Source organism: Salmo salar, chromosome ssa12 (assembly GCF_905237065.1).
Source record: "Salmo salar chromosome ssa12, Ssal_v3.1, whole genome shotgun sequence".
NCBI lineage: Eukaryota > Metazoa > Chordata > Actinopteri > Salmoniformes > Salmonidae > Salmo > Salmo salar.
Window position 1 is genome coordinate 34,405,773 of NC_059453.1, and position 129,502 is coordinate 34,535,274.

Sequence of the window (129,502 nt, forward strand, 5' to 3'; positions counted from 1 at the left end):
AGGAGAAGAAAGGCGACATAAAGGAGAGAAAGTAAAAGCTGAGGAGGTGCGGAGGGGACACAATGCTCTCCAGATGAGACAGTCACGCGTTCCCATTGAGGAGGGGACAGGGACAGAGTGGCGCCAGGGCTCAGGGCGGACACGTTCATAATCACACATGGCAAGGGAGAGCGACAAAGAGAGATAGAAAGAGAAAGTGTGTGTGTGTGTGTGTGTGTTAGATTAAAGATCACAAACTAAGGTGAGCTGAAAGTAATACATTACTGTGCACATGCATGCCTGCATACCTGCACATGTCTGTGATGTGTCCTCAGATTCATCACACTGAATACAACAGAAACTAACATAAACCACAGGTCAGGAGGTGAGTGAGGTTGATTGGTGTTGGTGCGTGAGAGTGCGTGCACGTGTGTCAATCTGTCCGTCACTCACACGGTCGGACCCCAGTCTACTTCCAACATGGCCGCAGGGCTCTTCAACAGATAGGCCTGAGGTGACATGACGGCATAGGCATGAGAGACCGCCAGCCGTCTTAAAAGGTCACTGAGGACAAATCCTCCACCCCATCTGACTGCTGTTGTCCCTTAGGACAGGTCAAGAGTTTAAAAGTTCACCCACGGAGAAAGGTGAGGAAGCCAGTCATGCAAATATGAGAAGGTGACACGGGAGAGGATTAGTGAGACTAGGTGAATGAGAAAAAAACAAGACGAGCACAAAACCCTGCCCTAGGATAAGTGGCTACAGAGTAAACTGAGATGTTTTATGTTTTTTGTGTGATTATTCTAATTTGTGAACCAAAGTAATCAGAATTGGAGTGTGGGTTGAGGGTCTCAGAGGCCAAATGCAGCCATTTTATCTCAATTCAATCTCAATCAAGTCATTTCCTGGTAACATTTAAGTACTTTACTGTGATGGTTTTTAAATTAAAATGCTCAAAAACAAACTAAAATAGCTTCTTAGCAAAGAGCAATTTCTCTAGGACTGCTAGGGTGTTCTGAGTGGGAAGGGTAAAACTAAAAACTATCTGTTATTGGCAGAGAGGTTTGGAATGCTCTTTCTTATTGGTATATTAACTCATTTACTGCCTGGTGATGTCACCAAGCAGGCCAAAACTCCATTCCACCAAAACAGGCAGAAATTTCAGGCGATCTTTTGAAATAAGGGCATTACTATAATTATCACAATTTAACAGTATTATTCCAATGTCATCGCGTGGGAATATATTCAATTATAGGAAAATCACGTTTTTTACTGCACTGGGTCTTTAATTATGTTTCTAGTTATTATATTATAAGTCTAGTTATTATTAGAGACTGTTAATAATGCCTAAGGCCAAATCTAATAGTTATGTATTGGCTAAGTAATGCTTTATTAATGCTGAAATACAAGCTTAGTAATGGTTCAAACGTGTTATTACAGACCGTTGGCTAAATAATGGTTTAATCATCCTTAATTACAGCGCCTTCACAAAGTATTCACACCCCTTGACTTTTTCCACATTTTGTTGTGTTACAGCCTGAATTTAACATGGATTCAATTGAGATGTTGTGTCACTGGCCTACACACGATACCCCATAATGTCAAAGTGGAATCATGTTTTTAGAAATGCTTACAAATTAATAAAAAATGAAAAGCTGAAATGTCTTGAGTCATATAATTATTTGTAAGGTCCCTCAGTCGAGTAGTGAATTTCAAAAACAGATTCAACCACAAAGACCAGGGAGGTTTTCCAGTGCCTCGCAGAGAAGGGCACCTATTGGTAGATGGGTAAAAAATAAAAAATAAACAGATATTGAATATCCTTTTGAGCATGGTGAAGTTATTAATTACACTTTGGATGATGTATCAATACATCCAGTCACTACAAAGATTCAGACGTCCTTCCTAACTCAGTTGCCGGAGACGAAGGAAACTGCTCAGGGATTTCACAATTAGGTCAATGGTGACTTTAAAACAGTTACAGATTTTAATGGCTGTAATAGGAGAAAACTGAGGATGGATCAACAACATTGCAGTTACTCCATAGTACTAACATAAATGACAGACTAAAAAGAAGGAAGCCTGTACAGAATAAAACTATCCCAAAACATGCATCCTGTTTGCAATAAGGCACTAAAGTAAAACTGCAAAAAATGGGGCAAAGAAACTAACTTCATTTCCTGAATACAAAGCGTTATGTTTGGGGCAAATCCAACTCAACGCATCACTGAGAACCACTCTTATGGGTATGTTATGGGTATGCTTGGCGCTGTGTGGGCGAGCAGTTTGCTGATGTCAACTTTGTGAAGAGTTCCCCATTGTGGTGGTGGGGTTTTGGTATGGACAGGCATAAACTACAGACAACGAACACAATTGCATTGTATCGATGGCAGTTTGAATGCACAGCGATACCGTGACGAGATCCTGAGGCCCATTGTCGTGCCATTCATCCGCCACCATCACCTCATTTTTCAATACACAATTCCTGGAAGCTGAAAATGGCCCAGTTCTTCCATGGCCTACATACTTACCAGACATGTCACTAACTTTGCACACCCATTGAAGAGGAGTGGGACAACATTCCACAGGCCACAATCAACAGCTTGATCAGCTCTATGCAAGGGAGATGAGTCGCACTGCATGAGGCAAATGGTGGTCACACCAGACACTGACTGGTTTGCTGATCCACACACCTACTTTTTTTTTAAGGTATCTGTATTCCCAGTCATGTTAATTAATGTACACTGCTCAAAAAAATAAAGGGAACACTTAAACAACACAATGTAACTCCAAGTCAATCACACTTCTGTGAAATCAAACTGTCCACTTAGGAAGCAACACTGATTGACAATAAATTTCACATGCTGTTGAGCAAATGGAATAGACAACAGGTGGAAATTATAGGCAATTAGCAAGACACCCCCAATAAAGGAGTGGTTCTGCAGGTGGTGACCACAGACCACTTCTCAGTTCCTATGCTTCCTGGCTGATGTTTTGGTCACTTTTGAATGCTGGCGGTGCTTTCACTCTAGTGGTAGCATGAGACGGATTCTACAACCCACCCAAGTGGCTCAGGTAGTGCAGCTCATCCAGGATGGCACATCAATGCGAGCTGTGGCAAGAAGGTTTGCTATGTCTGTCAGCGTAGTGTCCAGAGCATGGAGGCGCTACCAGGAGACAGGCCAGTACATCAGGAGACGTGGAGGCCGTAGGAGGGCAACAACCCAGCAGCAGGACCGCTACCTCCGCCTTTGTGCAAGGAGGAGCAGGAGGAGCACTGCCAGAGCCCTGCAAAATGACCTCCAGCAGGCCACAAATGTGCATGTGTCTGCTCAAACGGTCAGAAACAGACTCCATGAGGGTGGTATGAGGGCCCGACGTCCACAGGTGGGGGTTGTGCTTACAGCCCAACACCGTGCAGGACGTTTGGCATTTGCCAGAGAACACCAAGATTGGCAAATTCGCCACTGGCGCCCTGTGCTCTTCACAGATGAAAGCAGATTCACACTGAGCACATGTGACAGACGTGACAGAGTCTGGAGACGCCGTGGAGAACGTTCTGCTGCCTGCAACATCCTCCAGCATGACCGGTTTGGCGGTGGGTTAGTCATGGTGTGGGGTGGCATTTCTTTGGGGGGCCGCACAGCCCTCCATGTGCTCGCCAGAGGTAGCCTGACTGCCATTAGGTACCGAGATGAGATCCTCAGACCCCTTGTGAGACCATATGCTGGTGCGGTTGGCCCTGGGTTCCTCCTAATGCAAGACAATGCTAGACCTCATGTGGCTGGAGTGTGTCAGCAGTTCCTGCAAGAGGAAGGCATTGATGCTATGGACTGGCCCGCCCGTTCCCCAGACCTGAATCCAATTGAGCACATCTGGGACATCATGTCTCGCTCCATCCACCAACGCCACGTTGCACCACAGACTGTCCAGGAGTTGGCGGATGCTTTAGTCCAGGTCTGGGAGGAGATCCCTCAGGAGACCATCCGCCACCTCATCAGGAGCATGCCCAGGCGTTGTAGGGAGGTCATACATGCACGTGGAAGCCACACACACTACTGAGCCTCATTTTGACTTGTTTTAAGGACATTACATCAAAGTTGGATCAGCCTGTAGTGTGGTTTTCCACTTTAATTTTGAGTGTGACTCCAAATCCAGACCTCCATGGGTTGATAAATTGGATTTCCATTGATTATTTTTGTGTGATTTTGTTGTCAGCACATTCAACTATGTAAAGAAAAAAGTATTTAATAAGATTATTTCATTCATTCAGATCTAGGATGTGTTATTTTAGTGTTCCCATTATTTTTTTTTAGCAGTATATTTCAATTGACTGATTTCCTTATATGAACTGTAACTCAGTAAAATCTTGTTGCATGTTGCATTTATATTTTTGTTCAGTGTACAGTCCAAGTGTGCAAAGCTCTTAGAGATTTACCCAGAAAGACTCACAGCTATAATCACTGTCAAATGGTGATTCTAACATGTATTGACTCAGGGGTGTGAATTCTTATGTAAATGAGATATTTATGTATTTCATTTTCAATAAATGTGCAAACATTTCTAAACACATGTTTTCACTTTGTCATTAAGGGGTATTTTGTGTAGATGGGTGAGAAAAAAAGTATATTTAATCCATTTTGAATTCAGGCTGTAATACAACAAAATGTGGAATAAGTCAAGGGGTATGAATACTTTCTGAAGGCACTGTGTGTACATGCATAGCAATGCTTCACTACAATGAATCGATAGGACTCATTTGTTGTTCCAGTTTCAGATTTGTTGACTATTTCGAAGGTGAGAGAAACTAAAAAGTACTTTTCCATGGATGTGTTCCGTCATGAGGCCATTGAATCCATTCACAAGGGTTAAGCAGTGGCCTTAACTGACTCACAGATTTATCCAACGATTCTCACGCCCCAGCTAACACGGCGAACTGATCAGGGCCGACAGAGCCCAAATTCTTCACATTGTTCCATTCATCTCAGAGAACATGGCTTGTCTGTCAAAGATGCTCTTTGAAGAGAAAAGCCTCGGTCTAGAAGGAAGAATCTGCCTTGCTACAATCCCTTACTCAAATCCAAACCTTATAGCCATCATACGCTATAGACAACAACCACCTTGGCTGGGAACCAGCACTTCAGGGCACTTTCTATCAGCATCGTTCCAGGCAGATGGGGAAATGAGTGTGATTGGCAGAGAGGGGAAGAGGAAGACGAGGCGACTGACTGAGAGGATACTGTTGCCAAGGAGGCGAGGATTGGGATGGGGGGGGGTTGTGGGGCGTGACCGCTCTTAATTATCCGATATGGTTGCCAAGCGTTGGCACGGGGACATGTTCAGAAATCGAGTGACAGGTTGCCAGCTCGGTGGGAGAAGAGCCAATAGGTGCGTTCTCTGGGTTTCGAATGACAAACGCCAAGTGACTAATGCTTTTGGAGCCTTGGGTGGGGGCCTACGCGCCATCAAACACGCACCAATGGATCTCCCCACAGTCGTCAGTCATCATCACATGCAATACAGAACAGCAGTTGAGCAACAACACCAGTCCCAGACGCGACCGATGCCGACCGTATCTGTTTGGTTGTGAGGCTTCCCTATCAGTCCGATCTGAATGGCCCCACACTTTTAAACCTTGGTTTAGATTAGTTTCTCGCTCCAATCCCTTAAATCCCTCTCGGAATGTTTCTGTGCTGCATGTTACTCTCACCGAGATATGGATCGACTGTTAGAGCGATCAGCGACTGGTCATTGACTGCAGTCACCTCATGGAATCAGACTCAGAACAAAACAAAGCCGGCCTCCATGTTGCATGAGAGATACTGAAGGCGTGGTGCGACTATCAGGGGAGGCACCGAAATAGCGGATCAGTGTTGGGTTCGTAGGGGTCAAAGAAGAGGCGGCGGTAGACACTGGCTAACCTGTCCTTGTTGCCGGCCTTCAGGAACTACTTTCTTTCAGTCACTCAGAGAAGGGGGATGGGATGGAGATAACACGGCCATAGCAGGTGAGATCACCGACTCTGGGTTCAACTGCATGTCAGGTGAAACTCCCACAATGCCCTCTGTTTTCACAGTCTACACAAACATAGAACTGAGATCCAATCACCCTCACTCTTTTGTTGTCTTTCAAACCTTTTCTTGTATTGTTGTGGCGTTTTGAGGCCTGCAAATATTTATAATCCCCACATAGCAGACACAGAAGACATAACAAACAACCGTCGAAAGACTGCACTTGACGCCAGTAGTGCCCTAAAAACAGTCGTTGTTTGGATTGAGTTGAAAACGACAATGTTGAGTCCATATAAGTTCAAATGGCGAGCGATGAAGGCTAGGCTAATATCAAAGCTCACCGGTTGGTCAGAAAACGGCATTCCGTACATTCCTCTCCCAGTTCTGTCAGCTTAACCTCAGTGCTGAGAGACTTTTTCACTAGTGCCGTAATTACTGTGGATGGAAGGCAACAGGAAATTGTTATTCGCAAACTACTTTGTCTCTCTCTCTCTGTCAAAGTGTGCGAAGACGCAGCTGTGGTCGGTCAGTCATCCTCCTCCTCAGGCTTGTCTCTGTGACTGACAAGCGAAGCCAGGTTTGGGATGGTAGACATTGTGTGGTCATGAGAGATGTGGTAAACAAGCTAGGCTATGCCTCTATCGCCGCTACACAGCCAGGCATTAGATGTCAGTCATCGGGAATGATGCTTTGTTAGCACGTCAACACTTGAGAAGGGGGCCAGAGAGGAAAGAACGTCTTATTAAAAACTATTTCTGATTAATATTTCCATGTCGCTGCTGAGTGAATGGAGAAGTGTGTGTCCCTGTGTGTGTGTGCCAGTGCATAATGTGTTTGTGCATGTGTGTTTGCACACGTGTGTGTCTGTGCATGACTATGTGTGTGTGTGTGCGTACATCTGTGTTTGTGCATGTGTGTATGCACACATGTGTGTCTGCGCGTGATTCTGTGTTTACGTGTATGTGTGTGTGCCTGTTTCAATCCGGAATGTGTAACATATTACACACACACACACACACACACACACACACACACACACACACACACACACACACACACACACACACACACACACACACACACACACACACACACACACACACACACACAGTGACTGACTGAAGCATGGCAGGTTGAAACCTGCTGAGCAAACTACTCAAGGCTGCCTAGTCATGCATTGTCTGTGGTAGATGATGACTCTAGAGAGGAATGAAAAAACTCACCTCCCTGTCGAAAGAGTCACAGTCAGTGATTCCTAGTGGATTCAGTCAGACCCTACATGTAAAGACAAGCTGACGAGGTCACGACGACTACAGCTCCTCTTCTCTATATGACCATCAATGTCGTGCCTAGTTTGTCGTAAACACAAGTAGAGGTATCTCAGTTTTACCGTATCCCTTTTGATCTACTGTCCAAGTGTCAAGGAATCTATGTGCTATGTAGTATCTGTCACATATGGATGAAAAATGTAAATGTGAATTATACACATCCCACTTCTGACTCCAATGCGCATCTGCCCAGTGTCAAAGCATTTACACTTACGTACGTAGGATAGGACTTAAACTGTTCTATATTTACCAATGGTAAAGTTATTGTGAATGAAGGGGTAGTGGGAAAAGCGACACTTTCCATACTGGCCCTCATATCTGAGCACAGCCTAACGCTTTTCTCATGCAAGTGGTGACCTCTGCTGGTACAGTATAAGAACCGAAACATCAACTTGTCTGGCTTTCTTGAAACTAACACTATCTCAACATGTTGTCACATTGCACCTTCCTGAATAGACCACTGGCGTCATGACACCTTCTTTCATCTGTAACCACAGGAGGCAGGTGGCACCTTAATTGGGGAAGAATTGCTCATCGTAATTGCTGGAGCGGAATCAGTGGAATGGTATCAAATACATCAAACACAGGACGGCTTGTAATAATGGCTGGAATTGAGCAAATGGAATGGCATCAAACACATGGAAACTATGTGTTTGATGTATTTGATACCATTCCACTGATTCCGCTCCACCCACCTTATCGTGGGAAGCTTGTGGAAGGCTACCCGAAACGTTTGACCCAAGTTAAACAATTTAAAGGCGATGCTACCAATTACTAATTGAGTGTATGTACACTTATGACCCACTGGGAATGTGATGAAAGAAATAAAAGCTGAAATAAATCGTTCTCTCTACTATTATTCATAATAATGCAGAGTAAAGTATGTGGTTTGGTGACATCATTAAGGTGTCTGTTTATTTTGTCATGAACTACCTGCACAATATAGTGAGTGACATACCCTTCTTCAACGTTAAAATACAGGCTGGGGCCCAGATAACAGCACATGAAGAGGCAAACAGTAGTCTGGTCTAGTCATTACAAGTTGTCCTCCCCTCAGCATCCTCCACTGTGTAACCATCAAAACAATAGATACTTTTCTACCTGTTTCCTCCAGCATCTTCACAAGGTCCTTTGCTGTTGTTCTGGGATTGATTTGCACTTTTCTCACCAAAGTACGTTCATCTCTAGGAGACAGAACGCGTCTCCTTCCTGAGCGTTATGATGGCTGCGTGGTCCCAAGGTGTTTATACTTGCGTACTATTGTTTGTACAGATAAACGTGGTACCTTCAGGCGTTTGGAATTGCTCCCAAGGATGAACCAGACTTGTGGAGGTCTACAATTTTTTTCTGAGGTATTTGACAGATTTTTTTGATTTTCCCATGATGTCAAGCAAAGAGGCACTGAGTTTGAAGGTAGGCCTTGAAATACATCCACAGGTACACCTCCAATTGACTCAAAATATGTAAATGAGCCTATCAGAAGCTTCTAAAGCCATGACATCATTTTCTGGAATTTTCCAAGCTGTTTAAATGCACAGTCAACTTAGTGTATGTAAACTTCTGACCCACTGGAATTGTGATACAGTGAATTATAAGTGAAATAATCTGTCTGTAAACAATTGTTGGAAAAACTACTTGTGTCATGCACAAAGTAGATGTCCTAACCAACTTGCCAAAACTATAGTTTGTCAACAAGAAATATGTGGAGTGGTTGAAAAACTAGTTTTAATGACTCCAACATAAGTGTATGTAAACTTCCGACTTCAACTGTACATGCAATATAGCCTACAGGCCAGCAGAGGCATAGGCTAGCATATAGGGCATAGCAGCAGAAAAAATGAATACTCCTGCTGCATATGTACATTATGGCGTCCTTATGTGACCCCCAAAACACACCACACCTATGCGGTTCTCAATTGTAGGCTAGTGATGTCATCTCACCCCGGACTTGATCATTAGGATAGGCTACACTTTATGCAACAGGGATCATTAATGGGAAAAGATTACGGCGCAGTCAATCTATTTTAGTCCTCTAAAGCTTATTAGCGAAGTACACTAGTGCGAGAGAGAGTGGGGGTGACTGATAGATAGCGGATCCGAGTGTAACTGCATAGCGGAGCGCGTTTCTCGTCCTCGGGGCTCGCGTTTCCCTGAGGTTGTTGCACCGCTCTCTATGTCCTTATCTCCCCGACAATCTCGCCCTGAACTATTTTCAGCTGGACTCGCAAAGACAGACGGCGGACATACTGTAGCGAGGGGGACGGACCCGGGTTCACCATGTTGACATTGTTGTCAGTGATGTACATAGTGGTGCGGGCGGCATCGTCGGAGGTAAGAGGCTTCTCCTTGACCGCAACAGCATACAAAGGGGCTCTCAAACTAAATATTAAGGCTACCTTTGAATAAACTACAGTTGCAAATTTGACATTGACTCTCCTCCCTATAGCACATGTCTTGAATTACTGCGATAAGCTCTTACCAACCAAATCCTATTGGGTAGCCTAGTGAAACATTGGTTTATTCGGATCCCTATTAGTTTTTGCCGAAGCTTCAGCTATTCTTTCTGGGTAGTGGACACTATCGACTAGAAAATGATAGTCTCATAGGCTACTATTTTGTGGTATCTATCCGTAGGCTATCCCTCAGTCAACAAGACATTCGAATTGAGGAGTCTACTTTGAGGCCTACTCATTCATAATGTAGCCTACAGACTGTCTGTGGCTGGACTGTCCTGTTTGTGTGACCCCATCACCATTCATTCATTGACTGCTTCCTCTACGCAGCTTTGGTAAAGGGTGGCAGGTAGAATAGTGGTTAGAGTAACCGAAAGGTTGCAAGATCGAATACCCGACCTGACAAGGTAAAGAACAAAAAAAGAACGTGAGCGGATGTTCATTGCAGATTACAACATGGATAGCTCCTTGCCACCCAGTGCATCAGACAGGCGCAGCCTCCATAGGAGAAGTAAACTATTTTCACCGGGCGATTATGTAACAGTAATGGTCCACTTCCCACAATCATAATGAAACGGATCTAATTAAGCAATAAAGCACGAGGGGCCGTGGTTTATTGGTCATATACCACAACACCCGAGGTGCCTTATTGCTATTATAAACTGGTTATCAGCGTAATTAGAGCAAGCAGTAAAAAAAAAAATTCTCATATGGGTGGTATGTGGTCTGATATACCACGGCTGCCAGCCAATCAGCATTCAGAGCTCGAACCATCCAGTTTATAATTAGTTCTTATATCTGTTTGCATAACAATAATCACATTTCTAGCCATGTAGTGTTTTGTTGGACGTGTATACCATGTGTATCCTGTATATAAGACATATACAACTTAAATAAAGGTAAATAATATTAGGTAACTAAGTGACATGTTATATCTGCCGTGGAAAATACTAGGCTGCATGTCTGTGTTAGGTCCTGGTTGCTTGATGAAATAGAGTGAACATGAATTATAGTTAAAAGTCAACAGGCTTAGTTCTTGAAACGGGTTATTTTGAAACCTCCGAATGTATCCCAAGAGGGACATGCCAGAAAGGATGGAATTATGGTGCTTCCCAACTAAATTGGATTCACTAAACCTAACCTTGTTCCTACCCCCACCCTAGAAAAAAGCCAATATGCCTGCTCATCAGTTGTGAAGATAGTGCCACTTTAGTCTGTTCTATTGCCAAGCAGCTTGTGACTAGTCTACCAGAGCCACATCACTGCACTTGACTTCAAATGACCCCACTCTTGACCCCAGTGGAGGCTACAGTCAGACGTCTTGTTCCAATAGTCTTCTATTAGAAAAAGTTAGGTGGACGTTATACTTACTACTTGAAGATTAATCGTATTTTCTGTTTGAATTAGGCTACCAGTTGGCTTATGACGGATTTGATTTTACCCACCTACTAAATAAAGATGCAGGTATTAATGGTAGAGGACGTGGTTTTCAAGTTAAACCAATATGGACAAATATTCTCCAGCACTTTCACTCATCAGTGGTCATGAAGCAATGAGGCAATGAAAGAGAAGTGTCTCCATCTTACAGACAATGGCCATTAATAGTTGCTTACTAGTAAGTCATAGAACCAAGCTTTAACTCAGTCTAATCAGGCTTTTGTTGGGTGTTTGAATGAATCGTTGCTTGAAATATTGTTCATCATGTAATAGTCGGTCTTATTAACTTTAATTATAAGCCATTAATAGATCATTTATAAACCACGTTTTTGATTTGCTGAACATTAGTCCTGTCGGTATGCTCAATCTTTATAGAAAAATGCTGTGTGCAGTAATGTAGGTGTGATGCATTTGTAAAAACCAAACATAGATTGATATCAGGGTATAGGCCTACTTTGGGACAATTCATTGGCTGAATTCAACTTGGCATAGGCTACCAAAAATACACTAAAAACATCCCAACACAACTCTAATGAATATATCTGATTAATGACGTGTATAGATTAAAATGTGTGTTTTCTTAAAAATAGATTTAAAAAAAAGCTTGGCCCAGTGCAAATACTATGCCATCCTCCTTCATTCATTGATTAGACTACAGTGAGAAATGCAAATAACTGTCTACAGAAAATCCCTAGGATACTGTCTATCCAGTCCTTCTAGAGGAGTGATGAACGTCTGTTAATTTATTAAAAAGCTATACAAAATGTGCGGCTGAAAGAAGCAAGAAGCAAGGTATTAGCAGTGGTGTAAAGTACGTAAGTAGTACTTAAGTCGTTTTTTGGGGATCTGTACTATTTATATTTTTGACTACTTTTACTTCACTACATTCCTAAAGAAAATAATGTACTTTTTACTCCATACATTTTCCCTGACACACAAAAGTACTCGTTACATTTTAAATGCTTAACAGGACAGGAAAATGCTTCAATTCACGCACTTATCAAGAGAACACCCCTGGTCATCCGTACTGCCTCTGATCTGGCGGATTCACTAAACTCAAATGCTTCATTTGTTAATTATGTCTGAGTGTTGAAATGTGCCCCTGACTATCCGTAAAATAAAATTTAAAAAACAAGAAAATCGTGCCGTCTGGTTTGCCTAATATAAGGAATTGGAAATGATTTATACTTTAACTTTTACTTTTGATACCTACGTATATTTTTGAAATTACATTTACTTTCGATACCTAAGTATATTTCAAATCAAATACTTATAGACGTTTACTCAAGTAGTATTTTACTGGGTGACTTTCACTTTTTACTTGAGTCATTTTCTATGAAGGTATCTTTTACTTTTACTCAAGTATGGCGTTTGGGTACATTTTCAACCCCTGGGTATTAGTAAAAGGAGATATTTGAACGCCGCCCGTACTCAGGTTTTTTAGGTGTATGGTCCATATAAGGTTATATGGGCGTGGCCTACGATAACAACGCGCTCGGGCTGCAGCAGTTGTTCATGGGGAATGTGTTCCTTTTCGTGACTTGGGCGGGTAAAAAGACCAGCATCAGTGAATATTCAACTACAGATCCCAGGACAGGAATCCAGTGCGCCATTTCAATACAAGCGCAGAGGTGACCCTTCTGTCTAGTCCTAGCGGGAGAACAGTGTTTGCAGGCTTAACTAGATCATCTATCTCAAGTGAATATGGTAAGATGTATGTTTTGTTGCTGTCAGTTAATGCTAACTGTTATATTAGTGATGCATCGAAAGTGTTAGCTAGCTAGGAAAACAGATGCTTGTCATTGCTGATGATCAAATTGGGTTTTGTATCCGCTTGTCATTGAAGCCGGGAGCTAGCATCATCGGTTAATCTAATGTTTGATTAAAAATTAGTCTGATTAGATTTCAGGCTATAACGTTCACCATCTCTTCCTGAAGGCGTTTGCTAACGTTATTCAGAAAGATGGCCAACCAGCCATCTTGTGCAGTGAGAAGGAATATGAGGATGTTGGATTTTTTTTTAATAGTCTCTAGACTACAATTGCGAAATGAAGAAGATAAAGTGCCTGATCAGGAAATTGTTTCCGCTTTTTCACACTAGTAACAATGTAGCCGCGGTGCCTTCTCTTTTCAGTCGTTATGGCTACGTTGTTGCAGTAACAGACTTTCGCGCGTGGCATTAGTATAAATTGCATCATCATCATCATCATCGTCATTCATTCATTCATTCATTCATTCATTCATTCATTCATTCATTCTCCTTGATGACAATGGATATCAAGAACGGCTTGAGTCGCCCATTTTGAAGCTATTGGACGCGTTCCTATGCCCAGGCGTTGATTACGCATGCCAGGTCTTACAACGCCTGGATAGGTATTTTATGTATCAGCGAACTACGTCTGTTCTAGCAACCTGTCAGTCAATGACAGTCGATGATGTGGCACGCAACCATTGGTTGATGCATGCAACTTCTGAGCAGGGAAACCTGACTAACATATGGGCATTGCGTGCATCAACCAATGGTTGCATCCACTGGGTCATCCACTTACCGATTTGCTATAACATGATGTGGTTAGCTGATACAACGCCTGGATAGGTATTTTACGTAAGATTTGGCATGCGTTAGCAGGAACGCGCCCCTTATGTGGAATATAACTTGGGTAAAATGTAAAAGCAATGCAGAATAGCCAACATATAGTTCTTAATCTTTGCTCTTTCAAACAACAGTTAGCTTTATATCACGGAAAATATCACTAAATGCACTTTATGGGCAATGGAAAGTGCGTTTCCATCTGTCAACACTGAGTTTTGTCATTTTAATCAACATAGCAGTCAGATGCGATTACTGCAACTTCATTTGCTTATCCCTGCTATGTAGGTCATTACTGCTGTGTTGGAAGATTGCATAGAACGAGTATGGGGTTTTTGTGTTGTTTTGCAGGCCGACCCAATCCGTGTGCTGGTGACTGGCGCTGCTGGACAGATCGCCTACTCTCTGCTGTACAGCATCGCCAAGGGAGATGTCTTTGGCAAGGACCAGGTAACACGGCCTAGGCCTACTTATATCTGCTGTCTCTCTCTCTATCAAATCAACTTTGGCCTCGAGAGAGCACAGGAGGCAGATGGCTGTTGTAACATGTAGGCTATAACGACGCCGTTACATAAGCCTGTGAATTATATATGGGATGTGAATTTTTGACATGGGGAGGGGCAGATCTCTTATTTTTGGCAGTGGTGAATGCAGATCCCTCTTTGCCTTCGTTTCTGTTCCAGCCCATCATCTTGGTCCTGCTGGACATCCCTCCCATGTTGCCAGTTCTGGATGGGGTTGTGATGGAGCTGCAGGACTGTGCTCTCCCACTCCTCAGGGGTGAGCTATGCTTTTCTGTTCTGCCTGGGCTGGTTGTGAGAACATACGAGTGAGAACATTATACATAGGCATGCTTTTTGGCATGATTTACATTCTGTGTCCTCCCCCATCTGAAACATATTTAAAATGCATTGCGTGTGTATGGACTGTATGTGTGTGTGTGTACCTCCCTGCTGCTGCAGTACTTTTCCAATAGCCCTAACTTCACAGCAGTAGGAATGGTCCACAACAGACTGCTGTGGGAAGGAGTATCAGAAAGGAGGCTTCCTATTAGTTGGTTCCCAAGGCCCTATAGGAAATTCCAGCCAATCCTGGGAGTGGTGGGGCAACAATAGGGGAGGCGGGTTACAAGACATTTCTTGCACCAGTGAGCCCTGATTGAAGTTCATCCTGATAAAACAGGGAATGAGTTTTTCACTAGTGGCCAGAGACCAAACATTATCTATGAAATCAGACCATTTGGCAGTGTTTCAAGAAAATAGAGAAAAAAATTCAGCCAGGTGGAGCCACTGAGTGCTAAGGTGTGTGTGTACGGAAATGACCTAAGGCCATTTTTCTACACAGAGACTTTGTCTGTATCTTGCTTTCATGTACACCCAGATGATCCTGAAATGGCAGTATAATTACTGTAAATTAAACATTTAGCTACCACCCCAAACAGAAACTGCCACCACACCTACTGTCTTACTAACTTTGGCAGACATTCTATGCTCATCGAATTTATTATTATTTATTTTTATTTATTTTTATTTTTTCTTAAAATCATAATTGTATTGCTTTTATGTCAAATCTGAATTTTATGTTCATTGCTAAATCCAATACAAACATGCATCTCTCTACAAATGTGGCTGTAACACCAAACGTTAACTACATCCACTCTATCAACACAATATCCATGGTAACTAACAGCCCCCCCCCCCCCCACCCCCCCACCCACCACCACAGAGGTCATCCCTACCGACAAGGTGGAAGTGGGCTTCAAGGATCTGGACGCCGCCATCTTGGTGGGCTCTATGCCCAGGAAGGAGGGCATGGAGAGGAAGGACCTCCTGAAGGCCAACGTGGCCATCTTTAAGACCCAGGGTGCCGCCCTGGAGAAGTACGCCAAGAAGACCGTCAGGGTAACTGTCCCTCTGTGTGTCTATGACTCGGCATGTTTCGGGCCACTGCCGCAGAGCAGCAGCAGCCTGGCTATAGAGAGAGAGAGAGGGGGGGACACCCCGCACCAAAGAGATAGCTCTCATTGCTAACGATAATCAAGGGTCATGAAGGCACAACAGTACGGCAAAGGCCAGGTTGTGAGGTGTTGTACTGATGTAACATTTTAGTGAGATACATTTTTGATTCATGTTAAAGACTTTATGTAATACCTCCAGTTCTAGGACATTTTGAAATGAACCACTACAGATTTGACAACTTTCCTTCCTTTAAATTCATACAAACCTTTTGTCAAATCAGACTATAATTTGACCTTTTCGCATTTCAAATGGGCCAGTTTTATTGGACTGCCTTATACTTCTATGGTATAGGCGCAAGTTCACTTCTTAATGGGCTGGGTTCCAAAGCCAGGGATGAAAACTGCTCCATGCTGGTGTCATGAGGAGGCCTTTGGCCACTGCGGGTTTGCAGCAACAACTAAACGTAAGTGTGATGAACAAAGCTTCACCTCTTCTATGGCCACTACTCCTGATCCAGGAATGTCTGTGAATTTGAATGGGCAGGTTTCTATATAGCTACATAAGAACTGGATGCCCGTCCTCTAAAGTAAGTGTGTTTTTAGAAGAAGAGTACTTTATTAATCCATACCAGATGGAAATGTGGGTTCTACTTTACCCAATCCCTCCGATATACGCACACACAAGTACCCACATTAGGCAGAAACAGTGCAGCGACCCGGTGAGCAGTTTAGGGGTTGAGTGCCTTGCTCAGGGCCACAATGGCGGGAGATGTTATCTTTCTAGGATTGGCACTGGCAGCCGTAACACTCACGTACACACAGCAATCCCTTTAAATTGAGCTAATGCTTGACCTTCATTTAAAGGGGATGTATTCTGTGTGTGACATCTATCTTTATGTTGATTTATAGGCCATTTAGAAAGTGTCAGTAGTTCCCTTAGTCATGACTCATGTTTCTGTTCCCTTAGTCATGACTCATGTTTCTGTTCCCTTAGTCATGACTCATGTTTCTGTTCCCTTAGTCATGACTCATGTTTCTGTTCCCTTAGTCATGACTCATGTTTCTGTTCCCTTAGTCATGACTCATGTTTCTGTTCCCTTAGTCATGACTCATGTTTCTGTTCCCTTAGTCATGACTCATGTTTCTGTTCCCTTAGTCATGACTCATGTTTCTGTTCCCTTAGTCATGACTCATGTTTCTGTTCCCTTAGTCATGACTCATGTTTCTGTTCCCTTAGTCATGACTCATGTTTCTGTTCCCTTAGTCATGACTCATGTTTCTGTTCCCTTAGTCATGACTCATGTTTCTGTTCCCTTAGTCATGACTCATGTTTCTGTTCCCTTAGTCATGACTCATGTTTCTGTTGCACTGCTACTCTTAAAAAAAATATATATATATATATATATTTTTTTTAACTTTGTACCCCTTTTTCTCTCCAATTTTGTGATATCCAATTGGTAGTTACAGTCTTGTCCCATCGCTGCAACTCCTGTATGGACTCGGGACAGGCGAAGGGTCAAGAGCCATGCGTCCTCTGAAACACAACCCTGTCAAGCCGAACTGCTTCTTGACACACTGTTCGCTTAACCTGGAAGCCAGCCGCACCAGTGTGTCGGAGGAAACGCCCGTCAACTGGCGAACGTGTCAGCGTGCATGCGCCAGGAGTCGCTAGAGCGCGATGGGACAAGGACATGCCGGCCGGCCGAACCCTCCCCTAACCCGGACGACGCTGGGCCAATTATGGATCGCCTCAGGTCTCCCGGGTCGCGGATCGAACCCGGTAACCCGGTGCTGTAGTGACGCCTCAAGCACTGCAGTGCCTTAGATCGCTGCACCACTCGGGAGGCCTCTGCTACTCTTTCTGCTTTCATAAACCAAGTGTATGCTTTTAGATGTATAAATAGTCACGTACAATGGCACAAAATGAAGATAAAAATAAAATAGGACTTATCCTATTCATGTTTCCTACTCTGAAATTGAGCTGTTCCTGAATCTGTAGTTTGAGTGAGTGATGACTCTTTGATGTTTCTCTCTCTCTCTCAGGTCTTAGTGGTGGGAAACCCTGCTAACACCAACTGTCTGATTGCCTCCAAGTCCGCCCCCTCCATCCCCAAGGAGAACTTCTCCTGCCTGACCCGTCTAGACCACAACAGGGCCCGTTCCCAGGTAGGCCAAAGCCAAGAGGCTCCGTCCGGAAAAAGCCACGAGTTCCTAGCCTCTAGGCACTTGATGTAATGTCCAATCCCAAATGGATCCCTATACCCTATGTACTTCAGCATATCTGAGAGGATTAAGTGTGAGCAATATGATTGGCTAGTTTGCATTTTTCCCATATTGCTTAAACCTAGTCAATCATCTTATCTCTAGAAGTGCATAAGGTGTAGCTATAAGTCAATTTGGAGTTTAGATCTGAAACAATTGAATGGGTATACCAATATGGTCCAAAATCCCATGAATTGCATCACAGCCTGTCGGCCTCTAGGTGGCGATGCGTTGCGGCGTGCCCGCCGACGCAGTCAAGAACGTCATCATCTGGGGCAACCACTCATCCACCCAGTACCCCGACGTGCACCACGCCATGGTCAACGTGCATGGCAAGGAGGTGAAGGCGTACGACGCCGTGAAGGACGACAGCTGGCTCAAGGGAGACTTCATCTCTGTAAGTGAACTCAAGTTTTGGCTCTTCTGAGCTAACCCATTTTGACACAATTTCCCATAAGAAATGTACTATAAGGCATTCTAACAATTTGCTTCAAAAGGCATTATTCTGCCATTTAAAAAAAATACAAATAAATGTATGGCTTTGTTTATGAAAATGTTCAGGGCCTCAAACTGTACAAATGTACCAATTTTCATGCTTTTATGAGAAGTAAACAATTCCACCCCAAATCTACACACGTCGCTTGGACTACTGCTCATAATCAATTGTATTTGTCACATGTGCCGAATGCAACAGGTGTAGTAGATCTTACAGTAAAATGCTTACTTACAAGCCCTTAACCAACAATGCAGTTTGAAGAAAAATAAGTGTGATCCTTAATATAAAATAATGCTTTGTGAATGTAGTTATACATATTTATGAGCAGCTATTTGCACCTATGTTGTGTATGCGTAGCTCATAGGTATTATAAATATGTGATCCTTACCTGAATGAGTCCCTTCACATGGAAAAGCGAGCGTAGGTTGTGGGTGTCATTTTGGACCCCATATCTCGTCTTTTAATAATCTCTTATCTGAATACAATAATTTTTACTGAATCTATTAGTCTCTTTAGTCCCGTGTTGTTCCTTTAGTTGTAATGAAGCAGTCCTAAATCCCCCTCTGTCCCTTTCTCTCTCTTCCTCTTCTCTCTGTCTCCTGCAGACGGTGCAGCTGCGTGGTGCCGCCGTCATCAAGGCCAGGAAGCTCTCCAGTGCCATGTCTGCCGCCAAGGCCATCAGTGACCACATGAGGGACTGGTGGTTCGGCACTCTCGATGTAAGCCGTGTGTTTGGGAGGTGGGGTGGAATGACTTCAAGGATCTGCAGCAAACCCACTTTTTTTTTCTTTCTCCAAACTCCATAAAACACAAAACATTTAACGCTAAACAACTAACATTGCTCAAATGTTTATATTTTGAAAAGCGGTGTCTCGGAACAGAGCACCACGACAGCTCATTATTTTCTGGAAGAATCCACGAACATGCAAAGCGTTTTGTTTGGTTGTCTCAGACAAATGAATTTGAATTGGCTGTACTCTTAAGTGGAAAAATAATATCATAGGGTTGCATAATTCTGCGAACGTTCCCTGGATTTCTGGAAAACCTGTGAATTTGCAGGGGGATTTTTTTTGTGAAGCTGTGTCCCTGGCCTGACTGTTTGTCCTGTTGTCATTTTCAGGGTGAGTTCATGTCTATGGGTGTGTACGCTGGTGGAAACTCCTACGGAATCCCCGAAGACCTCATTTACTCATTCCCTGTTCATATCAAGGTAAGGCGTAACCATAGAGATGGATAGAGGGCTCTTGTGCCACAGTTTATTTACGAATTGCCAAAATGTGTCACTCATGGCCCTCAATGGCACTGCTCGTTCTGTCACAGAAGAGGCCGTTGTATACATAGGAGATGGGCTGTCTTGCATCTCTATGGGCATAACTAATCAACCCTGGCAAGGTGTATTAATAGAACATATCATTTACCGATGGGTGCTTATTGAAAGTCATTGTTACCCAGCATCTGCTTTTCAGAGTTTAGGTTATACCAACATAGGCCTACTATTGCAAGCCAGCAGTGTACACAGACTTGTCACATTCATTTGCTATCGGAAAATCATGACAAAACTGTGTTACGCAGAGCATTATGGGTACTGGAGTCGTGTACTGTAGTTGTGATCCTGGATTGGATGAGATGTGCTAAAGAGCCCCCTGTTTGATCCTCATCCATATTCTCTCCACAGAACAAGTCGTGGAATATCCATGATGGTCTGCCCGTCAACGACTTCTCCCGCGCCAAGATGGACGCCACAGCCGCCGAGCTGGTGGAGGAGCGAGACACGGCCCTGTCCTTCCTGAGCCAGTGACTCGTGGTGCCACCTACTGGCACACCGCCACAACAACAGCACTTAGAAGACCCCCAGAACCCTCCTGACTCACGTCTGTGACCAAATGCTCCCACTGCACATTTGGCGAGTGTGTGTACCTCTCTGTATGTGTGTGTATTTGTTCATCTCTTTAAGATAACGGTTATTAATAATAAACCTGTAATAAAAAAAGGCTATCTAAATGTTGGCCTTTGTCGGAAGACACTGGAGGATTGTCCTTTGGGTAGATGATAATGCACAATAGCTCTACTGTACTCACACGTTATCCAACAATAAAAACAGGTACAACTGATAACTCATTCTGTGGATTGTGGTTGGTTATTTGACTAAATAGCTCTAAAACAAGGGTTTTCTGTTATTTTTAAGATAATATTAAAGTTTACTTGGAAATAGAAATGCGATAGTTGTATTTCTGTAAATATGGTAGTTATCTATATCATGGTATGTGAAATGTTGTAACTATTTTTCTAAACCCTCTTTCCATTGAGGCCCACTGAGCCTTCAAACATGTATTGTGATCAAAGAGGGTATTTCTGAAGTTAATTATTATCTTGTCAGTCAGGCAAAATACAATCAGTGGATGTTGGTGAGGTCAAAGATGGTGAGGTTCATTGCCCTTTGCAATGAAACATTTGACCACATGGTGGCACTGTTGACAAGGTTATACTACTCGGGGACCCCTTTCAAATTGATCAAATGGTAGTTTAACCATATTAACAAGATCCTAATGGTGAAAAGCTTAAGATTTGTAGGGTATTGTAATTTCCCTGTTACCCAATTACTTCTTACCATGAGTTATCAATGTTTCAAAAATAGCAGTTGCATGAACAAAAATCTTTTTTTACAACCATCCGAGAACCTATCATGAAACGGGAATCAATAATTTAACCATCCTGGACCGCCCGTTGGAAGGCACTGTTTGCCCATTTTGCAGTGCCTGACAAACTACACAGCGGCTAGGGACTGAACTCTAAATCTACTGTTTGGTGAGCTGTGCTATGCAGGCAGAGGGGGGTCCGGAAGACTCATTACACTCCAAGGAAAAGGAGAAGATGGACACAGTCTCTCACATAGAGATCCTATTAAACTACAATTACATATGAACTGTTTTAAACACTTTATAATATTTAGTGTTCCTTTAACAACACAGCGCATACGGCTGTCACTTGTGTCTGGTCTCGAGCCATTGATGCCCGTCTTTCATTGAATGTCCAATATTTGCTAGCAAATTACAGAAGGCGATCAAAGACTATATAGGCTAGGCTTTTGGGAACTATTTGAAGAGATCACATAAAATTACAAAAATACATTATTGTATAGTATTTTCATTTGATTTAACTAGGCAAGTCAGTTAAGAACAAATTATTTTTTACAATGACGGCCAACACCGTCCAAACCCGGACGACGCTGGGCCGATTGTGCACCGACCTATGGGACTGTTGTGATACAGCCTGGATTCAAACCAGTGTCTCTGTAGTGACGCCTCCAGCACTGAAATGCAGTTCCTTAGACCACTGCTGCACTCGGGAGCCCAATGAGTTTCTGGAATGAAAGTTTTCCTACCAAGATGGATGTATTTTTAGGCTTATGATCTCTCATCCCTCATCAGCTGACCACCAGAACCAGGGTGACTGGTGGACTAAAAAGGCATGGTACCGGGCCCAAAAGCAGAAGGCCTCCACTCAGGGTTGGGGTGTGTTTAGGGACTCTTTGGAGGGGTGGATTAAGGCTCAAAGATGTTTGGGAAAAAAGGCTATTAAAAAGAAAAATACTATCGGAGAAGGTGATTTAGGCTATCTACTGAACAAAGTCATTATTGAATAATACTCCGATTAGTCCGCAGAGTTGCCATCTGAAAGGCATTAGGTAATTTGTAAATAATTTAATTTAAGTGTAAAGCTTTTTATTTTGAAGAAGAGCCTTTGTTAGAACAATAAGAGTTGGAAGAGCTCAGGTCCACCCCCGTGAACAAGATTCTGATTGGGTAAGCGGATTTTCGCATGTTTTGATTGGCCACTGACTCACCAATCGTTTGCCCTCATTAACTGGCCTGGCAAGAAGCCAACTTCGACATTTCCGGCTTTACTTTGGTGTTGCAAGAAGCCTGTCAAAAATAAATATACTCCTCAGGACAGTGAAAATGTACCTTTTAAAGTGTTAATTTGTCACTTGTTTCACAGGCCGAAACCCAGCTCGCTAAAGTAGCCAAGCACCTTGGAGTTCTTTGGTGGATTGATATCAAAATAATTATCGTCAGGTGGGTAGGCAATGCAATGAATTACGTTTGAAACATGTTGCGTGTGATGTAAATGCACGATTAGAGCCTTATAAACTAAACAATTGGCTGCTGGCATGGATATCTTCGTTGCTACCGCTGCTGCAGAATGGCTAACTTGCCCCTGCCACTTCGTCTCCAAATGTACAGTGGCATGTAGCCAAGATAGCGCATCGTGTGGCTAAAGTCAATCCAGGGTCAAATGAATCAATACAAATAATGTATGAACCGTACGCCAGAGTGCTAAACAGCCGCTTATCAACGGCGGGGTAGGACCAACCATGCTATAGAAGGGCTATGATGCTATTCAAGGAACCGCGTTATGGGGAAATGCGGGCAAATCTAACGTCACATTTTGCCCACGAATATGTGACGTATGGATCTGACCAGAGCTGCGTGTCCCATAATACATTAACTCCATATTAATTCCTAACTCTCTCGGCTGCATGTTGTGCTAAAGATTTACACGTAGGCACTGTAGCCTACATATATATTCATCGGACATATCAGCTGGCAAGCACTTATCAAATAACGTCATGCGTGTAACTTAGTTCCGTTAGTGAGATATTTAGCGATTGTTCCCTGCTAAGAGGGTTCGTCACTAACTACCACATCCACGAAGTCCAAAACCCCGTCTATTAAAAAAAAAAAAAAAATCTTAATAAAATATGATTTGAAATCTAACCTTAACCACACTGCAAATCTTATGCCTATCCTTAAATTAGCACCAAAAAGCAAAAAAAAAAAATGTTCAGGAATTTTGACGTCGTAGCCTATTTAGACTTTTGTGGTTGTGCTATCTAGTGGAAACCCTAGAGAGGTGGGAGAACTGAGAACAGTGCATTTGCACTGATGAGTGGTGTCTGGTTTACTGATGGATTGATACGTTGTTTCTTGGGACTGCAGTTCATAATTTCTCAAGCGCCAGCGGCTGTCGCTGGTATCTGGTGTCAAGTCATTGATGTTTATCTTTTATTGAATGACGTCTAATCTTTTCTGGCAAATTACTGAAGACTATCGAAGACTATAGGCTAGACTTTTGGGATCTTATTTGGATAAACTTTCTTGCCACATATTTTGTCATATGTCTGTTTTTGAAGGTACGTTTTCTCTACCTGTCTGGTAATGAGTCGGATGGCTACTTTCCTATTGCTATTGATTGCTCTTAACAGTTACCTTTTCCATGACTCTAAGTCACTTTTTGACTTCTCTTAGTTTGGAATGATTTCCACTTTTTGAAAGGCAGTGCATTCTTTTACTTATCTATTTTTCTGATGTCTTGAATTTAGGCTACTGATATACCGAGGATATAGATGTCAACACATCAGTATTATGCAATACTGGGAATTGCCAAATTAGGCTACCAATCTCTTAGTGGGGGATATTTTCATTTTAAGTGATTTGCATGTCAATTGTAACCAGAGCTTGGTTGCTGGTATTTTTATATAATTTTCTTAACGTAATACATCCTGTGTTGAACCACAGTTGACTGGTTCAATAATGGAGGGGCAGGTAGGCTAGCAGCGGTTAGGAACGTAACCACAATGTTGCTGGTTCGAATCCCCGAGCCGACTTGGTGAGAAATCGGTTTGTGCCCTTGAGCAACCCTAATTGCTCCTATAAGTCGCTCTGGACAAGCACGTTTGCTAAATTACTTACATTTTGATAATATTGACCCAATAGGCTTGACTTGTTCACGGTATAATGGATATAGGAAGAAAATGCTAGATGTCCATTAAAATAGATCCAATAAGCCAACACGTGGGTAGACATTTACATGGCATCATATGTAACCATGTTCCATTTCACTTATTGTAAAATAATGTGCTTGCTTGTGAATGACTACAAGCTGCCCTCGCTCATTAGAACACAGGCATGCAGTTGTTTCAAGAAGGCTGAACATCTTTAAACTGACCATTTTCTGTCTTTGATAGTTTTGAATGGTTCCTGCAGAATGAACAAACAAACTCCTTTTTTTTCTCTCTCTCCTTTGGCCTCATACTATTTCATTGTTTTGAATGGTTCAAGCAGACTGCATGATGAAATACCTCCTCTGTTGCTTTTTTTTCTCTCTCTCTCCTTTCTCCCGGCAGATCTCAGCAAGGCCGGGATGGCTGAGTTTCAGGAGAAGCTGCGGCTGCAGCATGAGACCTCCATGCACAAAGAGCTGGAGAAGCTGCTGGCCACAGCCAAGGGGGCTGAGCAGGAGGTGGGCCTGGGGTTTAGGAGTTTGGAGCGAGAGTACCTGGTGCATGTTTGTGGATCTAGGGGGGGTTGTTTTGGAAGAGTGAGGAAATGTCTTACCCTCCCAGAACTCAGTCCAGCAGGGCAACAGGATGGTGAATGACCTGTGTCTCTCTCAATGGGTCAAAGACAGATGCACACACTTCACGATTTCACAACATGGACTCGCTCTTTCTACCTCTTTCTGCTCCTCTCCCCATCTTTTCACCTCCCCACTCTTTGCCCCCTTGTTTACTTTAAGCCCCAGCAGGCTTGCTTTTAAACCCCTTCTCTATATGATGTAGGCCATACATTCCCACAGAAATCATTGTCACTTTTCATCACCACTTGAGCCCTCACCTTACAAAGCATCAGCTATTACCATGCCATCCAACAAGCACAGTGCACAACCCATCAAAACAACCCATTTGACCAGAAACTGGAAAGACAATTCTCCCTGCTTAGCAAACCGTTTGTATGCAGTTAGCATTGCTACTGCTAACTAAAGCATTGGCATGATGGCAAAAGCTTACAAGGTAAGCGTTCTCGCTCTGTAGAGTAAGTGGTTCATTTTTTTATGCTGCTCCTCGTTTCACTTGAAACACAACACATTAAAGTTAGACTGCGGGGGGGAGAAAACGCAATTAAAACCTACTGAGGAGACCGGAGGCTTTAGGAACGAACAGTGAGAGGAGCTAGGTGGGAGTTCTAATGATTACACCAATGGGGGCATTTAGAACACACTGAACCGTAACGTACATGAAAGCCATTAAGCAAATGTCAGAAAGGAGGGTTGCGGGCAGAATGCTTTGATTATAGGGAGTGGGCAGGAGAGGAGGAAAGTCTACGCTTCGCCAAACAGACTGCATCAACAGACTAGAGAAATAATGATGCACATCATTTGTAATAGAAATATTGAGTTCAGATGTAGCCTATATGACACATCAAAAAGTTTTTAACTGTGGATGCCATTATAGGATTGGTGAGGAAATGTAAATAGTCCGGTGGCCATTTTATTAATTGTTCAGCAGTCTTATGGCTTGGGGGTAGATGCTGTGAAAACCTCTACAGGACCGGTGGGTCTCCCGCGGGATGGTTGAGCTAACATAGGCTAATGCGATTAGCATGAGGTTGTAAGTAACAAGAACATTTCCCAGGACACAGACATATCTGATATTGACAGAAAGCTTAAATTCGTGTTAATCTAACTGCACTGTCCAATTTACAGTAGCTATTACAGTGAAATAATACCATGCTATTGTTTGAGGAGAGTGCACAGTTATGAACTGAAAGTTATTAATAAACCAATTAGGCACATTTGGGCAGTCTTGATTTAAACATTTTTTAACAGAAATACAATGGTTCATTGGATCAGTCTAAAACTTTGCACATTCACTGCTACCATCTAGTGGCCAAAATCTAAATTGTGCCTAGATTCATATATTGGCCTTTCTCTTGCATTTCAAAGATGATGGTAAAAAAAAGGTAGTTTTTTTCTTTGTATTATCTTTTACCAGATCTAATGTGTTACATTCTCCTACATTCCTTTCACATTTCTACAAACTTCAAAGCGTTTCCTTTCAAATGGTATAAAAAATATGCATATCCTTGCTTCAGGTCCTGAGCTACAGGCAGTTAGATTTGGGTAAGTAATTTTAGGCGAAAATTGAAAAAAAGGGTCTGCTTGCCGTGCGGTAGCAGAGAAAACAGTGTATGACTTGGGTGACTGGAGACTGACAATTTTTGGGGGCTTTCCTCTGACACCGCCTATTATATAGGTACTGGATGGCAGGAAGCTTGGCCCCAGGGATGTACTGGGCTGTATGCACTACCCTCTGTAGCGCCTTACGGTCAGATGCCGAGCAGTTGTCATACCAGGCGGTGATGCAACCAGTCAGGATGCTCTCGACGGTGCAGCTGTAAAACTTTTTGAGGATCTGGGGACCCATGCCAAATCTTTTCAGTCTCCTGAGGGGAGATTATAGTTCGTTGGTGATGTGGACACTAAGGAACCTGAAACTCTCGACCCGCTCCACTACAGCCCCGTCGATGTTAATGGGGGGCCTATTCGGATGCCTTTTCCTGTAGTCCATGATCAGCTCCTTTGTCTTGCTCACTTTGAGGGAGAGGTTGTTGTCCTGGCACCACACTGCCAGGTCTCTGACCACCTCCCTATAGGCTGTCTCATCATTGTCGGTGATCAGGCCTCTACACTGTTGTGTCGTCAGCAAACTTAATGATGGTGTTGGAGTCGTGTTTGGCCACACAGTCGTGGGTGAATGGGGAGTACAGTAGGGGACTAAGTACACACCTCTGAGGGGCCCCAGTGTTGAACGTGTTGTTGCCTACCCTTACCACCTGGGGGCGGCCTGTCAGGAAGTCCAGGATTCAGTTGCAGAGGGAGGTGTTTAGTCCCAGTAAACTTAGTGATGAGCTTCATGGGCACCACGGTGTTGAATGCATTCTCACATAGGTGTTCCTTTTGTCCAGGTGGGAAAGGGCAGTGTGGAGTGTGATTTGAGATTGCGTTATCTGTGGATCTGTTGGGGCGGTATGAGAATTGGAGTGGGTCTAGGGTATCCAGGGAGGATGCTGTTGATGTGAGCCATGACCAGCCTTTCAAAGCACTTCATGGCTGCTGATGTGAGTGCTACCGGGTGGTAATCATTTAGGCAGGTTACCTTTGCTTCCTTGGGCACAGGGACTATGGTGGTCTGCTTGAAACATGTAGGTATTACAGACTCGGTCAGAGAGAGGTTTAAAATGTCAGTGGAGACACTTGCCAGTTGGTCCGTGCATGCTAAGGGTACACGTCCTGGTAATCTGTCTGGCCCCGCGGCGTTGTGAATGTTGACCTGTTTTAAAGGTCTTGCTCACATTGGCTACCCTGAGCGTTATCACACAGTCGTCCAGATTAGCTGGTGCTCTCGTGCATGCTTCCACGTTGCTTGCCTTGAAGCGAGCATTAAAGGCATTTATCTCATCTGGTAGACTCGCGTCACTGGGCAGCTCGCGTCTGGGTTTCCCTTTGTAGTCTGTAATAGTTTTCAAGCCCTGCCACATCCGACGAGCGTCAGAGCCAGTGTAGTAGGATTTACCCCCCCAAAATCGAAAATGATAATTTGCACCAAAGTAGACATCATGCAAAACTACAAATCCCTGCAAGCTCCTGCACGTCATCTCTAGCTGACACCTTTGCTAACAGTTATTGTATCAATTTAAAACTTGCACAAGATATTTCACAGAATTGTAAATTTTTTATGGAATTAGCCAATTTATTCATTACTACATTTAGCTAACATTAGATAATTAATCCAGAGATTTTTACTCTTGCCTCGATTCGGCAGTCTCGTCCAGATCATGTCATTGGTAGTTCTTTATTATAGCCAAATTGGCAGCTAATAAGCGTTTCATTTTTTGGGGGTAAATAGAGGCAAATATATTGATAAAGTCACCTTGTCCTAGAGATTTACACGGTTAATAACACCATGTTCTTGTTTGTCCACTAGGTTTTATGACTCATACTGTGGTACTCTATTCCAGTACAAGCACACCTGATTCAAATGTTTTACTAATCATCAGGCTGACAGGAGATGTTGCTCAAGGAACTCTTCTGGGTCCTCTCATCTTCCTTTCAGTCATTGACAGCGCAGCCCGGGATATCGAAAGTAGGTGGAAATATGTTGATGATCTAAGTCTGGTCCCATGCCCTTTCCGGATCGAGGGCCAGGAGCTCAAAGTGTGTGATAGTGTGAACTTTTTTAGGGCTAATGGTACAGAAAGACTTAGAGTGGGGGCAAGCAGTTTGTAACTATGATAACCGAGAGCAACAGAAAACGTTTTGTCCTTCGCCGCCTTAAAAGGTTCCATGTGCCACAGGAAGACCTGGTTTGCATTTACACCGACTACAGACGCCCCACCCCTACAGACACAGCTCCCTGACCCAGTCTAGTGACCTGTAGCGTATTCAGAAGAGGGTTTGCCGCACCATCCTAGGAGGATAATCCAGTTATACTGAGGCACTTCAGACCCTGTCCCTAACCTGGCTTCATGTAAGACGGACACAACTCTACACTGACTTCGCTGTCAGCCTCCTAAAATCTCTATTCCGAGACTGGCTAACCCCTGACTGAATCACAGTGACAGGCAGGAACACCTGCAGCCAAAACATTTGAGTCATTTAGCAGACGCTCTTATCCAGAGCGACTTACAGTAGTGAATGCATACATTTCATACATTTTTTTATTTTTTCTGTGCTGGCCACCCGTGGGAATCGAACCCACAACCCTGGCGTTGCAAACACCATGCTCTACCAACTGACTATACCAAAGTCTAGTTTACCAATCCCATATTTCTGTTCGTTGATTCATTATTCTCTTTAAGACCACAGGACATTATTGATTTTGATTTTTGTCAACGAAAAATGTTGCTCGTGTCCATTAATATTTGGTATGCTCATGGATTTGTGTTGACTGCTATATGAGTGTAATAAATAAAAAAAATCGCCCCCCAAAAAATCAAGCCCTTTTGTTAGTTGAATCAGGTGTGCTGGTTCTGGAATACATCAAATAAGTGGAGTTGGCTGAAGTTACTAGAGGTTTGGGAGACAGTGATTTAGGCTTTAGTAATGTTACGATTTCAAACGTGTCGGTATTTTATCAAGCTATGTTTTGCGTGTGAATTGGATGCTATAATGTATTCATAATGTGGATGTTGATCATTTGCGTCCATGCAGAGACTGATCCTTGGCACTTTCTGTTTCAGATTTCCAAAAAGGACTTTGAGGGTTTTAAGAACCTCTTCCACAGATTCCTCCAGGTGAAAGGACCCTCTGTGAAATGGGACAAGATTCACAAGCCCCCAGAGGATCTGGTGAGTAGTTAGGTTTTAACCCTGGTTAAAAGCTCAGGCATTCGTTATTTGCATAAGAACTTACAAGACATTGTCATACAGATCAGCCTGTCTAAAAATGGTTCCCTTCCTTACCATTGGAAATCCATTGTTTCTGCAGGTGTAGACCCTCTTGTACAAGGGATTATTTGACCTGTTTCTTTTATTTTTAACAAAGTCTTTGTTGCGTATTTAGTGCTAGTCCACAAACTAGGGTCTCAGAAACACTGTTTTGAGTGTAGCATCTCTGTGTATGTTGGGTGAGATTAGATCTGTAGGCCAAAGCCCTCTTCTACAATGAACATCTGAGCAGATAGATGCCAACGCGGCCCCTTTGAACTGAACATGAGAGCTGTAGAGTTAGTGGCTGTCGTGTGACACTGGCTCTATGGGGGCAGAATGTTGTGGTCCTGTCGTCCTGCAGCATACCAGGGGAGAGTCTGGGACAGAAAGCCAAGTGTTGTGTTTCCTCCACTGGGACGGCAGCCAGGTGCCAGTACACCAACCCCCCCCCATCCTCTCCCAGCTGACTGGAACATGTGAGGCTCCAGTCAGAGAGGGAGTGTTACAGCTGAAGGGTCACTGGGGCGTGGGCTTTTTCCCGAGTCTAAATGTCTACGAACTTAGCGTTTTGAGTAGTGCTGGTCAAGAGACTGTGCCTATGGTGACAGGAGGTAGACTCCGTTAAAGGAAGGAGGGGGGGGCGTTTCAGGGAGACCTGGGCTGGAACCACTGACCCATAGAACACTTAGGCCACATACAGGAAGGCTACATCCAGTTGGTATATAGATGCACACACTTGTTTGAGTCTGTACATCCCCAAGCTCGTGAAGCCCACAGATTATGAGTACGTAGTAAGGGATGGAAACAAGCACCCCGCACCAACAGAACTGAAACGAGGTAACTAGATCCAAGAACAGAGTGTGTAGCTATGGGCCAAAGCCAGCCAGCTATTTATCACCCGGGTGACATTTCAGTATCTCAGAGCCTGACACCCCCCCCCTCTTTCTGAAATAACCCCCGGCTCATAGGTTACCTTATAAATAGACTGACCTCTCCAGCATTCGAAAGCACAGCCTTGAGGGAGCAGGATTCTGGCCTGGAGGATTCTGGCCTGGGGTGGTATTTGGCTTACCCTGCCCCGAACCCACCTCGTGGGTGTGCATGGGTGGGTGTGCAGGCCTATCTGCTCTAGCAGCCTCACTCTAGGACCGTCTTAACACCGTCTTGTTTTTTGGGACGTGGTTCATGGTCACGACCGTAAGGTTAGGATTAAGGAACTTGAAACCGTATCTGGACTCGTTCCCCACTTCTGACAGACACAGGTCACCTTGGAGACCTTGAGTTTGAAATTGTTAAGTTCAAACAACTGTTTTAAGTTCTTATGAGTTCAATCTCATCATGTTGTAGTTCTCCTTGTTATCGACTGAAGCTGTATGGCTCTGAAAGGGTTAATCGTTTACCCTTATGCAACACATCTGCACAATATTGACTTGTGAGTTCATGTACCTAAATTGAGTGAATCTCCCCAAAACAAGTCCATGTAAAGTGTTTTTCTATTATCCGATAGATACGGTCTGCTTCTCTACCAGATTCTCCATTCCCTCCCAGATATGCAATCGCTTCATCGCCAAGGACACACAGTATCTGCAAAACGCAAAGCTTTTGCTCTTAGGTCAATATTGCTTGTTTTGCAGAGATTGACTGTTTGAAGTCCATGGCTGCTAGGAAGCCTGAAAATACACCTTGAGTTTGCGTTCTCAATATTTAGTTGTTCTAATGCTTTGTTGGCTAGCTAAGTGCTTGGAATGAACCCTACATTTTGAGTAGCCTAGTGAATAATAACGGCCCAAGAATGGAACCTTGTGGCACTACAGTATTTATAGGAAGCATTTCAGACATTGTACCATCAACCTGTACACTTTGATTTGATAGTTTTCCACATTCTAAAAGAGATTATTCTGGTTCTTTTCTGTTTCACTTTAGTAAAACTCTAACTTTGCCTTATAATTAAGTGCTATGTTTCACTTCTCTAAATCTAGTCCAGTCTGTTGCCAGATCGGATTGTATTACTTTGGCCCAAACCACATTTTGTTCATGAATAAACTCTGTTAGATCCCCAGAAAACCCATGGATTGTCTCAACCCTTATGAGTTTGAGCGGCTGAAATCCTCTTGAAAGACCACACAGGAAGCCTTGCTCATCACATTTTCTAAAAATCAGTTTCAAATAATGGGTGGTTTCGTCTTTGTAAAGGGAACCACGTAGCTCACAATAAAAGTAACCTCTTTTTGTCGTTGAGAGTAATGGCACTTCACCTCAATAGCCCAGACTTGGGTAAACGCATCTTACTGTGCTGTGTTATGACTGACGATGGAGAATCCACACCTTCAGATGCTGTGTGGTCTTGACTCCAACACAGCCATGAGAGACTATTGTGTGTTGGAAAGGATCCCCCATAAGGTAAGAAACATTGGTATGCCTTCGAGAGCAAAATATTGATGGTGATGGAATTAGTCATTAGAAAATGATTTGGTTACTTCTCTCTTGATCTTTTGAGACTCTTGAGATATCTTGATTAGGGCCTGGAAAGGAAACAAAACACAAAGCATATTTAAATTATTTAGGAAAATGGCCCTAATGTTGGAAACAAACATCATTATGTTGTCCTCAGTCACAAGTATTTATTTTTCAAGCTATAACACACCATATTCTACATACAGCAGGTTTTAAAGGACCAAAGTGCTTGTTCTGTTTCGTGGAAAAAATATCGCAATACTGGTATCTTCCCCAGTGGCGTGTATTCATGGATGCCAAGGGAAGCCAGGCGCACCAAAATGTTTTACCAACATTTCCTTCAATTCGCAAGAGGCTGAATGTATCTCACCAGAGAAAGCATCCGAGCGAGCAAAATAGTGCCCCTCTTGTCTCTGTGTAGACCATCTATCTATCCGATGCTGTCTGGTCAAAAAGAGTATGACATTGTTGCTGCCCGTAGCATTGAATGCAAGGGAAGCAAGCATTTGGCCTCCCTTGATAAAAAAAAAAAAAAAAAGAAAGTATAAAATAATAGCCAGTCAGCGAACTCAACTGTGAATGGTCCTGGCGCACCAAAAAGTGTCAAGGGAAGTCAGTTTGGAACTTTCTTCACTCCAATTACATCAAGAGCAATACATCATTGACAGAAACCACTTGAATTGTTGCGTTGTCCTCCAGTGGCTGGCTAGCTAGCTAAAATGGATCCTTTTCTATACTGAACAAAAATATAAACGCAACGTGCCACAATTTTACTGAGTTGCAGTTAATATAAGGAAATCCGTTAATTTAAATAAATAAATTAGGCTCTAATCTATGGATTTTACATGAATGGGCAGGGGCACAGCCATGGGTGGGCCTGGGAGGGCATAAGCTCACCAACTTGGGAGCCAGGACCTGCCAATCAGAAGGGCTTTATTACAGACAGAAATACTCCTCAATTTCATCAGCTGTCCAGATGGCTGGTCTCAGACGATCCTGCAGGTGAAGAAGCCGGATGTGGAGGTCCTGGGCTGGCATGATTATATGTGGTCTGCAGTTGTGAGGCTGGATGGACGTACTGGCAAATCCTCTAAAACGATGTTGGAGGTGGCTTATGGTAGATTAATTAACATTCAATTCCCTGGCAACATCTCTGGTGACATTCCTGCAATCAGCATGCCAATTGCACGCTCCCTCAATACTGGAGAGATCTGTGGCATTTTGTTGTGACACAACTGCACATTTTAGAGTAGCCTTTTCTTGTCCCCAGCACAAGGTGCACGTGTACAACGATCCTGCTGTTTAATCAGCTTCTTGATATGCCACACCTGTCAGGTGGATGGATTATCTTGGCAAAGGATAAATTATCACAAACAGGAATGTAAACAAATTTGTCCACAAAACTTGAGAAGCTTTATGTGCATATGGAAAATGTCTGGAAGGTTTTATTTCATCTAATTAAACATGAGACCAACACTTTACATGTTGCGTTTATATTTCTGTTCGGTGTAAATTAGCCATGGATGGAGATTTGGACTTGTGGTTTTACTTAATTCTCCATACTAGCCAATGATTATAACGCCGATTCTGATCCAACCATAAATTCATACATTGTGCTCCATTTCTATACAACTGTCAGCAACAGATGCGTCTGAAATGGCCGAATCCACTAATTTGAAGGGGTGTCCACATACTTTTGTATCACGGTCGCAAGGCAAATGAACTAACAGGTTATAGAGCAAACAACGCAATTATCACAACACATAGGTTGTAATGACATTTAATCTTGATGTGACTTTCTGACATGAGGTCTTGGATATCGTAGAGTTTGGGCCAGTCTTTGGTAATGTCAAAATGGTGACCAACATGAATATTTAGCCTAAATGTTGTTTGTTACAATATTTGTTTTACTAAAGGTCAGCTATTTAGCTCAGGAGAATCCTTCCTGAAGATTATTTTAGCCTGTATGTCTGAGGGAAGTAGAATGACCCGGCTCTCCAGACTTCTATTCATTTAAAAGGGGCTATAGTTGTGGCGATAATCAGCCTAGTGGTTGAGCTAGAAAAGGGTTTTGAACCCTCTACCACCTAACAACAACTCACGTGAGGTGTTTTCCTAAGGAGTTCCTGTGTCTTACACGTTGCTTTGTGTATTTTCCAATAGTCCATACGCACTGAATACAGTACACACTGTGAAGCAATAATTGGGGTTTGTTGAGAGAAGTGCGTAGTCTGCCTCCGCTGTAGCCTATAGGGCCGGTTTCCCAGACCGTAAGCCTAGTCGTAGACTAGTAAGAAGTAGCCCACCACTACCAATGGTGAATCTCCATTGAACATTTTTTTTAGTACCGGACTAGGCTTTCTCCTAACCTGTCTGGTCCTGGGGAACACTGCTCATAGCATTGGGATATTAAATTATAGGCTAGCTTTGAAAATGGCCTATTGTGGGTGTATCTGTGGGAAGACATTGTCAAGATACTCTGAAGATTCCTTCATGGTCGCACTCTCGTCTCAATGGTTCGTCTCGTGAAAGTGTGAGCAGTAAGGAAGAGGATGAGGCCTGGCTGCCTGTTACCATGCCAACTCTGAAACGGTAGCCTCCCTCCGACGGTGCAGGAAGTGTGTGGAAACGTAGAGCAGGAAGTGTCCTCGCACTCTCCTGCGTCTGCCTATGCATGTGAGGAGGATGGTGATGGGAGGGAGGTAAAGTAAGATGTGTCTGTATGTGAGTTGAAGGCAGTGTAACGGATTGCGTAAAAGGTCTTGAGTGTGACACACACACACACACACACACTCTATATTTACTCCTTGTACAACACGAGGACAAAAAGGACATCTGTCATCTTTCCATTTGCCAACAGCGGGGCCAGTAAAGGCCAGAGGGCCTGTTCATTGTCCCCTGGGAATTATTCTAAATGACGAAGTACAGGAAAGGAAATTCAAATGGTTAATTATACCCACAAAGTCTGACTATACCCCATCTAGCTTACTGTATTCAGCTCACAGTAAAACATACCATATTAACAGTTTGCCCTTTTCAATTATGTAGGCTACCGCTGTACCTTGATCTAGGCCTACAACAATTCAAGTTTTTCCTATTGGACAAATGATGTATAAAGTTACTCCAGGCTTTCAGTTACTGCATGTTTAAAAGCTCACCCAGTGTGGTAACACATTAAATGCATTTTCTCTGCTTTTCTCCCACAAGTCATTGCTTTGTATTTCACCCCGATGTGCTGTTAATCAAGCTCAGCTAGCCAATTTTACCCTTTAAAAACGTATTTTAAAATGTGTTTTTCTGTATCAATCCCACGATATGTTGGTTGTAGGCCTGAATGTTTTGTGGGTTTGTTGCATTTTATAGGACAAGTGGGAGCATGGACACAAGCAACACATTGCGATGCCAACGAACGCTTGAATAAATAAGCTCTCTACCTTGACATATGCCTACTGATAGTTCAATGGCTATTTCTGGACCTTCAAGAGGATCCTCTGATCAATGTTTTTCATTTGGCATGAAGATACAGTATGTAATGTTTATACACGAAAAAACGTAGGCCAGATACATAGTTATCAGTGGTAAAGGATGGACGCTGGTGTTAAACACACTTTGCTACAGCCTTTGTGGCTGTCCTTCCTTCGTCCGGGGCGAATTGGGGGGGGTATTTTCTGTAGGGGTGTTTTGTTCTCCCCTCAGTCTCTGTGTGAGGATGTACTTTAGCTCCACCGCTCTGGGTTTTGTCAGCTGTTGCCATGGCTTCACTGAGTAGCACTGTTACATAAGGGGTTTGGAGTGATGCCAGCTCCCCCCATTTCTCTCCAACCCTCCTACGCTCCAAAACAAGAGCAACCCCAATACTGCCCCCAAGCTGTCAACTGCTGAACTGAAGAGCCAACATCAATGGTCACTTTCAGCTTTCACAGGGATTGATATAAAGGGTTTCCCTGTTACCCGGGGCAAGTGAACTGAGCAGTCGGCAAGTTGAGTCTTCTCTGTGGTTACCCCATTGGACAGGTGAATTATTTTATTGAAAACGACCAAACCGCAAAGAATACCTGTAGCCTTAACTGATATTTCTGGACCCTCCATTGTTTAATAGAAAATCCATCAATTTATGTCATTTCTGTGTAACTTACTTACTACTTTGTTAATGGATGAACGTGTGGCCTGCACTGAAGCGTTCTAACATTGCCAGTCTGTGTGTAAACAGCTTTACATTTCTGGGCAAGTGATAATCTTCAGGCTACTCCTAGTATCTGACCTCTGACCTGTACCTCTTTCCCTCCCTGTTGCAGATCCACCCCTATGACAAGATCAAGGCCCAGGTGCTGCCGGACAGCGTGGCGGCCAGCCTCAACAAGCTGGTGGTGGTCAAGCTCAACGGAGGCCTGGGCACCAGCATGGGCTGCAAGGGCCCCAAGAGTGTCATCAGTGTCCGCAATGAGAACACCTTCCTGGACCTCACCGTCCATCAGATAGAGGTAGAGGATACTGTAATCTACCATTTTTGGTTCGAGTGAAAATAACACTTAATAAGTTATCAGAATATTCAGTACGAGCCAGAATGTTAACTAGAGCTAGTTATTGTAGTACTAGATATTCCTATTTCTACATTCAACATCATTTATGATGAAATGACAAACTATTTGGGAGCCAAACTCCCGTCGTAAAAATGCCTCCCCCTCTCAGCACTTAAACAAGACATTCAACGTGGACGTGCCTCTGGTTCTCATGAACTCCTTCAACACAGACGAGGACACCAAGAAGATCCTGCAGAAGTACACACACCACCGGGTGCACATCCACACTTTCAACCAGAGCAGGTAACACACGCCTACAGAAATATACACATGGGTTGTGTTCAGCAGGGCACACTGTTTTAAAGCGTTTTTGCAATGTAAAATCCTAATGAGCATTGCTCTTGGACAAGTTCAGGTACATTCCTGTTTCAAACCATTTTCTCTGTACTGGACATGATCCTGTTCTATTACGATCCTCAACTCTTTCCTGAACATCCTCTCCTTTTTACACCCATCCATCTCTTCTCCATTTCCCTCTCTTCCTCACTTGACAGGTTGTCATTGTAAATAAGAATCAATTCTCATTGACTTACCTGTGTAGATAAAGGTAAATAACATTATTAAAACTCTCCTCCTGCCCCTCTAGATACCCGAGGATCAACAAGGAGTCCCTACTGCCCGTGGCTAAGGACCTGGGGGTGCACGGCGACCACGGCGACGCCTGGTACCCGCCCGGCCACGGCGACATCTACGCCAGCTTTTACAACTCCGGCCTGCTGGACCAGCTGATCGCCGCGGGCAAGGAGTACATCTTTGTGTCCAACATAGACAACCTGGGCGCCACCGTGGACCTGTTCATCCTCAACCACCTGATGACGCAACCCAAAGACAAGCGCTGCGAGTTCATCATGGAGGTCACGGACAAGACCCGCGCAGACGTCAAGGTGAGCAGAGGTTTGTGTGCTAGCTAGAAGCAGGCAAGGTGAGCAGAGGTTTGTGTGCTAGCTAGAAGCAGGCAAGGTTAGCAGAGGTTTGTGTGTTAGCTAGAAGCAGGCAAGGTTAGCAGAGGTTTGTGTGCTAGCTAGAAGCAGGCAAGGTTAGCAGAGGTTTGTGTGCTAGCTAGAAGCAGGCAAGGTTAGCAGAGGTTTGTGTACTAGCTAGAAGCAGGCAAGGTTAGCAGAGGTTTGTGTGCTAGCTAGAAGCAGGCAAGGTTAGCAGAGGTTTGTGTGCTAGCTAGAAGCAGGCAAGGTTAGCAGAGGTTTGTGTGCTAGCTAGAAGCAGGCAAGGGGTACTGATGGTTTTATTTTCTCCCTGGTGGTTCATTAAATTGTTAATGTCGCTGATGGTCAGAGTCCTCACCTCGGCAGTATTTGGGGACCTTGGGGCTAAAGATTTAAGACCGTTTAAAAAGAGTGATAAAGGTAGAGGATGAAAAGATCATGATGAAAGTGACTTCCCTACAATTGTATGATCCGTATTGTACCTCAATGTAAAACGGCATACAGCCTTCCATTTCCTGACTGCTCACGGTTCTGCCACGCCTCTCAATCTCCTCCGCAGGGTGGGACACTGATCCAGTACGACGACAAGCTGCGTCTGCTGGAGATAGCCCAGGTGCCCAAAGCCCACGTGGATGAGTTCAAGTCGGTCACCAAGTTCAAGATCTTCAACACCAACAACCTGTGGATCTCCCTGGCCGCCATTAAGAGGCTGCACGAGCAGAACGCCATGGACATGGAGATCATCGTCAACCCCAAGGTGAGAGGACAGATGAAAGGAGAGCCTTAAAATGAAAACTGTCTGGTATCTATCTTCAGTGGGTTTAGTTCATAGCCATGTTTTAGGGTTTCCTTTGAAATTTACTCTTAACCATCCCATTTTATATGAATTCATATTTTTCAGATGGCTGTCAACCATGGCCTGGAGTGACTCAACTACGATTAAATTTGCATCACTTTGTAATAGCCGCCACAAGCTCACTGAACGCTAGCACCAATTACCCTTCAACTACCTCTTCCCCAGACGCTGGACGGTGGTCTGAACGTGATCCAGCTGGAAACAGCGGTGGGCGCTGCTATCAAGGCCTTCGACAACGCCCTGGGCGTCAACGTGCCCCGTAGCCGCTTCCTTCCCGTCAAGACCTCGTCGGACCTGCTGTTGGTCATGTCCAACCTCTACAGCCTGGACGCCGGCTCGCTCACCATGAGCAAGAAGAGGGAATTCCCCTCCACGCCACACGTCAAGCTGGGCAGCTCTTTCACCAAGGTAATGAAAGCAAAATGTAGATTCATGCATTTTGCCGAGTCATTATGGCAGACATTTTGATTTTATATATATTTGTGTGGGTCTTTTTTTATTTATATATTTCATGGTTTGAATATGTTCTTGACACTATATAAAAGTGACCTGTTCTGGTTGCAGGTCCATGACTTCCTGATGAGGTTTGAGAGCATCCCAGACATGCTAGAACTGGATCACCTGACAGTGTCAGGAGACGTCACCTTCGGAAAGAACGTCTCTCTCAAGGTAAAGGCTTCATACCCAAAATGGTACCTCATTCCTATTGCATAGTATTTACTTGGAATACAGAAGATTGATACTGGGCTAGTTTTGCTTGACATCTCTCGATGTTTTGTGTGTTACATTTGTCTACGTCCCCTCACGATCCATTCCACAGGGAACTGTCATCATTATTGCCAATCACGGAGATAGGATTGATATTCCTGCCGGAGCGGTGCTGGAAAACAAGATTGTATCTGGCAACCTGCGCATCCTCGACCACTAAGGCCTTCAGGACACAGACGAGACTCAAGGCCAAGATCAAACTATACCTAGGACTGTTGCAGAGCAAGAAAGACACAGGGTGCCGTTCCACAGTTCAAGGTTATCTGTGATCCACCATTTCAGATAGTCTTTCTTCGTAAGCTGCAGATAGTTTATCGCAATCAGGGTCATTTTAAAATCAGCTTAAAATGGATGGGATGGTTCAGCACACCATGCAAACACAAGGCTTCCGTTGGAAGCGAAAGCTGTTAGAGGGTTCTAAGGCGGCGTTTACACAAGCAGCCCGATTCAGAAATTTTTCCCAATTATTGGCAAAAGAGATCAGAATTGGGCTGCCTGTGTAAACAGCCTCTGTTGCAAATTCTGAGCCAACTAACGTGAATAAAGTGCAGTATGGATTCAAAGTGTCTGTCTTTGATTTTAAAACTAGAAAATCAAAGGTGCGGCCTCAAGTGCACATCAATAGTCTATTGCAGTGCACTACAACCCTAAACTGTTTCTAATAATTATCTAGTTGATAAACTGAATCGGGTTAATTACAACTGGGGTTGGAGCAAAAACCTGCAACAGGGTTGGAGAGCCCTGGTCCTCTCGTAATGAATGCATCTCAATTTAAGATTCTGGGTGCATGAAGTCTAGCGGCTTCCTCAGACAAATAAGGCCAAAGTGGAAATTCTTCCATGTTTTATTCAGTTTCCTGGGATTCAAGACAAAACGCTCAGGCATGCGGTCAGATTTTCAGTTTGCCACACTTCCTTACCCATCTTAACCAGAGCAGCAATGAGGGCCCAACATACACACAGGAACTCAAACAGTATACTATTGTCTGTCTTTGATAGTTATCAAAAGTAGGCACTTTTGAAGTAGACCGCTTTTTATATACCATTGGATCCTCTTGCATGAGGTGTAACGTTCACACAGGCAGTTAATAGAACTGAGGAATAAGACTGTTTTGGTTAGAGCTCGACTACAGACAAACCAATCAGAGGCTAATGTTCCTTCATGCAATAAAACAGGTGAGAACACTGGATAGAACTGTCACGACTGATGCAGTGGAGTTTACTGGCCATTTGATGCATCCTTGTTGGAAGATAATGACTTAGCGCAGTCATTACAGAGAGGGGACCAATTGTGCATAATGTCTGTCAGTTGACAAGCAATTTAACTAACCAGATTGACTAGCAATGCTCAGTGGCATTATTATTGGAGAAATTGCACAGTAAAAGGTTAAATAAGTGCCATGGAAGGGAATGCTGTATTCAGTGCAAATTGAGAAGACGTCAAATGTTTAGTCAATGAAAGACCAGTGGTCAACTTACATGACCATTTAGCTTAAACACAGGTCTGAATTCGTCAGAGTGGCTTTGTTATTCGTTGACGGACGTGAGAAAAAAATATATAAAAATCGCTTCTCCAGTAAGCGACATGTTCTGAACCATGTCGACATTTCAGGCCAATCAAAGTCTATAGTTGAATTGCACACAGTGTGATGAGGTGACAAGCAGCAGGTAGTTGCGTCCTAAAAGTCTCTCGTATCTCAGAGCTGCTCTTTAAAAGAAAGCCCATGTCGGTGTCCGCTAGTGGTACACTAAATAGGGAATATGGTGCCATGTTACGTAGCCTGTCCTGCATCATGGCCGCTTCAGGGGCTGGTCCCACAGCGTTGCTGCCTGGGGAAGTTTCTCCCTTGAGGAAGCACCACCACTACCAGACTTCCGCTCTCTTTCTGTACCCAGACAGTGCCCTCTTCAGGTGGCTTCAGTGAGATCCATGGTCCCCTGGGCAGGCTGGCTGCTGGAAGGTGAAACGGGTACAGTCTCTTTACAACAAGAACCTGATTAGAGTTAGTTTCTCCCTTCCCTCCAGGGTGAGTTAACATGGCGTCGCACTGTATGTAGAACGACTACTCCCCCCATCATCACCTCTTCTGCTCCCAGATCTCAGCCATGTTCAAGTCCAGCTTTTCAAGTGCCCTCAGTGATTGAACGTTCTCAGTGTAAAATGCCACATCCACCGTCACCAGCCTGGAGTGGGGTGAGAGTCATTATGGGGGGAATCAGAGAAGTGCTTTCAAGTCATCATTCAACAAGTCCATTGCAATTATAAGGTACATTGTCCTTTAGTGACAAGAAGCTGTTTTATCGGACACATTAAGCCTAGTTCTGGACCAAAATCACTTTCATTAGAGATTCTCCACTGAGCATCCTTTTTAGTACGGTCAAGCAGAGATAATGTAACTGTTGGACACATTTTTTTGGCAAGATTACAGAAATGTTGTTCTCTCTCAACCACCACAGAATCAGAGAAACACCCACCCATGTTGAGGTCCACCGTCGTGGTGCACCCCGAGACGGGCCAGCTGCTTTTTAAGGTGCATTTTAAAGCTTGCATTGATCCTCAGGAACAACATCTAGGCCCAGAGGGGGGGGGGGGAAACAGACAGTGTTACCCTCAACTCAACATGTCTAGTCAGTCGCGACTGCAATGAAGACAACCTGGAACGTGCCCAGTATGGTATAACAGCGCATGAGAATAGCGGTAAAAGGTACCGTAGTTACGTAGTACATTGTATTATTCAGAAAGACAAATTTGAATCATTAGAAGTCATTGAATAAGCTCTGTGGTATCGTTGTCATATGTTACCTGTGTCTGTTCCTCAGGTAGCAGCTCGTAAAGGGCTTCGTGCATTTTAGCCATTTGTTTACACACGTTGCGAAAGCAGGCCGAGGGCATGGGGGCCTTGACTTCATACTGGCAGGAGACGGAGTAGATATTCACATGATACACTGATTGACATTGGCTACAGCGATCTTTATAAAGTGGTATTGCAGGTTAAGACGGGGAGAGTTTGAGAGCGGTTCGGACCTGTAGAACTCACCTTAGACAGCACCTTCTCAAACAAGCTGTCCATGATCGCCATCAGTTTAGTGGAGATCTCCGTTATGTGATCGTTGTAGTCCTGGCCCAAAACAGGAAGGGGAAAATTGTTTTATTAAAACTGAAGGCTTGCACATCGTGTCGCTCACGGTTTACAAGTGAATCTCTGAACTAGTGTACTGTCCTCGTGCGTGCAGGTCTGTGGATGTCAGTGCTCACCTTAGTGATGTGGTCAAAGTGCCTGAGGACGCTGTACTGCTTGGGCGTCAGCTTGGTCTCAAAGTGGGCCCTGATGACGGGAATGTAGTGAACCACCAGCTGAAGACAGCGAGAGGCCAGGGCTGAGGAAAGACACCCACACACACACTAAATGTGGAGGTAACCCTGTAGTGGGGCAAAGCCTACGGTTCATAGCAAAGCACCGGGTTGTGTTCAGTAGGGCAAACACCATAGACAATTTAAAATGTTTGGAAATGGAAAATGAAATTGCGCCTGTCTTATTGGACACGACCAAGTAGTACATAGCAGAGTTGAGCGGTTGGAAATCCCGCTTCAAGTCCTTTCCAACCGCTCCACTAAACACCGCTCTGCGCCCACAGGTTAAACTGCCGTTCCTAATTCGCTCCATTCATTAAAATCACTATTTAACCAACACCTACATCTATTTTTGTGACTACCTGGACCTACCATTTGGTTTTAAAGTATTGAAACTAAGCCATATGATTTGAATAAACATGAAAAGGTAAATATGAGAAGCACATATCATTTCAAATAGGCTACATGTCATATTAAACAGCATATGAACACTAAATAGGCCAGGAGCCAGACAGGATGTGAAAATTATTTATATTAATTCAAGGCTATAGCCTACAAAGAAATACTTTCAAGCATTTGCGAGTGCGACACAATTGGCTGGTAGGGACATAAAGCGCTCAGCACGTAAACGTTTTGCTGTTAAATGATTATAGTCTATAAGATGCACATATAAGCGGTGACTTAATTTTTATTTCATTCGAAGTAAATGAAAAATGACAGTGCCTTTGAATTCATTTTTAGAAACAGGAGTTTGGACAGTCGGTGGATCTCATGTGAAGGAGCCTGTCGGCCAGTAGCAGACACTCTTCTCCTCTCTCAGAGCCACTGGGGATGCTAAACACCCTGTTGGCCACTATTGCTAGGCAGAGATGCAGTTGTTGTTTTCTAGAAGCAGGCCTAAAGGTTTATAGGCAAAATAACCCTATCCGAACAGAAAGCTTCTTGAACATGGGAATATGCCAGGCCTATTGGCCAAAAATAAATTACGGCCTATTGTATAGGTAATAGAACAAAAATGAATACAACTTTTAAGACACCTGACTTTTAGTTTAGAAACACTTTGCTACAATGGACACACTTGCAGTGTATTCGGGAAAGAATTCAGAACTCCTTGACTTTTCCCACATTTTGTTACTTTACAGCCTTTTTCTAAAATTGATTGAATAGTTTTTTCCCCTCCCTCAATCTACACACAATACCCCATAATGGCAAAGCAAAAACAGGTTTAGATATTTAATATATATATATTCAAACCCTTTACTCCGTACTCTGTTGAAGCACCTTGGGCAGCAATTAGAGCCTGGAGTCTTCTTGGGTATGACGCTACAAGCTTGGGACACCTGTATTTGGGGAGATTCTCCCATTCTTCTCTGCAGATCCTCTCAAGCTCTGTTAGGTTAGATGGGGAGCGTCGCTGCACAGGTATTTTCAGGTCTCCAGAGATGTTCGATCAGGTTCAAGTCCGGGCTCTGGCTGGGCCACTCAAGGACATTGAGACTTGGTACCTTTCCCCAGATCTGTGCCTCGACACAATCCTGTCTCAGAGCTCTTACGGACAATTCCTTCGACCTCAGAGCTTGGTTTTTGCTTTGAGATACACTGTGGGACCTTATATAGACAGGTGTGTGCCTTTCCAAATCATGTCCAATCAAGTTGTAGAAACATCTCAAGGATGATCAATGGAAACAGGATGCACCTGAGCTCAATTTGAGTCTCAAAGCTAAGGGTCTGAATACTTATGTAAATAAGGTATGTTTTAAATTTGTAATACATTTGCAAGAATTCCAACAACAACAAAAAAATCGGTTTTCGCTTTGTCATTATGAGGTCTTGTGAGGAAAACAAATAATTGAATCCATTTTAGTTGAAGGCTGTAACGTAAGAAAATGTGGAAAAAGTCAAGGGGTCCGAATACTTTCCGAATGCACTGTAGTCATCTACCCACCTCATTCCTTTCTTTTAGCATGTCCATGTAGTAAGTACACCATCATGCTTTCGGGATGTGTGTCCAGATTCCACAATGATTCTTTAGTTGTGGACACTACATCCTTCTCTTGCTCTTGGTCCTCATCCTTGTACGTCCCCTTGATTTAGCAGCTGTGTGTTTTATCAGTTTCTTTATGAAAATATTTAGCGAACTCCATGACAGTAGCAAAAGCAAGGGGCTGTAGATGGCAGCACACAAGTAGACTACAGATGCATGCTGGGCCGGGCATGCCCTAAGATTGTGAACTGAGCGCTACTGGAGCGGCGTGAATCGCACTCCGCTCTCTAGTGAAATTGGGCAAGACGCTCCTCTCACATGCCCTGGTACATACCCAGGTTTTTAGTGGTGATGGTCTTGAGTCCCACCACTTGTAGTGCTCCTGCCCCCAGGACCAGCTGGCAGCTCCGCGAGTTGAAGTGCTGTCAAAGGAGGGGGGAGTCAGGGACCATTCAATACAACACGGTGGCAGTTTGTTAGTGGGATGCTTGCCAGGTAAATGTAGCCAACTCTCAGACCATCATTCTAGACTGTTGCCACATAGCGGGGGTGGCGTGTTGTTACCTTGAGTAGGTCTGAGAGGCGGGTGAGCATGTCCGTGGAGATGGAAGGGATGTCGTTGACACACTGACAGTACTCCAGGAAGATCCGTATCAGTAGTAACACCGTGCTGATGAGGAGAACAGAGGTCACCAGGCAATAAGGGTCTTATCATTTGTCCTACAAGCCTTACGTTTTGAATGTGGGAGTGGAAATGAGCATTTATTGTAGTTACCTACCCAACAACAGCATATTTCTGGCCATCAATGTGCAAATAATCACTTGGTTTCCTTTCTTCTGTGCCTGGTATTGAGAAGAAGACAGGAAATAAACTCAGTCAGTCTGGGGACAGCCAAATATTTTTTGGGGGACTGACCATCGGGAACCTGGACTGACAGTCGTGCAGAGCGTGGGTCAGTGACAGACCATGGTAAGCATGGTATACAGGGCATAAAGTTCACTTTAGTCCACCAGCCACTGTGGCAGGTCAATGAAAAGATCTACCAGCCACTCAGGTCTTTCACCAGCCAAACTATTTTTGTCATAATTCCATAAACGCCAAAAAAAAAACAGATGACCATGCTTTGTAATGTTTCTAAAAAAGACATTAGTAAGAAGTAATGTGGTATATTGCTGAATTTCATTTCATTTTTTGTGACCTGAGTCTTAACCAAAATACCAGACAAAATGTTCAGCTGCCCCTTTAAGGGTGGGAGGTTACCATGGTAACTGAGCCACTCAGTGGTCTCCGGTGTCTCTGAGAGTTGGGATCCGTCTCTTTGCTATCAGTTGAAGCAACAACCTCGCAATGTAAATAACCAAAAAACATGACAAAGTTTTACATTGCAGACTTTCGAGTAAATTGGACCAACTTTTATGAAGCCTGTGCGCAGCGCCTCCAAAATGAATCTATCAGCACTTCACTCAGTGTGCATAGCTCCCCTGCCAGGCTGTGTTACTGCGAGGTGGGACATAGGATTCCTATTTCTTTGAGCGATTAGCAGCTATGAAACAGAACAGCAGAAATACTTTGAAAACAACTACTGCAGCATTTTTCTAACCCTAACTGCGCTCATACTTGACTTTTGACTATTTTTATTCGCAAATGTAATACTCACACTGTAAAGTCCTGCAAACTGACCACCTGCCTGGTGAAATAGACATTCTAACCTGCCAATATCTAAATCTACCCGCAGGTGGCAGGTGTTCATTTTGTGCTCAAATGGTATGTTACCTTGGGATTTGCGTTCGGGTAGTGTGATCCTGCCATCTGCTATGGAGTTAACCAGGTCCTGGAATTCTGCAGGAACCTCTGCCTGCTTCCACCGCTCATTGTCCAGCAGCAGACTGGAGAGAACCCACACGCACAGTTAGGATAGATGGTTTAAGTTCCTGAAGTATTGCACCTCTATTCCCTATTTAGAAGTGTGTGTGTCTGTACTCGCCAGTCTAATACCTGAGCTTGGTCTTACGCTCCTCGTGGAAGCGGTGGACAAAGCGGTTGGCCTGGCTCTGTAGCGCCCCCCTAAGGGACACACTGCGCCTGCAGCACAGCTTCTCTGTGTCCCTCACAAAGCCTTCCACCGCCTGGGACAGAAACACAAACTCTGCCGAGCTCAGACGCTCCAGGGAGCCATCCTGACGGAGAGCGAAAGGGATTTTTTCAAGGTTACAAACATGAAATATTACTAGCAGGGTTGAATTTATTCCCATTTTACTTTGTCACTTCAGAACATCAATGGAAAGTCACACATAAGCCAGCTGACAGTGCATTGGTCATGCTGCGTGTTGTTTATCCTGTCATGTCATGCGTTAAACGAGCTAGCTACCTTGGCTCTGGCCATGAGGACTTTGACACAGCGGTCGTGGCTGACGTCTGAGGCGGTGTAGAGCAGCTCCTGGATGTTATTGGCCACGCGGCCCAGCTCCAGGTCACTGGGCATCATGTCCTCACTGGACCTACAGCCAGACAGACAGCATAGAAATACAATTACTAGAATTACACTTTTTTTGTAATTCTATTGTACAGAATACAGATGGAACTTAGGAAGGGACACTCAGTAGTAGACAATACAAAATAAAGTATAAAAAAGTAATTTGCTTTATATAGCAAGCAACGGTCACGTGACTCACTGTCTGTAGGAGCGATCAATTTTTTGTGAACGGGGTGCTGTACCTAATATACTGTCCAGCGAGTGTATACTTTCATAATTTGTTTGAACTGGTACTGGGCTACCTTTCAGACGAGTCTTGTGAGGCGTCCTAGAGAGACCCACCTTTCCACAGAGGGGTTATATTAATGTTGTTGCCAAAACTGTTTGGATGCTATAGACGGAAGGTGACAGATCGGCAGTACTGACTTCAGACCAGTCCCGTGACGGTTGTGGGGGTCATAGAGCAAAGCGGAGTTTGTGAGTCTCTCTATAGAGGGGTCATAATAGTCGTTTTTGTGAGAAGATCGATTTTCAGGATGTCTCCTGGTCTGACAAACACTGCTGTGGCTCGGCCAACTTCCACCGCAGATGGCCGACATCAGAGGATGCGGTGGATATATCTAGCTTAAAACAGAGATTTCTTTTTAAATGAGGATTTTTTTTATTATGCCAACTTGATTTCCAAAGGGGAGCGGACATCGACTTTAGGGTTAACCACAGAAATTTGTATAGAATTGCAGGAAATTAGCTTTAAAACGGCAAAATGTTCTCTAGGCTCCATGGGAGAATATGTAGAATTGCAGGAAATTGGCTTAACTTCAAAAATATGTTTCTACACCACCAAAATGGGGGCCTCTAAAATGTTCTCACTAACGGACCGACTGCGCCCCCTGCCACGCCCACCACCTAAGCCCCTTTTTTGATCCAGAATAACCCTGTATTCTTTTGTTGGGGTACGCTCACACCATTCAAAACACAGAAAAGCTGCTTTTTAGCATAAAACATTTTGTAAGGTAAACTATTTCACGCATATTGTAATTATTTATAGATCATATCTGATAGAAATCTGGAAACACTGGACAGTTACTTTGATTTCCTGAGTGTATACAGATGTGCAGCATGTATTGAATCTTTTTCACACTGCCTTGCCAACCCAAACTTTACTTTTTTTGAATAATAACCAGGCCAGCACAGCATATCCTGACTCAGTAGTGTTAACCTGACTCAGTAGTGTTAACCGTGTGTTTGTGGTTGGTGAAGGTGGTGAGTGACTCACGAGACGGCGGCCCCTCCTGGCTGGAAAGCATGTTCCCTGCTGGAGGACGACTCGGTGGTCCCTGAGGCAGAGTCACTACCACAACCATCCATACGTGACAGGGCCTGCCTGGGCCCCACGGTGGAGCTCTGCTCGTGGCCTGTGCTTGCCCCCAGGTGCAGCTGGGCATCATTGAGAGCGTCGCTGATGAACAGGCCCTCGTGGGTGAGGTAGGCCAGTTCTGCTTCCTCCTGGTTGAGAGGGGTTCCTGGGGCCTCAGTCAGGCCCACCGCTGCAGCCCGCTCCAGCAGACGGCTCTTCTGGTTGCTATCCAGCGCCTCCAGCACGACATTCCTCACCACACTCAGCGTCGCCTGTGGGGCACAGCATAAGGACAAACTTATACGGCAGAGGAACTAACTACCAGGGTTGTGGTCACTTCCATTTAAATTCCAGTCAATTCAGAAAGTAAACAAATTTCAATTCCAATTAGACATTTTCATTACTGAAAAGCTTCTTGAATTGAAATGGAATTGACACCAACCTTGCTAACTACACAAGATAAATGAAAGGCACAGATCATCAACAGAGTCCTACACAAAAGTATTAATCATGTACTACAATGGGCCAGTAAAATAATGCACTTTAAAACAGCTGGTTTGTACACCAACGAAAAACGGCAAAGAAAGATGTGTAGACACTGCCAAAATAACAAATGCTGAAGTGTTACTCTATTCTTCTATGCCAATTTACATAGCAAGGCATCTAACTACCTTTCTTTTTTTACCTTTCAATAAACTTTCTTCAAGTCTTCTCTTCAGCAAGAAGACAATTCCATAAATCCCATTTTGATTAAATCTATCTGACCGGGATTGTGTTTTAATAAAGTATGATCCTTACCTTGATCCTCTTCAGGAAGAGAATGAAGTTCTCAAAGACGGACTTCAGCAGCTCAAACCACTGGGGGAAGGTCATCAGACGCATCTGGTCTGCCAGCCTGACCAACCAGAAGCAGAAAGCAGGGTTGTATTCATTAGTGCAAACCATATCAAAATGTTTTGCAACAGATAGAACCCTAACTCTGTTGAAAAACATTTAAAAAAAAATAAGTTACCTTCAATTCCTATTACTAACAACTCAAATAAGAACTTGCAATCATTTTTTGCTTATCTTTGCCAGCTTAATGTTTATTTTGGAAATAACAGAGCTCTACAACGGAGGGTCATACCAGCAATGCATAGCATTTTTACTCATGTGAACAATATATATATTTTTACTTTAGGTCTGCTTCAGTGGCTTTCATGGGTAGGTAAGCATTGTTAAATGAGGACTGATGTCAAACTACGGTAATTTTGTATGTCCAAACATAAATACTCAATTACATTCAAATGAATGCGTTCATGTGGCGTACAGTGCCATGTCCCTCAAAATGGTTCTCTTACATTTCTAAATGAGCCAGGTTTTTCACCATGTTTCCCACATGTTCAGACTACATTGAGATAAGACAGTGCAGTTTTTTTTTATTATTATAGGCATTATTTTATACACAACTTTGTCTGAATATTGATGAATTGACCCCATGGGTCATGAAATGTGATTTAACCTATTTATGTTGCCTAATAGTGTTGTCAACAATTCAAATATTCTTTTTTTTTTTACCCAATTCTTAGTCCAACAAAGCGCCTATGCAAAGCCCTCGCTGTCAATAAGAAACGTATTCAAGGGTCAGCCTGCCAGCTGAAAATATTTGCCAGTGTGTGTATAGGCTACATACCCCTCCCACCTCTGAAGCATATGCTACTGTAGCCTACTGACGTTAGAAGCATGATTAAGAAATTAGGGAGATCTTTCTAATTACAGAAGAATTAGGCCCACAGAATTATACCCATCACATTTACATAAGTATTCAGACCCTTTACGAAGTACTTTGTTGAAGCACCTTTGGCAGTGATTACAGCCTTGAGTCTTCTTGGGTATGATGCTACAAGCTTGGCACACCTGTATTTGGGGAGTTTCTCCCATTGTTCTCTGCAGATAATCTCAAGCTCTGTCAGGTTGGACAGGGAGCGTTGCTGCACAGCTATTGTCAGGTCTCTCCAGAGATGTTCGATCGGTTACTGGCTCTGGCTAGGCCACTCAAGGACATTGAGACTCCCGAAGCTACTCCTGCATCGTCTTGGCTGTGTGCTTGGGTCGTTGTCCTGTTGGAAGATGAACCTTCGCCCCATGCTGAGGTCCTGAGCGCTCTAGAACAGGTTTTCCATCAAGGATCTATGTACATTGATCCTTTCATCTTTCCCTTGGTCCTGACTAGACTCCCAGTCCCTGCCCGCTGAAAAACATCCCCACACCATGATGCTGCCACCACCATGCTTCACCGTAGGGATGGTGCCAGGTTTCCTCCAGACGTGATGCTTGGCATTCAGGTCACAAGGTTGAATCTTGGTTTCATCAGACCAGACAATCTTGTTTCTCATGGTCTGAGAGTCTTTAGGTGCCCTTTGGCAAACTCCAAGCAGGCTGTCATGTGCCTTTTACTGAGGAGTGGCTTCCGTCTGGCCACTCTACCATAAAGGCCTGATTGGTGGAGTGCTGCAAGATGGTTGTCCTTCTGGAAGATTCTCCCATCTCCACAGAGGAACTCTGGAGCTCTGTCAGAGTGACCATCGGGTTCTTGGTCACCTCCTTGACCATGACCCGTCTCCCCCGATTGCTCAGTTTGGCCGGGCGGCCAGCTCTAGGAAGAGTCTTGGTGGTTCCAAACTTCTTCCATTTAAGAACGATGGAGGTCACTGTGTTCTTGGAGACCTTCAATACTGCAGAATCTTTTTGGTACCCTTACCCAGATCTGTGACTCAACACAATCCTGTCTCGGAGCTCAACAGACAATTCCTTCGACCTCATGGCTTGGTTTGTGCTGACATGCACTGTCAAATATGGAACCTTTATATAGACAGGTGTGTGCCTTTCCAAATCATGTCCAATCTATTGAATTTACCACAGGTGGACTCCAATCAAGTTGTAGAAACATCTCAAGGATGATCAATGGAAACAAGATGCACCTGAGCTCAATTGAGTCTCATAAAGTGTCTGATACCTTATGTAAATATGTTATTTATTTTTTTTGCTTTGTCATTATGGGGTATTTATTGTGTGTAGATTGCGGGAGATTTGGATTTATTTAATCAATTTTAGAATAAGGCTGTAATGTAACAAAATGTGGAATAAGTCAAGGTTTCTGAATACTTTCCAAAGGCACTGTATGTCTCTATTTATGCAACAACAAAAAAGAGCCCTGTCCTAAACAATACGTTTCTATCTCACAATCTAACGTCACGCCCTCAACTAGATTTCCACACCCACATTGTTTTCACAGCCCTCGTGTCATACTCCGAGCACTCCTTTCAATAACAGGATGTCAGATTAACGCAGTCTCACTCGTTGTTGTTGTTAAGACAACCATAAACAACTGGTTTAGCTTCCTTTCCTTTGTTGAGGATGGATTCTCAGAACACCAGGCCATATTTTGACCACACCTCCAGTGCATTCGGGAGATATTACCTTCAGCTCAATGTGCTCAAGAAAATACAAAACGCATGCAATGTATAGCTAGCTGTACTACTCACTTCGTGACGATGTCAGTGTCAATTTCTTCGATCTGCGACACCGAGTCGAAAACAGACTGTGGGATAAGAGTATGTTACTTTCCATATCCGTTTAACTAATTCAAAATGCATTTCTCGTTTGATACAGGTGTGCTAGCTCAGGAATAGACCAATAAAGTGGAACTGGGAGGGGGTGCTGGAGGAGAGGTTTGGGAAATATTCTTAATATGGCAAAGTCCTTTTCCTAATTTCACCATAAAATGTTTATGATCATGAATATAGTCTGTTCTGATACTTTTTGTCTGGTCTTTTACCTGTGTGATGATGCTTTTGGCTGCTAGGATCATCTCGTCGCTGTAGATGTCCAGAAAATCCAGCTTCCGCTGCCTCAGCAAGCCAAACACCAGAGACTCCAGCCTGTCCTGTCTCCCACACACACACACACACACACACACACACACACACACACACACACACAGAGAGTGAGCAATACTATAAAACCCAATAACGCCAATCAGACTTATTATTCACTTCAAGAGATCAATTATGATAAGACACCAATTCATCAATTAAATTACAATAAACTAATAAACAAAGAGATTCATATTTCAAACCAATTAACACAGTGATTTCCTCATAATGGAGATAATTCAAATCTCCTTCAGAGTCATTCAAAGTTCCATACACATAACAAAAGGCAATTGGCAATTGTGCTACTGAAACATAAATTAGGTTGATGATTGAAGATATCAACACACTGATGTTTTCCTCTGATCTGAACAAGCTCGAGATTGCCCCAAACGTGCCATTTTCCTTCACTTGATTCCAGCCTTCCCTGTAGCTCAGTTGGTAGAGCATGGTGTTTGCAACGCCAGGGTTGTGGGTTCGATTCCCACGGGGGGCCAGCACAGAAAAATAAAAAAAATAAAAATGTATGAAATGTATGCATTCACTACTGTAAGTCGCTCTGGATAAGAGCGTCTGCTAAAATGTAAGTAACAAACGGAAGAGTCAGACCCACCTTTATTGAGACTGAACGTTTGTATTGCATCTGTGACCACTGTGACAAAATAATAACTCAGTTTGGTGCTCCAACTACACATTCTCCACCTTTACGGTTGAACTCAACCTCAATCTTAAAACCAGAACGTATTTTTTCACACATTCCCCCCCCGTCTTCTGACAGCGGATTTAGTGCATTTAAACCTTTGTTGTAGCCAGGTAAGTAATCTGAGAACGAATGAGTTAAATCTAAAAACGACCACAGAATAAAATATAAACATTGTTTATATTTTATCTCAACGGTGCAGACCTTCTCCATGACCTGTCCGTCGTCCTCCAGACTCCTGCTGAGGTCACTCCTGGAGTACATGCTGAAGTCCTCCACCATCATCTTGTCTATCAGCTTCTCCATCTCACACAGCTGCGAGCCCAGGTGTCTGCAGGAGGGGGAAGACAGGAAACGTCAGACACATCACAAGGCCACACTAAAATACACAGAGTATTTCACTATGTTTAACTATGGGCTGGGACTCATGTTTAAAATGACTTGTATTGACACGAAACTCTGAAAAGCATTGTGACGAGAAGTGGTGTGTATTTTAAACCTTTAGCGTGATACAGTTCTGCCACCATGCTGTATTGGTGCTTCAAGCTTACTCACAATAAATAGCTGGTGTGGACTGCTGCTTACTATCATCTGATGTACGATAGTCTCATATGAGTGTCAGCGCATTTAAATCAGACGAGTGTCCCCACCGCGTGCATAGATCGATCCTGAGTACGTAACACAAACATCCCCCCCCACCTGAAGCTGTGTATCCCCTGCAGCTCTAGCTGCAGCACCTCCTTGGTGGTGGCGATGAGCTCCAGGGCCCCAACGAACTCCGAGGTGGAGAGCAGCAGCTGCACAGTGGGCTGGCTCTGATGCACCGCCGCCATCAGCTTCAGCTTGTTGTGCAGCCGCGCGCAGTTGGAGCGCGTCAGCGCCTGCCGCAGTGCCTGCAGTGGGCCTTCGCACATGATGCGTTCGATGGCGGCCGTGCGGCCCCGGAGGACTGCCACGGCGCGGGCGGTTTCGGTGAGTCGGTCCTGGAGCTCGTGCTGGGAGGACATGGCGTGGAAGAAGGCCTCGGAGCGCAGGGAGATCTGGCGCGCGATGCTCACCTCCACCACGTCGAGGTAGTGGCTCAGCTGAGAGAGAGAGGGAGAAGCCAACAACAGGAAACATGACGGTGAAGCAATGAAACAATGCAGGATATGACAATTTTCCGTCGGCTCACCTTTTCCTGTAGTAACCGTGACGATGCCATGTCCCTACTGCTCTTCCCGCCAGCGCTGTTGAAGTGGGACCATGGTAGGACCGCGTTAAAGGTCGTTGGGTCGTCTAGCGCAAAATCAGGCTTCATGAAGATCTGTTTAAGCCAGATATTCATTTTGGAATCCAGAACCAAATATTATGTGTGCTGCTCTAGCTAGTCTAGGGAGATATTAATACAATTAAACAATATATTATAAAAAAAAAAGTGAATGGTATGACCGTTTGAGAATCATGAGAGCATACAGTCAAATCAAGGGGGCAAAACGGTTCAATAGGGCTCTAGAAATCCCCACAACTCACATGGTTACAACACAAAACAAGAGGAAATAAATACCTTGGGCACCTGCTCCAACTCTGTTCTTGATTTGTCTACGAAGAACAGAAAGTGAAAAAGCACATTTGTTGAATCAACTCACTTAAACACAAAGGAAATGTGATATTTGACAAAACTAATAAGATAGATTTGTCCGTTAGGCCCAGAATAGATACTGTAGGCGCCAGGTGCAGAGCTGTTTAATATCGCATACCGTGGTTGTTTGTGATGCTGGAGACAGCATCCAGCTCATCCTTGTTGGAACAGATATTCTTGCATCGCTCATGGATTTTCTCCCTCTACAGAGAAACACAGACATGATTTAGTTTAGGCCTAATAGCTCATACAGTTTAATTATAGTGGATGTATTTTCTTTGTGCTATTTTGACCATGAGTAAAGGGAAGAGACAAAGTCTTAGAAATAGCTTAAAATGCAATGTTCAATACATTGCACAGGGCAGTTCCAAGGTAATAACCAAACAACAATAACCAACCACCTTTCTTTACCATTGCAACATGTTTTTAAATGTTCTCTGTTGCATGCCCTAATGAGCGCAACCCAGGCCAGACAGTGGCCTCTACTTCAGTCCAATCTACTGAATAATTCACACTGAATGACAGAGGCAGCGGGGTGTATTCGTTACCTGAGCTGTTTCCTGCAGGTAGGGGCCAAAGTGTTCCTTTGTGATGTTGGGGAGGTAGAAGGAGGGCGTGACTTCTGTCTCGGCAAAGTCCAGGCCCCAGGTTTTGGTGAAGAAGTCAGACTCCCTCTTGGCCAGCCGTGGGTCGTTCAGCGCGGCTGGGAGGTTCACCTTGGAGTTGTACACCGTCCACCTGTGCTGGTCGGCCACCACCGACGGGCCCTCGCACAGCCCCCGGGCTGCCTCGCCTGCAAGGGCACGTGGAAAATGAAGTCAGTAGAAACCTTCAGCAGCAATAAAACGTTCAATGCATTTTGAGATGCATTCCACGGTTGCGCTCCAGTTCTCTAGCCTGACCCACCATCCTCAACGCTGCACTCTCATTTGAGGCTACCTATTTTTCTACCCTTCACCAAGAAGTGTGCACTCGTTCACTTCCGCTCATGCATTTAAAAGCTTTGGATTGGTGCAAGAATGGCTGGAGGGAGCTCCTTACACCAATCCATTCATTTTAAATCCATGAGGGAGAGTGTACAAGTGCACACTTTGGGAGAGGGGTAGACAAATAGGACTGCATTCAGCATATGGTTGATCAACAGTGACACAAGATGAACCTTTATATATATTAATCTTGTAAGAGTGTTGGCCAACCATAAATGTAGGCTAGTTCTTTACCCGTGGGCTCCTTGGGGCAGACGTCGGGCAGGGAGTGGATGGGCCTGTAGTGTCGTGAGGAAGGGTCCCTGTCCTTCTGGAAGAGACCCTCGCTGCCACCACTGCTGGGATGAGGCACTGGGGAGGAGCTGTGGCTGGAGGCCATGGCATCGGTGCACCTCTCCGCAGAGGCTAGCTGAATTAGCAAACATAGCACTGAGTCAGAGAGTATCAATACAAAACAAAGACATAGCCTAAACATTCATGTTTGCGGTAACAAAATATAAAACCTAAACCGGACCATCTTCAGAGTTCTTAGTCCAAGGGCATTGAAAATAGGGCCATAGAAAACTAAATGTTGAGAGAGGAAGGATACAGTGGAACACTTGTGTCAATAGTCAAACAATTCAGTCAATCCGTTCAAATGTCAGCCCATTTTTCTGTGCACAGCAATGACATTCAGTTATTGTCACAAATCACTAGAGTGAAGTGAAAGTGCAGATGCTGCAGATGTATTGTCGCTCAGACAACTGTGGCTCAGAGGTGCAGTTGAGCAGGTGTTAGGCTATAATCCGAACAGTGAGAAAAGCGATGCCTTTTGACTCACTTCCTCTGTGTATTGATTCAGTTATTGCTTTGTGTGCATAACTAGCCCTGTCTACCTAAACTGAATGATCAAATTAAAAGTAATTCACCATTGGTGATTAAAGTGGAGGGTGCCTAGAACAGGTAGGTTAACCAATATAATCAGACTAGAAGACAGTGTTGTGTAAGCACCTGAGACCGTGATAAAACTGCTTACAGGAGCAAAGATCCTCTGTTGTCTAAATAGTCTGTTGAAAAGATTAGGGTGAAAGGTGGGCAGGTACCTATAGCCTACAATCAGCTCCTGTCAATATGGATATGTATTGTTGTCAGTTTCAGTAACATACAACATCGAATGCATGGTGAAATAAGCAAATAAATGATTTATAGCAGACATATTAAGTCTTCATATATGACTGATTTACACCAACGTCAGGTGTATCACCAGACACTGAACACGTCATTGGGCAATGACGTCGTAGCTGCCTATATCAACAACGTCAAATGTTAACGCGCGTAGCTTGCTAACAGTAACATTGACAGTTACAATAAAAAATAAATTCGCTGGCTGAGGGCTATATGGATCAAAACTGTACAATGCAAAATGTCAAGAAAATATAGTCAGCTATCTCTGCGATTCAGATAATGTTCCAACACCACCAGGGATGATGATGATGATGTGGTCATTTTTTTTTTACTAGCTGGGTATCTGATCAGATTACAGTTTTAACTGACAATCTAGTTAGCGTTATTTGTTTCACTTTTTAAATAGCTAGATAGTAGATAGGTGTTTGCCTCACCACACTGCTAGACAACTGCAGCTTCTTAACGTTAACTATCTCAGGTGGGGAACAAGATAGTTACTTAGCTAACTAGAGTTATCGTTCTAAGTTAGCTAGCTACTGTAGTTAACTATAAAACACCGCCGTCCCCCATTCGCATTTCCCCGTCATCCGGCAACATTAACTGTCATTGACCATTTTTCTAATTACTCTTTACAGACGATATGCGATTTACTCTCCGAGCATCGATATTCGAGTAGCTACCCACGACTGCAGCAGCCTGAAGAGACCAGCTGGTTTACACGTAGACTGATAATCGAAGCTAGCAAAATGTTAGCCATTTGACAGCCAAACAGAGACGGAAGCAGTCCACACAAATACATGATCGCTGAGCTTTTTTTGAAGAGTAGACAAACCAAAAGAAGGTGCGCTATGTCTGGTACCTGTTGTTAGAAACACATTAGTTCTTGATTGTTCTTTCCACCATCACGCTAACATTAGACAAACCAGGCGAAAACATCAAGCAAACTGCCGGTATAGTAACCATAATGCACTGCGCGAACAATCTTCTTCGAGTTCTTTCGAGCATAACCACGGAGTCACTTTCATCACAGCACACCACCTACTTCACTGCAGGATGGGCGTGGGGGGCCACAAAAAAAAAACGGAATTCATCATGAGGGGCTGCAGTGGGTCTGCGTACCCACATCCATACTCCCCCCTCCCCACCTTCTGAGCAAAACATTTCAGTTCCCCCCCTCATGGGAGTGAAGAGATACCAAAAATGTTTTAACCTGTTAATTTCCTGCAATTTTACACATTTTGCCATGGGGCGGAGAGAACATTTAGCAATTTTATAACTCATTTCATGCAATTTTACTCATTTTGCCATGGGGTGGAGAGAAACATGTGCAGTTTTACATCATATTTCTTGCAATTCTACACATTTTGCCATAAGATGAACGCAAATGTTTTCAGTTTTTAATATGATAACTGATGATCAATGGGCCCCACCCCGGTCGGTAGTTCGCCCATGCTTTCTACAAATTTAGATAGCTGGCCGCTAGACTAATTTACCAATCGAAAAACTTTTAGCTGACATGGGCTAATTGAGTGACTGCTGATGCACAAACAAATTTCGAAATAGCACCTTGTGTATTCTATTATTCCAACTCTCAACAATAAATTGAGAACCTGAATTTTTTTTTTTTTTTAAATACAAATATAGTTGCCCATCCCCTACCTACTGCTTACAACTGACAATTTTCACATTCTCATAAGTGGAAAAAGTCATTTTTATGTGAACTAGCTAGTACTGTCAATCCAAATGAATACTGTGTATAATAGGGTGAATGTTATTGCATATCTTATTTATTTTAGCTAAATACACCAAATATCTAGTATACATGAGTTCTGTCCAGTTATTGATGATCTTGGATTCCAACAGTGGATTGGAAAAAAAGAGAGCACTCACACAAATGTGAACAATTTCAAAGCTTTTAACTTTTATTGTTTCCAGTTGGTAAAAAAATCTCATCTGCAACAGCAACCCTTTTTGCAGAAATAATACTCAACATCCTGTATGAAGGCATCAGGCGATCAAGAAGATATAATGCAGAACAAATTGGTAAAACTTGAATATAAGTTGGTTGAACAGTAAAGAAAATAAGCTCTCACACATTACTGAAATTGGAGTACAAATCACTGTGTAAATTAAGATCAGAAGACAAAACACGGGTACATTAACATACACAGAAACATAAACATAAATATTATATACACACTGAAAGCAGGTACACATGGAAGATGAGAGGGTCAAATTTTCATACCATCTGAAAAGTCAATGTGTTTAGCGCCACACTTCAATTGAACAAAAACGGATCACTTGCTTGCTTGAACACATTCTGGACACTCAGATAGGTGTCAATGTCGACAAGTTTCCACCAGTCAATTTGTAGATCTGTTTCTCCAGTCCTTGTACAGAAGGGTACACAGAGAGAAAAGTGATCGTTTTTTATTATGTACTTCTTCCACTTCTTATACCACCTTATACCTGCTGATGTGGTGATTGATAACATTAAGATAGGGTACATGTTGGGATTCATGGTAAAAAAAAGGTATACGGTCATAAGCAATTTTTTTTACGCAATCGCCAAATATTGATTTACTAGGCCTAGTTTAACAACATGGGTCTTCATGTCTAAGAAAAAGGAGGTCACTTCCAAAACAGTAGCTAGCATTACAAAGTATGCTTGTTTCTGCTACAATTGCCTCATAAGTTTCAGATAGAAAAAGAAATGGCTATAAACATCAAGCCACACCACACATCCTCACAATGGATTTTGCATCAGAACATTACAAATCTGCACCTGTGGAAGAGTTTGCTGTGTTAGCATATACTGTAGCGCTTTTTCATTGTTAACATGAAAATAGAATTATAGTATCGAAAACAGCACTGCTAGAAAAAAGGTCACTTGAAATGAGAGAAGCAAAAAAGGTATTCTGTAGCTCTCCAAAATATTTAAGTTAAGAAATGTTTAACAGTCCTTTAGCTGTTTTTCCACCATTCACTTGGTTATCGAATGGCCATGGGTCATGGTCATTAGGGCACCAAACAGAAGAAAACTGTCTGACACAGTGAGGGACTACCTGGATTTTTCCAATAAGAAACTCAAATGTTCATTTTCTGTTGCAAAATGTATTAAGATGTTTTCGGTTGTGTGCCCTAATGATCACAACCCTGGTAGTTGTGAAGCGTCAGTTGGGGTTTGGGAGGAGACCACTGTCCATTATCTAGTCCAGGGGCCCTTGGAAGATGAGTCTGAGGTAGCCGCTCTCGCCGGCCAGTTGCTGCACACAGAACGGACAAGCGGCGTGGAAGGTGTGCGTGCCGTGTGGCAACGGGATCTGGCTCCAGAACGCTGCCGTCTTCTCCGAGCACACATGACCGCACGGACTAAAGGCGTGTGTGGGCGGTGCTGCATCCAGGTAAAACCCCGCCTCACACCCCAGCCATAACGGTACATACGGCCCCCTGGTTCGGCACATGGGGCACTCCCTCTCCCGGCCCACCTCCACCACCTCATCCTCGGGCTCCCGTCCTTGGCCTCCCCAGCCGTGGTAGCCGTGCACATGGCCGCATCGGAGGTAGGCCCAGGGCTGCTTCTCATCCAGGATCTCCTTGCGGCGGAGGCTGGGGAAGGCCAGGGTGTTGAAACCCACGGGGCACTGGGGCCGCCCGGCATTCAGCTCCTGTCGCAGGGCCTCCAGGTGCTTCACGGTGGGGGTGCGCGAGAGGCCCTCGGCCGTGCGCCACAGGAGGGTGGCGCCGCACAGGTCGATCAGCGAGCCGTCCACCAGTTCCTGGCTCTCGCTCTCCACCTGCAAGAGACACAGAGATATTAGCAAACAGATGGCAAGATATTAACAAACACAATACAAACACATGCTCCACATGGTGTTGCTCTGCAGCCTGCCTTGATTAAATGTAGACGGCAACCTGCGATACCACATTTTATAGCTGTGGGCTGAAGGGGGGATCCCGGGTTCTCCATTAAGGACTTAATGTAGTGCTTTTCAATTTTTATGGAGTGAGGAGAGATACTGTAAGTATATTTCAGTATTATATTGAGCATTGTCCTGTATTATTGGCCTTCGGTATGTACCTCAATAATAGATCAAAGAGGTCTTGTTTTTGTTTCAGACAAGGTGCAGACCTGCTGTGACTAAACCCATTGAACCAGCATCCCTTCCTCTCTTTCTCCCTTATCAGCTCTCGGCATTTCCTCCCCCCTTCCTTGGCCGTTCTCATGCCTCAGTTTTAAAGTCTAAAGGCCAAACCACATCATAATCATAATAACATCATGTCTCAGACTCTCAGTCATTCCTCCCAAAATGAAGGTGAGGGGGGATTCCTATGAGAATTCCTCTGACATACTGAAATCTTCCAAACTGACTGTGTGGTCTCTGGGAGAAGGAACTTAAAAGTCTAGAGTCAGGGTTTTCCAGGGGAGGTTATTATCGGTGACATAACAGACCTATCACACTATAAATCAGATGCTGATTTCTGTGTATGAGAAACAGAGACCTCAAACAGCTAAAGCCCATCCAAACAGACTATTCTGTACAACTGAGATAACTCGTGAATTTGTTAAGATGTCCCATCTGCTCATATCACAGAGCTGTTGTTTAATGGCTTAATGAAGTTACCCAACAATAACATTTTGGAGGACGGTAGAGTCTATGTTCTGAACATTTTTTCTAGAGTCAATTGTTCCAAGTTAGAGTGAGAACTGATATTAGCTGGCGGCTTCCATTTAATTAGTGCAGTATTAATGCTTCAGAAACATCTACTTAAAACAATGTCCCTGCAAAACAATGGCAAGGCATGGCTTACAGGGAGTAGACTCACTCAATGAGACTGCACAGGAGTGTGTGTGTGTGTTTGAACATGTTATGTTTCTGCAAGTGCTCACATCTACACATGTTAGGGTTGTTACTTCATGTGTGCGCACACATCTGTGTGTGTACATGTGTGCTTGTGTGCATGCTTGTGTCTATGTATGTATCTACTAGCTACCCACCATCTTGCCCCGTTGCTGGGCTGAGCGGGTCTCTCTGAGGGTGAAGACTTTGCCACAGACAGAGATCTCTCTCCACACGCCCGGCTTGGAGTCCTGCGTGAAGCCGTGGCGAGGGTGCATCACCAGCACGCCATTAGTGGTCAGCCCGTCCATCTGACCGTCCTGTGTCCTCCACTTGGCTGCCTTCTCCTGGGGGAAAGAAGGGATAGAAAGTAGAAAAGGAGAGTTTCAGAAATATGTGTGCAATACTTTTAGTTCTAATAGTTCATAGTTATTTCAAGGTTATATTATGGCTTATAAACGTCATTGCATCATGAATGCTAATTGCAAATGCTTACAGAGATACAGGTATATCATATTAGTAGTATTTCTATCCTAATTATATGGCAGCTATTTTGTTTTCATCACAATCACCAACTCACCCCCAGGAAGATGTTCTTGGAGGAGTCGAAGCCGGCGGCGTAGATGCGAGCGGTGTACGGCGGGCTCCGCTGGCAGATGATGCGGCAGGCGAAGCGCGAGATGGTGCTCTGGATAGACTGGGTCTGGCCCTCCCCCCCGTGGCTCTGCTGGCTGCCAGGCACTGTGTCCGTCACCACAAAGTCTATGGGGCTCTCTGTGGAACGCCCAATCTGGGATGGAAGGGAAAAGAGGTATATGAGTTATCAGAGTGTATACTCCATTTAGCTTTAGTAATGTTCTTGCAACAAAAAAAAGCTTTTAGAGAGGCATATATAGTAACTAAACTGATTCAGTTCTTTATTTAGATTAGCTTAAGGAATCCCAGATATGTGTCTCAGTACTGAAATGGCTTCCTTTCCTTGTCTCCTTTTTATGTGGTCTCTCAACCATTAGTGCTTTTACTAAGATTGTTGCCTGTTAGCCAAGCCTTCTATCGTTTTCATGCCATTCATTAGTTAGAGTTGGCTAAAACACATGCAGATCAGGACCTGGACTATGAGATTGAGAGAAAAGACAGGTGGCTAATTAATGTAGGAAAGAAAGGGAAACATTTTCAGATTTATGTTAGCTGAGGCTGTCATCGATGTCATGCAGAAGTAATGGAGTAACAGCACCGCTGGCCACCGCCAGACTGTTCACGCCTGTAAATCACTATGAATGGAGACAGTCGAGACAAGGATCTCTGTGTGTGTGTGTGTGTATTTAGACTTTCAATGCATGTGAAGAAAGACACTGCTCATTATTATCACTATGATATTTGTTCCTTGGGTGTGTGAATGGAACAATTATTCTCTACTTAGGGAAACTCATTCAGGAGACAGCAGGGACGTAAAAGAGGGAGAGTTAGAGAGAGATGTAAAAGAGAGAGAGAGAGAGTGTGTGTGTGTGTGAGGGAGAAAGAGAGTGTGTGTGATTGATAGAGAAGGAGAGAGAGGGGGGAGAAAGAAAGAGAGAGAGAGAGAGAGAGAGAGAAAGAAAGAACATTGAAGAGTGATGTAAGAGAAAGAGAGAGAGAGAGAGAGAGAGAGGGAAGAAAGGGTGATGTGGGCTTATCAGAAAGGAATGGCAGGGTGCACCTGAGCCCCACACGGTCTAACTGCTTAACTGCCTGCTGAATCAGCTTCGAAAAGCCACAATGTCATTCGTCAAATCTGTACAATCTATACAGGATGTACAGCAGTGGCAGTCGGTGACGTTCAAGAGGAGGGAGGATGATATCTTTTTTTATGAGCATGGCCTTATTTCTATTGCAGCATATTGGATGACTGTTATTCATATTACATTCACCCAGTTCAATGTAACATTGATAGGTTTAGGCTACTACATGATACTCAAAGTTTCCTTATTCAACCAAGCCTATGAACGCTAGCCTTTTAGAGCATTTCATGTTTACAGATGTGACTGATACGGGGCGATAGTCATTTAGACAGGTTACCTTGGTGTTCTTGGGGACAGGGACTATGGTGGTCTGCTTGAAACATGTTGGTACAGTGAGGGAAAAAAGTATTTGATCCCCTGCTGATTTTGTACGTTTGCCCACTGACAAAGAAATTATCAGTCTATAATTTGAATGGTAGGTTTATTTGAACAGTGAGAGACAGAATAACAACAAAAAAATCCATGTCAAAAATGTTATAAATTGATTTGCATTTTAATGAGGGAAATAAGTATTTGACCCCTCTGCAAAACATGACTTAGTACTTGGTGGCAAAACCCTTGTTGGCAATCACAGAGGTCAGACGTTTCTTTTAGTTGGCCACCAGGTTTGCAGACAGGGTCAGGGAGAGGTTGAAAATGTCAGTGAAGACACTTGCCAGCTGGTCAGCGCACGCTCTCCGTATGCTTCCTGGTAATCCGTCTGGCTCTGCGGCCTTGTGAATGTTAACCTGTTTAAAGGTCTTACTCACATCGGCTACGGCGAGCGAGATCACACATTCGACCATATTAATTGGCAAGACAGTACAACAGATCTGGGACCAGGCTTGTCTTGAGCAGTGAGGACTCGCTGGGGACACACTCACCTGGAACATGTCTGTATTGCTGTCATGAGTGTACTCCACCACCACCGTCTGGGCCCGGGACAGAGTGTAGGAGATACTGTGCTGGTCCTTGTTGCTGATGGCCTGCAGGTGGTGAGGGAAATGTTTGATGTTAGGAGTAGCAGGATGATGTCATTACCAATTACATTTACTTCAGGCGCCCCATTCTGAGTGGAGATATAATGCCTATTATAGAGAGAAGATTGTGTATTAGTGCAACAAGAGACAATGCCGTCACTATTGTCTTGTTTTTGTCAAGCATACATAACATTATATAAGAGAGTTTCTACGATTACAGAAATAGGTCTTAAATTCAAGCATACTGTTTCCTAGCTCCTACCTTGGCTGCCTGAGGTGTGCACGCCACGTGTACTGTGCTGGGTTTCACCCCGCTGGCCTTGGGTCTCCGGCACAGTGCAAAGCGGCTTTTCCGCCTCCCCCTGTCTCCGTTGGGTAGGGAGCAATTGTACCTGTGTAGACAAGAACACACCCCATATAAATTGACCATTTTAATCAAGACATCCTGGCAGTGGGATCCTAGCCTGGTGTTCCAGTCTGTTTCGTGCTTTAGCAAACTCCTCTCTTTATTCATTTGGTGTCATAGCAAAGGATATGGAAGAGCAGTTGGCTATGGCACTTACAGTATGAGGCCAGGCTAGGGGGAACCATCAAATGTGGGAAAAGGCCATCTTGAAAAGTTACAGTACAAAATAATCTGTTGATTGTTTGTTTCATCATATAGGATATATACAGTGCATTCGGAAAAGTATTCAGACCCCTTGACTTTTTCCACATTTTGTTACATTACAGCCTTGTTCTAAAAAACAGTTTTTCAGAAATAAAAAACAAAAATACCTAATTTACATAAGTATTCAGACCCTTTACAATGAGACTCGAAATTGAGCTCAGGTGCATCCTGTTTCCAATGATTATCCTTGAGATGTTTCTACAACTTGATGATAAATTCACTTGATTGGACATGATTTGGAAAGGCACACACCTATCTATATAAGGTCCCACAGTTGACAGTGCATGTCAAAGCAAAAACCAAGCCATGAGGTCAAAGGAATTGTCTGTAGAGCTCCAAGACAGGATTGTGTCGAGGCACAGATCTGGGGAAGGGTAACAAAAAATGTCTGCAGTATTGAAGGTCCCCAAGAACACAGTGGCCTCCATCATTCTTAAATGAAAGATGTTTGGAACCACCAAGACTCTTCCTAGAGCTGGCTGCCCAGCCAAACTGAGCAATCGAGGGAGAAGGGCCTTGGTCAGGGAGGTGACCAAGAACCCGATGGTCACTCTGACATGGCTCCAGAGTTTCTGTGTGGAGATGGGAGAATCTTCCACAAGGACAACGATCTCTGCAGCACTCCACCAATCAGGCTTTTATGGTAGAGTGGCCAGACAAGAAAAATAATGCACATGACAGCTAGCTTGGAGTTTGCCAAAAGGCACCTAAAGACTTTCAGACAAACAAGATTCTCTGGTCTGATGAAACCAAGATTGAACTCTTTGGCCTGAAAGCCAAGCATCACGTCTGGAGGAAACCTGGCACAATCCCTACAGTGAAGCATGATGGTGGCAGCATCATGCTGTGGGGATGTTTTTCAGTGGCAGGGACTGGGAGACTAGTCAGGATGGAGGGGTAGATGAACGGAGCAAAGTACTGAGAGATCCTTGAAGAAAACCTGCTCCAGAGCGCTCAGGACCTCAGACTGGGCCGAAGGTTCACCTTCCAACAGGACAACGACCCTAGTCTCTGAATGTTCTTGAGTGGCCCAGCCAGAGCCCGGACTTGAACCTGATCAAACATCTCTGGAGAGACCTGAAAATAGCTGTGCAGAGACGCTACCCATCCAACCTGACAGAGCTTGAGAGGATCTGCAGAGAAGAATGGGAGAAACTCCCCAAATACAGATGTGCCAAGCTTGTAGCGTCATACCCAAGACGACTCAAGGCTGCAATTGCTGCCAAAGGTGCTTCAACAAATGACTGAGTAAATGGTCTGAATACGTATGTAATATATATATATATATTTTATACATTTGCAAAAATTTCTAAAACCGTGTTTTTGCTTTGTCATTATGGGGTACTGTGTGTAGATTGATGAGGAAAATTAGCGGATTCGGCTATTTCAGCCACACCCGTTGCTGACAGGTGTATAAATTCGAGCACACAGCTATGAAATCTCCATAGACAAACACTGGCAGTAGAATGGCTCGTACTGAAGAGCTCAGTGACTTTCAACGTGGCACCGTCATAGGATGCCCCCTTTCCAACAAGTCAGTTCATAAAATTTCTACCCCACTAGAGAAGCGCCGGTAAACTGTAAGTGCTGTCATTGGGAAGTAGAAACGTCTAGGAGTAACAATGGCTCAACCGCAGTGGTATGCTACACAAGCTCACAGAACGGGGCCGCCAAATGCTGAAGTATGTAGCGTGTAAAAAACGTCTGTCCTCGGTTGCAACACTCACTACAGCGTTCCAAACTACCTCTGGAAGCAACGTCAGCACAATAACTGTTCGTTGGGAGCTTCATGAAATGACATGGGCTTGCTCCTACCCATCTCTCCCATCTGGTCCTGTCGTACATACCTAATTACCTGATTTTCATGGTTCGGTCTAGGCCCCTTAGTTCCAGTGAAGGGAAATCTTAACACTACAGCATACAATGACATTCTAGACGATTCTGTGCTTCCAACTTTGTGGCAATAGTTTGGGGAAGGCCCTTTCCTGTTTCACCATGACAATGCCCCCGTGCACAAATTGAGGTCCATACAGAAATGGTTTGACCAGATCGGTGTGGAAGAACTTGACTGACCTCCACAGAGCCCTGACCTCAACCCCATCAAATACCTTTGGGATGAATTGGAATGTCGACTGCGAGCCAGGCCTAACCGCCCAACATCAGTGCCCAACCTTATTAATGCTCTTGTGGCTGAATGGAAGCATATCCCTGCAGCAATGTTCCAACATCTAGTGGAAAGCCTTCCCAGGAGAGTGGATGTTGTTATTGCAGTAAGGGGGGGACCAACTCCATATTAATGACCATGATTTTGGAATGAGATGTTCGACGAGCAGGTGTCCACATGCGTTTGGCCACGTAGTGTACACTTTTATTTTAGTTTTAATATGTGAAAATAAGACTATGCAAAATAAGACTATGCTAACTAAGACTCTGAACACAACTAAAACAAATAGTTTAACCACTATAAACCCATTTAAAAGGGAAATTAATGAAAACTATAGATGTTCCCTTGAGCAAGGCACCTAACCCTAATTGCTCCTGTAAGTCGCTCTGGATAAAAGTGTCTGCTAAATGACTAAAATGTAAATGTAATGAAGTCATTCGATCCACTTCTAAAATAAAGTGACCACTGAGGGGCCGACTGTCTACTTTACTGTAATTCCTTGGTGGAATAGGGTCACACTCCAGCTTTGGGTTTGTTGCAGTCAGATCTCCATTAAAACAAGGCCCAATCCTCTTTCGTCCAATCAGAGGAGCTAAGCTACGAGGTTATCTTTTGGTCGTTTACACCTGCCAGCATCTGCAGTGTAAACATTCAACTTTCAGACAGTACGGTTGAGCGAGTGCAAAGATTTCATTGGGAAATGAGGGCTTTCCTGTTGCTTCATCGAAAGGAGGCAGCTACAGTGGGGGAAAAAAGTATTTGATCCCCTGCTGATTTTGTATGTTTGCCCACTGACAAAGAAATGATCAGTCTATAAATGTAATGTTAGGTTTATTTGAACAGTGAGAGACAGAATAACAACAAAAATATCGAGAAAAACGCATGTCAAAAATGTTATAAATTGATTTGCATTTTAATGAGGGAAATAAGTATTTGACCCCCTCTCAATCAGAAAGATTTCTGGCTCCCAGGGGTCTTTTATACAGCTAACGAGCTGGGATTAGGAGCACACTCTTAAAGGGAGTGCTCCTAACCACAGCTTGTTACCTGTATAAAAGACACCTGTCCACAGAAGAAATCAATAAATCAGATTCCAAACTGTCCACCATGGCCAAGACCAAAGAGCTCTCCAAGGATGTCAGGGACAAGATCGTAGACCTACACAAGGCTGGAATGGGCTACAAGACCATCGCCAAGCAGCTTGGTGAGAAGGTGACAACATTTGGTGCGATTATTCGCAAATGGAAGAAACACAAAATAACTGTCAATCTCCCTCGGCCTGGGGCTCCATGCAAGATCTCACCTCGTGGAGTTGCAATGATCATGAGAACAGTGAGGAATCAGCCCAGAACTACACGGGAGGATCTTGTCAATGATCTCAAGGCAGCTGGGACCATAGTCACCAAGAAAACAATTGGTAACACACTACGCCGTGAAGGACTGAAATCCTGCAGCGCCAGCAAGGTCCCCCTGCTGAAGAATACATATATATCCCGTCTGAAGTTTGCCAATGAACATCTGAATGATTCAGAGGACAACTGGTGAAAGTGTTGTGGTCAGATGAGACCAAAATGGAGCTCTTTGGCATCAACTCAACTCGCCGTGTTTGTAGGAGGAGGAATGCTGCCTATGACCCCAAGAACACCATCTCCACCGTCAAACATGGAGGTGGAAACATTATGCTTTGGGGGTGTTTTTCTGCTTAGGGGACAGGACAACTTCACCGCATCATTTGACGGGGCCATGTACTGTCAAATCTTGGGTGAGAACCTCCTTCCCTCAGCCAGGGCATTGAAAATGGGTCGTGGATGGGTATTCCAGCATGACAATGACCCAAAACACACAGCCAAGGCAACAAAGGAGTGGCTCAAGAAGAAGCACATTAAGGTCCTGGAGTGGCCTAGCCAGTCTCCAGACCTTAATCCCATAGAAAATCTGTGGAGGGAGCTGAAGGTTCGAGTTGCCAAACGTCAGCCTCGAAACCTTAATGACTTGGAGAAGATCTGCAAAGATGAGTGGGACATAATCCCTCCTGAGATGTGTGCAAACCTGGTGGCCAACTACAAGAAATGTCTGACCTCTGTGATTGCCAACAAGGGTTTTGCCACCAAGTACTAAGTCATGTTTTGCAGAGGGGTCAAATGCTTATTTCCCTCATTAAAATGCAAATCAATTTATAAAGTTTTTGACATGCGTTTTTCTGGAATTTTTTGTTGTTATTCTGTCTCTCACTGTTCATATAAACCTACCATTAAAATTATAGACTGATCATTTCTTTGTAAGTGGGCAAACGTACAAAATCAGCAGGGGATCAAATACTTTTTTCCCCCACTGTACCTACTTTTCCTGGACAAGTTGGAAGTATTAAGACTGTATTATCTAATTTAACGTCTTAATTGGTAGCATTAAATCCTGTGCTAACTGAGACAACCAATGCTTTTGTTAACTACTTGGAACTGCAAAAAGAAAGTAGTCTGTCAGTTGAATGTTGTTTTCTTTTCAGACCGTTCTACTGCTGAATACAACGTGAACGTGATAGAATACTTTCGAAGTCACAACAACCACCAACAACTCAGCTCACATCCTCCCTCTCTCCGCGCCACATAAGCTACATTCTCCTTTGTCCGAAAAAATGGCTTACACTCAGGAAGCCAGCAGCGTTCTTTGTTTACCCTCACTGTGGCTGAGTTGCAGTGTACATTTAACTGGATTTCGATAGAACCACCCTGCTCCCCCTTTCAAAAAGAAACACAACTGCCCAGTTCAAATATTGTAAATTAACATGCACCATTGTGTCTTTTGGAAGTTGGAACAATGTGGTTCACATTTAGAGCATAAGTGCTGACTTGCATTTATTTCAAAGAACCTCCACGTAGCACAGTTGTAGCATACCACAGTTGCCAATACGTAACTTATCATGTAGTGCCTTCATAAAGTATTCAAAATCCTTGACTTTTTCCACATTTGATTGTGTTATTTTTATTACTGGTCTACACACAATGCACCATAACGTCAAAGTGGAATTATGTCTTTAGAAATTTTTACAAATTAATAAAAAATGAAAAGCTGAAATGTCTTGTGTCAATAACTACTCGAACCCTTTTTTATGGCAAACCTAAATACATTCCAAAGTAAAAAACGGGTTAACAAGTCACATAATAAGTTGCATGGAAGTGCAATTATAGTGTTTAACATGATTTTTGAATGACTACCTAATTTCTGTACTCCACACATACAATTATCTGTAAGGTCCCTCAGTAGAACAGTGAACTTCAAACACATACTCAACCACAAAGACCACAAAGACCACGGAGTACATGAGGGGGGGGTCGAAGAAGCTATTGAATATCCCTTTGAGCATGATGAAGTTATAAATGACACTTTGGATGGTGTATCAATACACCAGTCACTACAAAGATAAAGGCGTCCTTCCTGACTCAGTTGCCAGAGAGGAAGGAAACCATTCAGGGATTTCACCATGAGGCCAATGCTGACTTTAAAATAGTAACAGAGTTTAATTGCTGTGATAGGAGAAAACTGAGGATGGATCAACAACATTGCAGATACTCCACATACTAAGCTAATTTACAGAGTGAAAAGAAGAAAGCCTGTACAGAATAAAAATATTTCAAAACATGCATCCTGTTTGCAACAAGGTACTAAGAAACTAACAACTAACAAGGCACTGTAAAAAATGTGGCAATGCAATTAACTTCTTGTCCTGAATACTTAGTGTTCTGTTTGGGGAAATCCAATACAACACATTACTGAGTACCACTCTCCATATATTCAAGCATAATGGTGACTGCATCATGTTATAGGTATGCTTGTAATTGTTAAGGACTGGGGAGTTTTTCAGGATAAAAAAGAAGCGGAATTGAGCTAAGCACAGGCAAAATCTTACAGGATAGCCTGGCTCAGTCTGCTTTCCACCAGACACTGGGAGATTAATTCAGCTTTCAGCAGGACAATAACCTAAATCAAAAGGCCAAATCTACACTGGAGTTGCTTACCAAGAAGAGAGTGAATGTTCCTGAGTGGCCGAGTTACAGTTTTGACTTAAATCTGCTTGAAAAGCTATGGAAAGACCTGAAAATGGTTGTCGAGCAATGATCAACAACCAATTTGACAGAGCTTGAAGAATTTTGAAAAGAATAATGGGCAAATGTTGCACAATCCAGGTGTGGAAAGCTCTTAGAGACTTACCCAGAAAGATTCACTGCTGTAATCGCTGCCAAAGGTGATTCTAACATGTATTGGCTCAGGGGGTTGAATACTTATCTAATCAAGATATATACATTTTTCTTCCACTTTGATATTATAAATTATTTTGTGTAGATTGTTGACAAAAAAATCCATATTAAATCAATTTTAATCCCACTTTGTAACACAAACATTTTTGGAATAAGGTGTGTGAATACTTTGGGAAGGCACTGCATGTTGCTATGCATTGAACAGGACTGTTTCAAACCACAAAAAAAGTATTGCACCACATGACCATTGCTGTTCCATCCAGGTAACGGTCCTGGAGATTTACTTAGGTGTTCAGGCTTTCATTCCAGCCCTGCAGTAACACACCCGATTTCTTTAATCGTGTCTAGACTGCTTCAAGATGTCCACCATTGTTCCTTTACCCAAGAAAGGGAATGTAACTGAACTAAATGACTATCGCCCCGTAGCACTCACTTCTTTCATCATGAAGTGCTTTCAAAGGCTAGTTAAGGGCCATATCACCTCCACCTTACCAAACAACCTAGACCCCATACAATTTGCATACCGCCTCAACAGATCCACAGACGAAGCAATGGCCATTGCCATGCACACTGCCCTATCCCACCTGTACAAGAGAAAAACTTATGTGAGACAACAGCTCAGCCTTCAACAGCCTAGTGCCCTCCAAGTTCATCACTAAGCCGAGGGCCCTGGGTCTGTACCTCTCCCTGTGCAACTCCTAACTGGCCGACCCCAAGTGGTGAAGGTAAGCAACAACACCTCTGACACGCTGATTCTCAACACTGGGGCCCCACAGGGGTGTGTGCTCAGCCCTCTCCTGTACTCCCTGTTCATCCATGACTGCGTGGCTACGCAAGTCTCCAACTCAATCCTCAAGTTTGCTGACAAGACAACAGTGGTAGGCCTGATTACCAACAATGACCAGACAGCCTACAGGAAGGAGGTGAGAGCCCTGGCGGAGTGGTGCCAGGAGAACAACCTTTCCCTCAACGTCAACAAAACAAAGGAGCTGATCATGGACTACAGGAGACAGCAGAGAGATCATGCCCCCATCCACATCGACGGGGCCGCAGCCGAGAAGGTCAAAGGCTTCAATTTCTTTGGCGTGCACATCACTGACGACCTGAAATGGTCCCTTCACACCGAAAGTGTAGTGAAAAGGCGCTACAGCACTGAAGAGATTTGGCTATGCCCCTAGGAACCTCACAAAGTTCTACAGAATCACCATTGAGAGCATTCTGTCGGGCTGTATCACCACCTGGTACGGCAATTGCACTGTCCACAACCGCAGGGCTCTCCAGAGGATGGTGCAGTCGGCCAAACACATCATCGGGGGCACACTGCCAGCCCTCCAGGATGTCTACAGCACCCTACAGTGTCACAGGAAGGCCAAGACGATCATCAAGGATCTCAGCCACCCAAGCCATGTCCCGTTCACCTCGCTACCATCTAGAAGGTGGAAACAGTACAGGTGCATCAAAGCTGGGACCGAGATAATTAAACAGCTTCTATCTCCAGGCCATGAAAATGTTCATCTAGCCAGCCTCCACCCAGTACCCTAACCTGAACCTTAGTCACTGTTACTAGCTAGCTACCATCCGGTACTCTACCCTGCACCTTAGAGACTGCTTTGTCCTACGTACATAGGAGTCATTGAACACTGGTTACTTTAATAATGTTTACATGGACTGTCCGTGATAAAGAGATGCTCTGCTTTTTTTAAACCACACTCCTGCAGGGTCTAGTTTTACCTTATCTTGATTATTGCCCAGTCATATGGTCAGGTGCTGCAAAGAAAGACCTAGAAAACCAAAGCTGGCCCATAGAGCAGCACCTCTTTCTCTTCACTATAATCAAGAGTATAATAGTATAATATCAATAGTATAGTATAATATCAATACTATGCATGCCAGTTTCTCTTAGCTAAAAGTAAAGGAGAGACTGACTGCATCACTTCTTCTTTTCATAAGAAAATTCAAAATGGTTTGCATAGTCAACTTACACACAGCTCTGACACATACACTTACCCCACCAGATATGTCACCAGGGGTCTTTTCACAGTCCCCAAATCCAGATCAAATTCAAGAAAAAGTACAGTATTATATAGAGCCATGATTGCATGGAACTCCCTTCCATCTCAGATTGCTCAAATGAACAAGAAACCTGGTTTAAAAAAACAGAAACGGCAACACATCACCGCACTATGCCTCTCCCCTATTTGACCTAGATATTTTGTGTGTATGTACTGAAATGTAGGCTGTGTGTGATGTTTAAAATGTAAACTCAGCAAAAAAAGAAATGTCCCCTTTTCAGGACGCTGTCTTTCAAAGATAATTTGTAAAAATCCAAATAACTTCACAGATCTTCATTTGTAATGGTTTAAACAATGTTTCCCATGCTTGTTCAATGAACCATAAACAATTAATGAACATGCACCTGTGGAACGGTCGTTAAGACACTAACAGCTTACAGATGGTAGGCAATTAAGGTCACAGTTATGAAAACTTAGGACACTAAATAGGCCTTTCTACTGACTCTGAAAAACACCAAAAGAAAGATGCCCAGGGTCCCTGCTCATCTGTGTGAACCTTGCTTTAGGCATGCTGCAAGGAGGCATGAGGACTGCAGATGTGGCCAAGGCAATAAATTGCAATGTCCGTACTGTGAGACGCCTAAGACAGCACTACAGGGAGACAGGACGGACAGCTGATCGTCCTCACAGTGGCAGACCACGTGTAACAACAACTGCACAGGATCGGTACATCTGAACATCACACCTGCGGGACAAGTACAGGATGGCAACAACTGCCCAAATTACACCAGGAATGCACAATCCCTCCATCAGTGCTCAGACTGTCCGCAATAGGCTGAGAGAGACTGGACTGAGTTTTTTTTAAGGCAGGTCCTCACCAGACATCAACGGCAACAACGTCGCCTATGGGCACAAACCCACCGTCGCTGGACCAGCAAGGACTGGCAAAAAGTGCTCTTCACTGATGTGTCGCAGTTTTGTCTCACCAGGGGTGATGGTCGGATTCGCGTTTATAGTCGAAGGAAAGAGCATTACACCGAGGCCTGTACTCTGGAGCGGGGTCGATTTGGAGGTGGAGGGTCCGTCATGGTCTGGGGCGGTGTGTCACAGCATCATCGGACTGAGCTTGTTGTCATTACAGGCAATCTCAACGCTGTGCATTACAGGGAAGACATCCTCCTCCCTCATGTGGTACCCTTCCTGCAGGCTCCTCCTGACATGACCCTCCAGCATGACAATGCCACCAGCCATACTTCTCATTCTGTGTGTGATTCCCTGCAAGACAGGAATGTCAGTGTTCTACCATGGCCAGCGAAGAGCCCGGATCTCAATCCCTTTGAGCACGTCTGGGACCTCTTGGATCGGAGCGTGAGGGCTAGGGCCATTCCCCCCAGAAATGTCTGGGAACTTGCAGGCGCCTTGGTGGAAGAGTGGGGTAACATCTCACAGCAATAACTGGCAAATCTGGTGCAGTCCATGAGGAGGAGATGCACTGCAGTACTTAATGCCACTGGTGGCCACACCAGACACTGACTGTTACCCCTTTGTTCAGGGACACATTATTCAATTTCTGTTAGTCACATGTATCACGTCCTGACCCTTGTAAGAGGTCATTTTCTATAGTAGAGTGGTCAGGGCGTGACAGGGGGTGTTTTGGGAGTTTGGCGATGTAAGGGGGGAGACCTGATCTAACTTCCCGTGCTTATCGGAGAGAGCCGTGGAGTGAACCGGAGCCAGTCAGGGAGTCAAGCGCGGAGCTCGACGCAAGATTCCGGAGAGAGGTACTGGCATTAAGAGCACTGCGGAGCGGGCATACTGAGGAGCGAGTGGATGAACGAGCAATGGGTTATGGTGTGATGCGCACTATATCGCCCATACGCACTCACAGCCCGGTGCGGTCGGTGCAAGCTCCTCACCGGTGTAGGGCGAAGATGGTCATTCAGCCAGGAAGGAGTAGGCCTGCTCAGCATGCCTGGTCTCCAGTTCGCCTCTATAGTCCGGTACGTCCTGTGCCTTCTTCCCGCACTCGCCCTGAGGTGCGTGTTACCAGTCTGGCGCCACCTAGGCCAGTTCCACGCATTAGACCTCCAGTGTGCATGCCCAGTCCGGAGTGTCCTGTTCCTGCTCCCTGCACTCGTCCTGAGGTGTGTATTACCAGTCTGGCGCCACCTAGGCCAGTTCCACGCATCAGACCTCCAGTGCGCATGCCCAGTCCAGAGTGTCCTGTTCCTTCTCCCTGCACTCGTCCTGAGGTGGGAGTTACCAGTCTGGCGCCACCCATACCAGTACCACGCATCAGGATTCCAGTGCACATTCCCAGTCCAGAGCTTCCGGCGACAGTTCCCCGTTCAGAGATTCCGGCGACAGTTCCCCGTCCAGAACTTCCGGCGACAGTTCCCCGTCCAGAGCTTCCGGCGACAGTTCCCCGTCCAACCTACGGAGACGGCCTACAGTCCGGAACCTACTGAGACGGCCTACAGTCCGAAACCTACTGAGACGGCCTACAGTCCGAAACCTACGGAGACGGCCTACAGTCCGGAACCTACTGAGACGGCCTACAGTCCGGAACCTACTGAGACGGCCTACAGTCCGGAACCTACTGAGACGGCCTACAGTCCGGAACCTACTGAGCCGGCCTACAGTCCGGAACCTACTGAGCCGGCCTACAGTCCGGAACCTACTGAGCCGGCCTACAGTCCGGAACCTACTGAGACGGCCTACAGTCTGGAACCTATTGAGACGGCCTACAGTCCGGAACCTACTGAGACGGCCTACAGTCCGGAACCTACTGAGACGGCCTACAGTCCGGAACCTATTGAGACGGACCTCAGCCCGGAACCTCCAGCAACGCTCCCCAGTCTGGACCCTCCAGCGACGCTCCCTAGTCTGGAGCCTCCAGCGACGCTCCCTAGTCTGGAGCCTCCAGCGACGCTCCCTAGTCTGGAGCCTCCAGCGACGCTCCCTAGTCTGGAGCCTCCAGTGACGCTCCTCAGTCCGGAGCCTCCAGCGACGCTCCTCAGTCCGGAGCCTCCAACGACGCTCCTCAGTCCGGAGCCTCCAGCGACGCTCCCCAGTCCGGAGCCTCCAGCAATGCCTCCCAGTCCGGAGCCTCCAGCAACGCCTCCCAGTCCGGAGCCTCCAGCGATGCTCCCCAGTCCGGAGCCTTCAGCGGCGGTCTGCAGCCTAGAGCCTTCAGCAGCGGTCTGCAGCCCAGAGCCTTCAGCGGCGGTCTGCAGCCCAGAGCCTTCAGCGGCGATCTGCAGCCCAGAGCCTTCAGCGGCGGTCTGCAGCCCAGAGCCCTCGGCGGCGGTCTGCAACCCAGAGCCCTCGGCGGCGGTCTGCAGCTCAGAGCCTTCAACGGCTATCTGCATCCCAGAGTATTCAGCGGCGGTCTGCATCCCAGAGTATTCAGCGGCGGTCTGCAGCCCAGAGTCTTCAGTGGCGGCCTGCAGCCCAGAACCTCCAGCGGCGGCCTGCAGCCCAGATCCTCCAGCGGCGGCCTGTAGGCCAGAACCTCCAGCGGTGGTCACAGAGCTTCCGGTAATGATCTACAGTCCGATTCCTCTGATAATGATCTACAGGCCGGTGTTACAGAAGCGGAGGGATCTGCGGGCGGAACGGGGGTTACGCCCTGAGCCACCTCCGTTGCTGGAGGATCGGAGGGAGAGGAAGGTTCTGGGTGTAGCACTAGAGCCGCCATAGACTTTTGTCACCCTCCCTACCCTCCCTTTGTGTTTTGTGGTTGTTTTATTGGGTTTTGTTTGTGTGCAGTCGGGGTCTGCACCTTTGGGGGGGGTACTGTCACGTCCTGACCCTTGTAAGAGGTCATTTTCTATAGTAGAGTGGTCAGGGCGTGACAGGGGGTGTTTTGGGTGGTTTTCTTGTTTTCTGTTTCCATGTGGGTTTTCTAGATTTCTATTTCTATGTTGGGGTTATTGGGATGATCGCCAACTAGAGGCAGCCGGTTCTCGTTGTCTCTAATTGGAGATCATATTTATGTAGGGGGTTTTTCATTTTGGTTTTGTGGGGTGTTAATTTTTCAGTAGTGTGTTTTCCTCTCTGCGTCACGGTTTGTTGTTTTGTTATTTCAAGTGTTTGGTGTATTGCATTTAGTTTCACGGTTAATAAAGATGTGGAACTACGAACACGCTGCGCTTTGGTCCGATCATTTGAACAGCCATGACAACATGTCTGTGGAACTTGTTCAGTTTATGTCTCAGTTGTTGAATCTTATGTTCATACAAATATAATAATAAGTTTGCTGAAAATAAATGCAGTTGACAGTGAGAGGGCGTTTCTCTTTTTACTGAGTTTATATAGTACCAGTCAAAAGTTTGGACACACCTACTCATTCAAGAGTTTTTTGTAAAATGTTCTACATTGTAGCATAATAGTGAAAACACAAACTATGAAATAACACATATGCAATCATGTGGTAACCAAAAAAGTGTTAAACAAATCAAAATATATTTGAGATTCTTCAAAGTGGCCACCCTTTGCCTTGATGACAGCTTTTGGTATATCTCAACCAGTTCCATGAGGTAGTCACCTGGAATGCATTTAAATTAACAGGTGTGCCTTGTTAAAAGTTAATTAGTCTTTCCTTCCTAATGCGTTTGAGCCAATCAGTTGTGTTGTGACAAGGTATACAGAAGATAGCCTTATTTGGTAAAAGACCAAGTCCATATTATGGTAAGAACAGCTCAAATAAGCAAAGAGAAACGACAATCCATCATTACTTTAAGACATGAAGGTCAGTCAATCCGGAAAATGTAAAGTTTCTTGAAGTGCAGTCGCAAAAACCATCAATGATGAAACTGGATTTCATGAAGACCGCCACAGGAAAGGAAGACCCAGAGTTTGCTCTGCTGCAGAGGATAAGTTCATTAGAGTTAAATGCACCTCAGATTGCAGCCCAAATAAATGCTTCACAGAGTTCAAGACACATCTCAACATCAACTGTTCAGAGGAGACAGTGTGAATCAGGCCTTCATGGTCAAATTGCTGCAAAGAAACCGCTACCAAAGAACACCAATAATAAGAAGAGACTTGCTTGGGCCAAGAAACACGAGCAATGGACATTAGACGGTGGAAATCTGTCCTTTGGTCTGATGAGTCCAAATTTGAGATTTTTGGATACAACCACTGTGTCTTTGTGAGACAAAGAGTAGGGGAACGGATGATCTCCGGATGTGTGGTTCCCACCGTGAAGCACGGAGGAGGAGGTGTGATGGTCTGGGGGTACTTTGCTGGTGACACTGTCTGTGATTTATTTAGAATTCAAGGCACACTTAACCAGCATGGCTACCACAGCATTCTGCAGCGATACGCCATCCCATCTGGTTTGCGCTTAGTGGGACTATCACTTGTTTTTCAACAGGACAGTGACCCAAAACACAACCTCCAGGCTGTGTAAGGGATATTTGAGCAAGGAGAGTGATGGAGTGCTGCATCAGATTACCTGGCGTCCACAATATCCTGACCTCAAACCAATTGAGATGGTTTGGGATGAGTTGGACCGCAGAGTGATAGAAAAGCAGCCAACAAGTGCTCAGCATATGATTCAGCCTTGATTCTATCTTATGTAGCAACATTTGAAATTGTGTTTTTACATTGGATAAAAGTAGAGACTCAGAGCTACAAAATGGTATATCATACACTGCATTTGAGGAACAATGGGAAAGTAATTCTGATTTGAAAATTGATAAACTTGTAACTCCACTTTTTGAGAAAATGGCCGTAGAATGTTTTGGTTCACCTACTGGAGAGCTCTTTTGTCTACACCCATTCAGCCTTGTTCACACCCTCTTAAGCCTTAACCCCGCCCATCTCTTTAAGGATTCACATGTGAGGTCATGTGCTAAAGGTCATGTAGTGTGGTAAAGATTAAGACTAAAAGCGGTAAAAGTAGTAGCCTACAATAAGGAAAAATTCCAGGTAAACAGAAAGTGTCCAGGTAAATTAGATAATATTAGTTGATGCTTACCCAGACACACTTGTCTAAATTGATGGGTCATGTGAAAGAAATGCTATAACCCCCAGCCACATCTTGCAAAGTGGATGGGTCTCTACACAAGGTGTAAACAGTACAGCGAAATGGTTATGTGCATAGTAGCAATATCAAAAATAGATAGTGTCAATATAAAGAACAAAATAACAAGTGTCAATGCCAGTAGAGAAAGAACAAAATAACAATAACAATATCAATAATAATATCAGTGATACTGGTGATAGATGAGGTAGTTATATGCATAAAAACACGGGTAAAGTGGCTGAGCAGCAGGATAAAAAAATAATAACTGTAGCAGCAACATATGGCGTGTGTGTTAGGAGTCATGTGAATGTCCATAGAGGCACTGCAGATAGTGCTGATGACTGGGAACTCTCCCCCAGTGATGAACTGGTCCGTACGAACCACGCATGAACAAGGGACTCTATATTCGGAGAGCCTGTTTCTGTCCTGCCTTTGACTTTGGTGCAGAGCATGTGATGTCAATAGCCTCTTCGTTACAACACTCACTGATCTTCTCAAAAATATGAGTTTGTCTAGCTGTGTCCAGTCCAGGTGGTGCTTGTACAGGCAGACCATTAATGGGAGGAAGGATGTCAGCGTTGCACAGCAGCTGAAACCTGGTTCCGACTCAGTCCGAACGCTCCTTGGCGACAACACCTGGCTCCAGAGCAATGAAGCTGTAAAATAGGAAATAACCAACAAAAATTAGAAGACATTACAACCTTGCATGACATCAATTCACCTCCCAAGTTTAGATAAGAAGAATAACCTCATACAATGCAAGGAAAATTATATTCACCTGAAGTGCTGGTACTGCTTGATCTGTGGCAGCGTCCTGAAGTACGGAGTCAGGTATTTTTGCCAGCCATAGCTTTCCACCAGCACTGTACAATCCTCCAGTCCAACCAGCTGTGGGATGTTGACCACTGTCACAGTGCTGTCCTTCACAACACCAGCAATCTCTGACAAAGTGTTTACTCTGGTCTTGAGATGGCAGCAGCTTTCCACCAAAGTATTTGTGTCCTGGGTGGAGTCCTGGTAATACTATTGCATTATCTTCTGCGTAGTTGTTGATGAAGTTCACAACTCGCTGCAAGTCCTCATGCTTCAGGTGTAGCTCTCTTTTGACGGGAGGCATTAGACCAAGGCTCTCCAACCCTGTTCCTGGAGAGCTATCGTCCTGTAGGTTTTCGCTCCAACCCTAATATAGCGCACCTGATTCTAATAATTAGCTAGTTGATAAGATGAATCAGGTTAATTACAACTGGTATTGGAGTGAAAAACCTACAGGAGGGTAGCTCTCCAGGAACAGGGTTGGAGAGCCCTGCATTAGACCATTCTCCTTGTATGACTGGTGGAGCCCTTAACCAACAATGCAGAGGGAGGGGGAGGGGGGCAATGCAAATAGTCTGGGTAGCCATTAGATTAGATGTTCAGTAGTCTCATAACGTGAAGGTAGAAGCTGTTTAGAAGCCTCTTGGATCTAGACTTGGCGCTCCGGTACCGTTGCCGTGCAGGAGCAGAGAGAACAGTTTATGACTAGGGTGGCTGGAGTCTTTTGACAATTATTAGGGCCTTTCTCTGACACAGCCTGGTATAGAGGTCCTGGAAGGCAGGAAGCTTGGCCCCAGTGATGTACTGGGCCATACGCACTACTCTCTGTAGCGCCTTGCGGTTGGAGGCCGAGCAGTTACTGCCAGGTATGGCACCAGGCAGTAATGGAACCAGTCAGGATGCTCTCGATGGTGCAGCTGTAGAACCTTTTGAGGATCTGAGGACCCATGCCAAATCTTTTCAGTCTCCTGACGGGGAATAGGTTTTGTCATGCCCTCTTCCCCACTGTCTTGGTGTGCTTGGACCATGTTAGTTTGTTGGTGATGTGGACACCAAGGAACTTGAAGCTCTCAACCTTCTCCGCTACAGCCCGGTTGATGAGAATGGGGGCGTGATTGGTCCTCCTTTTCCTGTAGTCCATATTGATGTCTTTAGTCTTGATCACGTTGAGGGAGAGGTTGTTGTCCTGGCACCACACAGGCAGGTATACCCTCCTCCCCTATAGGCTGTCTCATCGTTGTCGGTGACCAGGCCAACCACTGTTGTGTCATCAGCTAAATGAATGATGGTGTTGGAGTTGTGCCTGGCCGTGCAGTCATGACTGAACAGGGAGTACAGGAGGGGACTGAGCGCGCACCCCTGAGAGGCCTCTGTGTTGAGGACCAGCGTGTGGATGTGTTGTTACCTAACCTTACCACCTGGGGGCGGCCTGTCAGGAAGTCCAGGATCCAGTTGCAGATGGAGGTGTTTAGTCCCAGGGTCCTTAGCTTAGTGGTGAGCTTTGAGGGCACTATGGTGTTGAACGCTGAGCTGTAGTCAATGAATAGCATTCTCACATAGGTGTTCCTTTTGTCCAGGTGGGAAAGGGCAGTGTGGTGTGCAATAGAGATTGCATCATCTGTGGATCTATTGGGGCGGTATGCAAATTGGAGTGGGTCTAGGGTTTCTGGGATAATGGTATTGATGTGTGCCACGACCAGCCTTTCAAAGCACTTCATGGCTACCAACGTAAGTGCCACGGGTCGGTAGTCATTAGGCAGGTTACCTTAGTGTTCTTGGGCACAGGGACTATGGTGGTCTGCTTGAAACATGTTGGTATTACAGACTCAGACAGGGAGAGGTTAAAAATATCAGAGAAGACACTTGCCAGTTGGTCAGCGCATGCTCGGAGTACACGTCCTGGTAATCCATCTGTGAATGTTGACCTATTTAAAGGTCTTACATCGGCTGAGGAGAGCGTGATCACACAGTCGTCCGGAACAGCTGATGCTCTCATGCATGTTTCAGTGTTATTTTCCTCGAAGCGAGCATAGAATTCATTTAGCTCGTCTGGTAGGCTCGTGTCACTGGGCAGCTCTTGGCTGTGCTTCCCTTTGTAGTCTGTAATAGTTTGCACACATCCGACAAGCATCGAAGCCGGAGTAGTACGATTTGATCTTAGTCCTGTATTGATGCTTTGCCTGTTTGATGGTTCGTCGGAGGGCCCAGCAGGATTTCTTATAAGCTTCTGGGTTAGAGACCCGCTCCTTGAAAGCGGCAGCTCTATCCTTTAGCTCAGTGCAGATGTTGCCTGTAATCCATGGCTTCTGGTTGGGGTATGTATGCACAGTCACTGTGGGGACAACGTCATCGATGCACTTATTGATGAAGCCAGTGACTGATGTGGTGTACTCCTCAACACCATCGGAAGAATCCCGGAACATATTCCAGTCTGTGCTAGCATAACCGTCCTGTAGCTTAGCATCTGCTTCATCTGACCAGTTTTTTATTAACCGAGTCACTGGTGCTTCCTGCTTTAATTTTTGCTTGTAAGTAGGAATCAGGAGGATATAATTATGGTCAGATTTGCCAAATGGAGGGCGAGGGAGAGCTTTGTACGCGTCTCTGTATGTGGAGTAAAGGTGGTCTACAGTTTTTTTTCCCTCTGGTTGCACATTTAACATGCTGGTAGAAATGAGGTAAAACGGATTTAAGTTTCCCTGCATTCAAGTCCCTGGCCACTAGGAGGGGCATCTCTGGATGCGCGTTTTCCTGTTTACTTATGGTGGTATACGGCTCATTGAGTGTGGTCTTAGTGCCAGCATCGTTCTGTGGTGGTATGAAAAATACAGATGAAAACTCTCTTGGTACAGTTGAAGTCGGAAGTTTACATACACCTTAGCCAAACACCTTTAAACTCAGTTTTCACAATTCCTGACATTTAATCCTAGTAAAAATGCCCTGTCTTAGGTCAGTTAGGATCACCACTTTATTTTAAGAATGTGAAATGTCAGAATAATAGTAGAGAGAATTATTTATTTCAGCTTTTATTTCTTTCATCACATTCCCAGTGGGTCAGAAGTTTACATACACTCAATTAGTATTTGGTAGCATTGCCTTTAAATTGTTTATCTTCGGTCAAATGTTTCGGGTAGCCTTCCACAAGCTTCCCACAATAAGTTGGGTGAAATTTGGCCCATTCCTCCTGACAGAGCTAGTGTAACTGAGCCAGGTTTGTAGGCCTCCTTGCTCGCATGCGCTTTTTCAGTTCTGCCCACAAATTGTCTATAGGATTGAGGTCAGGGCGTTGTGATGGCCACTCTAATACCTTGACTTTGTTGTCCTTAACAAGAAATTTGTGGAGTGGTTGAAAAACGAGTTTTAATGACTCCAACCTAAGTGTATATAAACTTCCGACTTCAACTGTAGATAGCGTGGTCTACAGCTTATCATGAGATACTCTATCTCAGGCGAGCAAATCTCGAGACTTCCTTAGATATAGTGCACCAGCTGTTGTTTACAGATATACATAGATCACCACCCCTTGTCTTACCATAGGCTGGTGCGTGTTCTACTGATGCTGAAAGACAAATTCCAGACACAAATATGTTAGCATTATTATGCAGTAGATAGCCGTAATCACCATCAGACACACCTGGTTAACTTGATGGGTCATCTAATCATCTGGCGAAGTGGATACTTTTCTTTGGACATGCATCTAGCTAGCTAGCTAAACAATGAACCATAATCCCAATCCATAGAGTACTAGCAATACAAACCGATTGTCATAGCTAGCTAACATTAGACTATAACTAGCAATGCAAATGGCTGGCTGAGAGAATATCACTACAAAGATCATACACGTAATGTTAGCTAGCGAGCCAGCCATCTAACGTCAGCTAGCCAGCTAACAGTACGCTTTATCTTGGGGTCTTTTGTTTAGACGTGTAGCTAGCTAAACAATGAACCATAATCCCAATCCATAGAATACTAGCAATTCAAGCTGATTGTCATAGCTAGCACAAGTTAACCAAATAGGTTCAATCTTAGCTAGTTAGCTAGCTAAAATTAGGCTATAACTAGCAATGCAAATTGCTTTCCGAGATAATATTACTACACAGATCTAACAGTAAGATTACTACACTAGCTAACAGTAAGCTTTAACTTGCAATGAAAACAACTTTCTGACAAAATTAGAAATGTATAATATCTGAAACTGTAGCTAGACTCTTACCCATATACATGGATGAACGCGTCACGCCAGACTGCAACCCCTTTCATTAAATAAGACGTCCTGTGTCATTTCCATTTTGTTTGTACAACTTGCTTGTCCCGTTGTGTCAAGTCACTCTGATTCACACTGACCGTGTGTAATGCCATAAGAATCATCAGATCTTTCTCCCTCTCTGTCACGGATGCCATGGTTGCACTTAGTTTGAAGATGTAATCCGGAGGCAGGTGTTTTATCTTCTTGAGGGCCGGTGGCAGTATTCGGTGTTTCGGATGACTGATGTGCCCAAAGTAAACTGCCTGTTACTCAGGCCCAGAAGCTAGGATATGCATATAATTGGTAGTATTGGATATAAAACACTCTGAAGTTTCTAAAACTGTTAAAATCATGTCTGAGTATAACAGAACTGATATGACAGGCAAAAACCCGGGGAGAATCCATCCAGAATTATTTTTTTGTTGAGCTCACCAATCATTGAAATGGCTGTTTATGGGAATATCAAAGGAAACCTCCCAGTTTGCAGTTCCTAGGGCTTCCAGTAGATGTCAACAGTCTTTAGAAAGAGTTTCAGGCTTGTTTTTGAAAAATTTGATAGAATTTGTAGTTTTTCTATGTGGCTCCCATTTTGGCTGTAGTATTGTGGTGTGCGTCGGTGAGGGCGTGCACTTCGTTATTTATCTCCGGTAATGAACATACTATTCTCCGTCTTAAGTTTTAGCGTTTATTTACATATTAGGGTACCTGAGGATTGTTTAGAAATGTTGTTTGACTTGTTTGGACGACGTTTATTGGTAACCTTTGGGATTCATTTGTATGCATTTTGAACGAGGGAAACCGGTGGAGTACTGAATCAAGCGCGCCAACTAAACAGACTTTTTTGGGATATAAAGAAGGACTTTATCGAACAAAAGGACCATTTGTTATGTAGCTGGGACCCTTGGGATTGCAAAAAGAGGAAGATTTTCAAAGGTAATTGATTTATTTTATCGCTATTTCTGACTTTCGTGATGCCTCTGCTTGTTTGTAAAATGTTTGTAATGCTTTTGTATGCGGGGCGCTGTCCTCAGATAATCGCATGGTATGCTTTCGCCATAAAGCCTTTTTGAAATCTGACAAAGCGGCTGGATTAACAAGAAGTTAAGCTTTTAAACAATGTAAGACACTTGTATTTTTATGAATGTTTAATATTACGATTTTGTATTTTGAATTTGGTGCGCTCCGATTTCACCGGATGTTGTCGAATTTGATCCCGGTAACGGGATTTCCGCACTAAAGAGGTTAAACAACAGCCTTCTGTGTTCTCTTTTCAACTCCCGCTGCATTTGCAATCAAACGACAGAATTGTATTCATCTTCTTATCATACTCTTCTTCTACCAGACATTCCACTGATTTAAAAACTCGGGCAACTTCTTCCGTGACAACAACAATGTTGATCGCCGTTTCTTCCACCATCACCGTCATCAGAAGACTCTACAATGTCTTCTTCAATGAAAATGTTTTTACCTAAATCAGGGATTTCCTCATCGTCTGATTCATTTTCAGAGTCAGAATGGCACGATCGTCCTCCAGAAAGTAGTCCATCATAACTTTTTCCCACTGACCTTTATCGATAGTGCCTGATAAATTCAGGGCAGCAATGTTATTGAGAGCATTAGCAACACATTTGAATCAATGGAACGGTACCAAACACATCACACATATGGAAACCACGTTTGACTCCGTTACATGTATTTCTTCAACACTTGCCTGCCCATCCCTTCACTAATATCAGATTAGGATAACCCTACTGTACATAAGCAACAAAATGCAATTAACCCTCCTCTTACCCCAGAACAATGAGCTCTCCGTATTTGACTGGCACTTTGGTGGAGGCTGGGGTGGTGATGTTTTCCTGGTCGGGAGAGAACATTGGTGCAGCTGTCGGGGGGGAGAGTGATGAGGAGCTCTCCCACGGTGAACACACTCCTCTGTCTCCTTTTTCCTCAGAGTCTGCTCCTTTTTCCTCAGTGTCTGGTCATCCTGCCTCTCACTACGCCACACTCAACCTGCAGACAAGACATTTAGTCAGAATCAAACAGTGACTCAGAGCAGACACAACAGACATCCCAGGTGTGTCTAGAACAGCAGACTTCTATTAGTCAATACGAGACTGTGAGCGAGACTAAACAAACAACAGACGCAACAACCGAGATTGCTGTGTCTCCAAAGCATATGATACAACACATCAATTACTCACACTCACGTTGAGATTATCGAAGAGCGTGCTACAGGTACCACAGGCAGATAATAGTCAGTAAGAGAGAGAGACAGACTAAACAAACAAACAGATGCAACAACCAAGATTGATGAGTCTCCAATGATAAACCACATTGATTACTCACTCTGTGACCTGTGGCGAGTATCGAACGCAACAGGTAAACTGCTATCCTGGCTTTGCTTGCTAGTAACTGTCTTAAGACTTGCAGCTGAAGAAACAGACTAATACAATAATAGTAATACTGCAGAAAGCATGTTAGCTTCAGTTACATAGTGCAGCAGGACGCTAAAGTGACCGGTCACACAAATCCATCAGGCGGCGAGTAAAAAGCTCAACTCCCCACAGCTAGACAGGCTCGGCACTAATCTGCAGCTTTGCTGCTACTGCAGGGAGGGTTCAGAGAGCAGGCTCTTAGCATCGCAACAACAGGGGGCTTAGTGGGGTGCAAACAAAGCTAATTAGACCAGACATATGTCACACCCTTCCATTTTCAGCCGACTACCGCGAGCCATAGTTATCAATGTTGACCTTGGCTGGCTGTCTTTATGCTGTGTGCATGGCATAGCATGAGTTTATCTTATAAGCATCTTATAAGCAAGAATGGAGTCACACAATTTGTTTATACGTCTGACATCCAACAACTTTAGCTGAAAATGAACTCACAAATTCGACATGGAAAATTCAATGGTGTCATCCCGCACCTCAGTCAACTCCTGATAAGTGCACATTAGATAAATTGTTTAAAAAGTGCAATGTAGGTCCTAATCCCAATTCAATTGCATCATTTTGAATTGCCTCTGATAACTAACTGCGTGTTCCGGTTTAGTGCAAACTGTCACAACTGTCCCAAGCCATTGCATTTATCAGTTATCAGAGTTGACTGTCGTCCCTTATGTTAGTTGATGCTCTCCACCTTTGGTAACCTTTTGTACATGAGGCGTACGGATAGAGAGTAGGTCAGCGTCAGCTCCAGGGACTGATCTGAGTTTGACGGCTCCCCCCGACAGTGTTGATAGTCTTCTGACCCTTACTCCACACGCTGACCCTGACCATACACTCCCACAGCCCCCAAGTCCAATTCACTCAGCTCTCAATAGCGGTGCACCACAGGGACAGATACGTACACAAAACACACACAATCACTCCACAGCTTAAACACACTAGTACTCGTTACTACAATAAATAAATAAAAGCTGAAATAAATCATTCTCTCTACGATTATTCTTAAATTTCACATTCTTAAAATAAAGTGGTGATCCTAACTGACCTAAGACAGGGATTTTTTTACTAAGATTAAATGTCAGGAATTGTGAAAAACTAAGTTTACATGTATTTGGCTGAGGTGTATGTAAACTTCCGACTTCAACTGTATCTAAACAAGCCTCATGGGCTCCCGAGTGGCACAGCGGTCTAAGGCACTGCATCTCAGTGCAAGAGTTGTCACAACAATCCCTGGTTTGATTCCAGGCTATATCACATTTGGCCATGATTGGGAGTCCCATAGGGCAGCACACAATTCGCCCTGTGTCGTCCGGGTTTGGCCGGGGTAGGCTGTCATTGTAAATAAGAATATGTTCGTAACTGACTTGCCTAGGTAAATAAAAGTTCAATTTAACTTTAACCGAAGTAGATACTTTTAAGATTGTTATATGCATCAGTTGGGGTCTCTATAAGCTTCAGTATGAGGTCCTAAACTGAGCATGAAAGAGCATCCTTGTAGCTGTGTGAGCTAATATAGTCAAAATGTTTGAGCCAATGGTTGAGCCAATGGAAAGTTTGAAGTGTTTTCTTCCCAGGCATAATGCAATGCATTATCACTGGGATATGAGGTAACAAAAGGGCCTGGCCTGTGTTAAAGGACAAAAAAGTGATTGTGATGAATTGTGTTTGGGAAATAAAGATATACATGGTTTAAAAAAGGTAGTGGTAATATTTAATTCAGTACAAACATTTGTAGGCGGCTACCTTGTAAGTTGTGCCAAGAGACCAATTTTTTGGGACAAGTTTTCAAAACTATAATGTTTACATGAATTCTAATTATTTCCAGGGATACAGAACATCCTTAAATATATGTACATATCTTTGTTAGAAAGAAAGAATACTATATACTAAAAATGGCTCAACTTACCCCATTATTCTCTATCATACAGTAAGACATAAACAAAATGCATCAGTGATTTGTATTTTCCTTCAACTTTCTGAAGAGGCAGCGGCACTGGAATGTGCGTGTTTGTTTCTTCACTTTCTGTAGCCGTTAGCGATGATGCTAATGTAATGACAACCATTTTCTGGAAGAATAATGATGAGTGAGAAAGTTAGAGGAATATACATCATACCATTTGTCACATGCGTCAAATACAACTGGTGTGGCATTTCAAATGAAACATTTGCTTCCCAACAATGTAGAGTTTAAAATAGTAACACGAGGAATACAATAAAATATACATGAATGGAGCTATATACAGGAAGTACCAGTACCAGATCAATGTGCAGAGGTACGAGGTATTTGAGGTAGACACTGTATGTGCAAGAAGGCAGGGTAAAATGACTAGGCATCAGGATAGATAATAATAAGAGTCAAATAAAGAACAGAGCAGCAGCAAATGATGAGTGTAAAAGTGTGTGTGTGTGTAATGTGTATGTCTATACACTACCGTTCAAAAGTTTAGGGTTACTTAGAAATGTCCCTGTTTTTGAAAGAAAAGCATATTTTTTTGTCCATTAAAATAACATCAAATTAATCAGAAATACAGTGTAGACATTGTTTATGTTGTAAATGACTATTGTAGCTGGAAACTGCTGATTTTTTATGGAATATCGAGACCCTCGTAGAGGACAAGATATTGAGGGAATTACTGTAAAAGGTGACAAAGAGGAACGGAAGGATTCTACATATTCCATACCACGACTCACCCCGGCGCGTCCGCCACCGAAACGTCCAAACCCCATCCGGAGGTGGGAGAAGTCGTCCCCCACCCAGCAGAGTTTGTGTTATAAATGTCAGTCTCCAGACCATTATGCCCCACAATGTCCTAGCAAGGACGAGTCCATGGTCACGGAGTCATCGCTGCCCATCCCCACGCATCCCGGGTCGAGAAGGCAGGATCAACACTGTTGGTTAGCAGAAATGGCCCCAGCCCCAGAGATTCCGGTTCGAGTAGAAGGACAAGATGTGGTAGCCATTCTCGACTTGGGAAGTATGGTTACATTAGTAGAGGAGCGGATGGTGACCTCCACAACACTGCTACCAGACAAAGTAGCCGTGTCCTGTATCCATGGAGACACCCACTATTACCCCACCGTGAATCTGTCTATTCTCACTCCGAAAGGAAGGTGTACAGTCAGGGCAGGGAAAGTACCCCAGCTGAAGGTGCCATTATTGATCGGGAGAGACTGTCCCCTATATAAAGAGCTTCGGCAGATGACGTTATGCACGGGAAGAAGGGGGACAGGAAGGAAGAAAAAAACAAAATCCAAGCCCGAGGTAGTAATCCTACAAGGAGACGTAGCCCCGACCTCGTCCTCTGGAGCAGAGGAAGAAATAGCGACCCAACGTTTACGACAGATATTCCAGGAAACCACCGATGAAGACACCTGCTAAGGGTTATACATGACGCAAGAAGGAAGGAGCAACCAGGCGCTAAGGGATATATTTGAAGCCCCATCCGAGGAGGGAACCTGGAAGGGATTCTCCTCGGTCACCCCTGGCGGGGATGGGGAACCACCTCCTCACCCCTCTACTGAGGTCGACCTGCCCCAGGAATTAAAGGGACAGTTCGGCACCTCGCAGCATAGAGACCCGGACCTAAGGGAGACCATGAGGAAGGTGAAGGTGATCGACGGGAGGAACGTCGACGGATCAGGTGAGCCCCCTCTTCCTTACTATGCAATCAGGCGGGGTCTCTTATATTGGGTCGTGCAACGAAGGGGGGAAAACCAGGAATTACTAATGGTGCCTAGACCATACAGGGATGCAGTCCTACAGTTAGCCCATTCCCACGTCCTAGGAGGACACCTGGCACGGGACAAAACTATCGACAGGATCATGCAGAGATTCTAATGTCCCCGTGTCACCCGGGATGTGGCCAGGTATTGCAGGACGTGTGATCAATGTCAGCGTACAGCCCCACGGCCACACCTACGCAACCCTTTGATTCCTCTCCCCATTATAGAGACCCCCTTTGAACACATAGCTATGGACCTCGTGGGACCCCTCCCAAAATCCGCTAGAGGACACGAGTACATCCTAGTGGTCGTAGATTACGCTACCAAGTTCCCAGAGGCCATACCCCTGCGTAACATGGCGTCAAAGGGAATTGCCAAAGAATTGTTCCTAATGTTCTCTCCGGTGGGCCTTCCCAAGATGATCCTAACTGATCAGGGAACCCCGTTCATGTCCCGGTTGATGAAGGACTTGTGCCGGTTATATCAGGTTCAACAGATACGTTCAAGCATATTCCACCCTCAAACGGACGGGTTGTGCGAACGCTTGAACAAAACGATTAAAAGCATGTTGAGAAGAGTGGTGTCCAGAGACAGGAAAAACTGGGACATGCTTCTCCCACACTTAATGTTTGCCCTGCGAGAAGTACCCCAGGCATCCACTGGATTCTCCCCATTTTAATTGCTCTATGGCAGACCCTGTAGAGGGATCCTAGACTTAGCCAAGGAGACCTGGGAGACCCAACCATGCCCCTTTCGGTCCACAATAGAACATGTTAACCTGATGAGAGACCGCCTGTCGGCAGTGTGGCCCATAGTAAAGGAGCATATGGAGAAGGCGCAAAGGACCCAAGGCCGGGCCTACGATAAGTCCGCGACACCCCGTGAGTTCACCATGGGAGAGAAAGTGATGGTGCTCGTGCCCACGGCTGAACACTGTTTGCTGGCGCAGTGGAGGGGGCCCTACGAGGTAATGAAAAAGGTATCACCGGTCAATTACCTCATCAAGCAACCTGACAGGAGGAAGAAGGTCCAACTATATCATATAAACCTGTTGAAGAAGTACCATGGAAGAGAGGAGGAGGTGGCTTTGATGGCTATGGAAGGCAAAGGAAAAGAGGCGGCTCTACCACAGGTGCGTCATGGCCAAACTCTCCTGCCGGAGCAGTCGAGACAGCTAGACAAGCTGATGATGAACTTCAGCAGGGTATTTTCTCCATTCCCAGGACAAACAGATGTCCTGTTCCACCATATCCACACTGAACCCGGCAAGAAGGTGCATATCCGGCCTTACAGGATTCCTGAGGCCCGCCGAGTCATCGCTAAGAACGAAGTAAGGGAGATGCTGAGGATGGGCGTGATCGAGCCATCTACGAATGAGTGGTCCAGTCCCATGGTCCCTAAACTCGATGTTAGTATGAGACTCTGCAACGACTTTAGGAGCGTGAACGCCATCTCTACATTCGACGCGTATCCTATGCCCCGCGTGGATGAACTCTTGGAGAGCTTAGGAAAGGCCAAGTTCATCACCACCCTGGATTTGACGAAGGGATACTGGCAAGTGCCGGTGGCTACGGAGGATCGCCCAAAGAATGCCTTCGCCACCCCGGAGGGGCTTTTTCAGTATGTGAGGATGCCCTTCGGACTGCATGGTGCTGCTGCAACTTTCCAACGCCTCATGGATGCCATTCCACGACCCCATCAAGAGTACGCAGCGGCATACATTGGCGATGTGGTCATCCTCAGCGAGGACTGGGATAGTCACCTCCTGCGCTTACGGGCGGTGCTAGGGAGCCTGGAAGGCTTAGGGATAACGGGATATTATCGCCGTTTCATCCCTGGATATGCAACCATTGCCAACCCCCTCACAAACCTCATCAAGAAAAACTCCCCAAACCGGATAGAGTGGAAAGACGAGACGGAAGAGGCTTTTCAATTGCTAAAAGATGGCCTATGTTCTGATCCCGTCCTACAGGCTCCGGACTTCTGACAAGAGTTCATTGTGCAGGTAGACGCCTCGGATACGGGGCTCGGGGCCGTCCTAGCTCAGGGTGAAGGCGAAGCAGAGAGGCCTATCCTCTTCATAAGTAGGAAGCTCAGCGATCAGGAATATGCTACCGTAGAGAAAGAGGCCCTAGCCATTAAGTGGGCCCTCGATTATCTCCGGTACTACCTACTGGGTCGTAGGTTTGCATTAGTTACTGACCGTGCTCCCCTCACATGGATGGCTGATAAGAGAAACAATAACCACAGAATAGCTAGATGGTTTCTTGCTTTACAACCGTTCTTTTCCATGTCATCCACAGTGCCGGATCGAGGAACAGGAATGCAGACGCGCTGTCCCGACGCGACCAAGACGGTGCGTCTGGCGCCCGACCCTCCGGTTCAGTCCTGAGGGGGAAGGTATGTGGAAGGACCACCAGAGGGCAGGCTGGACTCACGGATAGTAGCCCAACTAGGCATGTGAGTCAAGGGGACCTGAGGCAATTAAGCACAGCTGATGGTACTAATGACCTATTATCTTTTCCCTACAAGACAGAGGAGGGAACCAGCAAGAAGGAGGAAAAACCTATCTCTGGAAGATGGCTACCAAGAGAGAGAAGCTAACCACGAAGAACCATTAAGACGGTGACAAACCCGTGACTTTTTTTGTAGTTTAAAGATAATCGTATTGTGTTCCTGTTTCATCTGGAGAAGAAGATGTATGTTTTTCTTTGGGAGATTTATATTGATTATGTTGGAGTGTTTGTATTGACCAAAATCCCTCAATAGAGAACTGTGTTCAATCAAGAAACCAACTCCTGACTTGTTTATTCCACCTTTCCGCTTTAGAGTGACGCCAAATTACTTAGTCCGCTCACAGTAATGTGTGTGAGTGCGTGTATATATAGTCTAGTGAGTGTGTGTAGGGTCAGTGCGATAGAGTCAGTGCAGGTAGTTTGGTACCCTTAATTCATCATTTAGCAGTCTGGTTATTTAACAGTCTTATGGCTTCCGTGTAGAAGCTGTCTCGGTGCAGCTGATGATGCAGCTGTAGAACATTTTGAGGATCCGAGGGCTCTTTCCAAATATTTTCAGCCTGCTGTGGGGGAAGAGGCACTGCCATGCCCTCTTCACAACTGTGTGGGTGTGTGTGGACCATGTTAGGTCCTTAGTGATGTGGACACCAAGGAACTTGAAAGTCAAGGAACTAGACTCATCGACATCGGTGATCATGCCTACCAGCTTCGTGTCGTCAGCAAAGTTGATGATGGTGTTGGAGTCATGCATGGCCATGTTGTTGTGGGTGAACAGGGAGTACATGAGGGGACTAAGCACACAGCCCAGAGGGACCCCCATATTAAGGGTCAGCGTTGCATAGGTGTTGTTGCATACCCTCACCATCTGGGGCCGGCCCATCTGGAAGTCCAGGATCCAGTTGCAAAGGGAGGGGTTTAGTCCCAGGGTCCCTAGCTTGTTGATGAGCTTGGAGGGGACTATGGTGTTGAACGCTGAGCTGTAGTCTATAAACAGCATTCTCACATAGTTATTTCCCCTCTTGTCCAGGTGGGAGAGGGCAGTGTGAAGTGTAATTAAGATTGCGTCATCTGAGGATCTGTTGGGGCGGTATGCAAATTGGAGCATAAAAGGCATTAAACTCGTTTGGGAGTTCTGCATCGCTGGGCAATTCATGGCTGGGTTTCCCTTTGCAATCCATTATCATCTGCAACCCCTGCCACATACAATGAACATCGGTGCCGATGTAATAGGATTCCAAATTCCTCCTATATTGTCCTTTTGCATGTTTGATGTCTCGTCGGAGGTCGTAGTGGGCTTCCTTGTATGCGTCCATGTCCGTGTCCCGTTCCTTGTAAGCAGAAGCTTTAGCCTTTAGCCCAGTGAGGATATTGCCTGTAATCCATAGTTTTTGGTTTGGATACGTGCTTATAGTCACTGTGGAGACGACATCATCCTTGCACTTATTGATGAAGCCTGTGACTGTTGTGGTAAACTCCTCAACGCTATCGGATGAATCCCAGAACATATCCCAGTCTGTACTAGCAAAACAGTCTTGTAGTCTCTCGTCTGCTTCATCCGACAACTTCTGTATTGAGCACATCACTGGTACTTCCTGTTTGAGCTTTTGTTAGTAAACAGGAAGCAGGAGAATTGAGTCATGGTCAGATTTGCCAAAGGGAGGACGAGGGAGGGCCTTGTATGCATTTCTGTGGGTAGAACAAAAGTGGTCTAGAGTTTTTGTGCCTAGTGGCACAGGAGACTTGTTGGTAGAAGTGAAGTAGGACAGTTTTAAGTCTCCCCAAGTTAAAGTCTCCGCCCACCAGAAACGCTGCCTCTGGGTGAGCAGTTTCTTGTTTGTCAGGGAGAATTGAAAATTACCAAACAATTAATTTAGCAGATTTTGTTGTAAAATGCAACCTCGCCGACTGGCCAATCGTACACGCTGCCACTCCCCCTGCCACGCCCACCACCTAAACCCCTTTAGATCCAGAAAAAAACCCTGTAAAGTATTAAGCGTTTGAAGACCCAACACCCGGAGCAAACACAGAGTATGTTCTTTGAACAGCAGTGAAATCTGCTGAATGATTTAAGCATCCATGGGGAAACAACAAGAACAGAGAAAAAGACGAGCACAAGATTCAAAAAACCTAACCCGTCCCAATTATAAGTCATAAACCGCCTATCCTGTGCCCACAATTAGCTATCTCTCAATTTCATCAAAAAAGCAGGCAGGGCTTCCGGTGACGCAACTTAAGAAATGCCTGCCTAGTTTTTCGTACTGCACATTGGTTGGGTATTTCCCCCCCTAAATTCAAGTATTTACTCAGAGCATTGTAATAACTTAAGCAAAATGGAAAAGGGGAAAATAGGAAAAGGTCGTGGAGCTACAACAACAGCCCGTAACAAGACAGCAGAAGATATAATCGATGAACCCGAGATGGCTAATGCTAGCGCAAATAAGATAGCAGCAGCAAAAGAACCCTCAATTTGTTTGGTGATAAAGTAGGAATTGTGCGAGGCGCTCACAGGCTTACCAGAGGAACTTTGAGAAGATGTAAGAAAGTGTCATGTCCTGACCACAGTAAGATGTTATTTTCTATGGTAGAGTAGGTCAGGGCATGACAGGGGGTGTTTTGTGTTTTTCTATGTTTTGTATATCTATGTTTGGGTTCTAGTTTTTCTATTTCTATGTTGTTTTTTTTGGATGATCTCCAATTAGAGGCAGCTGGTCCTCGTTGTCTCTAATTGGAGATCATACTTAAGTAGGGTTTTTTTCCACCTGTGTTTGTGGGTAGTTGTCTTCTGTTTAGTTTATGTACCTGACAGAACTGTGCGCTTTCGTTTTCTCTTTATTATTTGTTTTTCTTTAGTGTTCTGAGTTATAATAAATATTCATCATGAGCAATCAACACGCTGCACTTTGGTCCCCTCTCTACGACAGCCGTTACAGAAAGGAACTAAATGAGTTCAAGAAAGACATTAACCAGAAACTTGAAGAAAACAAATTAGAACTTCACAGCATATCTACAAGAATAGGGGACGCAGAACAGCGCATTGGGGAAACGGACACATTGAACTCCGCAGTCAAGGAAATACTTGAACAGTCACTGAAAAACCAACACGCACTACAGGCAAAAGTGACAGAACTCGAAGGTTTCTCACGTCGAAACAACATTAGACTTTATAACGTAGTAGAGGGCGCAGAAAAAGACTCTATGCCCAAATTCGTGGAGGGTCTATTCAAAGACATACTTGAAGACGACACTGACCTGGGAATTGAGAGAGCACACTGAGCTCTGGCCCCAAAAGTAGTACGGTTCCTAAAATTCTCAGTCAAAGAGAAAGTCTTTCATGCAACCTGGAAAAAGCCTGTTAGCTTCCAAGGCCAACGAGTGTTCTTTGATCATAACTACGCGGGAGCGATACTGAAAAGAAGGAAAGAATACACCCCCATTAAAAAAGCACTTAAAGAGAAGGGTATACGCTTCCAAACACCATTCCCGGCAAAAATGCGGGTATTTCTGGAAAATGGCCGGTTACATACGAGCATGCAGATGAGGCGGCTGAGGATCTGAAGTCGAGGGACATCCCAGTGGAGTATACCGCCAGGAGAAAGGCGACATCACCGGCGGAAAGACTCGAGCAGGCTCTCCCATGGATCGTTATCGACAAGCAGAGCCATGGAGAAAGAGGGAAACCACCTCGGCGAGAGGACGTTCACATCCGAGAGAGACTCAGGCATTTCCAACGGGAAGATGGAAGACACTGAATCGGATTTAACAGAATTAATAGTTACCGCGAGCTGTTAAGACGTTGGGTTGTTATGGTTGACATTGCAATAGGTAAAATATCTCCCCTTTTTTCCTCCAATGCTGAACAAGGGTGAGTAGCCAAAAGTATGTGTTCTTTATGAACACACTAAGTAGCGTCACGTAAATAACATATATATTAACTAAGTATTAACCTGTTAGGGCTAGGGGGCAGCATTGACACGGCTGGATAAAAAACATACCCGATTTAATCTGGTTACCACTCCTACTCAGTAACTAGAATATGCATATACTTATTACATATGGATAGAAAACACCCTAAATTTTCTAAAACTGTTTGAATGGTGTCTGTGAGTATAACAGAACTCAAATGGCAGGTCAAAACCTGAGAGATTCCTTTACAGGAAGTGGCCTGTCTGACCATTTGTTGAACTTCTTTTCCATCTCTATCATTTACTAAGGATCTCTGCTCTAACGTGACACTTCCCACGTCGTCCATAGGCGCTCAGAGCCCGGGAAAAAACAGAATGTCGTCATTCCAGCCCCAGGCTGAAACACATTATCGCCTTTCTCAAGTGGCCCATCAAGAGACACTAGCTTATGCGCGTGACCCCGACCGCCCCCGCCTTTGGGATTTTTTTCCTCTGTTTGCCGAAAAGGAGATTCCCTGTCGGAATATTATCGCTTTTCTACGAGAAAAATGTCGTAAAAATTGATTTTAAACAGCGGTTGACATGCTTCGAAGTACGGTCATGGAATACTTAGAATTTTATTGTCACGAATTGCGCCATGCGCGCGCCACTTCTTTACTATTTCGGATAGTGTCTGGAACGCATACGAACAAAACGCCGCTATTCGGATATAACGATGGATTATTTTGGACCAAACCAACATTTGTTATTGAAGTAGCTGTCCTGGGTGTGTATTCTGACGAAGACAACAAAAGGTAATGAAATTTTTATAATAGTAAATATGATTATGGTGAGTGCTAAACTTGCCGGGTGTCTAAATAAGCGAGCCCGTGATGCCTGGGCTATGTACTTAGAATATTGCAAAATGTGCTTTCACCAAAAAGCTATTTTAAAATCGGACATATTGAGTGCATAGAGGAGGTCTGTATCTATAATTCTTAAAATAATTGTTATGCTTTTTGTGAACGTTTATCGTGAGTAATTTAGTAAAATGTTAGCGAATTCCACGGAAGTTTGCGGGGGTATGCTAGTTCTGAACGTCACATGCTAATGTAAAAAGCTGGTTTTTGATATAAATATGAACTTGATTGAACAAAACATGCATGTATTGTATAACATAATGTCCTAGGGTTGTCATCTGATGAAGATCATCAAAGGTGAGTGCTGCATTTAGCTGTCTTCTGGGTTTTGGTGACATTATATGCTGGCTTGAAAAATGGGTGTCTGATTATTTCTGGCTTGGTACTCTGCTGACATAATCTAATGTTTTGCTTTCGTTGTAAAGCCTTTTTGAAATCGGACAGTGTGGTTAGATTAACGAGAGTCTTGTCTTTAAATGGCTGTAAAATAGTCATATGTTTGAGAAATTGAAGTAATAGGATTTTTAAGGTTTTGAAAATCGCGCCACAGGATAGCCGTGGTTGTTACGTAGGTGGGACGAATTCGTCCCGCCTAGCCTAGAGAGGTTAATGACACATTGACAACGGGGTGACAGAAGGGAAAATCAAGGGGAGGATTCATGATATGCACGCATGACCGATATAGTTTTCACTTCTAATTAACCGATGTGTATAAGCGACGAAATAGGCGCCCTTATTATTTTAGTTTCCAACAGGTCTTGTTTGTGACTACGTCACGCATTTTCATATCTGAGTGAGGGGCCCCTCCTGCGGACAGGCTCATCCCCTCAAACCCCAGAGGCAAGAGACAGTCCTCTGACATGGGAGTCCAAATACCTAATACCTAAGTATTTTCCCACTTTGGTATTTTATTATCGTTCTTGATTTTTCGTTCATTTTTAGGCTCAAGATAAGCAGGCAGATATGGTGCACAGTTTTTTTTATTTATATCGATGCATCATCGGGAATTTAAGGTCATAAGTCTCAATGTAAACGGACTGGGGAGTGCCATCAAGAGAAGTAAGGTAATAGCAAAGATGAAACGGGAGAGAGTTGACATACAATTCTGGCAGGAAACTCACTTATCCACACCTGAACGAGAAACTCAAGAAAATGGGACATAGGAATACTTTTTTTTCTTCTTACAAAATGGGTAGAAGGGGAGTTGCAATCTTGATCCCAAATTCAGTTAATTTTGAGTTTATGTCAGAAATAAAAGACAAGGAGGGTAGATTTATACTTGTTAAATGTAAACTGGATAACAAGGAAGTTACATTATTTAATGTATACGCACCCCCAGGGAGTGACATGGTCTTCTACGGGATGGTGTTTGATTTAATTGCCACAGAAACCTCTGGCACTCTTATCTGTGGAGGGGATTTTAACACAATTTTAAACTCAAAATTGGACAGCACAAATCAAAATAGGAAAATGAGTCTAGTTGCTAAAATGACGTGCTCGACGTATGGCGTGACACCCACAAGAACGATAAGGAGTATACTTTTTACTCAGCCCGCCACACTGAATACTCCAGGTTAGACAATTTTTTCATGTACTGTGCAGATAGACACAGTTTTAAGGATTGTAGGATCGGGCAGAGCGACTTATCAGATCATAATGGAGTTTACCTTACTCTACACCTTGATAGCAAACCAAGAAATACTCTATGGAGACTTAATACAAGCATGCTGAATGATACAGCATTCAAGGAATCAATAAAGACAGAATTGAACATCTATCTGGAGAATAATGATAACGGGGAAGTATCCCCTGCTACATTGTGGGATGCAGCTAAGGCGGTTATTAGAGGAAAGATCATAGCCACATCATCTCTCAAGAAAAAGATTAAAGCACAGAAACTGCTGAAATTACAGGAAACACTAAGAAACTTAGAACGATCTCATAGTCAATACAAAGATCCTCTTATATTACGAGAGATTCAAAAGGTAAAACAGGAAATTGACCAGCTTTATAGAGAAGAAGTAGAGAAAAAGCTCAGGTTCCTGAAACAACGATATTATGAAGCAGGCTCAAAGGCAACCAAATTACTAGCATGGAGACTCAGGAAACAACAAGCACAGAATACCATTTTCAAAATAAAAGACCCCAAAACAAAGAAGATCACATGCAAATTAGATGAAATACAGAATGCATTTGAATCATATTACACAAATCTGTACAAGCAACCAGAGAAGGCAGACGCACAGACAATAGAGCATTTTTTTAACTCATTTGATCTCCCCTCAATTGGGACAGAGCAAAATGATAGACTACCTTTAGAAATATCCACCGAAGAAATTAATAAAGTAATATCTCAACTAAAAGTCTCCAGGCACTGATGGCTTCCCTTCAGAATGGTTTAAGACCTTCAGAGAACTAACACCTCTACTTAAGGCCTGTTTTAACTGGACTCTGCAGGAGGGGGGTCTCCCACCGTCATGGAGAGAGGCCATCATATCTGTAATCCCAAAAGAGGGTAAAGATAAGAAGGAATGCAGTTCATATAGACCTATCGCAATTCTTAACACGGATTATAAACTATATGCATCAATAATAGCCAAAAGAATGGAGAACATAATCCCAGAATTGATTGACGGAGATCAAACTGGTTTCATACAAAATAGGCAGACAGGACAATAAGGAGAACACTACATGTCATGGACCACATTACTCAGAATAAGACAAGTGCAATATTAATCAGTCTAGATGCAGAAAAAGCATTTGATTCAGTGGGATGGGATTACCTATTCCAAGTTATGGAAAGATTTGGTTTCAACAAAGAAGTGATACAGTGCATCAAAACACTGTATTCATGTCTGACCGCTAGAATAAAGATAAATGGACATTTGTCACGAACGATAAAATTAGAGCGAGGGGCAAGACAAGGCTGTAATCTTTCACCCACGCTCTTCTCCTTGTACCTCGAACCATTAGCACAGGCAATAAGACAGGACCCAACCTTAGAGGGAATAACAATAAGAGGGAGTGAACATAAGATATGCATGTATGCTGATGACGTTCTGTTATTCCTTAAAGACCCAGGCTCAATTGTACCTAGATTGATGGATGTTTTACAAACATTTGGAACATATTCAGGGTATGTGCTTAACGGGAAGAGCTGAAGAGTAGGTATAACTTCCACTGGACTTCTTCATCCATTAAATATCTTGGAGTATATCTACCAAAAGATATACCCAAACTTTATTGCATGAATTACGATCACATCAACAAGAAAATAAATGATGACCTAGACAGGTGGAATTCACTTCCCTTAGATCTTAGTAGTAGAATTTAAACATTCAAAATGAACATCCTGTTGAGATTACTGTATTTGTTCCAATCACTACCCATAGAAATCCCGCCTAAACAGTTTAGAAAATGGGATAAACGGATATCAAGGTTTATCTGGAACAGTAAGAGACCAAGAATTAGATATACAACATTACAATTACCAAAAAACTGTGGGTGTATGGCCTTACCAAACCTAAAATATTATGTGTCAGCCCATTTGAGACCTCTGTGTTGGTGCAATTCAGAATACGAATCCAAATGGAAAGACATTTGAAACTACTTTGACAGAGACACCCATACAGTCAGTTTTGGGAAATAAGGACATGGTAATAGAAATATACAGTGGACAAAATCAGTGGATTACTACCTTGTGTGTACAAGGTAGTTGTGGAATTGGTAGATTACTTGTTAGATATTACTGCATGGTCGGAAGTAGAAGCACAAGCATTTCGCTACACTTGCATTAACACCTGTTAACCATGTGTATGTGACAAATACATTTTATTTGGATTCATTTCTCTCTGAAGACATGGTTTAGGATAGTTAAGCAAAATAAATTAGACAGAGAGATCAAACTGCTGAGTTGGCCCGCATACGACCCCAGCTTCATCCCTGCAACTCAAGACAGCAGATTTAAAACAATGGATGCAGAAAGGCATCACATCATTCAGTACAATTATAAGGAATGGGGACCTAGATAACTTCCAGGACCTAAGTAAAAAACATGGCTTGGATAAACAAGATTTTTACAGATACCTACAAGTACACTATTTCTTAAGGGAGATAAAAGTGACTGACCCTCGAGCACCTCCAAAATTAATCCAAGTATTCACTAACGCATACAACTTGGGGAGTAACAAAAAAAAAAACGAATCTCTACTTGGGTATTCAAGCCTCAAAGAAACATTCTACAAACTATATTAAAAAGAAATGGGAGGAGGAACTTAACATTGAAATAACTGATGAAACATGGTTGAGCATATTAGAGACTCAAAGCGCCACCAACTCAAGGTCATGGAGAGAATTCTGTTGGAAGAATGTTGTACGTTTCTTCATAACACCTAAACTGAAATCAAAACAGACTGGCTCCCTACATCCTTGTTGGAGAGAATGCGGCCTATCGAGGGTGGATCACTCTCATATCTTTTGGACTTGCCCCGCAATCTAAACCTACTGGGGAGAAATAAAATCTAACATTGGAAAAATATTGGGATTTGAAATAGAACAAACATTAATTTCTTTGTACTTGGGTGAAACACCTGATAACTTACACAATAGAGAAAAGTACCTCTTGAAGGTCCTACTGGCAGCCAGTAAAAAGGCTGTCACTAGGAAATGCCTACAAAAAGACCCTCCCACAGTGACACAATGGATAGACATTGTAAAGAAATACACCACATGGAGCGTATGACCGTTGCTTTAAGAACACAAGAGGAGAGAGGTCAGGAATACTGGGAAAAATGGGGTTCGTACTTGGAAAAGGTCTAATTCAAAGATGTCACTGTAACTAATATGATGAAGGTATGACGTGCACTATAACTGCCAGATCTTTTGTTCTTTATTTTACTTTATTTGTACTTTCTTTGTGTTCCTAGAATAAAAACAAAGTATTATTTTTTTTAAAGCAGGCAGACTTTTTTCTCATCATCCCGTTCTCACAGATCACTCTTTAAAGGTCTGTTTGCTAGATTGAATCAGTAACTACCATCTGGTGGCTACAGAAGCACTCAGATCTCACCCAAGGAAAGGTAACCACTTGTGTGAGAACGGAAAAACATTTTCACAGTACTTTCTTACTGTAACGGTCGTCGTAGGAAGTGGACCAAGGTGCAGCGGGTTGAGTGCTCATTTTTAACATTTACTGAACACGAAAACAAACAGTAATGCATGCTGACAAACAGCAATGCAAAATCAACCTCCCACAATTCCCATGACAAACACACCCCTATACATAGGACCTTCAATCAGAGGCAACAAGGAACAGCTGCCTCCAATTTAAGGCTTAATCACAATAAACTAAACATAGAAATAGACAGACTAGACTGAACATAGAAATACACTAACATAGAACATAGACCAAAACCCCGGAATACTCTAAACAAACACCCCTCTACATAAACACACACCCCAAACCACATAAAACAAATACCCCCCTGCCACGTCCTGACCAAACTACAATAACAAATAGCCCCTATACATAGGGCCTTCAATTAGAGGCAACAAGGAACAGCTTCCTCCAATTGAAGGCCTAATCCCAATAAACTAAACATAGAAATAGACAGACTAGACTGAACATAGAAATACACTAACATAGAACATAGACCAAAACCCCGGAATACTCTAAACAAACACCCCTCTACATAAACACACACCCCGAACCACATAAAACAAATACCCCCCTGCCACGTCCTGACCAAACTACAATAACAAATAGCCCCTTTACTGGTCAGAACGTGACACTTACATACTTCATAACAGTAATAGCGCTTGATTTAGAAATCAGTCTAGGACCACAATTAAATAGCTGTCCCTGGATGGCAGTGATGTTGGGTAAGGTCTGAGGCTGACTATTGAGCCCCACATTGGATGTGTCATAATACCCATAAAACCTAGCAAGTCAAACATGGAAATGGTTCCAATCTTTTTTTCCATAGGAGATTTTAGAAACACTTCCAATGAATTCATGTTAATTAACATAACATAGCATCTCCAGGCCTCCATATATACAAGCCACTGATACGGGCCTTTGGAACATCTATATAAAAAAAAGTATAATAAATCATTTTTATATATACCATCACAATAAATCCACAATTTATTTTAGTCAGGTCTAAAGAAACATTATTATATGGAGAAAATGTATTTCAGAAGAACATAATATGAGTATGTTATCTGGCTATACGCCATGCCATAGGCTGTAGCCTTGTTCATTTAGCAGACAACCAATGCGTATAAGTTCCATGCCGTTATTTTATATTATATGATTTTATAGTAAGAATATAATTTAACATAGCTGAATAAAATAGAAAGGATATTTCTCCCATTACAGAGTGAGCGTGCGTGCATGTGAAGTGGCTATGTTGAGCATAAAAGTGATCATTTGAAAAAGGTCCTATATGCTAGATTTAGAGTTATTTGGCAACTTAAGTTGTGAATGATACAAACCTTAGAATGTCTTCGAAATCAAGGTATGGGCTGCATGATGCAACTATAGGCTACTGATGATTTGAGAAAGTTGCAAAGTTGCAAATAAAAGCTTGCAAAATGTTCCTTGCCTCAGGTTGCACACGCTGTTCTCTCATGAAGAGATCATATTTTCACCCTCTTCTCAACTGAATCTTGTCTTTACTAACATGTAAAATTAGTTTAGATTTTGAATGTCCCATTATCAAATTGGCAGGAACAGGGGCAGGGGAAAAAATAAATGTCATCTGTATGCACTCAAATAGTGAATCGAGGCCAGGTAGACTACTCTGGTTATTTCACTCCACACACAACCACTGTTTGAGGAGCATGCTGGGCGACAGTTGATATTCCGCCCAAACTCTGTATGCCATGGGCTCTCCAACCCTGTTCCTGCAGCTACCCAGTGCTTCATTTTGGAAACCAAGTGAAATCTGTTCAGGAACATCGATAGTAACATATTTTCACAATGAAACATATTTCATTAAACTGTTGACAGCCCATCTCTCTGAAGGAAAGAGGGGAGGAGATGGAAACGCACAGTTATGAGATATTCTGCAGCTAAAGGTAATGTGTCAGCCTATTAATTCTGAAAATATAATGCCCTATTACTAGGCTATTCAAAATCAAATACAAACTCACTATAATTGTAGGCTAACTCTGTAAGCCGCCCTGCACATCCAACAGCATCATCTAGGCCTATACGTTCACTCCCAGACTCATGGATAGAACGTTTGGAGTTTAGAATAAGGTAACCAGTCCATCCAGTATGCATAATAATACAGTCAAAGGCGATTACTAGAATTTGTTTAATTTTGTATTGGCAAGAGCAATTATGTACCAAAGACATCTTAAATTAGTTTTTTTGTATGTTTTTCTGCCCTGTGTAATATGCGGTAGCCTATGTATTGTATAATGGCGCAATCATTATTTTAATTCTTTTTTTTTGGGGGGGGGGGGCCTTATATATAGGCCTATGCGTATGCATAAGCTCTAATATGCATATGGCTATTTTGAATGAATTATTACCTTAGAAAGCGCTGTATTAGACTTTGAAACAACATCCACAACGACCATGTTTTCTACTCACTTTCAACCTGTTGAACTTCTTTCTTCAAATTGATCAATCATAGTGTGGTGAGTTTTAAAAGCACATACTGTTTTGATGATACTTATTTGATGTGATCTTCTAATGCATTTGCATTGATGTCAGAGTGGTTAGAGGGACAACAGAGCCCTGAGAACCAGCCCATCAGTGACCTGATGATCATTAGCAAGTTGGATACTACCTACACATGTCCAGACTGCATAAGAGGAGACTACCGTGACTCAACGGTTCTGTGGAATTTTAATGCGGTCAGGTCTCATGATGAATGCCAGTGTGGTGGTAATACAGTCAGCGCAACAGCCCTATTCACAGGTAATTTGGATTAGTCATGTACAACAGATGCACTTGTGGAAAAAAACAGTTTCTGTGGTTTGTATGGGGAGCCCACAAGATGCACCTCAGTGAGAACATTCTGCAACTGTGCCATGGAGGAGGAGCCTGGAACGTCAATGTTTCAACTGAACTCCAAATAAGAAGTAAGTAGAGTTGGATAGGACACACCATACGAAAATCATGTGGCGTGCTTAACAAGAGCAAGAGAGAGCGAGAGAGAGGGAGAGGAGAGACAGCTCTAAATCGGGACCAAAATTGTGTAGTGTATACTAGGATGGGGCGGTATCCAGATTGTCATACCGACCTTATGCCATACCTCGATATTCGGTAAAACCGGGACTGAACACAAGGGGCAGTGTTTACAAACCCCACTGATACTCTGTAATCCGAAGGTTAGCAATGCTAACAAGTAAGTGTAAAATCCCATAGAGAATGCTAACGAGCGCATTGCAAACATTTTATACAGTGTCTGACCTAAACTATCTGCTGTTACCAAGCGAATGCTTGATTTTGGAAGAAGCTAACCACCCACTAAATTAACAAACCAAATGTTCAACTGCAGAGCATTTAGCACATTTTAGACCGTTAACCTAATAGTTATTATAAGATATCTAGCTGGCAAACATTTAGTTGTGAATTCCATACTGTAATTAGATCATCTAGCGCATGCTACACAACAGTGAGTGATTTACAAGGCTCTCATCATTTTGTGCTTGTAAACAAACACCACGTGACTGGGGACTACCATTAAGTTTCAGAATGAAAAATGATGTGACAGGTGAAATGAAGAACGCAATCTTCTTTATCTTATTATTTTGTAAATGTTTACATTTTTTGAATTTTGATCTTGTCTCTTTGCTGAAACTCCCCATCGGGCTTGGCAGGCGAAAGTCGAGTCATGCCTCCTCCGACACATGACAGGCCAAACCGCAATTCTTAACACCCACCCACTTAAACCGGAAGCCAGCAGCATTAATTTGTCGGAGGAAACACAGTTCAACTGACGACTGAGGTCAGCTTACAGGCGCCTGGCCTGCCACAAGGAGTCGCTAGAGCGCGATGAGCCAAGTAAAGCCCCCCCGGCCAAACCTTCCCCTAGCCCGGACAACGCTGGACCAATTGTGCGCCGTCCTATGGGACTCCCATAGTATCTCTGTGCATTCAAATTGTCATTGATAAAATGGAATTGTGTTCGTTGTCCGTAGCTTATGCCTAACCATACCATAACCCCACGCCATCACGAGGCATTCTGTTCACAATGTTGACATCAGAAAACCGCTCGCCCACACGACGTCATACACGTAGTCTGTGGCTGTGAGGCTGGTTTGACGTACTGCCAAATTCTCTAAAACAACGTTGGAGGCGGCTTATGGTAGAGAAATTAACTTTCAATTCTCTGGCAACAGCCCTGGTGGATATTCCTGCACTCAGCATGCCAATTGACAAAACTGCACATTTTAGAGTGGCTTTTTATTGTCCCCAGCACAAGGTGCACCTGTGTAATGATCATGCTGTTTAATCAGCTTCTTGATATGCCAACCTGTGAGGTGGATGGATAATCTTGGCAAAGGAGAAATGCTCAATAACAGGGATGAAATACAAATTTGTGCACATAATCTGAGAGACTAAAGAAGAATAAAAATGTGCTTATGGAACATTTCTGGGATCTTTTATTTTAGCTCATGAAACATGGGACCAACACATGTTACATGTTGCATTTATATTTTTGTTCAGTGTACCTAAAAAGTTGCTACAAATATTAAAATGTATAAAAAAAACCTTAAAAGACATTGTTTCAACAGTATTGACGGTATTGAAAACCAATCCTGTGGCTTTTTCCAAATACCCCGGTATACGGTATATACGGTATACCGCCCAAGCCTGTTAACTATACACTTTTTTCTCCCTCATACACGCACGCACATGAACACACACTCATAAAGGTGATTTTTGCTCCAGTGTTTAACCGTATGACGCAATCACAAAGATAACCATCAAACAACCACAACCAACCATCAAACAGCAGCAGGTAGGCGGGGCAACCAATAGACACACATTCACAGGCCAAAAATGCCCAGTAGTCAGCGCTACTTAAGGAGATATACACTCACCGGACAGTTTATTAGGTACACCCAGCTTGTACCGGGTTGGACCCCCCTTTGCCTTCAGAACAGCCTGAATACTTTGGGGCATTCTACAAGGTGTGAGAAACGTTCCACAGGGAAATTGGTCCATGCTGACGTGGTACATTCATGCTGCAAACAGCCAGTTCCATCTCATGCTGTATTGGGTTGAGGTCTGGGACTGTGCAGGACACTCAAGTAAACTGAACTCACTGCCATGTTCCAAGCATTGTTTTTCCACTCCTCATTTGTCCAGTGTTGGTGATCGCGTGCCCACTTGTATTTAGCTGATAGGAGTGGAACCCGGTGTGGGGTCGTCTGCTGCAATAGCCCATCCGTGACAAGGATCAACAAGTTGTGCGTTCCGAGTTGCCATTCTGCACACCACTGTTGTACTGCGCCGTTAATTGTCTGTTTGTGGCCTGCCTGTTAGCTTGCACGATTCTTGCCATTCTCTTTTGACATCTCTCATCAACGAGCTGTTTTCGCCCACAGGACTGCCACTGACTGGATGTTTTTTGTTTGTCGCACCATTCTCTGTAAACCCTAGGCACTGTCATGCTTGAAAAGTCCTGGAGGGCGCCCGTTTCTGAGATACTGGATCCGGCGCACCTGGCACCGACGATCATACCACGCTCAAAGTCATTTAGATCACTCGTTTTGCTCATTCTAACGTTCAATTGAACAGTAACTGAATGCCTCGATGCCTGTCTACCTGCTTTATATAGCAAGCCAAGGCCAAGTGACTCACTGTCTGGAAGAGCAATCCATTTTCGTGAATGGGATGGTGTACCAAATAAACTGTCCGGTGAGTGTACAGTATACTTACACAATAGACTTGTAATGTAATAATAGTAGACGGCACTACTGTAAATAAACACTTACATTTACTGTACTTTTACTTGTAAACAAAGTCCATGTGTCTATCCTTCTGGGCGAATGAACTGTAAAACTCCTCCCTGTTGGCCCTCAGTTTTAAAGGTATCTCTGTCTCGATGCAATGGAGATGATGGCAAGGGATTAGAGTCGTCCTTGATCGTTCCGGTTTCTACTGTTTCAGTGCAGAAAATGACCTCTCAACAGACGCTGATGTCTCTGGTATAGTGAGGACCAGCTGCAGTAACTTGGGGACAGTCTGTGTCAGGTCATGCTGAAACAAAAAGCTGAGGAGCTTTCCAGGTGATTTGTCTCATACCATTTGTGAACTGTACAATCCGACCATTAATGAGCAGTGCCACAATTGATCTTCTGATTCCACTGACTGGATCTTAATTTGATCACTCTTTTGTTGCCGAGTGTATCTGTATTTGTTCACCGGACATGCTACCTGTTCCAGACCTGCTGTCAACTCTCTAGAGACAGCAGGAGCGGTAGAGATACTCTCAATGGTCGGCTATGAAAAGCCAATTGACATTTACTCCTGAGGTGCTGACTTGTTGCACCCTCGACAACCACTGTGATTATTATTATTTGACCATGCTGGTCATTTATGAACATTTGAACATCTTGGCAATGTTCTGTTATAATCTCCACCAGGCACAGCCAGAAGAGGACTGGCCACCCCTCATAGCCTGGTTCCACTCTAGGTTTCTTCCTAGGATTTGGCCTTTCTAGGGAGTTTTTCCTAGCCACCGTGCTTCTACACCTGCATTGCTTGCTGTTTGGGGTTTTAGGCTGGGTTTCTGTACAGCACTTTGAGATATCAGCTGATGTAAGAAGGGCTATATAAATACATTTGATTTGATTTAGTATTTTTGAGTTTTAAAGAGGCTTCTAAAGTTTGTAATTTCCACTTAGACATTTCAGACTTGATTTGCCCTAACAAAAATGTTATCAACCCCTACAAAAATGTCCATTAATTATCATCCACATAATAATTCACATTTCCTGTTGCTACAGGATTCTTTTTCTGCTGTAGCAAATTGGCTCAAATTAAGATCCTACATCTGTACCCGTACTCCATTGTGTGCAGAAAGGAACAAAATAAACCAAACATACCTAGACATGTCCCAGGTCACAACAATTCATTCAGTTTCACTTCTATTTATTTCATGCCCAAAACAAGTGATCCGCCCAGGCATCATTGACAAAGGAAACCCAGGTCTTTAAACATAGGCCTCTAACTTCTCCCATGGTCTTCTCTGTCTGACCCTGGCCAGGATTGGAGAGGCCTTTCCATGTCGCTCTCCCGCTAAATGGGCCATTAGATTAATAAATTATGAGAATCTGATGACGCGGTGCCCGCCCGTGAAAGCCAGGCAAAGCTGGCACAGAGCTGGCACCCTCTGAATGCCACTTCGTGTGCCAATGGGGACAGCCGACACCTCAAAGGGGCAGATAATGCCACCACTGTTGTGGGGGTGCCATGTCCACAGCTCCACCCCTTTCAGTGCCAGCGCCAGAATCACACTGGCAATGAGTGGAGATAATATAAACACGTCAAGGAGAGGTTCTGAGATGAGAAGATGAGTGGGAATGACAAACATCGCTATATTTGTTTATATTATTTAGACATCAACAGAGGACCACCAGAACAACAGAGTACACAGATATAGTACCTTCAGAAAGTATTCTTACCCCTTGACTTACTTCACACTTTGTTGTATTACAGCCTGAATTCAAAATGGATTGTTTATATTATCTCCACTCACTGCCAGTCTGATTCTGGCACTGGCAATGAAAGGGGTGGAGCTGTGTACATGACACCCCCACAACAGTGATGGCATTATCTGACCCTTTGAGGTGTCGGCTGTCCCCATTGTGAAGTTATACCTAGGCTAAATATAAGCCTTCCACAACCATAAGACCCACTAAAAATTTAATTATTTTATCAAAATAGTTTAACCTGTTTTTTGTTGTTGCAATAATCCCTGATCTGGCTTTCAGATCTCATCAACAATCTCTCAAGCCCACATGCTAACGATTAGCCAGCTAATCTTTATATTTCATGTTTAGCCAACTTGGATCTATTTGCTAACAAGGTTGAACGGTTGAATTATTATGAACACACCCCTCTGTCTGTCTCCAACTGTTCGAAAAGCATGTTAGCCTGTCCACTTTGTTCAGATGTTGAAATCCAGTGGCCTACCTTATCTTTCAGAAGGAGATCGAGGTCCCAATTCCTTATATAATTGTGATTTATGCTTATTGAACATTTATAAAACACAGACTAGACAGCTAGTATAACAGTCTTTGGCTAAAATGCTGCTAGCGGTACGTGGTACCCCAATGCCACACGCGACAAACTGAGCATTCATTTTCCAGAATCAATGCTCATTGATACTCTCGTTTTAGTAGTGTCTGCTCTGAGTGCAATTTGAGTAGTTGAGAGATAAAATGGGTATCGTTACTTCTCCTCTATTACAGTAAAATTATGTCTCAATGTGTTTTGGTGTCCATATGACCGATTCTGTTGGACCAAACGTCAAATATAAATAGCGAGTTGAAACCGCTTGTCAGAGAGGAAGATGTGATCTCTCAACTTTGTTGGCATGAGAGGCAGAGGGAGTGGTTTGGTGTGTGTGTAAACCATAGAGGAAGAGGTGAAGCAAGAGGTTTTGCTCTCGCTAAAATCTGTCCAAAATAAGGCCAATGCGTTTCTATGGACTTATTTTGGACCTAAGCTTGTCGCCTGCCTTCCCGCCTTTGGAACAACAACTCCCATTTTAAGGGCGGTGTATATAATGACGTGCATCTCGTCATTATATACAAATCTCTGGTTTAAATTGGAAGATGCACACAGCACAGAGGAGCGAAGGAGACTATACACCAAGTCACTTGGCTCTGTCATATCCTCTGTCATATCCTCACATGGTCTCTCCTATCATTGCTATGCAGACGACACACAATTAATCTTCTCCTTTCCCCCTTCTGATAACCAGGTGGCGAATCGCATCTCTGCATGTCTGGCAGACATATCAGTGTGGATGACGGATCACCACCTCAAGCTGAACCTCGGCAAGACGGAGCTGCTCTTCCTCCCGGGGAAGGACTGCCCGTTCCATGATCTCGCCATCACGGTTGACAACTCCATTGTGTCCTCCTCCCAGAGTGCTAAGAACCTTGGCGTGACCCTGGACAACACCCTGTCGTTCTCTACTAACATCAAGGCGGTGACCCGATCCTGTAGGTTCATGCTCTACAACATTCGCAGAGTACGACCCTGTCTCACACAGGAAGCGGCGCAGGTCCTAATCCAGGCACTTGTCATCTCCCGTCTGGATTACTGCAACTCGCTGTTGGCTGGGCTCCCTGCCTGTGCCATTAAACCCCTACAACTCATCCAGAACGCCGCAGCCCGTCTGGTGTTCAACCTTCCCAAGTTCTCTCACGTCACCCCGATCCTCCGCTCTCTCCACTGGCTTCCTGTTGAAGCTCGCATCCGCTACAAGACCATGGTGCTTGCCTACGGAGCTGTGAGGGGAACGGCACCTCCGTACCTTCAGGCTCTGATCAGGCCCTACACCCAAACAAGGGCACTGCGTTCACACACCTCTGGCCTGCTCGCCTCCCTACCTCTGAGGAAGCACAGTTCCCGCTCAGCCCAGTCAAAACTGTTCGCTGCTCTGGCACCCCAATGGTGGAACAAGCTCCCTCACGACGCCAGGACAGCGGAGTCAATCACCACCTTCCGGAGACACCTGAAACCCCACCTCTTTAAGGAATACCTAGGATAGGATAAAGTAATCCTTCTAACCCCCCCCCTTAAAAGATTTAGATGCACTATTGTAAAGTGGTTGTTACACTGGATATCATAAGGTGAATCCACCAATTTGTAAGTCGCTCTGGATAAGAGCGTCTGCTAAATGACTTAAATGTAAATGTAAATGAGACCAAAAATACATGAGAACAAGCAGACATAAACACACATAAAAAAATAAAACAGAACAAAACCTTGATTCTTGCGATACAGGCATTTTGAATATCCCGCAAAAACATATATTTGAATCAATTAGATATAATGTATCTACCACAAAGGCAATGAGGCATAGCTCAGCTGGCTCTGTAAGTAGATCACATCAGGTTACAAATTGTGTGTTGCAGCGACTATACTACTCTTAGCCAGCCGGAACTGGGAACAATCACACACCTTTGCACCCTACAAAGACTCCCTTAGAGTAGGTTTTCAATATCATTTCGAAAGACAGAGAACACACACATCTCTGACAAGATGTATTTTTAAGGTCCCAACAGGTTAGCAGATAAATGAGAGCTGATGCCATGTCTTCTTGAAAAGAAACACCCTGCAATTCAGTCACATTTCTATATTCCCTGTCCATGAATAAAGCCAGTTAACTCCAGAGGACAGAGGCCCATTCACTGGCCTGTAACTGGATAATGGAGGAGCTTTGCAGCTATAGCACAGAGACCCACCCTCTCCCAAGACAAGGAGGATGACTTTTAAAGTGACTTCACTCCTCTGCAGCAACAAGGACACTGTTGTTGCACCCCTTTCATTCCTCTGGTGACAGACGTAGCAGCCTCCGGTCTGACTGGGCGGTGAATCGTTTTTAACTTAATATAATACATCAATAAAATCAATTTAGCCTCAAATAAATAATGAAACATGTTCAATTTGGTTTAAATAATGCAAAAACAAAGTGTTGGAGAAGAAAGTAAAAGTGCATTATGTGCCATGTAAGAAAGCTAACGTTTAAGTTCCTTGCTCAGAACATGAGAACATATGAAGCTGGTGGTTCCTTTTAACATGAGTCTTCAATATTCCCAGGTAAGAAGTTTTAGGTTGTAGTTATTATAGGAATTATAGGACTATTACTCTCTATATGATTTGTATTTCATATACCTTTGACTATTGGATGTTCTTATAGGCACTTTAGTATTGCCAGTGTAACAGTATAGCTCCCGTCCCTCTCCTCGCTCCTACCTGGGCTCGAACCAGGAACACATCGACAACAGCCACCCTCGAAGCAGCGTTACCCATGTAGAGCAAGGGAAACAACTACTCCAAGTCTCAGAGCGAGTGACGTTTGAAACGCTATTAGCGCGCACCCGCTAACTAGCTAGCTATTTCACATCGGTTACACCAGCCTAATCTTGGGAGTTGATAGGCTTGAAGTCATAAACAGCGCAATGCTTGAAGAATTGTGAAGGGCTGCTGGCAAAACGCACGAAGGTGCTGTTTGAATGAATGCATACGAGCCTGCTGCTGCCTACCACCGCTCAGACTGCTCTAACAAATATCAAATCATAGACTTAATTATAATATAATAAACACACAGAAATACGAGCCTTAGGTCATTAATATGGTCGAACCCAGAAACTATCATCTCGAAAACAAAACGTTTATTTTTTCAGTGAAATACGGAATCGTTCCATATTTTATCTAACGGGTGGCATCCCTAAGTCTAAATATTCCTGTTACATTGCACAACCTTCAATGTTATGTCATAATTATGTAACATTCTGGCAAATTAGTTTGCAACGAGCCAGGCGGCCCAAACTGTTGCATATACCCTGACTCTGCATGCAATGAACGCAAGAGAACTGACCCAATTTCACCTGGTTAATATTGCCTGCTAACCTGGATTTCTTTTAGCTAAATATGCAGGTTTAAATATATATACTTCTGTGTATTGATTTTAAGAAAGGCATTAATGTTTATGGTTAGGTACAGTCGTGCAACGATTGTGCTTTTTTCGCAAATGCGCTTTTGTTAAATCATCCCCCGTTTGGCGAAGTTGGCTGTCTTTGTTAGGAAGAAATAGTATTCACACAGTTCGCAACAAGCCAGGCGGCCCAAACTGCTGCATATACCCTGACTCTGTTGCAGAGGTGACACATTTTCCCTAGTTAAAATAAATGAATGTTAGCAGGCAATATTAACTAAATATGCAGGTTTAAAAAATATATACTTGTGTATTGATTTTAAGAAAGACATTGATGTTTATGGTTAGGTACACGTTGGAGCAACGATAGTCCTTTTTCGCGAATGCGCACCACATCGATTTTATGCAACGCAGGACAGGCTAGATAAACTAGTAATATCATCAACCATGTGTAGTTAACTAGTGATTATGATTGATTGATTGTTTTTTATAAGATAAGTTTAATGCTAGCTAGCAACTTACCTTGCCTTCTTATTGCATTCGCGTAACAGGCAGGCTCCTCGTGGAGTGCAATATAAAGCAGGTGGTTAGAGCGTTGGACTAGTTAACCGTAAGGTTGCAAGATTGAATCCCCAAGCTGACAAGGTAAAGATCTGTCGTTCTGCCCCTGAACAAGGCAGTTAACCCACCGTTCCTAGGCCATCATTGAAAATAAGTATGTGTTCTTAACCTCTTATGGCTAGGGGGCAGTATTTTCACGGCTGGATAAAAAACGTACCCGATTTAATCTGGTTACTAATCCTACCCAGTAACTAGAATATGCATATACTTATTATATATGGATAGAAAACACCCTAAAGTTTCTAAAACTGTTTGAATGGTGTCTGTGAGTATAACAGAACTCAAATGGCAGGTCAAAACCTGAGAGATTCCTTTACAGGAAGTGACCTGTCTGACCATTTCTGGAACTTCTTTGCCATCTCTATCTTTTACTAAGGATCTCTGCTCTAACGTGACACTTCCTACGTCGTCCATAGGCGCTCAGAGCCCGGGAAAAACCTGAATGTCGTCATCCCAGCCCCAGGCTGAAACACATTATCGCCTTTCTCAAGTGGCCGATCAAGGGACTGTGGGCTTAGGCGCGTGACCTGACCGCCCCCGTCTTTGTGATTTTTTCCTCTGTTTGCCGAAAAGGAGATTCCCGGTCGGAATATTATCGCTTTTCTACAAGAAAAGTGGCATAAAAATTGATTTTAAACAGCGGTTGACATGCTTCGAAGTACGGTAATGGAATATTTAGAATTTTTTTGTCACGAATTGCGCCATGCGCACGACCCTTCTTTACCATTTCGGATAGTGTCTGGAACGCACGAACAAAACGCCGCTATTCGGATATAACGATGGATTATTTTGGACCAAACCAACATTTGTTATTGAAGTAGCAGTCCTGGGAGTGCATTCTGACGAAGACAACAAAGGTAATGAAACTTTTGTAATAGTAAATCGGAGTTTGATCAGGGTTAAACTTGGTCGGTGTCTAAATGGCTAGCCGTGATGGCTGGGCTATCTACTGAGAATATTGCAAAATGTGCTTTCACCGAAAAGCTATTTTAAAATCGGACATATCGAGTGCATAGAGGAGTTCTGTATCTATAATTCTTAAAATAATTGTTATGTTTTTTGTGAACGTTTATCGTGAGTAATTTAGTAAATTCACCGGATGTTTGCGGGGGGTATGCTAGTTCTGAACGTCACATGCTAATGTAAAAAGCTGGTTTTTGATATAAATATGAACTTAATTGAACAAAACATGCATGCATTGTATAACATAATGTCCTAGGGTTGTCATCTGATGAAGATCATCAAAGGTTAGTGCTGCATTTAGCTGTGGTTTTGTTTTTTGTGACATTATATGCTAGCTTGAAAAATGGGTGTCTGATTATTTCTGGCTTGGTACTCTGCTGACATAATCTAATGTTTTGCTTTCGCTGTAAAGCCTTTTTGAAATCGGACAGTGTGGTTAGATAAAGGAGAGTCTTGGCTTTAAAATGCTGTGAAATAGTCATATGTTTGAAAAATTGAAGTTTTTGTATTTTTGAGGAATTTGTAATTCGCGCCACGCCTATCATTGGATATTGGAGCAGGTGTTCCGCTAGCGGAACGTCTAGATGTAAGAGGTTAACTGACTTGCTTAGTTAAAAAATATTATTTAAAAAATATATTTAAAAAATATTTTAAAAAATTGGCAAATCGGTGGCCAAAAATACCGATTACCGATTGTTATGAAAACTTGAAATCGGCCCTAATTAATCGGCCATTCTGATTAATCGGTCGACCTCTAGTACATACTGTGTAAGCCTAACAAGCCTTTTAGGACTTTTAACGTAACCCTGTTCACAGAGGTCATAGGTGCCGTTTTCCACAATCCAATAAAGAGGGTTGCTATTGGCTGTAGGTGGCCATTTCATAGGCACCCATCTCTATAAAGAGATTATCAAGGGAAGGACAAAGTCTGATCCAAACACGGCACCTCATAAAAAGGGTTAGACTGCAGGCTAATAAGCTTATGGCTGGCTTTGAGAGAGAGAGAGAGAGAGAGAGAGAGAGAGAGAGAGAGAGAGAGAGAGAGAGAGACTTTCCAGATAATTTAATACAGTCTTTATACAAGGTTTATTATTCTTTATTAACGTCATTAACAATGGGGGGTAAGGGAGATGTCATCATGTCAGTTTAAAATGGAGTCCAAAGGTGACATAACCTCAGGAGTCTGACTTTTGAGGTATCAGATGGAGGGTGGGAGTTTACATTTCAAATACTTTGAATTATTCATTGAGGTAAAACACAGACTACCCTGAAAGGCAAATAAATAATTGTTTAAAAAAAATAAAGTATACCGTGATGTGCCTAGAATGCATCTTCCTCAGAGAGTGAAGATGGCCTTCTGAATTTCAAACTAAAAAAGCTAGGCTACATCTGTGAACTACTGGTGTCATCCTCATACAAGGCACCGATTTAGCTATAGGTAAGGATAACGTCCATTTGCTTATGAGCAGCAATGTCACAGAGAACACATGTCATTGTCTTTCTCTCGGAGGACCTGAGCCCTAGGACCATGCCTCAGGACTACCTGGCATGATGACTCCTTGCTGTCCCCAGTCCACCTGGCCGTGCTGCTGCTCCAGTTTCAACTGTTCTGCCTGCGGCTATGGAACCCTGACCTGTTCACCGGACGTGCTTGTTGCACCCTCGACAACTACTATGATTATTATTATTTGACCATGCTGGTCATTTATGAACATTTTAACATCTTGACCATGTTCTGTTATAATATCCACCCTGCACAGCCAGAAGAGGACTGGCCACCCCTCATAGCCTGGTTCCTCTCTAGGTTTCTTCCTAGGTTTTTGGCCTTTCTAGGGAGTTTTTCCCAGGGAGTTTTTCCTAGCCACCGTGCGTCTTTCACATGCATTGCTTGCTGTTTGGGGTTTTAGGCTGGGTTTCTGTACAGCACTTTGAGATATCAGCTGATGTACGAAGGGCTATATAAATACATTTGATTTGATTTGATTTGATTATACTATCATACAAATTCAGGACAGAAAGTTACCACTTTTATTTGTTTTCCCCCATTCTCCAACCATCAGTTAGAAGAACGGTGAAAACTAGGGAGGTAATCATGGGCAAAACAAAAGTTCCCAAGTGTAACCGATGTGAAATGGCTAGTTAGTTAGCGGTGGTGCACGCTAATAGCGTTTCAATCGATGACGTCACTCGCTCTGAGACGTGAAGTGGTTGTTCCCCTTGCGTTGCAAGGGCCGCGGCTTTTGTGGCGCGATGGGTAACGATGCTTCGTGGGGTGTCAGTGGTTAATGTGTGCAGAGGGTCCCTGGTTCGAGCCCAGGTTGGGGCGAGGAGAGGGACGGAAGCTATACTGTTACACAAGCAAATGTGTTTCCCCTATAGCGTTGAAGCAAAATCGGCCAGGTAGACAACCTCTCCATTTTCCAAGTTCACGGAGAACAAGAAAATTAGAATGCATCCCAAATGGCATCCTATTCGCTATATAGTGTACTACTTTTGACCTGAACCCTACGGGCCCCGGGTCAAAAGTGGTGCACTACATAGGGAATAGGGTGCCATTTTGGACGCAACCTGAGAGAGATAAGAGGCGGTGGCTTGTAGGTGCCCATGATTGGAACTTTCAAACACATCAAGTCGACCTTGATAACAGGAGAGGAATTAAGGAGGGGCGCAAGCAGAAAAAGGAATGTGGAGAGGAATGGATAGGACCAATTAAAACAGCCTTTGTGTCTTTCTGTCCAGTCAGGAAAAAGGGAAGAAAGGGATCTTTCCAGGAATGACTTTCATTAATTGACCTTACCACAGAGGCAGATCTCCAAGTTAGAAAGACTTACAGGCTAGGTGGCGAGTTGTTTAATGTTTTGTCTACTCATTCACTCTCTGTTCAAAATAGATCAGTCACACAAGTTATAACCTAAACATGAACCAACGTCATGAGAATGATGAGCATGTAAGGGCCCTTGACAGGGAATGTAGGCTAAAATACAGTTATAAGCGATGCTTGCACAACACTACACAAACATAGGCTTAAATGTTGGTCATGGCACACCCAATGTTGCTGTTAACATGATATAGGCTCTGAATTACTTAGTAACTTGTAGTAGGCTATGTGTAATACACCATAAGTTACATGTTTTCAGTATGTGCCCCAGGGTTGATGTTAACTAATTGTGTTTCTCTACCCTTTAGCCACTGCCGAGCCACAGAACCCTAACGTGATCCTCACAAAACGGCAGGCTCTGAAAGCTCCATCCATGTTCAGCCTCAGCAACCTTCGGTGACCCCACGTTTGTTTTTCTTCCCTAATCAAGGCATGAAACACACACCCATCCTTAGGGCTTTTCGTCCCATACAAATGGACGTGCATAACTGATCCCAGCACAACCTGTTGACATACCAGGGGTGAGTCGGAAAAGCATCTTATCTGGGAGGTCGGAGTCGAGTAGGGAGACCGGGCATGATTAAATAAAGGAAACAGATCCAGCCCATTTCAGGAATGGAAACTCTGGTGAGAGTGATATGATGGTGTTATTTTTAAACTCTCCCAAGCATCCACTGATGATGTCCTCCACTACTGAGGAGTATAGTCAGATGACAGTATGATGATACCAAGCCAGTTTTCTAAGACAGCACAATCATGAATCAACAGTGCTTATAATAGACTAGAGGGGCAAAGGGAATGTCAAAGTATAGACATTAGGCTACTAACAGCCCTACCATACTCAGATGACAGTTTGATACGAAGCCAGTTTCTCTTCAAATAGGCCTTAACCTTATATAGAGAAGGGTCAAAGGGTACTTCAAAGTAAAGACAGTATATCCTACACACAAACACAGCTCTACTGTGATAGGGACAGCAATGAATATGACTGGACAGTTGAGCAAATGAGCCGAATATGGGGGAACAAAAGAGGGAATCACGAGGCCAGATGCTCGAGTAAGATGATGCATGCAAATCAGTTTACGTTGTGGGAACAATAGCCCCCAGCTGGGCTTTCTATGTGCGGGCCAAACCAGTTTGTCAACCACACAAGGGAAAGAGAGACCCTTCATTGTGCACAACCAGTAACGTAATATACATACTTCAAAAGTGCCATAGACATTTCAAGTACACATACCTACCTCTCTCTTAATAGTTAAATGGGTAGGTAGGCTACTTGGTTTTCAATGTGTGAATGATGACAATGGGCTATAAACCAACCTCATTTTAGGTATTTCTTACTGCTGGAAAATGTTGTCATTGTTTGGTTTCTGTGCCATGAATAGACTAACTTGAAAGTAAAAAGTGATACGTTGTATGCTAAGCCTACTATGGGTAACGTTAATAGTCGACAACAAAAAAACGTGTAAAAGGTGTGCAACAATTAACGGTAGGCTACAATTTTATATTGTACTGATGATGACAATAACTTTCCCCTGGGTAGCCAAGCAAATTGCAGGAAAATAACACGTCAGCTACATAAAATAAAGCACATTGTATGTGTTTCAAACTCGCCTTACCTAATGATAATCCGACAGCATCATCTGGACTTTCCCGATATTCGCTCGAAATCCAATTTGAATGCTCCAGTTGAAAAAAACGCACACCGAAGGATGAAAGGAAAGAGATTCTGTCCGTGCTGACCTAAACACCGAATTGTCGAGTTATTTTTACATTCACCTGATAATATATTAATGTTTATAACGTTGTTATATGCTGTCCAACTATTTTCGCTCTAATGTACTGGTAAACGGACAATACTAGAGTGAGTAATCTTTACAATCGCGTCTTTGCTCCAGTCTGCTCGTGCTCACATGAAGTTACGTCATGAGACGCGTCGAAACGTACCATGGGCCTTGTAGTTGTAGCCTAGTCTACTGGAAATGCCGCACACACGCACACACACACACACACACACACACACACACACACACACACACACACACACACACACACACACACACACACACACACACACACACACACACACACACACACACACACACACACACACACACACAGGCTTGTACAACTAACAATTCAGTCCCATTCTAAATCCAATTTTCCCTAACCCCTAACCATAACGCTAACCCTTACCCTAACCTTAACCCTAAACCTGACCTTAACCTGAAAATCTAACCCTAACCATGAACTAACCCTAGCTCCTAACCCTAAACCTAATTCTAACCCCAACACGAATTCTAACCTTAACCCTAAACCCCCTAGAGATAGCATTTAACCTTGTGGGGACCAACAAAATGGGGACCAAGTGAAATGTGTGTGTGTGTGTGTGTGTGTGTGTGTGTGTGTGTGTGTGTGTGTGTGTGTGTGTGTGTGTGTGTGTGTGTGTGTGTGTGTGTGTGTGTGTGTGTGTGTGTGTGAGAGAGAGAGAGAGAAATACTAAAATAATCCCTCTTCTGCAAGACAGGACTCCTCCATACAGTGACTTTTGAATAACCTCTTAGTTCACAATTTCTTGGTTTGCCTCTGCATTTGATTGGGGGAAAAATGGTAGGTATTCTTCACTCTTGCTTGCTTGTCTTTGCACAGATGTATTCCTGCTTCAATATCTGGAATTTATCCCACACTTTCAAAGAGCTCTTCGCCACCATACTGCCGAAAACCTGAGGGCCATTTTTTTCCTCCAGCAACGAAACACACATCAACAAAGCAACAGCGCTGCATTTGGTTCTTAAGAGTACAGTAGGAGCATAGGGTGCAGCGAATGTTGTGCTAATACTAGCAAATATTACGTTTCCAAACCACTAAATGATTGTATGCCTGACCTGTATGCTGTTGTTATGCAGTCATGGACACTGTAACCATGAACACTGATATGTTTACATAATGTTTTAAATAGCACAAACTTGGAAGATGCAGAAGTTTTCTTCTCTGGATTCTTATGTGTATGGGGGGGCACATTTGGCAAGTGAGGACATTTGGCCGATACAAGGAAAAAGGTTATTTTAGGCTTAGGGGTTAGGTTTAGGGTTAGAATTGGGGTAAACATTTTTTTTAGTGTTAGGGGTTATGTTTAGGGTAAGGAGTTAGGGTTAGGGTAAAGGTTAGGGTTAGGGGTAAGGAAAAGTAGAATCTGGAATGGAACTCAATTGTTGGTTGGTTGCCAAAAAGTCTTCACAATTATAGTTATACTCTGCTGTGTGTGTGATTGTGTGTGTGTGTGTGTGTGTGTGTGTGTGTGTGTGTGCGTGCGTGCGTGCGTGCGTGCGTGTGTGTGTGTGTGCATTTGAGAGAGAGAAACCAGGATAAATACGTTATCCTTGTGCTTGAGTACATAGATAACAGCAGTACATGTATATAATAACAGCATATGTAAAATGAGGTGAAACAAGTGAATTCACGACTGCAGTCCACTCTAAAATGAAACAGTTGAGTGAATAGGGGTGGGATATGACAAGCTGCGTCGGTTTCTGCATTGTCATTGCCAATGAATCAATGCCTGCCCTCTCAATAACCTTTTCATAAGGGTGTGTGTGTGGGTTGGAGCTTTAATATGTAGGTGATGATAGCTGAGTCATGGTTGGCTGTGGTGTGTGAATAAGTCTCTGTATCGTACTTGAACTGAATAACACTTAGGTTTGATTATCTGTTCTGGATTTCCAATACCTTTTGTTTTTCCTCTAACACTCATTTCATTGTTGGGTAGGGAGGTTACAGTAATGTTCCCAATACTACATTTTACCAGACAAGAACAAGGCAGTCTGTAGGCATTTGCCTTAAGAATTGTGTCAAACAGTGCAGTAAGTGGAATACACTGTATTCCTATTACCTAGCAATAACAGTAAAAACATCACAACCTATAACTGTAATATCATCACTACATGTACAATGATAGTGTTTACAGAATTCTCAGAAAATGTATTCAATTTTATTTGACAAAGAACCAAAGGGCTATATAGGCCATATAAGGTAAAATGTTGGGAATATCTCAACAATATCTCTTTTCATTCAGATGTTTTCTCACAGCTCTCTTATTATTACAAAAAAAAAAAAAATTCTCTTCTACATCCCTTCTCTTTCTCCTTATCTTTCCATCTCTCTCTCTACCAGCCAGGTGCTTGTGTAATCGGATACATTCTCTGCACGTGGCAACGATGACACGGCTGGTTCAAGGTCACTGTGGGACCAGAGGCCATGGACAATGTGATGTGAGGAGAAAAAGGGTGGGCATGGGTAGCAGTTATAGTAGTAGTGTATCAAACAAGATCATTACAAGAGTGAATAGTGGAGAGGGCAAGTAAGATTAGAGATGTGTCTTTTTGTCTATCTGTCCTGTGTCCATATATCTGTCCAATGCCTGATTGGTGTGCTTTTCCAATAGAAACCAACCCTTAATTGTTATAACCCCAAAACTTTTGTCACATGGCGTGGTCACATTTCTTAGACTGAACAGTATCTGTTGAGGTGCAATGAAATACATATACAGTAAGTACATGATTCATGGGCTCCATGTGTGAACCCAGACAGCAGACCCACACTGAGTAAGTTGTGCCATCTAGTGTTAATTTTGTAAATACATGGACATACATTGGGTATATACATCGAGTGTACAAAATATTAGGAACACCTGCTCTTTCCATGACAGTCTGACCAGGGGAATTCAGGTGAAAGATATGATCACTTTTTAAATCCACTTCAATCAATGTAGATGAAGGTGAGGAGGCAGGTTAAATAAGAGTTTTTAAGTCTTGAAACAATTGAGACATGGATTGCATATGTGTGCCATTCAAAGGGTGAACAGGCAAGACAAAATATTTAAGCGCCTTTGAATAATATCAATAATATCTCTTTTCATTCAGATGTTTTCTCACAGCTCTCTTATGGTAGTAGGTGCCAGGTTTTGGCTTTCGGTTTTGGTATTTTTATATTTTATTAGGATCCACATTAGCTGTTGCAAAAGCAGCAGCTACTCTAACTGGGGTCCACACAAAACATGAAACATAATACGGAATGATATAATACAGAAAATCATTAGACAAGAGCAGCTCAAGGACAGAACTACATACATTTTTAAGAAGGCACATGTAGCCTGCATATCAATGCATACACACAAACTATCTAGGTCAAATAAGGGAGAAGCATTGTGCAGCAAGGGGTTGCTTTATCTGTTTTTTGAAACCAGGTTTGCTGTTTATTTTAGCAATATGAGATGGAAGGAAGTTCCATGTAATAAGGGCTCTATATAATACTGTACGTTTTCTTGAATTTGTTCTGGATTTGGGGACTATGAAAAGACCCCTGGTGGCATGTCTGGTGGGATAAGTGTGTGTGTCAGAGCTGTGTGTAAATTGACTATGCAAACAATTTGGGATTTAACACATTAATGTTTCTTATAAAAAGAAGTGATGCAGTCAGTCTCTCCTCAACTCTTAGGCAAGAGAGACTGGCATGCATAGTATTAATATTAGCCCTCTTATTACAATTAAGAGCAAAACGTGCCACTCTGTTCTGGGCCAGCTGCAGCTTAACTAGGTCTTTCCTTGCAGCACTCGACCACACGACTGGACAATAATCAAGATTAGACAAAACTAGAGCCTGCAGAACTTGCTTTTTGGAGTGTGGTGTCAAAAAAGCAGAGCATCTCTTTATTACGGCTAGACCTCTCCCCATCTTTGCAACCATTGAATCTATATGTTTTGACCATGACAGTTTACAATCTAAGGTAACGCCAAGTAATTTAGTCTCCTCAACTTGCTCAACAGCCACACCATTCATTACCAGATTCACCTGAGGTCTAGCACTTAAGGATTGATTTGTACCAAATACAATGCTCTTAGTTTTAGAGATGTTCAGGACCAGTTTATTACTGGCCACCCATTCCAAAACAGACTGCAACTCTTTGTTAAGGGTTTCAGTGACTTCATTAGCTGTGGTTTCTGATGGGTATATGGTTGAATCATCAGCAGACACAGACACACATGCTTTGTTTAATGCCAGTGGCAGGTCATTTGTAAAAATAGAAAAGAGTAAAGGGCCTAGAGAGCTGCCCAGCGGTACACCACACTTTACATTTTTGACATTAGAGACGCTTCCATTAAAGAAAACCCTTTGAGTTCTATTAGATAGATAGCTCTGAATCCACGATATGGCAGAGGTTGAAAAGCCATAGCACTTAAGTTTTTTCAACAACAGGTTATGGTCAATAATATCAAAGGCTGCACTGAAATCTAACAGTACAGCTCCCACAATCTTCTTTTTATCAATTTCTTTCAACGAATCATCAGTCATTTCAGTCAGTGTAGTACATGTTGAGTGCCCTTCTCTATAAGCATGCTGAAGGTCTGTTGTTAATTTGTTTACAGAGAAATAGCATTGTATTTGGTCAAACACAATTTTTTCCAACAGTTTGCTAAGAGCTGGCAGCAAGCTTATAGGTCTGCTGTTAGAACCAGTAAAGGCCGCTTTACCACTCTTGGGTAGCGGAATTACTTTGGCTTTGCTCCAGGCCTGAGGACAAAGACTTTCCTCTAGACTCAGATTAATAATATGACAGATAGGAGTGGCTATAGTCAGCTACCATCCTCAGTAGCTTTCCATCTAAGTTGTCAATGCCAGGAGGTTTGTCATTATTGATCGTTAACAATAATTTTTCCACCTCTACCACACTAACTTTACAAAATTCAAACTTGCACTGCTTTTCTTCCATTATTTGTTTTTTTATACATGAATATAATTGCTCACTGGGCGGGCATTTCCACGTTGCTGGGTTTTTCAAGCTCATCAGTTTCCCGTGTGTATCAAGAGGACATCCAAACAACTTGACACAACTGTGGGAAGCATTGGAGTCAATATGGGCCAGCATCTTTGTTGAACGATTTCGACACCTTGTAAAGTCCATGCCCCGACGAATTGAGGCTGTTCTGAGGGCAAAAAAGTTTGCAACTCAATATTAGGAAGGTGTTCCCAATGTTTTGTACAATCAGTGTATAGAGTACATGATGACATTTGCCTATAAATTACTCAGATAAAGATGCATCATACCAAGAAAGAAAAGACAGTCCTTGTATTTCTTTATTAGAATATTATTGCAGACAGCAATAGGCTATGGTACTACACTTTTTAAGGTTTCTGTCATTGAGGAAACTTTTAAGAAGTGAAATGTCCATTGCAGAACCCTAGAAGGCCATTGTATTAGGAATGTTAGTTTAGGCAGTGGTGAAAAAAGTACCCAATTGTCATTGATTGAGTAAAAGTAAAGATACCTTCATAGAAAATGACTCAAGTGAAAGTCACCCAGTAAAATATTACTTGTGTAAAAGTTTAAAAGTATTTGGTTTTAAATTTATGGTATACTGAAAAAATATATAAATGCAACATGTAAATTATTGGTAACATGTTTCAATTACAAAATGTTTTTTTAAATATAACCTTTATTTAACATGGCAAGTCAGTTCAGAACAAATTCTTATTTACAATGACAGCCTACACCGGCCAACCCCGGAAGACACTGGGCCAATTGTGCGCCGCCCTATGGGACTACCAATCATGGCCGGTTGTGATGCAGCCTGGAATCAAACCAGAGTGTCTGTAGTGACACCTCAAGCACTGAGATGCAGTGCCTTAGACTGCTGCGCCACTCGGGAGCTGAAATAAAAGATCCCAGAAATGTCCATACGCACAAAAGCTTATTGCTCTCAAATTCTGTGCACAACTTGGTTTACATCCCTGTTAGTGAACATTTCTCCTTTGCCAAGATAATTACATTTACATTTTACATTTTAGTCATTTAGCAGACGCTCTTATCCAGAGCGACTTACATTGGTGAATGCATACATTTCATTTCATTTTTCATTTCATACATATTTTTTTATTTTCGTACTGGCCCCCCGTGGGGATCCAACCCACAACCTGACGTTGCAAACACCTTGCGTTGCAAACACCATGCTCTACCAACTGAGCTACAGGGAAGGGCCATACACCTGACAGGTGTGGCATATCAAGAAGCTGATTAAACAGCATGATCATTATACAGGTGCACCTTGTGCTGGGAACGATAAAAGGCCACTCTAAAATGTGCAGTTCTGTCACACAACTCAATGCCACAGATGTCTCAAGTTTTGAGGGAGTGTGCAATTGGCATGCTGACTGCAGGAATGTCCACTAGAGCTGTTGCCAGGGAATTCAATGTTAATTTCTCTACCATAAGCCGCCTCCAACGTAATTTTAAAGAATTTGGCAATACGTCTAACCGGCCTCACAATTGCAACCATGCGTAACCACGCAAGTCCAGGACTTCCACATCTGTCTGAGGGGGGAACGGGTGCTGAGGAGTATTTCTGTCTGTAATAAAGCCCTTTTGTGGGGAAAACTCATTCTGATTGGCTGGGCCTGACTCCCTAGTGGGTGGGCCTGGCAAGTGGGTGGATCTATGCCCTCTCAGGTCCACCCATGGCTGCGCCCCTACCCAGTCATGTGAAATCCATAGATTATGGACTAATTTATTTATTTGAATTGACTGATTTCCTTGTATGAACTGTAACTCAGTAAAATCGTTGAAATTGTTACATGTTGCGTTTATATTTTTGTTCAGTATACTTAAGTATCAAAAGTAAATGTAATTTCAAAAATATACTTAAGTATCAAAAGTAAAATTATAAATCATTTCAAATTCCTTATATTAAGCAAACCAACTGGCCCCATTCTTGTTATTTTTATGGATAGCCAGGGGCACACTCCAACACTCAGACATTATTTACAAACAAAGCATGTGTGTTTAGTGAGTCTGCCAGATCAGAGGCAGTAGGGATGATCAGGGATGTTGTCTTGATAAATGTGTGAATTGGATAATGTTCCTGTCCTGCTAAGCATTCAGAATGTAACAAGTACTTTTGGGTGTCAGGGAAAATGTATGGAGTATAAAGTATATTATTTTCTTTAGGAATGTATCACGATTCAGGATATGACCCAGATGCAGACACGGGAGGCGGATACTACAGTTCTCAGATTATTTATTAGAAACACGGGCCGGCAAAGGGCAGGTCCAGAGCAGGCAGAGGTTTGTGATCAGGTCAGAGTCAGGCAGGTACAGGACAGCAGGCAGGCTCAGGGTCAGGGCAGGCAGAATGGTCAGAACTGGGAAAAACTAGGAAACAGAATTAGAGAAACAGGAAGGCGGGAATGAACGCTGGTAAGACCTGACTAGACAAGACGAACTGGCAACAGATAAACAGAGAACACAGGTATAAATACACAGGGGGTGGAAACAAGCACAGACAGGTGAAACAGATCAGCGTGTGACAGAATGTAATGAAGTAAAAGTAAAAGTAGTCAAAAATATCACTAGTAAAGTAAAGTACAGGTACACACAAACACAACTTAATTAGTACTTTAAAGTATTTTTACTTAAGTACTTTACACCAATGAATTTAGGACAGTATTATTTTACTTTATCTCAAAAACATATGACATCGCTGGAGTTCCGAAGATGTCATAAAGCAGTGTTTCCCAGGAAACATAATTCAAATGTTCTGAATTCAAGAAACTCATATCAAAATTTGATCATGAAGCGGAAAGGTACGAGCACAGGTTGGTGTTTTTTATTTTAGTATCTCCATAGACATTTTGGATTCTACGCACACCAACGGAAAGCCTGACCATGTCAAAGATTTTGAGAATATCAGCTATTTCAGTCAGACTAAAGAAGCCGAATCAGACTACAGGTCTTTTGGCGATGGACCAACGCACAACCTCCTTGGAATGGTCAACCTGAGGGTGTGAATGCATACGGATAGTTTCAGAGATGACCTGACCATTGATCCTGTTGACTCTTGGAAGTCTCAATCTTACTACCCCCAGAAACCATGGATGTCCTTCGATGAGATACAGGTATGATGCTGACCATGTGTCTCCAAATAACCATGAACAATAGATAACCTGGTTTCTACATTTTAGTGAAACTCACAATAAACCAAAGGATGCATGTCTAACTATGTCACACGGGCGTACTTCCGGTGGCAGATCATGCATCCTTCCCCCCCTGAGCAGAGGAGAGCCTCCAGCATTTGAAGCGACATGGAGAAGGCCCGTTCACCCAGCCCTGTGCTGCAGAGTCCCACCCCAGAGGAGAGGTGCTTCGTCCAAGAGAGCCTGTTAT

The 129,502-nt window shown here is 43.6% G+C and overlaps 4 protein-coding genes across 9 annotated transcripts; 2 read left to right on the top strand and 2 right to left on the bottom strand.

Moving 5' to 3' along the window:
- The first annotated feature begins 9,305 nt into the window (after positions 1 to 9,305).
- Positions 9,306 to 20,631, top strand: LOC106564857 (malate dehydrogenase, cytoplasmic). Of its 2 annotated transcripts, none has more exons than XM_014131322.2 (9): positions 9,306 to 9,649; positions 14,150 to 14,248; positions 14,482 to 14,578; positions 15,524 to 15,699; positions 17,799 to 17,921; positions 18,238 to 18,414; positions 19,119 to 19,232; positions 19,634 to 19,723; positions 20,189 to 20,631. In XM_014131322.2, the coding sequence occupies exons 1-9, from the start codon at positions 9,596 to 9,598 to the stop codon at positions 20,309 to 20,311; spliced, it is 1,053 nt and encodes a 350-aa protein (XP_013986797.1). In that variant the 5' UTR covers positions 9,306 to 9,595; the 3' UTR covers positions 20,312 to 20,631. The 2 variants fall into 2 exon arrangements, with proteins under 2 accessions (XP_013986797.1, XP_013986798.1); XM_014131323.2 differs by lacking the exon at positions 9,306 to 9,649 and adding an exon at positions 12,700 to 12,915.
- A 1,797-nt stretch (positions 20,632 to 22,428) lies between these two features.
- On the top strand, positions 22,429 to 39,941 carry ugpa (UTP--glucose-1-phosphate uridylyltransferase). 2 transcript variants are annotated; one of them, NM_001140286.1, is given in 10 exon segments: positions 22,429 to 22,589; positions 24,701 to 24,816; positions 29,595 to 29,702; positions 36,533 to 36,718; positions 36,927 to 37,060; positions 37,404 to 37,701; positions 38,318 to 38,515; positions 38,780 to 39,022; positions 39,179 to 39,283; positions 39,435 to 39,941. In NM_001140286.1, coding segments are annotated over 9 exon segments (1,479 nt in total). In that variant the 5' UTR covers positions 22,429 to 22,589; positions 24,701 to 24,717; the 3' UTR covers positions 39,543 to 39,941.
- A 269-nt stretch (positions 39,942 to 40,210) lies between these two features.
- Positions 40,211 to 57,996, bottom strand: LOC106564856 (vacuolar protein sorting-associated protein 54). Of its 3 annotated transcripts, none has more exons than XM_014131321.2 (23): positions 57,790 to 57,996; positions 56,001 to 56,175; positions 55,329 to 55,573; positions 54,899 to 54,983; positions 54,706 to 54,740; positions 54,334 to 54,465; positions 53,859 to 54,244; positions 53,364 to 53,490; positions 52,366 to 52,473; positions 52,073 to 52,128; positions 49,347 to 49,443; positions 48,468 to 48,820; positions 47,087 to 47,216; positions 46,714 to 46,895; positions 46,492 to 46,604; positions 45,497 to 45,560; positions 45,282 to 45,387; positions 45,052 to 45,139; positions 42,638 to 42,759; positions 42,420 to 42,500; positions 42,185 to 42,292; positions 41,857 to 41,951; positions 40,211 to 41,565 (listed from the first exon to the last, which is right to left on the bottom strand). In XM_014131321.2, exons 2-23 carry the CDS (start codon positions 56,143 to 56,145, stop codon positions 41,460 to 41,462), a joined length of 2,964 nt encoding a protein of 987 aa, XP_013986796.1. In that variant the 5' UTR covers positions 56,146 to 56,175; positions 57,790 to 57,996; the 3' UTR covers positions 40,211 to 41,459. The 3 variants fall into 3 exon arrangements, with proteins under 3 accessions (XP_013986796.1, XP_045547241.1, XP_045547240.1); XM_045691285.1 differs by lacking the exon at positions 57,790 to 57,996 and adding an exon at positions 56,782 to 56,923; XM_045691284.1 differs by lacking the exon at positions 57,790 to 57,996 and adding an exon at positions 56,757 to 56,778.
- Positions 57,997 to 58,829: 833 nt separating this feature from the next.
- On the bottom strand, positions 58,830 to 121,209 carry LOC106564855 (E3 ubiquitin-protein ligase pellino homolog 1). Of its 2 annotated transcripts, none has more exons than XM_014131317.1 (7): positions 120,909 to 121,209; positions 86,492 to 86,710; positions 64,771 to 64,900; positions 64,413 to 64,514; positions 62,352 to 62,561; positions 61,930 to 62,118; positions 58,830 to 60,727 (listed from the first exon to the last, which is right to left on the bottom strand). In XM_014131317.1, exons 2-7 carry the CDS (start codon positions 86,572 to 86,574, stop codon positions 60,140 to 60,142), a joined length of 1,302 nt encoding a protein of 433 aa, XP_013986792.1. In that variant the 5' UTR covers positions 86,575 to 86,710; positions 120,909 to 121,209; the 3' UTR covers positions 58,830 to 60,139. The 2 variants fall into 2 exon arrangements, with proteins under 2 accessions (XP_013986792.1, XP_013986793.1); XM_014131318.2 differs by lacking the exon at positions 120,909 to 121,209 and adding an exon at positions 87,047 to 87,220.
- Positions 121,210 to 129,502: the final 8,293 nt, after the last annotated feature.

Excerpts from the sequence above, each read along its gene's own strand:
- ugpa (XM_014131112.2), top strand. Across the intron at positions 36,719-36,926 it reads TCACCGTCCATCAGATAGAG|CACTTAAACAAGACATTCAA; the intron begins GTAGAGGATACT and ends TCCCCCTCTCAG. Across the intron at positions 37,702-38,317 it reads AGACCCGCGCAGACGTCAAG|GGTGGGACACTGATCCAGTA; the intron begins GTGAGCAGAGGT and ends TCTCCTCCGCAG.
- LOC106564857 (XM_014131322.2), top strand. The coding sequence starts at position 9,596 with ATGTTGACATTGTTGTCAGTGATGTACATAGTGGTGCGGGCGGCATCG. Across the intron at positions 17,922-18,237 it reads ACAACAGGGCCCGTTCCCAG|GTGGCGATGCGTTGCGGCGT; the intron begins GTAGGCCAAAGC and ends GTCGGCCTCTAG. Across the intron at positions 19,233-19,633 it reads GGTGGTTCGGCACTCTCGAT|GGTGAGTTCATGTCTATGGG; the intron begins GTAAGCCGTGTG and ends TGTCATTTTCAG.
- LOC106564856 (XM_014131321.2), bottom strand. The coding sequence starts at position 56,145 with ATGGCCTCCAGCCACAGCTCCTCCCCAGTGCCTCATCCCAGCAGTGGT. Across the intron at positions 53,491-53,858 it reads CAGGGGATACACAGCTTCAG|ACACCTGGGCTCGCAGCTGT; the intron begins GTGGGGGGGGAT and ends CCCCTCCTGCAG. Across the intron at positions 48,821-49,346 it reads TCTTCCTGAAGAGGATCAAG|GCGACGCTGAGTGTGGTGAG; the intron begins GTAAGGATCATA and ends TGTGCCCCACAG.
- LOC106564855 (XM_014131317.1), bottom strand. The coding sequence starts at position 86,574 with ATGTTCTCTCCCGACCAGGAAAACATCACCACCCCAGCCTCCACCAAA. Across the intron at positions 62,119-62,351 it reads CCAAGAACATCTTCCTGGGG|GAGAAGGCAGCCAAGTGGAG; the intron begins GTGAGTTGGTGA and ends TCTTTCCCCCAG. Across the intron at positions 60,728-61,929 it reads CCCAGCAACGGGGCAAGATG|GTGGAGAGCGAGAGCCAGGA; the intron begins GTGGGTAGCTAG and ends TGTCTCTTGCAG.